Source organism: Humulus lupulus, chromosome 3, assembly GCF_963169125.1.
Source record: "Humulus lupulus chromosome 3, drHumLupu1.1, whole genome shotgun sequence".
Classification (NCBI taxonomy): Eukaryota; Viridiplantae; Streptophyta; class Magnoliopsida; order Rosales; family Cannabaceae; genus Humulus; species Humulus lupulus.
Genome location: NC_084795.1, coordinates 32629266 through 32773444, shown reverse-complemented (window position 1 = coordinate 32773444; position 144179 = coordinate 32629266). Strand labels below are relative to the sequence as shown.

At 36.1% G+C, this 144179-nt stretch overlaps 5 protein-coding genes and 1 long non-coding RNA gene across 6 annotated transcripts; all 6 read right to left on the bottom strand.

Moving 5' to 3' along the window:
* Nucleotides 1–26240: 26240 nt before the first annotated feature.
* LOC133822474 (uncharacterized) lies at nt 26241–30667 on the bottom strand. The gene is made up of 14 exons (XM_062254823.1): nt 30290–30667; nt 30000–30188; nt 28621–28758; nt 28375–28456; nt 28163–28239; nt 27975–28081; nt 27775–27892; nt 27567–27683; nt 27387–27478; nt 27228–27294; nt 27049–27127; nt 26858–26949; nt 26629–26772; nt 26241–26533 (listed from the first exon to the last, which is right to left on the bottom strand). The coding sequence occupies exons 2-14, from the start codon at nt 30177–30179 to the stop codon at nt 26501–26503; spliced, it is 1326 nt and encodes a 441-aa protein (XP_062110807.1). The 5' UTR covers nt 30180–30188; nt 30290–30667; the 3' UTR covers nt 26241–26500.
* Nucleotides 30668–32955: 2288 nt separating this feature from the next.
* On the bottom strand, nt 32956–35145 carry LOC133822475 (histone-lysine N-methyltransferase ASHR2). Its single transcript, XM_062254824.1, has 2 exons — nt 33647–35145; nt 32956–33244 (listed from the first exon to the last, which is right to left on the bottom strand). Exon 1 carries the CDS (start codon nt 34883–34885, stop codon nt 33686–33688), a length of 1200 nt encoding a protein of 399 aa, XP_062110808.1. The 5' UTR covers nt 34886–35145; the 3' UTR covers nt 32956–33244; nt 33647–33685.
* A 32949-nt stretch (nt 35146–68094) lies between these two features.
* LOC133821042 (phospholipid-transporting ATPase 2-like) lies at nt 68095–68763 on the bottom strand. The gene is made up of 3 exons (XM_062253569.1): nt 68615–68763; nt 68396–68513; nt 68095–68259 (listed from the first exon to the last, which is right to left on the bottom strand). The coding sequence occupies exons 1-3, from the start codon at nt 68697–68699 to the stop codon at nt 68148–68150; spliced, it is 315 nt and encodes a 104-aa protein (XP_062109553.1). The 5' UTR covers nt 68700–68763; the 3' UTR covers nt 68095–68147.
* A 1350-nt stretch (nt 68764–70113) lies between these two features.
* Nucleotides 70114–70468, bottom strand: LOC133821041 (uncharacterized). Its single transcript, XR_009887279.1, has 3 exons — nt 70380–70468; nt 70247–70278; nt 70114–70154 (listed from the first exon to the last, which is right to left on the bottom strand). It is a non-coding gene; the product is annotated as an uncharacterized LOC133821041 (long non-coding RNA).
* Nucleotides 70469–70473: 5 nt separating this feature from the next.
* Nucleotides 70474–103058, bottom strand: LOC133823871 (nudix hydrolase 14, chloroplastic-like; the record flags this gene model as incomplete). The annotated part of the gene is made up of 5 exons (XM_062256723.1): nt 102985–103058; nt 71440–71545; nt 71039–71116; nt 70723–70815; nt 70474–70587 (listed from the first exon to the last, which is right to left on the bottom strand). Coding segments are annotated over exons 1-5 (465 nt in total), but the record flags the coding sequence as incomplete, so codon positions are not given.
* A 13543-nt stretch (nt 103059–116601) lies between these two features.
* LOC133823870 (uncharacterized) lies at nt 116602–118018 on the bottom strand. Its single transcript, XM_062256722.1, has 3 exons — nt 117916–118018; nt 117296–117830; nt 116602–117136 (listed from the first exon to the last, which is right to left on the bottom strand). Exons 1-3 carry the CDS (start codon nt 118016–118018, stop codon nt 116602–116604), a joined length of 1173 nt encoding a protein of 390 aa, XP_062112706.1.
* Nucleotides 118019–144179: the final 26161 nt, after the last annotated feature.

The following is a 144179-nucleotide window of genomic DNA, read 5'->3' as shown; positions in this document are numbered from 1 at the left end:
AGCTCTTAGTAGTCGATGCACATACTTAAGGATCCATCCTTCTTCTTCATGAACAACACTGGGGTACCCCATGGCGAAAAGTTGGGTCTGATTAATCCTAGATCCAGCAACTCCTGCAAGTGAATCTTCAGTTCCTTGAACTCTGCTGGAGCCATTCGGTAAGGTTTCCTCGATATTGGCTCCACCCTTGGCGCCAACTCTATAACAAACTTGATCTCTCGGTGTGGTGGCAACCCTGGCAGGTCTACCGATAATACATCAGGAAACTCACACTCTAGTCTAGTCTCATCCGGTGCAACTAAAATGATCCTAGAGGTATCCACTATGTTCGCTAGGAATCCTATGCAGCCTTCTTGCAATAGGTCTCTAGCCTTCAGTGTAGAGATCATAGGCACTCGTGGTCCACTCACTGTCCCCACAATCACAAAGGGTTCCTCCCCTTCTGGTTCAAAAGTTACCCTCTGTCGCTTGCAGTCTATCGTCGCCCCATACTTTGACAACCAATTCATCCCCAGAATCATGTCAAAGTCATCCATCACCAGTTCAATCAAATCCACCAACAACTCCCTATCGTCTATCTCCACTGGTAATGCTCTAACCCATCTCCTAGAGACTACCAGTTCCGCAGTTGGCAACAAAGTCCTAAATCCTCTAGCATACAAATTACATGGTCTACACAATGGTTTGTCACCTTAGCAGATACAAATGAATGAGTAGCTCCTAAATTAATCAATGCAGTAAATGAAGAACCAGCACTAGAAATCTAACTTGTCACGACCGAGGGACTAGCCTCAACCTCGGTCTGGGTCAAGGTGAACACTCTGGCTAGAGTGAGATTGTCACTCTTCTTTAGTTCTTCTTTTCTGACTTGTGGGTAGTCCTTCCTCAGGTGACTGACACTCCCACAAATAAAGCATGCTCTGACTCTACACTCCCCCAGAATTCATCGCCTACACCATGGACACTCTGGGAAGCTTCTCTAGTTCTCTCCCCCGCCCTGACGTCCACTGAAAGCACCCATGCCCTCCTATCTGGACCAGGAGGAACAAAAGAATCTGGGGCCTTTCTCTTATGCTCACTGGGGAACTACCCCAACTAGAACCAGTGAAGGGAGGCACCTCCTCCGAGCATCGCACCTGGCAGCTCCTTCTTTCCATATCTAATCTTCAGTCCCCTCAGCAGTAAGGGCTTTCTCCACTACCTGAGCATAAGTGGTAGTCCTCAGATCCTGTGTTATCTTAACATCACGAGCTATCATCACATTCAATCCTCATACAAAATGATCCCTCTGTGCCATATCTGTAGGCACCAAATCCGACGCAAACTTTGCCAACCGGTCAAACTTCAGAGCGTATTCTGTGACGATCATTCTGTTCTGAGTCAGATTAGTAAACTCATCCACCTTTGTAGCTCGAACTAAAACACTCTAATATTTCTCATTGAAGACATCTCTGAATTCATCCCTTGTCATAACAGTCACATCCCTCCTCTAAGACACAACTTCCCACCAGATGCGGGTGCCATCCCTCAACATGTAGCTGGCACAAGCCACCCTCTCATTTCCTTCCACCCTCATGAAGTCCAACATGGAAGAAATCATATTCATCCACTACTCTGGCTGCAGTGGGTCTGGACTACCCTCAAAGGTGGGAGGGTATACAAAGACTCCCACGTGTTCTCCATCACAGGCTGGGCTGGCACTGGTGCCACAGCCTGTGGAATCTGTAACCCAACACCCCGAGGAGTAGCTTCCTGCCTCAATTCTCAAATTTCATCTTCGGTTCTCTTAAGTATAGCTTGAATTTCTGCAAACATTTGTTGTTAATTATGTGGGGCAGGTGGAGAGTCCTAACCCTGGTTGTCATCTTCAGCCATATTGTGACAGAATTTAATTGATCGTCGAGGCATAACTTCAATATGCTTGCAATCAATGACGCCGCACATCAGGCATGATAACAACAACCAAAAACCACCTCACAGTCCAATCAATCAACCACAAACATAAAATTAACAAAATATACGCATAACATAAGCACATAGCAATCTAAGGGACCATGCCCTAGCATCATATATATACAAATATGTTCATCATGCTCTATCTATATTAATCAGCCAAACAAGGCAACTCAGACAAGCAATTAAACATATAATTCACTTAATACCGACCAACCCTAAGTCGAGCTTCTCTTTGGTAGTGATCGTACATGTTCATTCGATCTCTAGGAACCATAAACCTTGGCACACTCTAATACCAAGTTGTAATGCTCTACTAGCTTAGAGTCGTTACCATGTGATTTTAAAATGTGCCATTTGCTCACTAATCGAGGTTTTAGAATGAAAAGTGTGACTAAATTGGAATAAAGATTCATTAAATGAAAATTAAGTATAAAAGGTTTAGACATCCATTAAATTTATAAAAGTGATACATTGGGATCTCAAATACTGTTTCAAAATATATTTACAACTCAAAAGTTAAGGTACAGTCGACCTAAGCGACAAAATCCAATGTCTATAACATGTCCCTCAAAACAACCCTCGGCTGTGGCAGCCAGGTAGGCTGAACATGTACGCGCCACTCCATGCCCTCCAACTCATGCTTGGTCGGCCTTTCCTTTGCCCTCACCTGCACCATAGAGCACCCGTGAGCCAAGGCCCACCAAGAAAACCCTACACATAGCATATGACAATTCATTTCAGTAAATGCACAACTTTAAATAGATAACAGACTATTCATATAATAACCTTCGCTGACCCAGGCGCTTTACCAGGCAGTGGGTTCGTGGTCTTCATCGAACGAGTGAGCACAACACCCTATCATTCAACATTCTTGTTTTTGTTCAGCCTACATTCGGCATGCTTATCGTCGTTCCCAGCCTTTTCCGATCAATCATAACCATGCAAGCATAGCATAACAATAAACACAAATAATCAGGCCATGCCCTACTCTACGGGTACAAACATTTTTCTTACCTGTGTCCCGAGTTGACTGTCTAGTGTGATCCTGAGCATAATCCCCTAATCCCGAGCCTTGGCAGTAAAGCCTAGTCACAATGCAATAATAATAAACCATCAAGCCCTAGACCAATTAATAACTTCATAATAGTATTCTAGCATCCGCGACCTCGAATTCTACTTAATCGGGTAGTAGAATCCTTCCCGAGCCCTCAAGTTTGGGTTCCCGAGCTTAAAACTCTGTTCTGGCCATTATTCCCTAATTAAGTTGTGGCCCAGCCCCTTAGGGCCGCAATGCACTACAAGTAAGAGAGCCTTGGGACTCTCTTCTGGGGGACACGGGTCGTGGCACACCTTACTTGCGCCGCGACGCCTGGGCAAACACGGGCCGTGGCGCCTAAAGAACAGGGTTGCAGCTCGAGCCCAAAACCCAGAAATCTTCATGCATTTCTAAGAGACCAAACTACCTAAATTCCACCCAAATCAAAACATAAACCTAGAATTTAGTCTAGAATTCATATCAGAGAAACATCAGTAGTATTAACACCCCAAAACTTAACTAAAATCTTACCACAACTTAAGCTTAAACACTTGAGTTCAAAACCCCAAAATACTCAAAGTAAACCAGAAAAATTCATAAAGAAAACTTGTTCTAAACCTTACCTCAGTGATGATTCCGACCTTAAGCTAGATCCCAATCACTTCAAGCTTCAAGTTCTTCAAATCCTCAGCCAATCTCCCCAAAAATTCACCAAAAACCTCCAAGCCTAGTGAGAGAAAGTGAGCAACAAGAGAGAGAGAATTGTTGAGAAAGAGTTGTGTTTTGCTTCCTAAGTGTTCTACTGGTATCTAGAGCCCACCCCATGTTTATCTCTAGCATAAAAAATGACTAAACTACCCCTAGATAAATCCCCAGCCACTTAATGCCTCCAAGGGCAATCCCGTCATTTGCCACATTCCCATTAATTCCTCGAATCATTTAATCCCGACATACCCAAATAATCTCTAAATCACTACACATTACCCAGTAATCCCGAACACATGCTACATTCCCAAAATACCCCTAGGCTCACCCCGAGCCAGGTATTCGACCTCGTTGTGACTATTCCGCCATTCCGCTCACCGTCTCGGACCGCGCATCTCAGATACATCTCCAAAATATTGTGATCTAAAGCACAACACACATACATAATCACATTTACGCCCTCAACAAGCCAAAATTACAAATATGCCCTTGTTAACAAGAACGAGCCCATGTGCATATTTAATTTACTTGAACATGCATTTCTAGTCGTATAATCATTTAGTCCTAGTAATCACATACTCATACACATATATCACAATTAACCATGTAATGACATAATTAAACCTATTATTGCCTTCATGGCACGCTAATCAAGGCACTAAGCCTTATTAGCAAATTTGGGACGTTACAGAAATGTTCAATATTCAAGATGGATTCTAAAAATGGAAAAATCACAAATGGCACAAACAAGGAGGCAACACACGGGCTCCCACAATAGTCGCCTGAGCCCTCGTCGTTGGTTTCCGTTGGCCACCTCCCCTGATGGCGACTGCACTCATCTGCAGTGAAAATTCGTGAGAATCAGATTCTCTAACTACGGGTCAAACCACGTGGGTACGGGTTGAGCAGCCGTCCTGCCACCAGTCACAGGCGTGAAGGCACTCATCAACCACCAAATTTTGCACAGTAATGGCAGTATGGGTTTCAGTGATCAAAGATCCATTGCATATAAATACGGGATAGCCATGCACCACCAGAAAGAACCTACTCGAGAAATCTATCATAATCTCTCTATGATCAACACTACAAAACTCATGCAATCCCTCTCAAAGAAAATGATCAGAATATAGGCACGAATTAGAAAGCGAAAATGGAGGAGAAGCCAACTCCCTCCATGAAGACCAATCAATTCCAAGAAAATCCGGGGGAATGACATGTTGGCTGGCGCGAAGACCAATCAGGTCCGAGAATGCAGCGAGAATAAGTTGCTCCTCAAGTGGCATCAAAGCTAGGATGTCACCCCAACGCTGTCTCAGTGCAGTCACTAGGCTGAGGGAATGGTGAGACTGGGAAGTCCCCACTGCCCCAGGAACTCACCAATATCGCCTGGTAATACACAGGCCACTGGTTAAGGTCGCGCCCCACCAGAAGCCAAGTCACTCAGAAGGAAAAATGTCGCTCCACTTTGACTGGAGGATCTCCTCCCAACAATAGACGAAGTCGGTGACCACCCCATAGGTCCCGAATTCCACCTTTCTGCCTACTGGCTCTCTTAGCACAATGAGCCTAAGTCGGATGGTACGCAGAGAGGACTTCCTATTGGATATGGACGAGGACAAGTAACTCAGATTCCACCTCATCCCGCTCGATGACTTCCCCAACTTAAGGAGTCGAAGCCAGAACAAGCCCAGAAACAATAAAGTGACAGAGTACAGTAAGCGGACCGCCTCTCGCCTATGTAAGTCAACCTCATGCTTGCGTGGAGCCTGACTTCGGGGGAAAGTGTTATACCCAAAATTTGGCACTTCTACGTGGCAGCCTAATATTAAACAAAGATTAGTATATACATGATCTTTATTTATTTTCATGTATATCTAATATTAAACAAATTAATACGAGATAGCCTAAAACATGTTTCTAAAATTGAATTCAAAGAAAAACAAAGAATAGAATACTTACAGTATACACAGTGGAATGAAACAGTCATTCCTTCAGTTTCTCTAACTCTTGTATCCTCTCTGTCGCAGAGTATAATCAAGAAACTGAACCGATCTTCAATTTTCTTCACAATCTTCCAATGTATCTTTAGAATCACCTAGACTAGAATGGGAAATTCTCAACACATGAGATAGATATAGAGAGAAGAAGAGAAAATAACAAAGAGGCTTAGAAAATGACTTGTGTTTAGAGAGAATCTAAAACTATCAGAAAATCTGACTTGTGACTTATTCTTTGACTTCTCTCTAAGCACTCCTTTTATAGACTCAATTAGGCCATTTAATTTAATTAAAAAATAAATAAAATAATAGTCATTTTAAAGCCCTAGGTCGAAATTATCATGGGCTTTAGGCCCATGAAATTTCCCATTTGATTATAAGCCCATTGGACTTAAAATCAAGGCATATATTATTTTCTATTGATTTAATTAATTAAATAATTATTTAAATCCTTTATCAAATTAATTATTTATAATTTGAACCTTGATTTAAAATTATTTATTAATTTAGACACCAATTTATCTTAATTAATAAATCTGTCATAATTTATCTTTTCTTCTCAAAATTACACAACTCTGTGAAACTATCCAAAATTGACCTGGTCAACTTTGATAATTAAATCAATTAATTGAGACTATTTAGATGATTTTATCCAAGGTACAATGGGGACCATGGGCCTATGAAATCAAGCTCCAATAAGTTATCATAAATCTAACAAATAACTTTACTAACTTATTAATTCCTCGTGACTCGACAATAGACTCGGAATTGCACTCTTGAATTCATAGAACACTCTATAACAAATATAGATACGCTATTAATTATCTATTGTTACAACCATAATTTTCACTCAATCCTCTATAGACGGTCTACAATGAGGTAGGACTAAAATACCGTTTTACCCCTCATTGTATTTTATCCTTAAAACACTTAGTTCCTTGTAAATGATATTTCAGTAAACTAATTTAATTACTGAAATGAGATCTCTATCATTTAACACCTTGAACCAAACTAATAGGAAACCATCGTTTCACTTCTTCATCAGAAGCTATAGATGTTCATATCTATGATTAATACTCCCACTTAATTATACTACCGAGTTCCCAAGATGTAAGTATGGGCTAGTCCGTAGGGTAAGCTGGTAACGAACACTACTACAAAAACACCCTTTTAGGACACTCACCTAGATGCGAGTCCTAAAAAAACTCTTGGACGTTGCGAGTCCTAAAATTTTGATTTGTTTTTTTATAATATACACATCTTGGACTTTTTAGGACTCACTCAATTGATGCGTGTCCTAAAAGATTTATTTTGCTTTTTTTTAAAACACCTCTTGGACTTTTTAGGACTCGCGGAGCGAGTCCTAAAAATTGATGCGTGTCCTAAAAGATTTATTTTGTTTTTTTAATAAACACCTCTTGGACTTTTTAGGACTCGCGAAGCGAGTCCTAAAAACTGATGCGTGTCCTAAAAGTATTATTTTGTTTTTTTTTTTAAAAAACAATATATATGGTGTTGCCAAGTTTCGAACCCCCACTCTTTAAGTTAAGGGTTTACCATTGCACCAACACATCTCATTGATAAATAAATGACTATACAAATATATTTATCATATGCACACTTAATTAGTAGTTAGAAATAAGTAGAGTTTAGGGTTTATTTTTTCAGATCTAACCTAAAATAAAAAGAAGAAGAGAATGGAGGGGCTCGGCAGGGTGGCTAGAGGGCTCGGGTCGACAGTGTAGGGAGGGCTCGGCAGGGTGGCTAGGGGGCTCGGGTCGACGGTGCAGGAGGGGTTCGGCAAGGACGACGGCTGGGCTGGGCTGGCTGATGGTCGACGGCGCAGGGAGGTGTTCAGGTTGGGCTGGGCTGGGTCTGGGTCGACGGTCCAAGGAGGGGCTCGGGCAAGGAGGGGCTCAGCAGGGACGACGACTGGGCTGGGCTGGCTGGTGGTCGACGGTGCAGGGAAGGGTTCGGGTTGGGCTGGGCTGGGTCTGGATCGACAGTGCAGGGAGGGGCTCGGGAAGGGAGGGTGGCTGGGCCCGGCGTTGGCTGGTGGGGCTCTCAACTTCACGACAGCAGCAGGTATTTCTTTCTGTGGTGTTGAACTTTAGTTTGGTGATGTTATGGTCTTACATTTTCTTGATAGCTGTCTTATTTTATTGTTCATATGTAAATTCCCTAGCTCTTTCTTGATAGCTCTCTAAATTTATTGAACTAAAACAAAGAATTGCCAAGTTTCCACCATGAAATAAATCACTTATTTTAATGGATTGTTGTATTTTGTGACTGGAATTTGGTGTGTTAATGGCCTATAAATGAGGTGTTGCTTTCTATTAGACAAAATTTTCCATTAAGGATTTTTGAAACCATTTCAATAAAAATTAACCCCTAGTCTAGTTCATCATCCATGATTTATGAGTTACATGGCATTATATCAAAATATTTATTTAAATCTAATGTAGCTCTTGATATCTATTTTTAAACTTAGAGTGGACAATGTCTTATTCTGAGTTTGTCTCTTAACAATAGAACTAGTAATTAATTTGGTAATTATGTTTCCCTTTGATCAAATGAAGGAATGTGTATGTGTTTATTCTCTAATTGCTTTAGTATTGCACTTTAGTGGAGTTTGAATATCTTAGATATTCATCCGTAGTGAAGTAGGTTATGAGAATTCAGTGTGCTGCGGTGATAACGGAAGATTGAGAACTTGCATGTCTTAGTGAAGTAGGTTCTGAGAATTTTGTGTGATGCGGTTATATATGGATGAAAACCTGTGTGTTGTTTGATTTGTTTGACATGTTGGTGTTGATTGTGACAGATGACTAGGTGAGTAAATTTGGGGATATGTTGTCCGATTTTCTATAGATTTTTTTGTACTTAGTTTTGTGTGGAAATATGAAAAAGATGACTGCCATAATGATAAATTTGTGATCTGGATATTTAACATTTGACGGTCTAATTAATAATTAAGTTGATTATAGAATTTTAAATACATACTTAGATCTGAGATAAATTTATTAAATATATATTTATAATTGTTGTGTGTGTCTACTTATTTATAAGTTTGAATTATAATATATTTAAAATTAAAGAATTTTTTTATAATGTGCAGGTCTATATTGAGATGCATTTCTTTGGCGCAATACTAGACAACATTGACAGTTGAAGTTTTTAGAATAAAAAATATATTTCACTAACATTGGATACATTTCTTGTTTAATATTTGGTCAAATTTGATTGTAGTATAAACTATCATGTAATATGATTTTGTAAGCAGAGTAGACTAAATAATGAAATTATATTTTTGAGTAATTAATAAAAATTTATTTTGTTGTATTTTCTTTTGAAATTTTAGAAATCTAACATATATAATAAATTTTGGACACTCAAAGGGATATATTTTTTCTAAATCAAAATGAAAATTGTAGCTGTATTTTTTTTTTAAAAAAATTACTTTTAAGGGCATGCAAAGCGAGTCCTAAAAAATTACTTAAAAGGTACTCAACCATATTTTTTAGGACTCGCGTTGCGAGTCCTAAAAAACCTCAGTTTTTAAGGCTCTCAAATAGAGGACGCGTCCCGTGAGTCCTAAAAATCCATTATTGTAGTAGTGGAACAAGTCAAAGAACTCAAATAATACAATCAGTTAGAATACTAATCACTTAGAATTGATATTGAATTGACCTATGGTCAACTATATGATATGACTAGAATAGATAATAACGGTATGTTTACTTATCTTATCAACTGTCAATATCGATCCAGTCCGATGTAACAAATACATCCAATCTTATCTACTTTGCTAATGTTTTGGAAAGAACATAACACTGTAATGTGTAAGTAGATCATATCGTAGATTGGCAAGTCAATGTAAATCCTGTGCACTGACTAATCTTAGGACTAACTTATTTTGAACATATAATCATATTTATATTCCACTGTGATTACGTCACTATAAATAAGATTAGCTATATGCTCAGGAATTAATAGAAGTTTATATTAAACAAATAATCATGAAAATAAAACATGTGAGCAAAGTGATTGACCAAGTCAAAAAATGATTTCTCTTCTTTTATTGATAATAAATGAGATTACAAAGCATTTGGGTTTTAATTAGGGCATAAAACCCCAACAAACTCCCACTTGCACTAATTGAAACTAATGCCTTAATTCTACTAATCCCATCTCCTTGATATGCTTATCAAATGTAGCTTCTGGTAGTGTCTTTGTGAACGGATCCACAAGATTGTCTTCAGTTGCAATCTTCATAACCTTCACATTTCCCCTGACCACATATTCTCGAATAATGTGATACTTCCTTTCTATATGCTTACTCCTCTTGTGACTTCGAGGTTCTTTCGAGTTGGCTATCGCTCCTGTATTGTCACAAAACAACACAATCAGTTTATCCATTTCTGGAATAACACCAAGATCTGAATAGAACTTCTTTAGCCAGACTATTTCCTTAGTTGCTTCTGACACGGCTATGTACTCAGCCTCCACGGTGGAATCTGAGATTGCAAACTGCTTTATGCTTCTCCAAATCACAGCTCCACTCCAAAGAATAAACACCATTCCAGAAGTAGACTTCCTGTCATCGACATCAGTCTGAAAATCGGAATCGGTGTAGCCTACAGGGTTCAGAACACCACCCTTGTAGACTAACATATAATCCCTAGTCCGTCTCAAATACTTTAGAATATGCTTAACTGCTATCCAATGTTCCGGTCCTGGGTTTGACTGATACCTGCTCACTACTCCCACTGTATACATCAGACTTCAAACTGCAGATGCGAAAGGAACTTTTCTCATTGCATCTTCCTCTTCAGGAGTCTGGGGATACTGCTTCTTTGAAAGATGAATTCCATGGCGGAACAGTAGACGCCCTTTCTTGGAATTTTTCATTGAGAAACGTTCAAGCACTTTATCTATGTAAGTTGCTTGAGATAGAGCTAAGAATCTGTTCTTTCTACCCCTAATGATCTGGATACCTAGAACATAACTTGCTTCATCCAAATCCTTCATCTGGAATTGAGTGCTCAGGCAATTCTTCACATCTGATAATTTCTTAACATTGTTTCCAATGAGTAAGATATCATCTACATAAAGAACCAGGAATACCACTAATTGATTTGCCTTCAGTGGGTAAACACAAGGCTCATCAATATTTTTTTCAAAGCCATAGGTTTTGATTATTTCATCAAACCTAAGATTCCAGGAAGGAGAAGCTCGCTTAAGTCCATAGATGGACCAATTCAACTTGCAAACTTTTCCTTCTTGTCTAGATACTTTAAATCCTTCTCGCTGATCCATATAAATGAATTCGTCAAGCTTTCCATTAAGAAAACTTGTCTTGACGTCCTTTTTCCAGATCTCATAGTCAAGAGCGGCTGCTATGGATATGAGGATGCGAATGGATTTGAGCATGGCAACCGGACTAAAAGTTTCCTTATAGTCCACGTCTTCTCTTTGGGTATAACCCTTTGCCACTAATCGAGTTTATAAGTCTCGATATTTCCATCAACACCTCATTTCTTCTTGTAGATCCACTTGCACCCAATGGCCCTAAAGTCACTAGGTGCTTCCACAAGATCCCAAACGGAATTTGAGTACATGGACTCCATTTCCTGTTTCATGGCTTCGAGCCATAGTTTCTTTTCAGGGCTAGCCATTGCCTGTTTGAAAGACAATGGATCATCATCACTAGTGTCACCAACAACCATATTGGTTTCACCATCCAAACCATAGCGAACTAGGTTCCTAGAAACCCTCCCACTACGACAAGGCTCCGTGACTATTCGCTTAGGAACAGTGGTACTTTCTTCATTTAAATCGAGTAGTCTCAGTTGGAAATGAAGAGTGGGAATTTCATCATTAACTTGGGTTGATGATGATGGAACATTGGTTGGAGTCAATTCTTTAACCATCTCCTCTAAAACTACTTTGTTGCGAGGTTTAAATTTCTGGACATAGTCATTTTCCAAAAAAGTAGCATTTGTAGGAGTAAACACTTTCTTTTCTGAATGACTATAGAAAAGTCCACCCCGAGTACCTTTAGGATAGCCAACAAACATGCAAAATTCAGTCCGCGTTTCTAGCTTTCCCTCCTTTTTCCTCAACGTGAGCGGGACACCCCCATATTCTATAATGGCGTAAACTAGGTTCACGACCATTCTAGTGTTCTAAAGGTGTTTTGGGGATTGATTTAGACGGCACAACATTGAGAATGTCATTTGTGGTTTCAATTGCATGTCCCCAGAACGAAGTTGGTATAGTTGAGTAACTAAGCATGCATATAACCATTTCCAATAAAGTTCTGTTCCGGCGTTCCGCTATACCATTTTGTTGCGGAGTACCTGGGGCAGTAAGTTGTGATAAAATCCCAAGTTCAGTTAAATGATCTTGGAACTGCATATCCAAATATTCTCCACCCCTATCAGATCGCAAGATATTTAACGTTTTACCTAATTGGTTTTGAGCCATTGCAAGGAATTCCTGAAACTTTGAAAATGTTTCTGATTTCCTGTGCATTAGGTAAAGACATGAGTATCTAGAGTAATCGTCAATGAAAGTGACAAAATACTCAAAACCACCCCTAGCTTGTACATTCAAAGGTCCACAAACATCTGAAATGCACAAGACCAAGTGGTTCTTTGGCTCTATCACCCTTTGCAGAGAATGGACGCTTGGTCAATTTGCCTTCTAGACAAGATTCACAGACAGGTAATTCACCTAAGGTGAGTTCCCTCAAAGGTTTGTCCTTTGTAAGTCTTTGAATCCTATCATAGCCAATGTGACCTAGTCTCAAGTGCCATAAATACGTCATTTTATCGTTATCGGTCTTTTGACGTTTATTGGTCCTAGGGTTAGCTACTTTGAATAAATCATTGTTAAGAGCGAGGGGTTCGTTAGGTCGTAGAATATAAAGCCCATTTTCTAAACATGCAATACACAATTGTGATCCATTGAAGGAAATAGATATATTAGAACTTGTGAAAGTCATAACAAATTGTTCTAATTGCAACATGGAAACTGAAATTAAATTTCTACTAAAATCCGGAATAAAAAATACTTCTTTTAAAATTAAGTATTTATTTCTGAACTTCAGACGAGCTATTCCTCTAGCTTGGACCTTAACGAACGATCTGTTCCCAACTCTAGCTTTAAGCCGCCTTCGTCCACTTCCATCCACGATTCAAGAAGCAGTAAAGAGTTACAAACATGGTTGGTAGATCCAGAATCAATAATCCAAACGGATTTATCATTCTCTAAAACACATGTGTTCTAAGATAAATGAACTATAATCATTACCTTTGTTTTTCGCTGCTAGAAACTTGGGGCAATCTCGTTTCCAATGCCCCTTCTCTTTGTAGTGAAAACATTTATCTTTACCTTTCTTGTTTTTCACGTTCTTCCCCTTAGGCGTCTGTGCACGTGGTTGTGTACTCGTCTTTGCAACCTTTGCAAGCTTGGGGTTGTTGTTTTGTCCACCTTTCCTATCTATCTTTCGAAGATGAAGTTGGGTTAGCTTCAGCCTTAGCTAGATCAACAGCAACATCAGTAGTCTTATTTTCTCCTCCTTTACTAGGTCCACCCATGATAGGCTAAAAATTCTGAAGCTCATTCATGAGCTGCGTCAGACCATAGTTGAGTTGATCACGAACGTGTAGACACGGTGCCATCCGAGAATTCACGGTGCCATCACGTACGTGTGGAGACGGTGTTATCCAAGCATTTACAGTGCTATCAAGAACATGCAGAGACGATGCTCGTTCTGGGGATTCCTCAATCATGACGAACTCGGAGTTGTCACCAATCAACTTTATGTTGTTATTCTGCTTCCAATTAAGGAAGTTTTTTCTAGTGAGTTTTTTCTAGTGAGTTTCTCCATCGAAAGTTGAGAAAGGATGGGAGTATACACAGACACTACTTAACTTAAAACTACAAATTATCAATAAAATATAAATCAATCACATTTTCTCAATAAAACTTCTATTCACACAAATTTCAAGAAATAGCACAACATATACCAAAATATGTAAGATATGAGAAAAAATACCAAAAACAATAATATCTCTATTTCTTTAGGTTTTTAACTAATCTATGATATTCTTGTCCCGGTTGGCGAGAGTAAAAAATATCACTAGTTAAATAGAGTTGTAAACTCATTTAATAATGGACACCATTATTAACAACCTACTATTCGATCAAAATAAGAAAAAAAATCTCTTATTTTATGAGCTAAACCCACGGTTTCAATAATCATAGATTTAGTCATAGTAGTCACCGTAGGGGTGAGTCTAGTAGAATTTGACCTATAATTATCTATCTTTCGAAATCTAACCTTGTTAAAATAACTAATGAACACCTTCTGTAGGGGGACGAATCAAAGCGCCTCGATGCCCCATTAAGCTATTGACTATGTTAAACCAACGGTGGAGATCGAATAAAATTATTAAAATAAGCTCATTATAAAATTAAAAAATAGTATTTTTATTATTTATTTTTAGAAAATTAATGACTATGGTTTTCCCAAAAAAAAATTAAAACCAAAGTCCTATAATTTCCTATTAATTCTAAAGTGTCACATTGAAACAAATCCAATTAATTTAGAATTAATTTGTTGCTAATCAATATTTAGGTTTAACTAATATAATGTACCTATACAATTAAGTCCAACTCAGGTAAATGAGCCTTAACAATTGGACTTGTATGGAGGAGGGCTGGGTCCAATATGTCGTTCCCACTACAAAGGCCCCTTATCTTCCATACAAGGTCCAAAAGACAAGAATTTAAACCTTCGTTTTATTAATTGTTATTAATTGATTAGGCATACTATAGTCATGCAAAGCAAATGAGCCTTCACAAGTGGAATCACCCACAAGAGAGGAATTTAAACTTTACATTTTCTAATGGGCCCAAATTAAACCTATCATTTTATGAATATTTTATTTGGAAAAATACCATATATTTAACAAATATATGGGTCACTATATGCATCTAAGCCCAATTGCAAAAATACCACATATAGTGCAAACAGACATGTTATAATTGGATGAGCCTAATCATGTTATTATATGAGCAATTCTATGAATTTATGCAAAAATACCACAATTTATTTCATTTGCAAAAATACCACAATTAATTATTTAGAATTTATCAAAAAATTCAAATTAATTAAATTTGTACAAAAAATAAGTCATTTAAATGAAATTTATCAACAATTAGCAATAGTTAATTTATCAACAATCAACTTGGTTTTAAGTTAATTTGAAAAAAAATATTAATTTAATTTAAATAGGATTTATCAACAATTAACCAAAGTTAGTTTAAATCTCATTTATTAAAAAAAATATTTTATTAATTGGTTGAAAAAAAATTGATATTTTTCAAAATTTAACCAATTTTAAATTTTAAAATCAATATCCTAACTATTTTTCAAAAATATCTTGTGTTGTTATAACTATTAGCTATTATTTTAACCATTAAAAAATAAAATAAAATATAAATAGTTATAATAATCCTAAAATATCTCAAAATAGTTAAACAAATTCAAATATCCATAAAAATATCTAACTAAAAATATTCAAATTTCAAATAATTTAAATATGAAAACCTATAGAATAAAAATATATTTATATTTTCAAATAAAGATTTAATAAAAATATCAAGAATTTAAATGAAAATATCTTAAATATCTGATATCATAATTCTAATATTTTAATATATTAAAAGATTTAAAATTAAGTTGTTAGTCTATTTTTAAATTTGAATTTGAATGTTTGTAGAAAATATCTAATTATTTATATCCCAACTAACAAAAATATCTTATTTTAAAAAAATTAAATGATAAAACAAAACAAAAAAGATATTTTTGGTTTTTATATTAAATAATGTATTTTCACAATTTTTTTTATTTCTCAAAAAAAATATGGATGAACAATACCCGTTTCGAGTACTGTTCACCCGATTGCACGGTGGCTGGGCTGCTGGTGGCACGCGCGCGAGGCTGGGGTGCGCGCATGGGAGCCAGTGCAAAAAAAAATTCAAAAAGTTTTTTTGAGCAATTTTTCAAACCAAAACCATTTTCTAATTAATTTTTAACATGTTTTACACAAAATAAAGCATATATAAAAAAATTAATAGCATAGAAAACACAACAAAATAACCTAAAAATTGCTAAAATTCACATAAAATCAATATGCTTCATAAAAACATGAAAACCATCCAATTATTCAAACATATCAAATAATCCAATTTTAAACATGTTCATACATGAAAATAAAGATTACCAAAGTCTCTGATACCAGTTGTTGGGAAAATTATTTATTTTCATGTCATGTCAAGACAAAGTGGCAAGGCGATTCCATGTCAAGACAAAGTGGCAAGGCACAACAGTAGCCACCAGTCGCCAAGAGGAGCGGCCCTCACCACTCCCCCAATACTCAAGAGAAGGCAGGACTCGCCAAAGCCAGCCTACTTCTCCCATCACGTGAAGCCAAATGATTCCCGAATGGCCATGCCAACACCAATCGTAAGAAGAAAAGGGCCCTAGCCAATCGCCCCAGACAAACGCACAAGTAAGACCAACACACATCACAAGGACCAACTAAGCCGTCATCAGCCATAGTTGATCTCTAAGGCCCTCGCCAGCCACCAGCCACGGTCATCGATCGCCAGTCGTGGTTGCCAGTCGCCAAGGGTGCTCGCCGGTCGCTAGTGGCCCTCGCCACCCGAGCCTTCTTCTGAACCAGAGTGCGCCTTTAAACCTTTAAACGAACAAGGTACATTGGATTACCATTTTTGGTGAGACACAAACCTGTGTCCAGCCAAGTGAACCAAAATTTAGCCTGATCGGGAAATAAGGTGCCACTGTCAGCCTTTCCCATCTCCACGACTATAAATAGTGCAAATCTAAATGTAACAAAGGGTCGATCGAAAAAACAATTCAATACCTATTCATTTTCAAAGAGATATCCCACTATCCATTAAAGTGTTATGGAGGAACAGTAAGGTCAAAGAGGTAACCTGGGAATTAGAATAAGACATGCGGGATCAGTATCCCGAGCTGTTCAGGTAAATTTCGAGGATGAAATTTCTATTAGGATGAAATAGTTGTAACGTCCCAAATTTTCTAATAAGGCTTAGTATGATTTAATTGTTATAATATATGTGAATTTTATGAGTTATATTATGATATGACTGCTCATGCATGTTTAAGTGTATTAAATGTGCTTATAGGCCCATTTCTGTGAAAAAAGGCATTTTCGTAATTTAACCCCTGAAGGTATATGTGATTTGTGAGTAGGACCACACTATTATGTGGATATATTTTAGATGTGTGGCACAAGGCGATCCTAGTGAGCAATTTGGCGGAAAAGTCATGTCTAGGATTTATACCCGGCTCGGGGTGAGCCTAGGCGTATATTTTGTAATAAGGTGAATTACCGGGGGTATTGGAGTATGATTTATAACTGAGGGAAAATATTGGTGTTTGGAAGATTAGTGGGATTAATTGAAAACTGTAACGCCCTACTACCCTAGAGTCGTTACCATGTGATTTTAAAATGTTCCATTAACTCGGTAATCGAGGTTTTAGACCAAAAACCGTGATTAAATTAAAGTGAAGACTCATATAATGAAATTTAAGTATAAAAGGTTTAGGCATTCATTAAAGTAATAAAAAAAAGTTACATTAGGATCCCAAAACAGTGTTCAAGACATATTTACAACTCAAAAGTCTTTACACAGTCGACCTAGGCGACAAAATCGATCATTTACACAATGTTCCTCAAAACTATCCCAGTCGTGGCAGCCAGGTATGCCAAACATCTACGCATCGCTCCATGCCCTCCAACTCATGGTTGACCGACATTTTCTTTGCCCTTACCTGCACCATAGAGCACCCGTGAGCCGAGGCCCAGAAAGAAAACTTCACAGCACAACATATAATAATCTATTTCAATAAATGCATAATTAATCAAACACAACAGACAATCTACAAGTTTCTACTAGAATTCACTACAACGACCTAAGCCAGTCAAGGTGCGTTACCAGGAACCAAGTTCACGGTCTTAACCGATCGGGGGAACACAACACCCTAGATGGCCATGCCATGGCGGCATGCATTCAACATGCTTAACGGTGCTTCTGGCCCTTGCCGATCCTAGCCTTCTCCACTCCCGGCCTTTTCCGATCCTGGACTTTGCCGATCCCGGCCTTCGCTGATCAGTCATAAACACATATACAAGACATAAAAATTAAAGATATTCAGACATAATACTAAACACAGATAATTGGGCCATGCCTTGCTCTACGGGCACAAACAGTTTTCTTACCTGAGTCCTGAGCTGACAATGCAAGGCAATCCTGAGCACGATCCCTAATCTCGAGCCTTAGTTGTAAAACCTAGTCACAATGTAATAATAAACAGTCATCACAATCTAAACCGATTAAAAGCTTTCGAAATAATATACTAGCCTCCAGGACCTCGAATTCTACTAAACCGGTTAGTAGGATCCTTCTCGAGCCCCTAAGTTTGAGTTCACTAGCCCAAAAATCCTAATTGGCCAATATTTTCTATTTGAGTTGCGGCCCTCCTCAGAGGCGTCGCGACCCTCTACAAGTTAGTGAGAAACCTAGGCGTTTTCCTAGACACGCACCACGGCGCTAAGGTGATTCAGCAAACCCCTTAGGCCTTCTGGGTTCATAAGGGTCGCGACGCTCAAGAACAGCGCCGCAGCGCAACCTCGTGAACCCAGAAATCCCAGAACTGTTCCTGTGTTTTCCCCAAACCAAAACAATCATAATTCACCCCAAATATAAACTAAAGCCAGAATTGAACCTCTACGCCTCAATACTACACCTAAGGCAACACAACCATGCCAATAACTAAGCCAAAACTCCATCACAACTCAAAATCAAATCCTTGAGTTCAAAACTTAAAACACTTAAAAAAAACAGATCAAAACTTAATCAAACCAAGGTTTGAAACCGACCTCAGCTGTGAAATACGATCTCCTAGCTGCACCTAATCTAATGCAAGCCTCAAGCCTTCAACTCATAGCTAATTCCTCAAGAAATTCAGTGATTCTAACAAAGCATAGGAAAGAGAGAGAGAACGTGGGGGAGAAAGAGAGAGAGTTATGTGGAGTCTTCCTTAAGTTCTGAGAGGTTGTAAGGTATTAAGACTATCCTTTAGCCAAATGACTATTATACCCCTTACCTTATTCTTAGCCCTTTCGCGCCTCCAAGGGCAAACCCGTCATTTGCCACATTCCCGCTAATTCCTCGAGTAGTCCTATAAATCCCCAATTAATCCCGGCATACCCAAATAACCGCTAAATAACTACATGTTACCCAATAAATCCTTAATACACGCTAAATTCCCAAAATCCCCCTACACTCACCCCGAGCCGAGTATTTAACCCCTTTGTGACTATTCCGCACAATAAGATCGCCTTGGACCACACATCTCGAATATATCCCCATAACACTGGGGTTTCACTCATAACACATACATAATACAAATATACCCTCAACGGGTCAAAAATTATAAATATGCCCCAACTTACAGAAATGGGGCCACATGCATATTTAATACACATAAGTGAAATTTGAGGTTTAGCAAAAAGTGGTGTCAAATGACCTTTTTTCCCTTGGGGGCCTAGAGGGAAAGATTTTAAGGTACGGGATTATGGTCTGTTGCCAAGGGAATAACTCAGACTTAGCCAAAGTCCAAGGAAAGTCTCTCACTTACGTTCTATCCCTCTTGCTCTATCTCTCACTCTACTTTGCTCCAAGAAGAAGACTTTTGAAGAATTGATCTTATGGGAAACCCTTGGTGGAATTGGAAGTTTGTTCTTGAGGATTAGATGCTACCAAGCTTTGGGAATCTAGTGAGGAGCTCGAATTCTAGGAGGTAATCTCAGTTTTCAAAGCTTTTAGTTTTGTTTTTCGTGTTTTGATGAAATCCTTGGGGTTTGAGTTTGGATGTTTTAGAGGGTTTTGATGGTTGTATTTTGTGCTTCTATGTTGCTAGTGTTGTTCTGATGGTCGAAATTGGATTGGAGTGGGTTTCGATGGATTTTGGGTCAGTTTGTGATTTCTAGAATCGTAGAATTTCTGGATTCATGGGGTCCCGCTGCGTTGCTATTCTTGGAGCGCCGCGACCCGCATGAACTCAGAGGCGTTTGGGAGTTCGTCTTAACTGCCTTGGTGTCGCGGGTGTAATTAGGGAAAGTGGCCAAATAAGGATTTTGAGTTGTGGGGACTCAAACCTAAGGGCTCGGAAAGTACTCTACTACTCAGTTTAGTAGAATTCAAGGTCCTAGAGGCTAGGACTCAATCTTGAAGCTATTAATTGGTTTAGTCCTTGGTGGATATTCGTTAATATGTTGTGACTAGGGGTACCGCAAGGCTCGAGAGGAAAGGATCGTGCTCATTGTCGCTTTACTTGCACCGAGTGTAGGGCATGCACCCCAATTATAGGGCACGGGAATGACCGTGTAATGAATCTATTTATAATTGAATGTCTGCTTTATTTGAATCTATGTTTTTATATTTGTTTGTACTGATCGGTCAGTTGGGAGGTCGTTATCGACATTACATGTGTAATGTATGCCGGAATGGTGGGGCCATAACGCAGATGCGATATCCGCCACAGTGGCGAGGCCATTGTGAAGATGCGACATCCATCTACTCGCCATGATTCGTACATTGTTTGGAAAATCTATGTGAACCAGTTGTAGTTATAGAGTATGCAATACATGTTAATGTTTATCTGAATATCTGTATGATTTGCTTGGGGTTTTCTTCCCGAGCCTTCGCTCACGGGTGCTTTGTGGTGCGAGTAAGGGATAAGGAAAGCTGGACCAGCCATGAGTTGGAGAGCTGGAGGGGCGTCATGTACATACTTAGCCTGCTCGGCCGCCACGGTTGAGATATTTTGAGGAACAGGAGTCATTAGTTGAAAATTTGCCGCTTAGGTCGGCTAAGTCTGTAATTTTGATAAACTTGTATTTTATTTAGAAACTTTTGTGATCCCTTGTAATTATTCAACCCTTTTTAATGAAAAGTTCAACTTTTTGACCAAAATTTTTAAGTGTCGTTTAACCTTAATTACACTTTTAAGTCCAAATGACTCACTTAACGAGTTAGCACTATTTTTAACACATGGTGTAACGGTCTTGACTATTCAAGGCATTACACTTTTTTTTTACTTTAATTGTTTTCATATTAAAATCAATTATTTTATTTTTTACACTCACATTTTATATGACAGTCCAAGAAAGTATATATTACTTTTTCATTTTATATTTATTCATTTTTAGTCTAAAATTTAAAATACATATTATTATATGTCTTTTCTTTAAATAACATGAAAGAGAAAAAAGAGAAAAATGCATGTCTATTTTTATGACATGTGTCACAGATAGAGTGCTCGAGGTCGAACCCCCGAGGGACCTTCTCGCCCCCATCCAAGCATGAGGAGTAAGGTAGCTTGAGATGTGTGCGCTAAAATCAAAGACAAGTGGGGCTCATGATCTAATGGCACAATGTGCGTGCCTACCAACCCCTAACACTAAAGATGGCCACCAACATGTAATGGCCCAACGGGAATCTAGACTATCACCCCAGATCGTGCCTGGGGAGTAGTGGAGCAAAGCTTACTCCTTCCTATCATTTTCCATGCAAGGCGCTTCTACATGCTACCCTCTAAAAGGTGTTGTATGACAGTGACTGGTCTGGGGTTAGGTTATTAATCCATTTTATTAGTTTTTAAGGTGTGGCTATGCAACCACCCTAATGTAATCATGTCAAATCCTCCATAATTTTTTATATGACAGTCAAAGAAAGTATATATTACTTTTTCATTTTATATTTATTTATTTTTAGTCTAAAATTTAAAATATATATTATTATATGTCTTTTCTTTAAATAACATGAAAGAGAAAAAAAAGAGAAAAATGCATGTCTATTTTTATGACATGTGTCGCAGATAGAGTGCTCGAGGTCGAACCCCCGAGGGACCTTCTCCCCCCATCCAAGCACGAGGAGTAAGGTAGCTTGAGAAGTGTGCGCTAAAATCAAAGACAAGTGGGGCTCATGATCTAATGGCACAATGTGCGTGCCTACCAACCCCTAACACTAAAGACGACCACCAACAGTTAATGGCCCAACGGGAATCCAGACTATCAGCCCAGATCGTGCCTGGGGAGTAATGGAACAACGCTTACTCCTTCCTGTCATTTCCCATGCAAGGTGCTTCTACATGCTACCCTATAAAAGGTGTTGTATGACAGTGACTGGTCTGGGGTTAGGTTATTAATCCATTTTATTAGTTTTTAAGGTGTGGCTATGCAACCAGTCTAATGTAATCATGTCAAATCCTCCATAATTTGGGATTTGAGTGAGAAACTCTTGTTAGTCATGCTAATCACCCACTACTGTCTATAAATAAAGCAATAGAAGTCATTTGTAAACACAACATTTTGGAGCAAGCTGAAACTCTGTCTATTTTTAAAATCAAAGATAATTTGAGCTTTTGCAAGTTCTCAGATAATATAGTGACTCAGAAACTAGGCTTTATTAACAGTCGAACAACGTAAAAAACCTAATCTCATTTTATCATTTTGCTTTCATGTTTCTTAGATGATGAAATTTCATATGAGTAATTTCATAAAAAAAAAAATTAAAATAAGAACAAAAATGTAAATTTTAAATATAAATATAAAAATAGATAACATATAAATATTAATAAAAGAATAGAAATGTCAAAATAAATTTCATTCCTTCCAATTTTAACTCAAATAATAAACAAAGAAAATAAAATTGGTACTCGTACTTTCTGAGAACTCATCACATGACTGCAAGCAGAATCACTTGACCACTCCAAGTATGCCAGTAAAGCAAATGAGTATGCTATAGGAGTAACCCAATGGGTGGTCTCTGAGCAAGCCTAACCTTCCATGGAGAATTTTCCAAAGGATCGATTCCCTCTACTAGAGATTTACATGCGTGCCAGCTTATGAGGCTCATGGGAACCACCGACAGGCGTGTCCACCTATTCCTAACACTAGTGACGGCGTGGAAGAATGTGTTGTCCCATCCGTACGCCCGGCAGAGGGGATGCTCACAAAAAGGTGGAATGTGTGCCCACCTTTTGACACCTTTTCTACATGTTCCCAAGACGCATCAACTCTACAATGCGTCCCGAGCAGCTACGTGGAGGGGATTGCGTCACGTATCCGCTAAGTGTAGTCAAAAGGCTTGTGGGCCCTGATTATGTAAGATACTTGCACAAGCAACCTTTAAAACCCTAGTTAACGTTAGAATTACTGGCGCTTTAGGCCCACCCTATATATAGAGCTTGGGATCTCAATGTAATGGATGAGGATTTTGGTGCATGCAAAAAGGCTGTCAAATTCATTAAAGAACTTGAGTTTTGCAAGTTCTTACTTAATACAATTGACTCGTGGACTAGAACTAATTAGTAACTTGAACCACGTAAAATCTCTAGCCTTTTTCATTTCTAGCTCTATAAATCTTTCATAATTTCTAATTTACTAAAAAAAGGTCAACAAAAATAATTTTCTTTCTATTCCTTTTTCCAAACAAGTAAGAGAAAAAAGTACTTTTTTTTCTTTCACTCTTTCCATTCATCCTTTGTATTTTCTTTCCTCTCTACAAAACATAGTATTAGTGTTGTGGTTGGAGTGAAAAAAATAATATAGTGCTAAAATTACACAATTATTTTTGTGAAATGGGTTGGAGTTTCTCTGTTACACAAGGTAAAGCTTCTAAAATAGATTTTAAGTGACCTTTATTTTTATTTTTTTATTATTCATATATATATATATATGTAAAATTCATATTTGGCAATTTAAGATTTGACAAATATTTTTTATATAGTGTTTATTTTCGATTTTATAAAGAAAAATATCATTGATTTATTGCTATTAATTTATGATATTTCTTATTTATTATGTTTGTATTTTTTGTAAGAATAAAGTCTCCTTGTTCTCAATATCTTTTTAGACTTTATTTTCTTTCCAAATTTAACTAATTTATTCTCTGTTTTATAGCTAACCGAATATATCTCTAGACAGCTCTTAATCAGCCAAGAATGGGTAACTTCTCAAAGTTAGTCAAATGATGAATTTGACCATGAACAAGTCTAGATTCGTACAGTTTTGCAACTACAGAATATCTGTCTGTTCCTACGATTTCGGCTGCATTGATTGTGATTGAAAGTTTATTTTGGAAACTTTCCTAGTGTGTGTTGTGATCTAGAATTGTGTAAAGCTGACTTTGGGTAAGTATTTTGTGTATAAATACAAACCAAAGCATCAGCCCTAAGGACCACTTCTTTGCCTTAATTTCTTATACTTTTAGAATGGTGTCTTTCTTTTGTAAAGGATGTTTGTTCTGTTATTCCTTGGTTATTTTGTGTCTTTGTAATTGCTTATGTGTTAAGCAAAATCTCAAAGAGAAGAACATGAAGAACAACCTTCTGGAGAAGGTTCATCAAAGTCTTGCATCGGAAGAAAGCAAACATTTATCAAGCAATTTGAAGGGAGTTCAAATCTTGCTGTCTTAAGGAGATTCATTCAGCAAATAGAGAGTACACCAAGCTTGCGGCAAAACTATTAGAGGGAGTCTAAGTTTTGTTTAAGGAAATTACTTTGTACTTGTGAAATTTGACTAATGAATATTATCTTTGGGCATGGCCCCGTAGACTTGTAATATCTGAAAGGATATTGACACCACGTAAAAAACTCTGTGTGTCATTTCATTATTCAGTTATTTCTATTTTATCATTGATATTCTGTAGTGGCGAGATCTTGATCAATAGCAACAGAATACTCGTTTGTTGTACCAACTTGTTTGTCCCGCATTTAATTAATTTGGTTAATTAAATAAAAAGTTAGTAATAATAAATTAAGAAATTTCAATATATATTATTTTAAGGTCTCATTTTAGTTTCAAAACAAATATGAAAAAAAAAAACCAGAATATTAAGATTTTCTCTTTTTTTTCTTCAGCCGAAAAATTTAGGTTTTCTTAGGGAAAGATCTGTCATTATTATTAATAATAATATATGAATACTTACCAAAAACAAAAAAATAATGAAGGCTTAAAAGTTAGTTTTTATATTTATCCTAAGCTTCTGAAAGCTTGGCCCCGCGCTGCACACGATATTAGTTGTAAAATTATGTATATCTTAAATTCACATGATCACATCCATGTGTTTCCTCAGTGGTTATAAATATTGCTTTTGTTTTAGATATGAGATTTCTATATACATGATGATGTGAGATCTCATCCAATCATGTCACAGTCTTGTTCGTTCAATGTTAAATTGTTTGGCCGAGAAATTACAAAATTTTAGTATCGTCACCAAGTGGTATTCTTGGTGCTAGCTAGGTTGATGTGAAGTTTTCGTCTACTAATCAAGAGTGGCCATTTATTTCTATTTTGAAGATAATTGCCATCATTTTGGCGCTATTGAAGGAATTCATTATCAAAGTTTTTATAAATCTGTTAAGCTTACGCGGTGATGTATATATTTTGTCATTTAACTCGTCAAACAAATATGGTGGCCAACACTGAGTTTGGTGTCAATATTATTATGTCTCTTTGAAAAAACCAATCCATATATATTTATAGGTTATATAAATATTAATATAAAAGTCGTTATGAATGAAGTTTGTATAAGTCATTGAAGTTTAGCCAAGTAGATTTATGAGTCGAATTACGTGCCAGTCATTTGGATGTACAAGTCGTCGTGATTGAGATAGACAACTCTTTCACATAATATGCTAATATTAATATCGAAGTCAAGATTCTCGCATTGCGTTGAATTCTTTGCATGCATGTCTTGTCTAATATTTTGACCTTTTTAAGCTTCAAACTACCAACAAATATGTAGTTTCTTTCTTTTCTTTTTCTTTACTCAATACATCATATAATATACTTAGTCTACCAAATAAATTACAAATTTAATCGAAAATATTTGAAATGAATGGGTGTGTAAACTCTAATTAATTTGAAACGAATGAAGAGTTTGGTAGTCATGATTTCAAGTGAAATAAAACTATAGATAACTTTAATATATGTATACAATATCTGACACTGTTTGCAATACAAACATTGAAAATAATCTATTTGCACCTATTATTTTTCACTAAATTAACCATAATTTGTAAATGCCAAGTGTTTATAAATATATAGATACATCATACATCACTTCAAATAATGATGTATATAATTTCATACTTTATTAGTATCATGATTTAATAAGTTGTAATAATATTTTAAGCATTAATATCGTTAGGAAAAGGAAAATATTTACTAGTACAAAGATTTCGTGCTTCAAGCTTTTGTCGGACTCAACAGTAACTCTCCCGGTTAGTAGTTATTCGGTCATATTAATCCTCCATTGTCACTTTATGAGTTGTTTCAAATCTATTACTCTCTTAGTTACCGAATTATCTATTTATACTTTATAGTTTATTTTATCCAATATTAACAAAATATGGGTAGAAATTGAGAATTTATTATAATAATAAAAAAATAATAACTAAATTGATGATACTCAAGTAGTACATAAATTAATTATATAACCAAAGAAAAGAAAAAAGAAGCGTATCCTATGATTCTTATCTATATATACATAAGCTCCGTAAACTACAAGGGAAGAATGGCTCCAACGAATCAGAGAAGGGATGATGCCGTGTAGAAGTGTAGAAAAGAGACAAAATTCTGGCAAGGGAGTGAGCCTTCATGCTCATAATGTTCATGTGTGCTTTCCAACTCCGATTAAGCTAAGCTGCAATTACAAAGAGATGAAGAAGAGAAGACCTTCAGATTTGATTAATTAATAATAATAGAGAGAAAAGTTGAGAGATTTAGATTAGTACGTACAATGTTATTTTGAGGCTGCTTCCAATAGAATCCTTGGAGAATAAGTGGGAAGACATTGCAGGCTACAAGAATGTAAATCATGAGAGCATGCTTGCCTATCCACTCTAACACCTTCGCCAGCCGCTTGTAACCAAACACATCCACCTGCACTCATGTTTTCCAATGTCAATTTCAAATCTACAATAATAATCAATGGCTTCTAACCTATGGCTGGCTGTTATGTAATTACCAGCACGTATATCGCCACAAAGAGAATGCCTGCAGCACCAGCCGTCACGCACATGTAACTGAATGAGTAAAGAGCCTTGTTCACGTACATGCCTGCACCATTTTAAACAACCCAACAGCAAGCTTTAGTTTTCTAGTGACCAAAAACACAGCAGTCAGTACAGCAACTTCATCAACTAAACTCTTACTTACCAAACCAGTCCAGGGCAAAGCCTAACACTAAGAGACAACAAGACGAGATTGACCACTGGAAGATTCTGTTCCTATGGTCCTGCAAGCACCATAATCCAAGGAATTGGTCAGCACAAACAACAGGGCCAAATATTTTCAAAGAAACCAGTTCAGCAAGTGTATATATAGTTATCACGCACCTTAAAATGAACAATAATGTGCCCGAAGTGCAGCCCAACAAAGCAGGTAACTATAGCCATCACCGTGCTACATCAATGGAAAAACGAAGGTCAATGTCACAAGTAGGTACCACAAAAGAATAGATGAAGCAACCCAAGAACATAAACACAAACACACACCTTAAAATTCCTTCAGGATCAAAAGGGGCTTGACACCACGAAGGGGCACCAGAAGGAAGTGGGCCATAATCAGGGGAGTTAATACTGCATTGCTGTAAAGAAAACAATTGAGGAGGGAGTTTAGTTATTGAAAAGTAATATAGTAAAATTAACAAACTCTTTAAAAAAAAAAAAAGATACCTCTGTTCGTGCATAGACTGGTCTTGTATATAAATGCCCAATGCCTAGTATCTTACGGTCAATCATTCCAACAGCATTACAAGCTGGTCCAGTGTCACCTCTTACTCCACATTTAACCTTCCAAATGAAATGCAAGATAAATTTAAGTCATTTTGTCAATTGAGCTTAATTTGAATATAAGAGAAAAGGGGACTCTATGAGAACTCACCAATAACGTTTTTGGTGCAGACAGAGAATTGTCAGTTGGAATCTGGTACTCCCAGTCAGGTACGTATAAGGAGTACAATAATAAAATATATACAAATGAAATTATCGAAGCAATAGCCCTGCAAGAGAAAAGACAGTATGAGGAAGAGGAAAATGGTGCAATATACACTTGAATATCCCAAAAATTACGATCCAACTTACAACTGAAGCTGATATTTTCTCAACAAAGATGATCCAGAATCAACATCGCGATCACCCTTTAGCCAAATCTCACACAATGCTGCCACTAAATATGCTATGGCAATTCTCTGCACATAAATTGAAAATTAGATGCATATATGACGTAGCAAGTGTAGGACAAATAATATATAAATATGAAAATGGAATACCTGTAGTACTCCCATCCATCTCATATGATCAATATCCACTCCGTAAGTAAGTTTATTGATGCCATGGAAAAAGCCACCTGGATTCATGGATAAGCCAAAGAAGGTATAAACATATGTATTCTACTTTTGGACATTATTGTATTGGAGAAAGATAGATAGAATGTGGTCGAAGAAAAGAATTAAAATAAATATATTTAACATTAAAGTTAAACCTTGAAGAAAAAGGCCCAGTACTAGAAGCTTTAATGCCCTGAGTAGCGTGCTTTTAGTTGCGACAGTTTTGCATGACAAATTCTGCACCAAAATGAATCCACTTTTCTTAGATTACAAAAGAAAGCAAAGGCAAAACTAGTGCCAGTAAGAATTTAATATAGATATAAATAGTACCTACCTAAATACATTAATATAATAATTGATTTTTTAATACACAAAAACAATAAAATAAAATAAGTACGTACCTTGTAGGTAAGTGAAAGTGAAACACCAGCAATAAAGAGGAAAAAGGGCATGACATAGTCGGCGAGAGATAATCCATTCCAGGGGGAGTGGTTTATAGCCGGCAGAATTCCACCCGCATCGTCCACCAATATCATCAGCTGCATACACACATATATATAAATTTATATACTTATCTTAGCAACAGTTTTCAACATTAATAATAATAAATTAAAAAAAAAAATCCCATTTAATCTGTTTTATTGGAAAGTCAACTTTCTAATCTGCTGACCCCACCGACCATGACTCATTAATAGACAATCGACCAAATTATATATAAATATAAATAAAGAATAGAGTTAATGATGGCCACCCACACCCACTGGTGTGCATAGCCTTAAAAAAAATATATACGCAAACTATGTTTTGTAGTGTAGGTTAGGGGTGCAAGCAAAGCAACCGATTATCGGTTGATTTAAGGTCAAGTGTTGTGGTGTGTTTTTGTTGCAAATCGAATACTACAGGCACCGCCACTACTACCCAACAATTTTTTTTAAATAATAGTAGTTATTATTGGAAACGAATCTTGCACCACTAAATGATAATATTAAATTCATCTGAATATGGCTTAATTAAGAATTTTAGTAATGACAGACAACTAACTAATAGTCTAAATGTCTACAAGTCTAGGGGGCCAAAGATATTTTTATATGTCTCGCCACTTGTGATGTGCCTACGCGGTTATCACTTATCACAAACCAAATCATATGCCGACTTCTTGTAACGAATATACCTTTCCATAAAGGCCGCCATTCATCACTAATCTATTCAATTCAATTCAATTCTTTTTTACCAAAATAATTCAATGCATGCATTTAAACACAAAAAAAAAAAAAAAGAATTCACCATAAATATTTGAGACAATTATTTGATATAATCCGTATGGTATTACGTACTAATTAGCTAGTTAATACTAATATAGGGATTAGTGAGGGTAGGACTGTTTAGTTTGATTTACTTCTAATTTTCAAAATTAAAACGACGACTTCAAGTCTAAAAAGATATTTAATTTTCAAAGGCAAAAAGAAAAGAAAAAGTAACCATTAGTCTCTACACACGTCATGCTGTTAATATTTTCACTTTTTCTTTTTATTTATTCGGCGGAAGAGCGTAACGACGTCGTTTAAGGGAGAAAAAGGGAGGAAAGATTTTGTCATCTTCCCCGACCTGACCTTACATTTACAGGTATTAATGGATACGATTTGATTCACGGAAGCCACTTGGGATCAGCCCAGTGGAGAAGGAGACGCACTCTTAATTTGACTATTTTCTATTAAATAATCATACATATATCTATTAATATAAAAATTATAAAAAGAGAGAAAAAATAATATTAATTTACCGCAACAGTGAGACCGCGAAAAACGTCGAGGGAGACGAGTCGTGGTGGTTTGAGATTGGGATTGGGCGGAAGAACAAAGCAATGTTGTTGATGTGATTGTGGTTTGGAGACTTTGAGGCCCAATTCCAGATCATCGGCTCCTTCCTCCTTCCCTTGGATGGCCTCGTACATCACCCCCATTCTCACACTCTGCATATGCACACAGCCCAATATATCTCGCATATCAATCAAATGTCCTCGTATGTATTTATATAATGCATAGAAATAAATAAAAATAAATAAGCAAAAACCTAGATTGCTTCCAACTGTTCTTCTTCTTCTTCTTCTATGGCGGTGATGAAGACGATGATCTTCGCTTCTGAATCTGGATGCTTTCCTTTGATCTACGCTATTTCTCGTCTTCCTGGAGAACCAAGGCTCTCATTCTATTTGCTTTTGGTTTGGGTATGATGATGAGGAGAAAAAGTGTTTATATAGATATATATATATATATAAATAGAGAGAGAGAGAGAGAGAGGGAGGGAGATAGAGAGAGAAAGCTGAGAAGAAAGAGAAAAGGAGAGTTTGTATATGGAAAGCAAAACCAGAATCCTAATGAGAGTCGATTTTATAAGATTAGATTTCGATTAGGAGAAGGACAAAACAAAACAGATGAAAAGAAAATAAAAGCCTCTTATTTTCTACTCCTTCTCCCCTTCTTGCCCTTCCACTCCTCTCTATTTATATCTGCTATCCTTTTTGAAAAAAAAAAAAAAGATAATATAATAAATAATTGTCATTAAATGGAAATAAAGGAATTGGCATTCCTACCCTCCTTAGGATTTGGATATTTAAATTTAAATGTAAAAATATCTTTTTTTTTCCTTTTTTTAATAAAATTAAAATTGGTTGGCAATGAATGAAGATAGAAAGGATCGAACAAGTGGGAACTCCAATTCCTTCTTCTACTCCACTATTTATCTATTTATTGATTTAAAACTTAATTATAAAAAAGTTACTAAACACCACTAATTACTAATTACTAATTACTCTAAAACACTACTACTTACTCCTACCATTATTTACAACATTTTAGTATAATTTTACATATTTGCCATTACATAATAAGTAAGATTAGGAGGAAGAGGAGCAATGAGCAACCTCTCAGGCCTCCAAAGAACAGAATAAAAGATGGTCCTTTTCAAGTCAAGTGAGTGACACAACTCGCATGCGAGAAGCCACACCCACTGCCACCACTTCTTATGCTATCCCTCTTCTTTTTTATTCACTATAAACAAACATGTATTTGGGTTTTTCCCATTTATTTTATTTTTTTATTTAACTTGAAAATATATAAATATATATATATATAAAAATATACGTGAAGAGAAGGAGCCAAATTACTGGGTTCTAACCTTAGTTGCCACAAATGACAAACAATTAGAAACAAGTAAAACAGATTTGGGAGACCCACAGTGAGACTGGTTCGTAGTCAAAAAGCAAAGCATCTCCTCCTTCATTCTCCACAAACAGTGAATAGTACCACTATTTATATTATGCGTTTGAGTTGTCTGTCATTTGACTTTTGAGTCCTCCTAGTCTCTCCTATTTATTACCTTCTTTCAATAAAAAAAACCCACACGCATTCAATTTCATTGAAAAAATTTGCCAAAACTGAACAAATTTATTATGTCCAAACCCAATCATGTAATTTTTACTTATTTATACGCATCCGTTTATTCTAATCTTTTTTCTTTCCTAATACATATATTTACCAAAAACCTAATGTAACTCTTCCAAATGCCAACCCATATATACATACTTTTCCGTTTTCCATAAATTACGACTTTTTCTTTGGAATTGGGTGTGCGTATGAGTGTGACCTGTTCTTTTGGTGTTGAGTCTCATCTCACCCATCACTTTCACACAACTCTTAGTTATACGGAAATAAAGAAAGGTACAAAAAAAAAAAATATATATATATATATATATATAACGAAAGGCATGGGAAAGCCCATATCATTATTCACATTATTCTTATTCAATATTCATTTTTATATGAAACGGACAACGGAACAACAAGTAAATCATCAAACAAATCAAAATTAAAAGAAAAGAAAAGAAACAAATGCCATTTCTGCTAACTCACACAATTTGTGCATTCTTTTCTTATTATATACCTTATAAAAATTCATTTCTCACTTTGGTACATACATGAATGAATGAATGAATATATTCCTACCTAAGCAATACATATAGCTGCTGACAGTGTTTTCCACTTTCCACTTGTTATGTTTTAACAAAGCAAAACAAAACAAAAGTCACTCCTTTTGTACGTGTTATAAAATTTGAATGGCATAATAGGTCCCCAAACGAATATGAATTGTGAATAATGAGTTAGAGTTGAGTTGAAGCTGACTAAAAATCCAACTTCATATCATAGAAAGATCATGTAGATAAAAAGGTAATTAAAGAAAGGCAAATAGGCATCCCTTTTAACCGAAAGGTTGCATATAGTTATAGTCGTATAATATCTTGTTTCAACACACATGTTAAAATTACAATGAAAACTATCCCAAAAGAACGAATATTCATTAAGGGGAGCAGGGGCAGCCTAATTAGACTTAGTTACACATGCTGTATACATATATAGTAACTCATTTCCTAGTCAAACAAACATGCAATTGTCTCTCTATGATCAATTCAAGACCCACCACAACTTACATCAAGACTTTTCTTTTCTTTTCTTCTTCCCACCCTCTTGTTGCTAGTTGCTACTTGCTTTGGTTATATATCTTTTTCTTCATAATTCTAATTTATTACGATATTAAGACGTGCAACTTACCCGAACTCATTCCAAAATACCACACTACTTACCCCCAACTTTTTCTTTCTTTTAATAATATCAATCAAGCCATTTTCGTGCCCCAAACCACTTACTCATCATCAAACAATAGTTATAATAATAAAGTCGCAGTAATCCAAATAACAAACAACTTGTATTTGGCCAATGTGCTCTCCACAAATGTTCATTAAACAAAATTGAACCAATATGGTACAAATGAATGATGGGAACACCATAACCATATATTACCATATTAGTCATATGCCATCTAACATGTATCATCTACTCTCTTGGTTTCCAGTCCTCTCCTTAATAAAGAGTTCGATCAACTAGAACAACTAACCAAAGACATAGGATAGGAGAAAGACACTACCAGAACGAGTCAACACGTGATAAGTGAACGACCCTGATCTTTTCAAACCTGTGACAAGGACAACATATTGAAATTGCTAGAAGCATTAGCCATAAGGCCCATAACAGAGCACCCTCCGAGAAAAAAGGGGGAAAAAAGCAAATCTTTAATCTTTAGTCCACTCCAAACAACATATATTCATAAGAGGCTAGGCTACAAGATTATTTATTTAGCTAACTCAACTAATTTTGAAAGGGAGTAACTTTCATTTTCAAAGGTCACTACCCCTTCATGCAAGGGTTGAGGCAGCAATGAACATAGCACAACATACATATCTGACCAAATATCAGAATCAAATCAAACCAAACCAAGCTAAGCCTAAACATTAGACAACAAACCATATAATTTCAAGCTTGTTTCTTTTTTCATAAATAATGTCAAAAAATGCTGGACAAAAGTGAGAACACTTACATGACAAAAAGGCATTCATCAAAGAACAACGGGCAGCAGTCAAGCATCATCCATGGATAGTTGTTGGTCATCATTTTTTAGATTGCCGCAGACATTACACTCCATAACATTAGATTTAGAATTGGCAGCGGAGGGTGGTGGAGGTGCGAGCGTGCCCCAGCAGTTGTTTCGATCACACATGTATCTCACAAAGAAATAGGCGTGGGGGAAGTCAAACTCAGACTCACCCTCAGGCTCTGCAGAAGAACCCATGGTTTGATCAATGTCTTCATCCATAAGCTCTTCCTCTTCCTCCTCCTCTTCCCCGTGATCCTGCTCTTCCTCTCCCTCATGGTCGGACCACTGGGCTTCGACCTTGCAGCGGTCACAGTCACAAGCGAAGCCGTAGTCCTCCCTCAGCCTTTTCTGCCTGCTGGGATAATTCTCGTTCACGGGAAAATAACTCAAGCAGACTTCCCGTCCCTGGGGAACATCGTGGATCATTCTGACGATGATATCAATGTTGTTGTTCTCACCTGAAGGGAAGTCGACGTAGTCAAACCTGCACGCGTTGGGAAGGCAGTCGTGGTTGAAGAGAGAGGCTTTGGGGTAGATGCCGTAAGCTCTGACGGATCTTGGGGCACTCTCGGAGAAAGGCTCCATCAATCCGAATGCGTTGAGCTTGTCTTTGGCCAGCAACGCCGCCGAGAGCTCCAACGAGAACCAACCCGACGCCGGAGGAAGACAGACTGATGAGATGAGGGAGTAAATGAATTGGGCAGCGGCGGTAGAGTCAGGCTCGGACTGACCCTGAAGAGAGAGCAGAATTTGGAAGTGGGGCGAGGAGAGGTTGGCAAGGTTGTGAGCGGCCAGGAGGAAACGAGCTTGGAGTTGCTGCTCCGGGGAGAGTGAGGAAGAGTGGTGGCGGAGACGGAGCAGTGATTGGCATAGCCAAGGAGAGTGAGTGGAGGTGGAGGCTGCGGAGAGACAGTTATGGTTGCAGAAGCGTTCTGAGCAGCAGTTGGGGCATGTTGGCAGTGGCTGCGGCGCCGAGGGCAATGGCAATGGCAAGGTTCTGAAGCAGTGAGCGCAGTAGGAAGAGGAAGAGGGAGAGGCAAGGATGAGCGGTAGAGCAGAGTATACGAGGATGGGGGAGTCCTTGAGCACTATTTGGCCACCCCTCAGCGGCTGAGACGCCACCAGTGCTCTTCCCCGGCCAGGGATCTCCACTGCCCTCAAAGCTTCTTCTCTTTCTCCCATGGTTGCTGCTGCTTTCTCTCTTCCAATTCCAAAAACCCTTCTAGGCTGCTACTGGGCTAATCAGAAACCCCTTCTTCCCCTTCAAAATATTTCAACGAAAAATACGACATGGGCCATTTTCTTGGGGTTTGGTATTTTCAAGAGAAGTAATTAAATTATGGTATTTGTAGAAACAAACATTAAGTACTGGTAATTTCAAATATTGATAATCAGCTCGCTATCACAGTGATTTAAGCAACAAATGAAAACGGCATTTATCAAAAGAACACAATAAACTTTTTACACGGTTCAGTATGAACACCTATTCCGCTACACCAAACGCGCTGACAAAAAACTAAGTAATAATCAAAGATAATTAATTGCAAGAACAAAAAAACACACACACACACAAGAACATTATCTATTTGTTTGAAATAATATCTGTTTAATTGTTTTATACGTAGACCATATTTTGTTTGCAACCAATGACAAGGATTTGTTAAATGAATTAAAATATATTTTTTCTAAGAGTTTTGATCGTTATATTAATTTCAAATAATATAATGCTAGATTAAATAATGTGACAAAATGTGATTAATCACACCTTATAATGTATTATTGAGGGTTGTAAAATTGGACACATGTGTATCCAAATATAACATATTTTGGAGCTACAAATTTGTAACTCTCAAATATTACTCAATAATGTATAGATTAAGAGTTACATATTTGTGTTTGAATTTCATAGAGTCATTATGTAATATGGTTGTTGAAGACATGTTTTTACAAAATCATGTGGAAAAGGACTTGGGACGTTTTGGAAAAATTGAATTTTTGAAGGCTGAAATTGTCAGTGATCACGGCCACTGATTGTGTTTTTCAACCTCTTTTACTTTTTGCTTCTATCTTATATATTTATTTGTATTGTTATGCTTTGAGTTGTATTATCAATATATCTATCATCTTCTATTTCTATTTACTTGTATTTTTACAATAAAGTTGTAACACTTATATATCTATCATTTTGTCTAGTAACATTTTGCATATAGTTGTATTTTTTATTTTACCATTTCCATTGAGTATAAAATATTCTCTAACATTGATGTGAATGAATGTTTAGACCAAAAGAAAATTGCAAAAAAAGTGATGTGGTGTCTTCAAGGTTTAAGATAGTATGCTTATGTGTTATACTTATTTTCGGCACGATGACATGGCAAAGACAGTGCTAATTAGGACTGAAAAGGAGCTTGCTAATTGCTAATGTTCTTATCATCGTTGGTATTACAACCCTGGTCGCCAATTGTTCATAGATTATGCAACTGTTTGTAATCTTATATTTCATAATTTAGTTAATCATTTGTCAAAGAAAAATTAGTGAGAATTTTCATTTTTAAGTGATTTTGCACCCTGACCTAATTTGATTAATTATCTAAATTTTTCGATTAATTATCTAAAATTTTCGACTAACTATCTAAATTGTCAATGATCATTTTGAAAAATTTATCAAAATTACTTTAACAAAAAGACAATTTTGCCAAAGAACCCTATCAATCATAAACTCAAATTCTCTAGAATTAGCTACTCTCCGCAATGAGTGGCCACACACCTCATCCGTACTATAAATAAAGGGAAACATTTTTTTAGACTACAGTGTACAAAACCACAAATTTCTCTGTAATCCGAGCTTTTATAACTTAGTTGATCCTAGTTCATTTGGTCTTTGTTTGGGAGTTATAAGCAATAAAAATTATTAAATGTAAGTAGATCATTTATTAGGTCCAACTGCTATAAATCTTCCTCTTCCTTACTACACATTTAATTCCTTAGGAGTTCGTGCATATGCCTTTTGTCATTTTTATAAAATATGGTCATTGACCAAAAGCGTGGTCAACCACTAGAAAATTTCAAAGAAACATTTATTTAGATCAAGAAAATTGCAAAGAAAGTGATGTGTATCTTCAAGGTTTAAGACAGTATGCTTATGTTTAGACGAACTAAAAATTTAGAGATGATTGCCTAACCAGATTCTTACTTTGTTGGATACACGTATGTAAATCAACATAAAATTACATTTTAGGATGGCTAATATAGTTGTATTATGGAGTATCGAGCAAGGATTCACTACTAATGGGGCATGGATTCTCCATCTAAATAAACAACAAAGGAAATAACTAATTTATTATTCCTGAATGTTAAACTCACTACTAATGGGACATAATTCTCCATCTAAATAAACAACAAATGAAATAACTGATTTATTATCCCTGAATGTTAAACATAACATCATTGGCCTAAATTTTTATTTGGAATTATGAACATTAATGAATTTTAATTTTTATGCAATTCACAATTTTTATATTGAAAACTTTATTTGTACTTTTATCTTTTAAATTAATGCATCCTAGTGGAGATTTCCTACCTTACCTTGATCGGGAATATGCAAGAATTGGGATCAAAATGGCTAACGAGGACAAGAATGGGGAAACATTCCTCGCATTATGTTCATCCCTAATCTTGACTGTAACTTCCAGTGTCAAGGTTGAGTTCGTGTTTTGATGTTTTTTTGTTAGGGAACATCAGTAACTTCATTAGATAGAGAAAAACCATTTCCTATCATTACAAAATACTCCTATCGTGAAGGATGAAATATTCAACATCCCAGAAGTCATAGTAGTTAAAGTCCACTTAGCTACATTGTGTGCATAAAAGTTTGAAACTCTAGAAACAGAATTAAAATGACAACTGACAAATTTATTCTTAATACCATACACTTCCTGTATAATTGGATCAATTTCCCAGACCCTCTCCTGGCCTTTGCAAGCTCTAACAACTGAGGTAGAGTCCCCTTCAAAGATTACAAACTGATGGCCAAACTCCAATGCTATTCTAAGGGCCATACAAGCTAGAGCTTCCCCCACAAGCACAGTGGTATATGGTTGTCTAATTTTACACATGAGATTAGAATTATAGATTTATATGGGAAACATTAGAATATCCAATCATAAGAGAACGTGTTAAAGAAACGAAGTAATTATTGAGCAGGATAACACTAAATTGATGATAGCGATCTTTGACTAAAGACATGTCACGAGAAAATTTTAGTATCGTCGTGTGATAATCATTATATTACAGATTTTAGTTTTTTTGAAACTTTATCATATTAATTTGCACACATTAATTATATATACTAGGTAAAAATAGTGTGTAGTTTTAACGGTATAAACATGGTTATTCATTACATGTATTTATTTTTATTATTTTTTAATTATCATATCAATTTTAAATAAATAAAAAATATCATAAAAATAAATAAAATATGTTTATAAACATGCTTATTCAATACATGTATTCATTTTTATTATTTTTTAATTATCATATCAATTTTAAATAAATAAAAAATATCATAAAAATAAATAAAATATGTTTAATATAACGTAGGATATAAATGTATTAAAACATTAGGGCAAAACATTGTCTATAATTTTAATAAAAACTGGTTCACTTTTTTTTTCAATATATAATATAATGAATTATAGTTCTAAAGTATATATATATATTTATATAAATAATCTTTATATATATGACATCTAAATACAACATTGACATAGATATATGATGTACCCAAAACGGGTATATTTTAAATATTTATATCGCAAGCGCACGAATCGTTCATATAGAATGGTGATCGTGTAAGCAAGGATGTCGAACCCAAAGGAGTTGTCTAAAATCGAAAAGAAAACTATTTTAAACCAAAATTAATAAATTCTAACATAGTCCCAAAGATTGATGAGATTTTGTGACAATAAAAGATAATAATAAAGATATTAAAGACAATATATAAAAATAAATTAATATTAGAAATCAAGATGGTAAAAGAAAGATTATTAAGATAATAAAATCCACAAAATATAAGTTCAATAATATTTAAAAGTACATTGATTCTCAAATTTTAGTGATAGTTAAAATAAATTAAACTATCATTTTCCAAATGGATTAATAATTTTAAGCACAAATTACTTCTAAAAATATAAGATTTTTCTTCACTTTTCAAATTATAATTTCAAAGTATTCAATATAAATCAATCTAATGAAATAACAAATAAATCAATGAACATTATTTATAAGGCAAAGCATAATATTTTTGTTCTAAGCATTGAATGTGTACAATTTAATGACACATCTTACACAAAGAATATTATGTTTTTGCACTAATGAAGAACAAAGTGTAAATATGTGCTAATAATAAAAAATACATGATATTTAAGATGAAAGAAAATATTTGAAGAAGAAAATCCATAAACTTTATTGCACAAAATGGGAAATCAACATACAACATAAATACTATCTAGTTACATATTGTTTCATCATTACCTTAATAATCTTAAAAAGATTAGAAACTCATAACTAGAATAGAAATTACAAACCAAAAAATTACAAACATAAATAGGAAATTTTGGAGGAGAAACCCCCAAAATTTTCCTCTAAAAACTCATAGAAAAATGACCAAAAAGAAGAAGAAGATGAAGAGAATAGAGATTTTGAAATGTGGTAAGTGTGTAGTGTAACCTCCCTAAAGAATAAGCACTTCAAATCCCTTATCTATAGCCAAAAAAATGAGTATTAAAATAATAATTAAATTGATTAAATTAATTAAATTAATAATAATATGGCAAATAGGGGTAAATTATATGGTGTAATAATAATTTTGGGGTAAAATGTGTGGAAAAATTGGGTAAAAAGAATTGGAATTTTAGACAAGGGAACAACGTGACAATTTGTGGGCTCAAAAAGGGGAAAAAGAAGCTTGGTGGCAGGCTAGGGGAGCTATTGGCGTGATTAGGCCTGGGGAAACAGTTGGCGTGGGTTCGTCTGCTTGGAGGACATGGGCCCGAAGTGATGGCAGGGCAAGAGGAGACGTGTTGGGCCGAGTGGCTGGTGGAGTTCGGCTGGGAGGAGAGGACAGACGCTGGAGTCAAGCCAGGCGAGCTGGGCTTTGGTGGTAGGCCGAGTAAGGCATGGGCTTGTGGCTTGTTGGGTGGTGCAGTTTGGGCCTTAACACTTTTAGCTCTTCTCTTTCAATTTTACCATTTTTTATTTCTTTCTTTTCCTTACTTTTCAACCACAAAAATGCAATAAATTTCCTACAAAATAAATTATAAACTAAATTAAAATTAAATATTTTCATTAATAAAATATACCATATAACTTCCATGAAAATTTTAATTAAGATTTAATTTACATAACATTTAATTTCAATAAAATCATATTTTTAGCATTCAAACTAACAATACTAATTTTAAATAATTAAATTACAACATAAAACAATAAAATATCTATAAAAACATATAAAAATCTAGAAAATTACAATAAAACTAATAAATGAAAAATTACTTAAAAACTTAATAAATTAGTTAAAAACTCAAGAATTAATCAACAATTAGCACATAAAAAGTGGTAAAATAACTCTATTTTGTAGAGTTATCACACCCCCAAACTTAATATTTTGTTAGTCCTCGAGTAAAAGAAAAATTAAAAACACACACATTTTTTTTAATTGGTGATGTCAAATGTTTAACTCAAAAATTACATAATGGAAATAGTTCAAAGAAAATCACAAATAAAAGTAAACAAAAATAAATTAAATCTCAAGAGATAATCAAGCAAATTCTAGAATTTTTTATTTTTTTTTATTTTTAGAGATTTAAAGAATTTAATGTTTAAATAAACTATATCCAAATATCTCAAATTCGAATAGAATAGTGTTACACTCAGATTTCGAGCCATAAGAATTGTGATCTCGAAAGCTGGATTCGTAAGGAATGGACTCGTAATGTCTGGAACATGTGTCCACAACCTAGGCACCGAACCTGCGAAGTAGAGACAACTTCGAAAATGGTAGCCTCGAAACCATTACAAGCTTGAAAGACAGACCCCAAAACACGTCTGTTCTCGGACGGCTTCGGATCAGGGTCTCCGAACCTGATATAAGAATGAGCTCGAAGTCGCATGACCTCCGGGAAATGTCATAGCTCGAAGGCCAGTAAGAGACCTGGGTGATAACAGCAATTGACAATGTAGATTGATAACTTTGAATAACCTCGTAAGTCATTTTGGAGAGACGCGGTCTACGTGGATTGCTGTAAATCCCCTATAATCAAGGGATATTTATTATTCAGTTATACACCCCCTGATCTTCAGGGGACGTTTCCTTGTATATAGGATTACAGGCTTTGAATGCCATTAAATTTATTTGCATATACAGAATAACTTCTTGAAATATGTGGGATAGTATTCTGAAATCTTCTCTATAAATAGAGAGGTCATGCACCATTGTAAAGAGAGGAAATTTTGTGATCTTAAGAGAAAACTCTAGAGAATTTATTCTTGAAGAATTTTCAGAGATCATCTTAAGTTTTAATAACAAAGACTCGTGGACTAGGCAGAGTTAACTGCTGAACCACGTAAAAAATCTCATTTGTGTTATCATATTTTTCTTGGCCATAACCAATCATTGTTTTCGTGCTCTTATTTTACTGTTGACGAATAACGGCGTCAACAAATAAAAAAGTGACATATTATGAAAAATATATATTTAAACAAAAATAACTTTAAAAATTAAAAGTAAAGCTTAATACTTATTTATATTTTTCTAAGAACTATGAACAATTTCAATCATAATTCTTATCATTAGAAAATGAGAATCACCAATATTTTTTTCAAACAAAACAAAGAAAATATATATAACAAATGAAAATCACATAAAAACAAAAAGAAAAACAAATAAAGAAAATATATATTTTTTAATTTTACAACAAATGAAAACATGCATAAACACAAAGAAAAATACATACACATTACCCTCAAACTTAAATGAAACATTGTCCTCAATGTTTAATAAAATGGAAAAAATTAAGAACTACTCCATTTGATGAATGCTTCCTTGATTTGACTCTTTTGTTGTCTTCTCTTCTTTTCTTTTTGGGCAAGAAGTTTCCTTCAAGCTTTTTGAAAAACATGAAACAAAAACACACAACAAAAGTGAAATATAAAATAAACATAAAAAGTATGGGTTGCCTCCCACAAAGTGCTTTAGTTTATAGTCTTTAGCTCGACTTTAATTTTTTTTCTTTTAACCTACACCCAATCGATGGTGTAAAATTTCATTTGTAGAGTGAGTTATGACTTTGATGCAAATGCCATAAATAATAATTAATAACATCACACCTACAAGAAAATTAGAAATATGCAATTTTAAGGGAATATCAATAAAATAAGAAATTGCATATCTATCCTTGTCATTTTGAGTAAATATACAAATTTGTTCATTTATGAGCTCTTGAGATATAATTATATCTTTTTCATTTTCCTCATGAGCCTCAAAAATTATTTCATCCAACTCTTTTGTTTCATTAGGGGGTTTGATGCATATTACAAGTTCTTCAACAACTTAATTCTCCTTTTCATTAAAAATTTGACTATTTGGATTGGGAATGGGTTGTGCTTACCGAGTTTTTCGGAAACCTTAATAATAAAATATTAGAGAGCTTAGAAGAAATGATTTATGGAATAAAGACAAGGTTTTTACGTGATTGGGGCATTAATGAGCCTTAGTCCACGAGACAATTATATTAGAGCTTAGAGAATCTATAACAATGGAGTTTTCTACAAATTTTAGCAGAGTAACTGTTTACCAGCCAGAGGTCCCCCTTGCCCAATGCCCCACTACCTGTATTTATAGGTTTACGGGTGCACTGGGCTTGGGCCAGGTTGACCCAGGCCCAATAAGGGTATAAATATTGTTGGCTTCTCTAATGGAAGCCCAATACAAAGGATTAAAACATAGAAAATACACTAATATGAGCCCACTGGGCCGACCCAAACCACATCTGTCACCCGACAAGTTGGGGCTTTGGTCTGGGCATTTCGTGTTACGAGGCAGATTCAGGGGACAAGATCGGTCAGAGTAGTGGCGGCGCAGGTCTGAACTAATGGCGTACAATCCCGAGGTAGCCTTTTCTGCAGGTGAAGCGTGGGGACAACCCCCACGCCTCATGGGACGAAGTCAGGGTCATGGACGCTTTACCTTACCAACCTCAGACAACCGACCTGGGATTGTTTACCCACGTCCCCCTCCATTCTTCAAGGTCTCGTATCGTTTACCAGTGGCCTGGATTACTTACCGGGAGCCCAGACCGTTACCAGGAGCGCGGAACATTTTCTACGTGCTCAGACTATTCTACCAGGATCCCGGACCGTTTACCAGGCTCCAGGATCATCCACTGCGATCCCGACTGTCATTACCAGAAGCCACGCTCATACCCTCTCTCATATGACCGTCCCGTACAACACTCCCCGAACGCCCTTTGGGCCTCATCTAGACTTGGACTGCCAACGTCTATTTTACTCTTTGCCAAACGGGCCTGGTCTGGGCCCAAACTCATTCGGGTGGCCCGCGGGCTTGAAGCGTGGACCCGGGCGCCTGGAAGGAAATGGGGATAACATTTACCCCCAAGCCTTCATCTAGGCTTGCGGTGGAGGCTTGCTTCAGTCCTGGATCTTCCCGACATTTCTCGGTTTGTTTCCAAAGTGACGGGTTTGCGGCGAGGGGCACTGCGTGCTGGACGAGTGTGGAGCTACCGCTTGTGACGTTGACTTGGACCGCGTCTCATGAGCCCGGACCATTTACCAGGGTCCAGGTTCGTTTACCAAGGCCCCGGTTCATTATAAGGGATACACGTGCCCCCTAGCAATGGTCGCATTGATGGCACTTGATCCTGAAAGGTCAACAAATACCTCAGGGATCACTATGCTAGGGTTATTATGTCAGCTCGGTTCACAAAGCATCCCATCCGCACGAGCGTGTCCCATTATTACTTCTGCGACAAGGAGGACCGTAGGATAGGGCAGCCTTGGAGGTGCTCCTCTTTTTGGGACGTTGGATCGGAGCGGTGCGAATCGCGCCTTGGGGGTACCGTGATCCAGTACTCGAGTGGATCCATTAATGTCCCTGCACGATCTTGGATCGTTCGATAGGGGGGATCGATCCCAACCGTTAGATCAAAACCAGCACTTTGGTTCTTATAAATACCCCTTAGGCTTTCATTTGAAACATTTACATTCTCGAGCCAAAAAAAGAAACTCGAAGGATTTGTTTATGACTGAGCTTGCCGATGACATCTTCTGTCGTCTGCTCCGTCTTCGCCGTCGCCTATTCCCAACGATTCCGATATCTGCACCCTCACCTGAGCAAACGACACCAGCCTGCCCTCTTGACGAGCTGCTGAATCGCCACTAACAGTTCAAGATAGAGATTTTACCGTCACTGTCCCCGGACAACCACCATTTTTCACGACCAGCAATTTACAGTAAGCTTTCCTGACTTTCTCCTTTACACATCCATATATACATATGTAGATTTTATGCTGCTTTGCTTATCTGCTTGGGTTGCTAGACCTTGCCTATGCTTAGAATTAGAGTGTTAGGGAAAGAAAACTTGGTCCGGGCTGCTCTAGACCCCTTTGGGTTTGGGTGGTTCCCGAACAAGTGGCGATGGGACGGCTTAGGAGTGTAGTCTTTCTTTGTTGTTCCCGATTAGGATCTTGCGGATCCTTGGTGATCCCGGACTTGATCCGGAGGGGACTCTTCCAAGCAATTCATAGGAGATCCCCCATACCTTAACCAACCTTCTTGGGTTCTAGTACTGACTGCTTGGTTTGTTTGTTTTATTCTGTTATGCTCCCAGATCATTAACCATGACCTCAGGCGTCACCCTTCACTCGGAGGAGCAAGCCAACGCGACCCCTATCACTTTGTCTGGGCCCAAGACTCCCAAAGGCAACAGGTGGGAGATGGACGTGGTGCCGAACCTGTTCCAGAACTACCGGATGCTATACACCCTAGAGAAGTGTTTGGGCGTGGAGTCGACTCTCGGACTGTTCCATAACCGCCTGGCCAGGAGAAAGGAGAAGGCCCACACCTCCGTGGGTGGATTCGGGGCCTGGAGCGTAGGCCACATTAGTGCTGGGGCCACGCACCCGCTCTACGACTATTTCGTGCAATTCCTGACGTTCGTGGGGATTGCACCTTTCCAGCTTCTGCCCCAAGCATACTGACTGCTTGCGGGATGACGCGTCTTCTGTGTCATGAAGGAGATCCTGAAGCCGACCCCGGCAGAAGTCTTGTACTTCTACAAACTGGAGCCGCAAGTCAAAGTCAAGGACAAGACCCTGGACGACTTCTACAGGCTTAAACTGCGGGGCAACTACCCTCCTCCCACCAGCACCTGGAAGCATCCCCCAGACGTCAGACATTACTGGTTCTTGATGTTCGGGTTTCTTATAGAAAAGAACCCCATGCTGATGCTGGACTTCCAGCGAGTGGGTAAGTGGTTTCCCGATCCCTGGCTTCCTTTTTTCTTTTTCTTTTTTGTCTTGGTTTTTTATTCCTCACTCTCAACTCATTGTCTTGGGCGGCAGGACCCTATGCCCAGACTCCTCTCACCTAGTTCATCCTGGACAGGAAGAAAATTTACTCCGAGCTAAGCACGGAGGATTTGGACGTGGGGGGCTACGTCACCACTGACAACCTCCGAGTGATCGGGATGCTCGTAGCCCATCAAACGATCAAGGCCCCAAGCCTCCGGGGGATACAATGCGAGAAAGGTCCCGCACTGAAGGAGGAGCTGGCCCTGGAACACATTAGGGTTGTGGAGGTCGCAGCACTGGCGGATGCGGCCAAACAAAAGAGGGACCAAGCTCAGCAGAGGGAGGCGTCCGCTTCCGAGGAGCTGGAAGCCCTCTTCGACAAGGCACAGCCGAACGCGGGGACCCCTGGAGCTAGCGTATCAGGGCGAGGTAACTCACCTTTGATTTTGACTTATGCTCCCCAAGTTGGGGACTTAGTTAGGGATAGGCTAGCACACCGAGGCCTCGTTTTCGGGGTTGAAGGGGAAATGAGACCTTCATCTCCCATTCCCGTAGGCTCAAAAATCCTTATGTATTCATCCGGGTTCCTTCAATACGAGAACTTTCTACACACGAATGACATGGGGGACCAAGTCTATTCTTTTGCCTTAGGAGAATTTAAGTCGGGTCCGGGGCCTAGATAAGGGTGCATCCCGGATCACTTTTAGTCTTGATTTCCTTGTTCACTCATTCATTTTACTAACTCTTTGTTGTTTGTGTATATTTCAGAAGACTCTGACATGTCCAACCCGGTGGACAAGATGAAGCAGGCCTTCAAGATCCGGGCTGCCAAGGAGAGGGTCACGGCCAAGAAAGCCGCTAAGAACGTGCCTAAGAAGACGCCAGCGTTGGAGCTTTAACCCACCGAGGTGGCCTTGGCAGCAGTTCCGATCACGACAGTTGACCCGACCACTGTCCCTGATCTTCCCACTCACCCTCCAGTGATTGACCTGGAGCAGGAACCAGCGGTGACCAGAGCACCGGGAAACGAGCCGCGAACTTGGGCGCGGCGGAGGCGGAACCAAGAACCAAGAAGGCCAGGACTAGACGCGCTAGTTCAGCCGGGGAGTCATCCAGGGAGAGTCGCCCTAACGCCAAGGAACTCTCGGCAGCACCGACTCTCCTCGTCCATCCGACCTTACGTGAGGAGGGGGAGGCAATTGTGCGAGATGAACAGTCCAAATTAATTTCCCAGACCTGGGAGAGTGGTCGGGAAAGAAGGGAGGAGGTTTACAAGGTCCTAACGATTCATCGTCAGGTCGAATTTGCTGAGCGTCCGGCAGCATTTAGTGTCCCCCAGCCAATCGTGGATCGGCTGGTCACCGAGACGGGTTTCCCCCCCGAACTGGGGCAGGACACGGCCCCGTTCGCGGTGGACTTACTGGACTAGGTGGGGAATACTATGTCCAACCTCCAACTGAAGTGGTACGCCACTATCGCCAATTAGGACATGTTGTTCATCTCCCAAGCTCTCCGCCACCAAGCCACCGCTGTGACTTTGCTTTGCATCTTCTTTTTTTTTATTATTTATTTTTTTATTCTTGTTTAGTTAGGACTCTTTCTAAATTTGCTTTGTTCCAGGATTCTCTACTGGCCCACTGGAACGCCGATCTGGTAGCCGAGGCTGCCATGAAGATGGAAACGATCTAGCTGGAGTTGGAGGCGGCCGTGAACCAACGGGAAACCGTTAAGGAATCCCTGATCAAGGATATTGCAGAGGCCACCTGGACTAAGTTTCAGCTTGAAGAGACTATGTCCCGAAGAGAAGCTGAGACTGGCAAGCTGGTGGCTAGTCTAAAGGTGGAGCTCCTCCGAGTAAAGGCTCTGCAGGAGGCGTCCGTAGCCCAGTCTACCCAGGATTGGGAGAGGATCACTGACCTGGAGTCCCGGGTCAGAGGATTGGATGAGTTGCTCCAGCAGGAGGTGAAGGTGCACGATGAGACTCGCCGCGAGAAAGAAAAGGCGGATGCTAGGCTGGAGGTCACCTTCGATGAGGCCATCTACATGGCCTGGGTCCAGGGCAAGAATATGAACTTCCTGCTCTACCCGACCCTGCCGCGAAGAGGCCTAAATTCGAGGCCAAGGAGAAAGTAGACGCGGAGCCCCTGGACGAGGAAGAAGCGGATGAAGCCGTCAAGGATACGTCGGAGCGGGGCGAAGCTTAGGCTCGGGACCTCTTTTCACTTTTCTTTTTTTTTTTTTTAAATTTTGTAACACTTTTACGGACGCGAGTGCGTCTAAGAAAATATTTGTGTTCTTACCCACGTTATTTTTTTTTATGTTGATTTCCCGTTCTCATTCGTTTAAGCTTTCTCTAAGTGTTTTACCACTTCTGCATGAATGAGCCGAGTGTTTGGGCCCAGTTCCAACGGCCAGGAACTCTCCTGGTGATCCGTCTTCGGATCTCCACGGCCTGGGCTAGATTACTCATGCTTTTAACATATCAGCTTGCTTTAATCCTGCTGCTCAAGTTCTAATGGCCTGGGCCATTAGGGAGTTGGTAATTATTCCTGAATTTCTTTGCCCAGTTCCCCGTGTTGAGAGTTTGATGGTCTAGACCGTCAGAGATTAGTTGATTAGCTTGTTTTGAACCCTAGGTTAGGTTCCCATGGCCTGGGCCATTTCTAAGACTAATTTTAGACAACTTAGACCTGGGGGTTTGCATTCTTATGATCCTATGTTGTTGTAGGAATGACGCGGATGGGTATTTAGTTATCTAGGACCGCAGACCGCATGCAGTCAACCAAGTTTTAGGTATTTTATGTTCTCGGGACACGCATGTACGGACTGGGACCAGGCCTGAGCCTTAGGTCCTATATATTATACCCTCAGACCGCGTACGTCCGGGCCAGGACCAGCCTGAGCCTTAGGTCCTACTGAGTTTGTACCCCCCAGACCTTGTCGGTCTGGGTTGGGACTAGGCCTGAGCCTTGTGTCCAACCAGGTTTGTACCCCCCGGACCTTGTCAGTCTGGGTCGGGACTAGGCCTGAGCGTTGTGTCCAACCGGGTTTGTACCCCCCAATCCTTGTCGGTCTGGGTCGGGACCAGGCCTGAGCCTTGTGTCCAACTGGGTTTGTACCCCTTGGACCTTGTCGGTCTGGGTCGGGACCAGGCTTGGGCCTTTAATTTCTTGTTCTCGTATTTGTTCATACTGGGCTTACCCCCCGCCCCCCCCCCCAAGTGAGCGAAGACTGGTCTTCGGTCACTTGATTAGGGAAGCATATTGGGATTTCCATTGTTTGATAATATTTCTTTATGACGTTTTGTACACGCCATTTTTATTTTTTAAGGAATCTCCCTAAGGCGTACATCATTTACAACGAAAATATAAAACTGAAACATGCTCTCCTGACTACTGATAGTACTTACGGAGAAGTTCGGCGTTCCAGGCCCTTGGGACTTTCGTGCCATCGAGTTGCTTTAAACAGTATGTATCCAGACAAACTTCATGTTGAATTTCGTATGGCCTTTCCCAATTCGGGCCCAGAACCCCCACTCCCGGATCTTGGGTTGTAGGGAAGACTCTTCGCAGGACCAGATCGCTGGTTTCGAACCTTTGGCTTTTTACATTTGAGTTAAAATGTTGCGCGATCTTGCCTTAGTACATCTTCAACTAAACTTGAGACTCTTCCTGGATCTCCTCGATGAGATCAAGGGATTCCTAGAGTAAGGCATGGTTCTGGGCGGGATCGTACGTGTCTATTCTATGGGACGGGATGGCCGTTTCTTCCGGGATAACGACTTCACACCCATACACCATGGAGTAATGAGTGTGTCTGGTGGACGTTCTTTCGGTGGTCCGGTACGCCCACAGCACGCAGGGAAACTCTTCGGGCCAATTGCTCTTGTAGGCTTGGAGATTTTTCTTCAATGTTCCTTTCAAGATTTTGTTGATGGCCTCTGCTTGCCCATTCTCTTGAGGCCTGGCGACTGCGGAGAAGCTTTTGACGATACCATGTCTTTCGCAGAAATTCGTGAAGTGGATGTTGTCGAACTGCTTTTCGTTGTTGAACACAATCTTGTAGGGGAGCCCATACCGGCATACGATGTTGTTGATGACGAAATCCAAGGCCTTCTTCGAGGTGATTGTATTCATGGGCTCCACTTCAACCCACTTGGTATAGTAGTCGACGGCCACGATGGCATACTTCACCCCTCCCTTCCCGGTTGGGAGCGATCCTACTAGGTCGATCCCCCATACCACGAAAGGCCAAGGACTCATCATCAATGCTATTTCTGTTGGAGGGGCTCGCGGGATCTTCACGTACCTTTGGCACTGCTTGCATTTGCGGACGTAATCGACACAGTCTTTCTTCATGGTTGGCCAGAAATATCCTTGGCGCAGGATCTTTTTGGACAAACTAAGTTCAGCTGTGTGATCTCCGTAGAAGCCTTCATGCACTTTGTCAATGATTGCGCTCAGTTCGGTCTCAGATACGCATCTGAGGTATGGCATGGATAACCCTCTGCGGTAGAGCTTTCCGTCCATCATGACGTATCTGTGGACCTGGTATTTAAGCTTACTGGCTGTGGCCCTGTCTGCTGGCAACTCTCCAGTTGTCAAGTAGTGGACAATGGGTCCCATCCAAGACGCGGAGTGATCGATGGCGTTGATCGCGGAGGGTCGGATGCTAGGGATGGGGAGATGATTGATTGGGACCAGCCCAGACAGCTCCGCCTCTGCATCGGTGGCCAATTTTTCCAATGTGTCTGCGAACACGTTTTTCTCCCTCGGGATCTGGCGGATGGAGTGGCTCTTGAACGTTCGCAGCATTTCTCTCGTCTGAGTCACGTAAGCAGCCATCTTCTCCCCTTTGGTTTGGTATTCTCCTGAGACTTGTCTGACCACCAGCTGGGAATCGTTATAGATCTCCAGGTTCGTGGCCCCGACTTCCCGGGCCATATGCAATCCGGCCAGCATGGCCTCGTGCTCAGCCTCGTTGTTCGGCGCCTTGAAATGAAAATGCAAGGCATTTTGTAACTGGTGCCCTTGTGGCGACACTAGGATGATTCCGACCCCTGCTCCATTTTCATTCCAGGCTCCGTCCACGAACACCTTCCACACGGGCGCCGCGGGGTCTGCGGGGTTGTCCCCTTCGGTGATCCCGAAGCATTCCACAATGAAGTCGGTTAGAGCCTGTCCCTTGATCGAGACTCTAGGTACGTAAGCTATATCGAATTGACTCAATTCTATAGCCCACTTCAAGAGTCTTCCTGATGACTCGGGCTTCTGCAGCACTTGCCGCAAAGGATGGTTGGTCAGAACTTTTATGGCGTGGACCTGAAAGTAAGGCTAGAGCTTCTGGGACGCCATTAGCATACAAAATGTCAACTTTTCAATGATTGGATACCGTGACTCTGCCCCCAATAACCTTTTGCTCACGTAGTACACTAGGAGTTGGGCTTTCACGTCCTCCCGCACTAGTGCGGCGCTGATCACGTGTGCGGTCACAACCAAATAGAGGTATAGCGGCTCCCCGTCCACCGGTTTTTCCAGTATTGGCGCTTGGGCTAGATGCTCTTTCAGCTTTTGAAAAGCTTTTTCGCACTCGTCTGACCATTCGAAATGCTAGCTTCCCTGAAGAACGGGATGCACTTGTCCGTGGCCTTTGAGACGAAACGGCTTAAAGCGGCTATCCGCCCGGTCAGACTTTGCACGTCTTTGTGCTTCCAGGGAGAGGGCATTTCAACCAGTGCCTTAATCTTGTCTGGATTGGCTTCTATCCCCCGGAAACTCACTATGAACCCCAAGAGCTTCCCAGATGCCACGCCGAAAGTGCATTTTTTAGGATTCAGCTTCATCCCATACCTTCGATTGACCGCGAAGGCCTCGGCTAAGTCGCCAGAATGTTCACCGGAGGTTTTGAATTTGATCAGCATGTCGTTAATATAGACCTCCATGTTCCGCCCAAGCTGGGCCCGGAACATTCTGTTGACCAGCCTCTAATAGGTGGCTCCGATGTTTTTGAGCCCGAAAGGCATGACGATGTAGCAGTATACCCCTTTGTCGGTTTGGAAACTGGTATGCTCCTGGTCTGCTACATGCATAAAGATCTGATTGTAGCCTGAGTAGGCATCCATGAAACTCAAAATCTCGTACCTGGACGTCGCATCCACCATCTGATCGATCCGAGGAAGCGGAAAGCAATCTTTAGGGCAAGCCTTGTTGAAAATGGGAGGAACTGGTGTAGACAAAGATGGATCTACCTCTTCGACAGGGCTAGACGCCAAAGGAGTCGGAGGAGACACCTCAAGGGGCACCTCCATGACCGACTCAGCCTTAACCCTGGCCCTTTCTTCCAGCTAAAGGAGGTGGAACCTGGCCGACGGCTCCCTCGTGGGGTTCTTCCCAGACCATGTAGATAGGCCGGGCGGACACGTGGTAGCATTTTCGGGCGCTCTTCTAATCTCCCTAGACTGTTCCTACTCCTCCGTCATCGCAAGGGAACTTCATGCATAGGTGACGGATGGAGGTGATAGCCCTGAACTCGACCAATGCGGGCCGACCGAAAATGATGTTATAAGCAGTGGGACAATCCACTACTACGAACGTACAGAACTTGAACGAGCATTGCATCTTGTTCCCCAAAGTTACGAGCAACTGGATTTTTCCCATAGGGAGTATTGCGTCCTCATTGAAGTTGTAGATCTGGGTTGGGTATGAGGCCAGGTCTATTTCGGTTAAGCCAATTGTGATGAAGGCGGGCTTGAACAGAATGTTGACGGAGCTTCCGTCATCCACCAGCATCTGGGACACCAATTTATTGGCGATTTGGGCGTCTATGACCAGAGGGTCATGGTGCAGGAAATGGACGTTACGGGCATCATCTTCTGTGAAGGTGATAGGGAGGTTCATCAGCTTCAGGCGCTGAGCCAGGACTTGGACCAGAGCGCATACCTCTTGATCATGGTCGAGCTCGCTAAGGTAGCATTTTTTATCGTTCTGGGACGACGCTCCTAGATGAGGCCCGCCTGAGATGGTGGCCACATGGCCATCTACTCGGGGGGCGTGGTCCTGGACGGATAGGGCATTCCAGGCCCAGGTGCTTGCACAGCGGGGACCCCTTGAGGGGCCTGCGCTGCCAGACCCTTTGCGTACCCTCCCTGAGGCGGATATGCTCCAGGTGCACTCCGGGCCATGGACTGTCCGGGGACTATTGACAGGCTCGGAACTCCCACGGGGCTCCGGGATCATCCACTGCGATCCCAACTGTCATTACAGGAAGCCACGCTCATACCCTCTCTCGTATGACCGTCCCGGACGACGCTCCCCGGACGCCCTTTGGGCCTCATCTAGACTTGGGCTGCCAACGTCTATTTTACTCTTTGCCAAACGAGCCTGGTCTGGGCCCAAACTCATTCGGGCGGCCCGCGGGCTTGAAGCGTGGACCCAAGCACCTGGAAGGAAACTGGGATAACAGGTTGGTTGGGGTAAAGTTTTTTTTCCGAATCTATAACAGGTGCAAGTTGTTTTACTATTATTTCAATTTTTGAGATTGACTGAGACTGGGCTAGTAAGATTTGGTAGGTTGATTGCATGAACTGTTGTAGGGTATCCTCTAAAGATGGACTCGTTTCTTGTTGAATGGGATATGATAGGTCAGATTGGGCATTACTTGGATTAGGCATGTTGAATTCATGCTCTTGATTCATTGGAGATTGGGTATGGCTCCATGAAAAATTTGGATTATGGGCAGGGGCAAATGGGATATCAAAAGATTCATGCATATCATACATATCATTAGATTTAAATTTGAGTGCTTATAATAGTTGTACTCAGAATTCCAACTATAATTAAAATGATCCATATGGTAAAAACTAAATGACAAACTAATTTTTTTTAAGATGACAATTAAGGAAAAAGAACAAGAAAATAAAATTAAGAGAAAAAAAACAATGTTACGATATTAAACAAAAATTTAGGAGGCACAAATGCCATCAACTATCACAAAATAACATTAATAATAAAAATAATGATAACATAAAAGCTAGGAGGCATAAGTGCCGTCAACTGACAAATATATAAAAGAAATAAAATTACAACAAAGTTACAACAAAATTAGGAGGCACAAGTGCCAAAAACTATAAAAATTAAAAAGATAGATAGGAGGCACAAGTGCCGTCAACTAAAAAAAAAATATATATATAAATATATAAGTAAGTGTTTTTTATGGGTGGTAAAACCGTCCCAAATTTTCTTTTTATCTTTTTTTTCTTAGTTTTTTTATAGTTTTAAATATATATTTGTATATATAGTTTTTTTTAAGTGCAAAAAATTAAAATAACTAGTAGAAGAATTCATTAACCTTGAGATAAAATTCATTTCTTTTCTTGCAACTCCCCAAAAACGGCGTCAAAAACTTGATGTACCCAAAACGGGTATATTTTAAATATTTATATCGCAAGCGCACGGATCGTTCATATAGAATAGTGATCGTGTAAGTAAGGATGTCAAACCCAAATGAGTTGTCTAAAATCGAAAAAAAAACTATTTTAAACCAAAATTAATAAATTTTAACATAGCCCCAAAGATTGATGAGATTTTGTGACAGTAAAGTAAAATAAAAGATAATAATAAAGATATTAAAGCCAATATATAAAAATAAATTAATATTAGAAATCAAGATGGTAAAAGAAAGATTATTAAGATAATATAATCTACAAAATATAAGCTCAATAATATTTAAAAGTACATTGATTCCCAAGTTTTAGTGATAGTTAAAATAAATTAAACTATCATTTTTCAAATAGATTTATAATTTTAAGCACAAATTAATGCTAAAAGGATAAGATTTTTCTTCACTTTTCAAAGTATTCAAAGTAAATCAATTTAATGAAATAACAAATAAATCAATGAACATTATTTATAAGGCAAAATATAATATTTTTGTTCTAAGCATTGGATGTGTACAATTTAATGACACATCTTACACAAAGAATATTATGTTTTTGCACTAATGAAGAACAAAGTGTAAATATGTGCTAACAATAAAAAATACATGATATTTAAAATGAAAGAAAATATTTGAAGAAGAAAATCCATAAACTTTATTGCACAAAATAGGAAATCAACATACAACATAAATACTATCTAGTTACATATTGTTTCATCATCACCTTAATAATCTTAAAAAGACTAGAAACTTATAACTAGAATAGAAATTACAAACAAAAAAATTACAAATATAAATAGGAAAATTTGGAGGAGAAACTCCCAAAATTTTCCTCTAAAAACTCATAGAAAAATGACCAAAAAGAAGAAGAAGATGAAGAGAATAGAGATGTTTTGAAATGTGATAAGTTTGTAGTGTAACCTCCCTAAAAAATAAGTACCTCAAATCCCTTATTTATAGCCAAAAAATGAGTATTAAAATAATCAATTTAAATTAATTAAATTGATTAAATTAATAATAATATGGCAAATAGGGGTAAATTATAGGGTGTAATAATGATTTTGGGGTAAAATGTGTGGAAATTTTAGGTAAAAAGAATTGGTATTTTAGACAAGGGGACAAAGTGACAATTTGTGGGCTCATAAAAGGGGAAAAAGAAGCTTGGTGGCAGGCTAGGGGAGTTGTTGGCGTGATTGGGCCTGGGGAAACAGCTGGCGTGGGTTTGGCTGCTTGGAGGACACGGGCCCGAAGGGATGGCAGGGCAGGAGGAGACATGCTGGGCCGAGTGGCTGGTGGAGTTCGGCTGGGAGGAGAGGACAGGCGTTGGAGTCAAGCCAGGCGGGCTGGGCTTTGGTGGTGGGCCGAGTAAGGCACGGGCTTGTGGCTTATTGGGTGGTGCAGTTTGGGCCTTGACACTTTTAGCTCTTCTCTTTCAATTTTACCATTTTTTATTTCTTTCTTTTCCTTGCTTTTCAACCACAAAAATGCAATAAATTCCCTACAAAATAAATTATAAACTAAATTAAAATTAAATATTTTCATTAATAAAATATACCATATAACTTCCATGAAAATTTTAATTAAGATTTAATTTACATAACATTTAATTTCAATAAAATCATATTTTTAGCATTCAAACTAACAATACTAATTTTAAATAATTAAATTACAACATAAAACAATAAAATATCTATAAAAACATATAAAAATCTAGAAAATTACAATAAGACTAATAAATGCAAAATTACTTAAAAACTTAATAAATTACTTAAAAACTCAAGAATTAAGCAATAATTAGCACATAAAAAGTGGTAAAATAACTCTATTTTGTAGAGTTATCAATATATATTTACATGACTACATGACTTATATATAAATTACAATAATATGGTTAAATAAGTTAATAATAGAATAAAATAAGAATGGAAAAAGTCATAGCGTAGAGTATTATACATGCATCAACTATTTTTAGTTTCTAATGTAACTCGTAATGTCATTTGATGAAGAAAAAGAGCTCCAATCATATTAATATTATACATGGATTTTAAATTTAAGTTTGTTGCTATTTTTTTTAAAGAAGTTTGTTTCTAGTTAATAGTAGATTATATTATGTTATATGTTTAATATGATATTATTCTAATACGTGAAGTTTAAGTTTAATTAAATTTTATTTAAGTTATAAAATGTATGATTTTATTATTTTAAAATAATTGTCATTGTAAAATATCTCAAAAATATCATATTTTAATTTGTTTAACTATTTATTTATTTATTTAATTTGATTTAAGTATAAATCATGTTTACAATCTACCGTTAAATATAATAATATTCTGTTATATATAAGAATATTCTGTTAAAGTTAACGAAAAAAATAAAAAACTGTTAAAACCAATAATTTTCGTTATTTACATATTTATTATATAGAAGATATTTTATAAAAATAACGTTCTCATATTGATTTGCACATTTTAATTATATATTAGGGTGCACATACAAAGCATGTGTTACAATTTATTTATTTATTATTTTTTTCTTAAAAAAAAAGCTACAATTTAATTCTATTTGCATAACTTTTAATATAGTTTATATTATAATTTATATGATATATGCTTGCTTAAAATTTTAAATTAAATATTAAAAAGTGTCTTTAAATGTCAATTAACTAAAGATTACAAATATAAAATAATAAACTTAATATTTGGAGTCAAGATATTTCAAATCTAATAGAAAAATATACATAAATATATATTTAATAATAAACAATGAAATATAATTTTATTAGTTTAAATATTTTAAGCATTTTAATTTTTTTAATAAATAATTAATTATTATAATTGTTTGGGTCAAAATCTTCCCTCCAATCTTTTCCATGAATTTCACACGTTAATGAATTTGAGAGTGTTCCATTGATGATGAAGATTACCAATAACTAACTTATTCCATTGGCAAGGTCAATGGCATAAATGTGTCCTTCATTGGAATGAGTCGAGAGAACAAATGAGGTGTACCTACAAAAGACACTCTGATACTTAAGTCAGCACAATGCTCTCTCACCTCCTCAATCTATTCAAACTTTTTTTAACTAAAGTCCAAGGTCCCAAAATTTGGTCCCTCTTCTACTATTTATAGAAAATAAAATAACAAAGAAGAAAGTTAGAGAAGCTTATCGGGATTGGTCCATGTGGCCGGCTTCACTCACTTTCTTCCCGCCTTTTTCTCTTCTTCATCTCATGAGCTCAGATGCTCATCGGTCTCTTCAATCACCATGAGCTCGAAGCTCATCAATCTGTGCAATCACATTGAGCTTAGAGCTCATCAATATGTTCAATCATGTTGAGCTCAGAGCTTATCAATCTGTTCAATCATATTGAGCTATGAGTTCATATTGATAAACTCTGAGCTCATCAATCTATTAAATCACATTGAGCTCAGAGCACATCAATCATATTGAGCTAAGAGCTCATCAATCTGTTCAATCACTTTGAGCTCAAAGCTCATCAATCCAAACAAGTTCTACCGCACTCTGCTCTACAAATAAGCTCATGTTAGCTATTCTTTTTTATGAGCTTATTATGAGCTCTGCTTCTTCTAAGATGAGCTCCTCCGAGCTCTGCTCTGCGATGGGCTCGTTTGAAGCTATGCTCTGCGGCGCGCTCATTTGGAGCTCTTCTTTTTTCAATCCAGCTCTTCTCAAGCTATTAAATGAAACAGTGCATTTTGCTTAATTTATATCCCCTAGTTTATTCGGAAAAATCATTCCCCTACAATAACGATGCTAGTTTTAATTGTTAACTTTAAAGAAATAATAACAAATTCTGTTAAACCAAAGAAATTATGTTAGATATATATTTTTTATATATAAAAATATAACTAACATTGGAGTTAGAGTAAACATATGATTCAATAGTTTTATTAATAATGGCCAGGAGAATGTTATTTTTTAAATTTAATATTAAGTTATAAAATTAAATTATATGACATTTTGTATTAAAATAAGTTACAAAATTAAATTAATTTGAATTTAAACTAATTTAATCCATTATTTGAAATCTTTATTTTTAATATCTATGCCGAAAGAGTTGAAATTAAATTAAAAGATTAAAAAATATCTTCTGTAAAATTTTGTTTAGTCAAATATTGATAGATTTGTTCCCTTTAAAAAAATGATAGAATTATTTGACTAAGAATATGACTTTTTTAACACAATATTCTAACTTTATTGAATTTTTTTTGTAAAAATATTTGACCAGTACATTCAAAGATCAGGGTGTATTATATATAAGGATTTATATTTTTTTGGACCCTGTGTTTTGTCTCATTACCTGTTTGGACCCTGTATTTTAACAAATTACTTTTTGGACCCTATGTTTTGTAAAATGGTTAAAATAGAACCCTAAACTTAATTTTGATGAAGAAAAAATTGAATATAACAATACAGTTTTTAAGCTGAATGATTTTATTTTTGTTCTGAATTGTTAGTTTGGTAAATTATTTGTTATTTTAGTTGAGAAAACATTGATCAAAATCGGGTTTAGGGTTCTATTTTAACTATTTTACAAAACATAGGGTCCAAAAAGTAATTTGTCAAAACACAGGGTCCAAATAGGTAATGGGAAAAAACACAGGGTCCAAAAAGGTATAAACTCTCTATATAAAAACAATGTTTTGGTAGAGCATGAAATCAAACAGCGAAAAGAGCAAAATCGCGATGTTTGGTAGTGTTTGGTTGATAGGATTCTGTTGGAATGGAATGGAACGGGAAAACTTTCCTATGTTTGGTTCACTTTTGTAATGTCCCGTAAAATCTCTTAATATAATTTGCGGAAAAACATAACAATTTTCTAAAAATAAGATAACCAAAAATACATATAAGAATTTTTTTTCAAAACATGCAAGAATTCAGAAGTATGTGCATACTTAAAAGTAAATTACAGTGTCATAATTTTAAAACATTCAACAAGCCCAAAATAATTTCTTAGTTATTGTATGGGTTCTAGTCCCCAAAACATAAATTCTCAAAAAATCAGTCCACATGTACATCCTCGCAGATAAACTCCAGCACTCACTGATCCACTTTGCCATTGGTAGAGTCCAAGAACTTTACTTAGCTAGATAGATAGTAGTAGTAATAGTTTTAGCTAGTAGTAGTTGTAGTGTGTTTATGACTGTGGATTTTGGTTCAAGCCAGGACTTAGTTAGACACTCGTAGTAACACTTGTAGATTTTATAAGTTTAACCTATAGTTTAAGAATATTAATTATAACATAAGATTTGATTAATATTGTTGGTTATTAATATGACAATTATTATAACCTAAGGTTTAGATAGAGCTAATAAGAACATGACACTTGTCATGAGCATATTTATTCCTAAGGTTTAGATAGAGCTAATAGGATTATGACACTTGTCATATGCATGGTTATTAAGGAAATATTATTTTAATGATAAAATAAGGGAAATATAAGGCTTAGTCTTCACCAGAATCTGTTAGGAGCATGACATTTGTCACAATTTTATTTATTTGTGGATTAGGTTGTAAATAAATTTTTCGTAACTTTAGGATATTGTAACTTCTGACCTATTTTTGACCCAGTTATGTTATGAATTTCGAAAAATAGTATTTCTAAAAATTTGTAGATAATTGAATTAGCTTTCTAACGGTATAAAGAGAGTCTAAATTAGAGTCCTACAACTCCAGATATATTGATTTTATTACAGGTGAGTTTAAAGTTACGAGATTTAGGGAGTTAGAAGTTAAAATTCTATTTGTTTTTATTATTTTTGTTTTAAAAATCAAGCTTTGACTCCTTAAACCTCTCTTTGAACAATTTGACCAAGTCCTAAGCCTTTGGCTGAAGGATATTCAAATATTTTCAATTAAATTCATTATTTTTATTCAAATCCAAAAAGAAGATTTTTATTCCTAGAACTCTATAAATAGGACCTAGCACCAAGCCTTTTCATTCATTCTTCAAGCATTGATCAGAGCCTTCTAGGTGCTAGTGAGACTATAGAGTGATAAACACTTGGGTTGGGGTTATAAGCTTAATAAACACTTGGGAAGTAAGGTTATAGTGTATTTCGGTTTCGAGGTATAGTTCGGTCATAGAAGCATTCAAGGTATTCCTAATTCTAGTTCCTTTCTGTATTGATTCTTATAGTTCTTCTCTACTCAAATCCTAACTCAGTCTTTTCTATTCTTGGTTAGGCATCTAAGTTCTTGAACTTGAGGTTCTTGTTGGTAAGTATCTTTTCGATGGTGTAGTTCATTCTTTTCATCTCTTTTCCTTAGTATACTCACCTCTCTATTATGGTTTTTATGAGTGTTCCAAAGTCCCGATCTTGTTCTCACTTCCCGGTTTTCGGTAAGGAAAATAGGATAGTTTTATATGCTTATATGTTATGTTGATATGTTATGATAAGTTATGCTATAGTATGTTATGTTATGTTTTCTTATGTTTCATGGTTATGATTTACCCTACCTCAGATATTAGACAGGGGACGTAGATGGGTTATCATAAACCTACCATGTGATCTAACCTACCTCAGATATTAGAAAGGGGACGTAGATGGTTTATCACATGTTTTAATGGCCATTAATAGTAGTCTTATATGATGTACGCCTTTATAGATATATCTTATATGTTTATAGCTTATAGTTATGAGTTTGAATATGTTTCATGCTTGTAGTAGATTTTCCTTGCTGGGCATTAGGCTCATTCCTTTATGTTTTATATGTGCAGGAAAATAGTTATGGCGGTGGACAGATTCTTGGCAACTTGGGGATGTGTATTGAGGTAGGATGGAATCGATGGACTGAGCGTTCGATTAGATGATGAAGTTTTTTTTTAGTCTTTTAGTTATGATTTCTATGTATTTTTCCGCACTTAATTTTTTAACCAATTTATTTAAGTTATGTTTTGTTTTATTTTCAAAACAATGGGATCCCATATCCTAAATGAATTTTTTATGTATTTAACCTTTACTTTACAGTTTTTAAATAAAGTTATGGTTATTTCATATGTACGTTTTCTTAATATTAGTATAGTAGTTATTAATGGTCCAAGGTCTAGAATAATTGGGTCGTTACACCATTGAGCTTACATACAACACGAAACAACTAGGTAAGTGAAATGCTTAGTAAGAACAACTTAACAACACATAACCACATAAACAAAGCAAGGACTTAAACTAACCGTAACTAGGTAGATAACCAAACAAGAATAGGATTCTGATGAAACCGAACCCTAACATACAATTTAAGAATGTGTGAACGTCTTGGAAACTTATGGTCATGCCTCATAACCAAAATTCACATCTTGAAGGTACACCTACATGCAAAAAATCACAGAGCATACATACAGTCTTAACTGGGAACATACATACTCACTTACTCAGTCATATCTTAACATACATAGTTACTTAGTCATTCATATCTTAACGTACATACATACTTAGTCATTCATATCTTAACATACATACATACTTAGTCATTCATATCTTAATGTACATACATACTTAATCATTCATATCTTAATGTACATACATACTTAGTTATTCATATCTTAACATACATACATACTTAGTCATTCATATCTTAACATACATACTTACTTAGATTTCCTGTTGTGCACCAAATTTTTTTTTTTGTTATTAAAATTTTGTGTTTATATTTTATTTAAGTGTTAAGTGTAGTGATTTATTTTATTTAAATGCTTGTTTATTTTATTTGATTGTTTGTTTGCTTTATTTAATTGTTGGTAGCATTTTTGTGAAATTAATTGTTAAATGATATGTAATTATTTTTATTTTTAAAATGTGATTATGTGAGATTTGGTTGAATGCACTAAGGTGCGTGGTAGGTAGTGATGCACCCTAGTGATTGAGTGTGTGCATGTGCATGGTTGCATGGTGTACTTGCATATAATTTTCTACACACTTTTATTTCCTTTTATTAGATTTATTTTAGCTAATTAAAATTAAAAATAAAAATAAAGAAGAGGACAGATGGTAGGCGTGTAAGACAAATGGGAAAGCAATTATTTGTCTTTTCCTAAATGATTTTGTTTTATATTTGATTTATTAAATATTGTTTGTATGATTTATTTTTGATTGATTGATTGTTAGTTGTATGAATTACATTTGATTGTTTGGATGATATTTTATTTGGTATAATTATTATGTGAATTATTAGAAATTACTTGAAATCTTTTCTTTCCTTTTGGATTGGTGTTGTCATGGGAATATGTGTGAGAATGGAAGAGTATGTAGTAAACTATGCGTTGTAGTGAAGGACAAGACTTCTAGATAAAATCTTGGAAACGTTTTCCATTATGGTGTAGAAGTAAATAAGGAAATGACTCATTTTAATTATGAGAGAATATGGGAAATTATCTAGGCATCATGGAGATCATATTTTCATATATATGATTTTCCCTAAGTAGTAAGCCAGCCTTGTGTATATAAAAAAGAAGAAAAAAAAATGGTAACCTCATTGCATCACACCAAGCTGCTAGCCACATAGTGCTAAGGGGGAAGAACATGAGAAAGAGAGAAGAAGAGAGAGAGAGAGAGAGAGAGAGAGAGAGAGGAAGGAGAGAGAAAAGAAGGGAGAAAAGGAGGACTTCAAAAACTAGGTTGGTGTTCTTGATCTTTAAGTGGTTTGAATCCCCTAATCTATATTATCTTCATCTTGGTGATAAGAATATTTTCTCTTTTTCTTGTTATGGGTTTCGAAAAAAAAACCCCTAGGGTGGCCAAGGTTATTGTGATCTTGTGTTCTTTAACACAATCAAGGAAGGTAATAGAAATTTTCCTCAATCTCTTTTTGTTTGGGTGCTTGTAATCTCTTGTGTCATGTTTGGGCTTTTTGTTTGAAAAATATGACTATAACCTATGGAAATCTCAATGTTTGGTCATTTTAATGAGGTGGTTATGTTTTTGTTTTGTTTGAATTTTTCTAAGATTTCTTGTTGGGCATATATGAATGGTAGTGATGGTTTTATTTCTTGTAAATAATATATGGTTTGTTATTAAGACCTATGGGAATGTTTGGGAGATTATGTGTTTGATGCGATTTATGTGAATGTTTGTGCTTTATGTTTATGTTGCTATGATCATTTTGAAACTAGTAATTTATGTAAAGGCATGCAAGGATGATGATAGATATATGCTAGGTTTCATGTGAATGTAAATGAGGATTTTGGTATTTTATGTTTATGTTCATATTGGTTTCGGCCTAGGGAGATTATTGATGCATGTTGGTCATCTTATTTTATGTCACATATACTCATTAGAAATATGCTAGGTTATTTGGTTAGTTGGGAATTTGTCTCAAGTCTCTTATAAATGATGATACATGAAAGTTTTGGTTTGAGTAATTATTTAAGCATGATGTAAAAATAAATTTCATAATTAAATATGCTTGCTGATTTTATGTATAATTGGTGATAAATTTGGTGAAATAATAATTTGCATGCATAATTAATGTCCCAAATGCTATGTTGATTTTGTGAAATTAAAATGGTATTTTAAGTCATAATAAAATGATATTTTTACTCAAATAAATACCTACAGAATTTTTATATATTTTTAGAGAAAGTATGAGGTTTTAAATTCAATATGGTGATTTTAATGATAAATATGATTGCTGGAATTTTTGTAAAAAAAAATGCGAAGTGTGTTTTTATAAGAGGAATTTGATTAGTATTTGAAATAAATTAAAACCCTAAACTATGGTAATATTAAAAATGGTATTTTTAATATAGTATGAGTGTTTATTTTAATAGTTATGATCTTTCTTTATTTTGATTTAGAAAAAAAAATTGAATTTAATTCACTTGTGATTTTTAAATAAATTTAATGGTGGATGAAAATTTAGTTTAATAAGTGTAAAATAATTATTTGATTGTCACCTATGAATTTATGTTACATAAAATTAAGTCTTAAAATAATTCAAGCAAAAATATTTTTTCCACACTTAAAATATATATTTTTCTCACATCAATTAGGTAACACAATTAATTAAAATTAAATTGATATTTTCTAAGGAAACATGGTAATCATAGGTATTTTAAATAAATTCCAAGCCTTTGTTATTTCTTTGTAATTTGAAAATAATAAATGGATTTATCACATATATTTTTTTAAATGGCTAAATAAAACTATTTTAAAAAAAATAATGTCTTGAGAGATTTAATCAATCTAGTAATTTTAAGAAGATAATTAATAGTAAACAAAGCATGTCACTACAAGAAAAAATGCTTTTAATAACACCAAAAATGTGTTATCAAAACATACCATAACACTTTTTGATGTGTTAAGATCGACTATGTTATCGTAGGTCAGGGTACTTTACATAACACTTTATCATTATTATACAGATGCCTTATTATCTGTCAACGATAACACAACATCTGTGTTATTTTAATAAATAGATAAGTGTTTAATTATGTTATTTATAGTCGATTATATAACACATTTCAATACTTATAAATTTGTGTTATACTACACTTTAGTATAACACATGTGTTATATTAGCTTAGAGAAACATAATATTTTTTTACTTACACAAAACTAGGAAAACAAATAAGAAAGTTCAAGCCAAATAAGGTAACATAAATAGATTTTTATTAATTACTCAAATGTAATTACAATATTTAGTCTACTAGTCTAGGCTTAAGAAATCATATTACAACATAATTTATGCCAAATTCAGATTCCTTTATCACTAAATATAAAACAAGAAATGTATAAAAAAATTAGTGAAATACATTCTTCCATTCTAAAGGCCTCAACTACAAATGTTGTCAAGAATTGCTCCAAAGAAATCATCTCAATATGCCTGCACATTGTAAAAAAAAAGTCATTTTATTATTAAGAACATAAGACTTAAGATAGTTTCCACCTGTAAGCATATAAAGTTTAAATTAAATTTGTAATAACTCCAAAACTTGATGAAACAGCAGGGTATAGCAAGATGTACTACCATGCAAAACAACGACTGAAGCAACAAAACATGCAACTTAAAACAATAAGCTAAGAGATGAATGAAGAGAAAATTCCACGGCCAAACAGAGTACTCTATCAATACCTAAAACTTAATGAAAATGAAAGAAACATTCAGCAGCATAATTCTAAAGCACAACAGAAGACTTTCTTCTTTATACCTTGACAAGGGCTGATGAAAGTCATCTTTTTGTTGGTAGTTCGTCTTCTAACATGGTCATATCAGCCTATTAAGAAAGAAAAATCTAAGCATATGAATTTTCCACAAAACAAACAGTTAAATTCAGAAATGAAAGTGAATGAGAAAATCAGAGAGGATAGAGAATGAATGAACTGAACTTTATTGAAATATATAGAAGTGTTAACTAGAAAAAGAGAATACATCACTTATAATGAGCTAAAAATTAGAGTAAGACTAACCGATTCATAGAAAACCATAACAGATCTAGCAGCTACCACTTAATAGATAAAATTTGTAGTAATAAAAGTACTACAATCTTTCCATTAATCATTTATAGTGTGAACCAGGGAAATAAAAAGCCCACCTATTTAGATGATGTTAGAATGCCCTGTATAAAGCCCTGACAGTATATCCATGGAGATCAGAAGCATTGCTTGTCTCAACAATAAGGACAGGCCATACATTCATAGCACTACACTAGTTCCTAATAGTCCAAACTAAAGAATTCAAAGTCTGTCACAAGTATCTATTATCGACAAAAAAAAAAATCCAATTTAAATTCAGTAGTTATCAAATGTTTTCACTGCCATAGTCATAGCTACCACTAAAGCAGAAGATCATATTGACATAAGTAAGTTCATAAAATAGAGTCGAAGCTTAGTCATCACTAGGATTACCTTGCTTTCTTGTGCACCTCTTGTATTTACTATATAAATGCATTATAATAACTTAGTCATTACTAGGATTACAATAACCACTGTCAAACATACTTAATAAATTAAACATGTTTACAATTAAAGTGTAAATAAAAGCTACTCAAACGAATGGTTTCTCTTCAATGATTTTAATTGCTAGTGCAGGATCCTTGGGTTAAAGTTTCTGAACAACAAGCCTAAAATGAATAAACTGCTTAAGTTGCACTAGACAAAACATGAATGAAGAAACCTAACCTCAACAGAGCATTGTCTATCAAAGATAGTTAGAGCACATGTTTAGACTCTTCATAAGAAATATCATCAAAGAATTTCATTAAGTAACAAGGCACCAGCCAAATTGAAATAAGATTTAAACAACTATTTACTAGTAATACTTAAATTAATAAGATGCTCTGAGACTTGAGTACTCAGCTCATAGATATTTAATTAGTGGATATGCCATTAGCCAAGTTGATGAACTAGAACAAGTAATACCACCATGTTATGTTGATGGCCAAAGCTTTAAACATAGGTCAACTAACCCATCAATAAAAACAAAATGCACAACCAAGTTTCAGTTCAATCAAATAACACGTGAATAAGAAAAAGTACATGGTTTTATTAGATCCAAACATGGGTGAAAAGTGAAAAAAAAAATTGAAAATCAATGATACCTCAAGACAAGTCCCCAAACAGAGTCTGAAAGGAATATTTAAATCACCAAAAGTGGTTAGGGATTTTAAAACTTAACCATCTTGAAGTTCAGATAAAAAAACACTAGACATACAAGTGAGCACTTTAAATCGCCAATCCTATTTGCTTATAATGTCTATATAGCTAGTACTAATGTAAGTAACCTCAATTGACTCAGTAACACAAAGATGATTGTCTAGGCTCTACAACAGGTTTCTTATGCCTGCAGATTCTTTCCCATAATGTTGTTGAATTGGCATGACTCTTCAACATTGGAACAATAATTGTTTAGACTAAAATAAACAAAGTTGAACCCTTCACTAATTGATTTATATTTCTTACCATTTTCTTCCAGCACCTAATGCATTGGTTAAAGCACCACCAGCTAAGTGTCCTAGATGCCTTACCTGAAATAATGGAAAAAGAGATACCTAAACTTCACAACTACAAAAAGCATGGCTGAAAAAGAAAATGTATACTGACCTTGGGCTCAGATCGTTACTTTGTTAGATCCATACTTTGTACTTCTAGAGATTTGAGCCATAAATACATGTTTGCAACTTGATCTTTAATCATTTCCTGAGGCAGAAAATAATAATAAAAGAAATAGTATTAAGGAACAGAATGAAACATCTCTGAATAATAAAAAAAAAAAGATAAGTAAAAACTTCAAGCAATATTCATTTAGTTACTATATTAGGATTAATATGTACTCTGAGAAAATTATGTTTGTCTATAAGATGGATGCATGTATTTATGTGTTTATTCAACTAAGCCTCAATCAACGAAACTTAAACGAGTACTCTACCTGGACAAACCCATATAGGCCAGGAATCCACATAGCATTTGCACCAAGTACTTTTAATCCAAAGTCAACATGTGGCTGCAAAAAACACTAGAGACAATAATGAAAGAAGGAAATAAAAGGTCAAGCAAGAAACTAGAATACACTGAAGCCATATTTTATATCAACTCAATGGCTAAGAAACAAAATAAAAAACTAAAAAAAAAACTGAGTTGAGTACATACCATGTTGAGTAATTGGAGATAAGCACTTGGGCATTATCAAATGAGAACGACAGGTTTCAATAATTTCATAAATTGCCTGCATATTGAAGCGAATTTTCAAATATCAAATGGCCAAATTCTCACAATCCAATTTGGTTGTATCCTCAATTAGACAAGTGCCAATGATCTCCATTTCATTATTACAAAAAAAGACATAAAGGTAGTGTGCAAAACATAGTATTTCAGGCAAAAAAATAAGTAATAAAATAGAAGAAAATTTTTACGGAACATGCAAAATTTAAATCTAATTTCATTTATTTTCACTTCTGTGATCAAGAACCTAAAATATGCAAATGAAATACAATTGCAAAAACTGATATGCAAATAATCATAGTTTAACTTTAAGAGAGTAGAGCTTCAGTTCGCACTTATAACAAAAGTTTAATAAAATCAGATAATAGAACATGTATAAATCAAATCTAAATAAAAAAAATCTAGTTTAACTAAGATCTTTTGGTTAAATTTCTTATAAAGATAGTGAAAATTAACAAACTAAGAATATACACAAGTTCAAAACAGCAAGCAAGATTAGGAGAAACAACAAGAATAGAGAGAATGTGAACCAATGAAACAACACAATCTAATGTAAAGCACATACAACAGGGGAAAAATTACAGAAGTTAATGCTAGTATGAAATTTTGTAGAGATTCAAGCTTTTTTTGATTGGTCGACTTCAGTTAGCATTTCCATCATATTATGTCATTATGCTAATTGAATAAGTGTTATGGGATTCATTAATTTAGTGGTGCCCTAACACAAAATGTGATAGTTACTTCTCAAATTAATTCGTGACACTGACTAGAACAGGAACACTAGTGTAGAAAACATTATAAGCCATCAAGCTAACAGAATTAAAAAGACTAGTCCCTGAGACACTTGAAACAAAAGAGAAGCTGAAAACATGCCAAAGTTAGTACACCAGATATTTAAAAAAGAATAATATACAAGATCAGAAGGAATAATGTTTACATGTCAATTATAAAAAGATATAAAAGTTGAAAATAAATGGCATTGTCCAGGAGAACTCACAAGATCTGGATGAAACAAACCACCAGAGACTTGTAAAATGAATACTGGGATAGAAATGCTGTACGATTGTATGAGTAACATCCATGGACAAGTATTAATCTTTTCAGAAACCTAAACTCTGCAAAACAATACAATAATACCAAAACAAATCACTCTACCCTGTTCGTTCTGTCAAGTTTCCAAAAAGTGAGAGGAGGGGTTTATGTATCAGCAACTTACTCCCAATACTATAATCAGCTGCTCTTGTTGCCTGCATCCCCTCTCTCCCACTGATTCCAACTCCAATGTCAGCTTGTTGTATCATTCTTACATCATTCCCTCCATCCCCAATGGCCAATGTTCTATAATCACATGATTTTAAAATCTCCACAAGCTACAAAATAGGTTAAACGCAATATGTACTTAGGTATTCAACATTTTATGACATCACACGTAGAGTAAGAGCCTTTAAATTTGGAAAACAAGGACAAAAAAAAAATAATATGACTAACTTTGTTTTAGTAGATGTATCAGAGATAATTTCAATTAAGATGTATTAAGACCAGTTAACTATATTAGATAACAGGAGGGTTAATTTGCTAAATCATCAACAATCAATTTTAGGACTCCAAGTGCTCCCCAGCAAAAACTTTTAACTCCAGAAAACATAGTTTTTTAGAAAAACATCTTATATCTTTTCTAGCTTCAAATCATGTCCATGAACTCCAATCCCCATTCAAAAGATATGAAACCTAACTATACAGCATACCAGTTTCATACGTTTTATATAGAGAAATATTATAGTTTCCCCAAGGGGATGTCAACACATAGTTAATGTCTACCAGATCCTGGTCATATTAATTTAAATTTTAAAATGTACCATGTATTTAATCACAAGTCCAATGATAACTTATAGCAGGTACTGATAAGGATTACCTGTGCTTTATGTGATGGTGTTACCCGACAACATATAGCAGTCCTTGACAATATTGCTAATTCAGTAAAAGCTGTTCGATAATGCTTAAGTGCAATTTCAAGAGCCCAACCATCAACAACAAATGCCACATCCTGTTGAAAAGTGAAAAAAAATAAGAAGACAAACAAACTCATCAAGATACAATAAAAAAAAAAAGTAGAGAGAAAAATTCAATAGCTTCTTCACAAAAACATCCCAATATCTACTACAAACATGTACACATATAGTGTACATAACCTTATCAAATACTCCCACGTCCATCACAACAATTAAAAACAACTAGATCCATGGTTTGGAAAAACTTTTGAAGAAGCCTACATTTTGAAACCATTTCAATCTGAGACATGGAAAATAAAAAGTATTTAAACCATCCTTTTTTAATGCTTTCTTATTATGTGCCATTTTACGAACTAAGGCTATGTTTCAATTCTTATGAATCTATGCTTATTAAATTCTTATTTTTTTTCATAATTTTATGATATTTTAAATGTTATTCAACTTACACCTCAATCCAATTCGAAACCTACCTTTCGATTCAATTGAGAAAATTGCCTTCAATCCTGATATAGTTTTTTACAACCTTTGACTAGAAAAATGAAATTATACTTATTAACACACAATAGAGGGAGCTTGAAAGAAACTTAAACTGTCTGATATAAGTATAACAATGAACTTTTTTCAACATTTTGATACAACCTAGAATGTTAATAATGGCAAAGATAATCAAGTAATTAAGAACATTGAGCTAATGAAGCTGCTCTCACATTTACCCCATTGTAATGATTCTTTTCCTGTGCTCTTCACCTGGCAAAGTGCAGAATTTTTAACACATATTAGTTTATATTAATAAGAAGATTAATGGAATATTTATGAGTATAAATATACAAAGGACTCACCATGGCTTCAAGAGAATTTCTGTTGGTTTCACCTGAAAAGCTCAGAGTATCACCATCAAGAATTGTTGGTAATATTAGTAGCTTATTTTTATTGTTATATCTATCAATATGCTGATATGTATATATAACATACATCCAAAGCCCAAAATAGCAGTGCTCTGTAAGGCATCTCTTTTTGCAGCTAATGGGTTTGAAACTGAAAAATGATGAGAAACAATAGCCCCCAAAATAGCAGTGCTCTGTAAGGCATCACGAACTTCAGTCCCAACAATATCACCCTCGTCATCATCCAACATTCCAGCAGGCAATTCCAAAACGAGCCTACCAATTGGGACCCTTACCTTGAGAAAACAAACATACAAGATTTTGCAGCAAGATTTTAGCAATGAAAAAAGAACATTAGTCATCATTCCTTTTCTTTCTCCTTTTTAGCTAAAGACTCAAAACAACGTAAGCCAAAAGTAGAAGGATCAAACCTGCTCAGTGAGAACAGCATAAGTCTCATCTTCTGAGTCCAAAAGAATCAGAATGGCTACAGCTGGTCCTCGGGCAAAAACAATACCTGGAACCTAAACACGTTTCAGTCAAAACAGAAACAAGGAGAAGATGACTGAAAGCAAGCATCAAAGAAGTAATGGAAAAGGACAAAACCCAGATCAACTTGTTGACTAAATACTTGGATGACAAAGACCAAATGAAATGGATAGAAAAGAAAATTAAAAGTTTAATGTCATTGTTAATATATAAATATAATAGACTCGAAATACATGGGGGGAAATGATTATAATATACCTTTTTGCCAGTAGATTTGTCAAGAACATCTGCTTTAAATTTGAGAAACCCAATGCGCTTTCCAAACATATCCACTCCCTAATATGAAGAAATCATCGCTCAATGGAAACCATTACAAAGTAATGATATGTGCACACAAAAAATTAAATAATAAGTGATGTAATGATTATTTCAATCAACCACATGAAACCCATTGTTTTAAAAGTCACTAAAAAATGTTTTGATGCATATTCTGTGTGTTATTCGGTGAAATGCTCACCAAGTCCTCAATCTAAACCAAATGGTTTTTTTTTCTTTTCAGCAAGTGTGTTTTGAAAAGGAATTATGCACAGACCAAATGTCCCTCCTTTATTTTCCAATCAACCAAGAAACAATACGAGAAAATTGAGTGAAAAAAGAACCTGAATTAAGACTTGTTCTAGAGACAAGTCACCTCCAGACAAAATCCCAGTCTCACTTTCGATGTTCTTCAACCACTGCTTAAACAAAGATGAATCTATGGCGCTCCTACCCAAAATAAATAAATTAAAAAAATCAAGCACAAACTTTCCATTTTTTTTGTTTATTTATTTAAATTTTTTTGATTGTAAAAAGGGTTTCACAAACCAGAATTCCAAATCGGATACACCAAGAGCAGCGACGATTTGACCGAGGCGAGCTAGTTGAGATTTGAACGTGTGAGGGCTTGGGCCCACGTGGGTCGAAGCTTCGACGCCCTCTGAAGATCCCTAGCCAGCGCGTGTAGGGGAAGGTCGAGCTCCATAAACACAGGCGAGAGAGAAAGAGCAAAGGAGAGAGGTCTGGTGGGAGAAAGAGATCCGAGAGAGAGGAGAGAGAATGATGAGGAAAAAGGAGAAGGAATTGTGTCTACGGTCTCCCAAATTTTTAGGTCACAAAATGAAAAAAAATGCTAAGTGGCGGGATGGTGAAAATTATTATCGCCTTTTTTCATAAAGTGCCCCAACATAGTACTCTAGCATAATACTTTTTGATTAGTATTATATTCATGTGTTATGGAAATGGGTATTTGGTGTAGTGTGTTACAAGTCTATTATTTTTAAAACGATGGAAGTAAGACGCATAGAATTATCGTTTTAAACGCCACAATTACGCAACGTTCCCACGTATGCATGTTACATGCAAATTCACTTTTACGTCCAAAATTATGTCTATTATGCAACCATGTAGTTTTTATAAAAGGATCATGCATGCAATATAGGTAGAATGAGCATTATTCTTTTTATGACCTTATGTGTAACTAAGCATATTTGTATGTTGTGTGTAACTCTTACCATGTGTGCATGGCCCGTGCACACATGAGTTATATGAGAGGGCAAAATAGTAATTATGTGAAGCTAAGGGATGTCATTTTGATTATGGTATAGACTCGTTGAGAAGTTGTGGTTTTACTTAGCTTGGACCTGGGTAAGGAAGTTAGATAGAATTTATGATTGTTTATGCTATGAATGGTAAGACTGTTTGTATGAATGAAAATGTTATGAGTTATGAAATGCTATAATGTGATGATATGTTGGCTTGTATGAATGTTGTATGATATGAATAAATGTTAGTGTGATGAATGAGACACATCAAATAAAGAGGTTACTAAGGATATGAAGACGTAACCGAGTTATATGTAATGGTTGTTAGTGTGTTGAACGCGACACAACAAATGAGTTACTAAGGATATGAAGACGTAACCCGAGTTACTAAGGATATTAAGACGTCACTCCAAGGGTGGACGCGCCAAGGTTATTCAAGGACCAGAGACTCATGTTTACCTCAAAGGGTGGCATGGACAAGTTAGCGGGCCATGTTCACAAGGAATTGTTTATGATTATGTTATGATGTTTTGTGATGTTATAATGTTTATGATATGATGATGACATTATGTTGACGTGAATATGTTTATGATTATGATTTTGACGCCATTTTTATGATGATGCTATGATGTATAAAGATAAATGAAAGTGCTTGGAATTTGTTGTATCTTACTGGCTTATTGTTTGTACTTCCTTACTGGGCTTTTAGCTCACCCCCCTTACTTTCCCTTCCAGGTAGCAAATAGGTTTCTCTATGGCATGCATGGTGATGTGGGGAGTTCTGTCGTCCTGGTGTGTATGGCGTGGGGCATCCTATGGACGAGAAACGATCAATTCTATACACCATTTTCTTTTAATGATGTTACGTTTAATGAGACTTTTCAAACTTGTCAGTGGGGTTTAAATTTTTGGATGTTTTAGAACTTTGCATGAAACTGATATTTTCTTTTTAAACTATTGGGCCCAACTTGCATGTTTTCAGCAAGACCCCACTGAAACCTTTATAATAAGTGGCTTTCTATTATAAACCAATGAAAATGTGAATGTTTTATTAAGTACTAGTTTAGTGCATTTTGCAAATGGTATCAGAGACAGGTCGTCCATGTTTCCAAGGACCCTCCCCATACACGCTAAAGACAGGAAGATCTCACCTCACCGCGTCGTAAGTATTTGTTCTATATGTTATCGTTTCCTTTTTGCTTTTAATTTTTTTTTAGTTTTGTAATTGTTGTGTGGAAAGTATGTCTCTAGTAAACTTCTCGATGAGCTCAATGGAATCTCAAGGGTTCATATAGATGATGTAAACACCGAGATGATTGGATATGAGCTCCCTGAAAGATGTTTGTTGAGAATGAACGTATTTAATGGATGAGATGCATCATAGGAAATCGCAAGTATGACACTATCAAGTTTAAAGTAAAGTTAAGAATGGATTACATCAATTATAATATAACTGGACACTATCAAGATCAAAGGACACATATGATTTGCGATACGATTGTTAATAAAGACATAGGTTAGGGAGCTTACTCCATGACATTATCTTGCGAGGTGATGTTGTTAACTAGATAGATACGTGAAGTAACAGAGGAGCACACAAGGTGGACATGCCACAACATTTGGTAGCAAAAATCAGCAAAAACCTCGATGGAGTAAATGGAGACTAAGGAGGCAGAGAGGCGAGCAAATCCATGATAACATAGTTCAACATATAGGACAATGCAAGCTACGAATTGACGCAACAATGAGGATAAGTAATGAGTTGCGACATGAAAAAAATAAGACAAAGGCTACTAACACAGACTAAGGATTTCTAGGGACAACAAGATAGTTAGCAATCCTAAAGATGGATTTGGTGGGACATGGTTAAGAAGACACAAACTTTAGACACCATGACCTAGGCTGACTTTGTACAAGTTTTTAGCAAAAAGTACTTCAATGCTATAGTACTAGCAACTAGAGCTAATGAGTTTGTGACACTTACATAAGGTAGTCCTCCAGTCACAAAGTATGCCTAGAAGTTTGACAGACTGGCAAGGTTTACATCTGAAATAGTCTCAACAAAGGCCGTGAGAGTTCAAGGATTCTTAAGGGGACTGAAGCCTATGATTGTCAGGGACATCAAAATGACTAGTACAGAGCTAGTTAGCTATGCTGAGATTCTGGACAAAGCTTTAGACACTGAGCATATGATGAGTTGTTTATGAAAGTACGATGCTACAAGGAAAGAGGCCAATAAGAGTAAGATCTTTCAAGAGAGTAACAAGAGGAGGCCTAATAGGGACAAAGTAGTGGCACTGACAAAAGGCCCAAGGTCACATCTCCCAATGGAAATCACAACAACCACAACAGTCACAATAATAATTAAAACCATGTGAATCATTGAAGCAATAAAGTTGAGCACCCCAAATGTCCTAAATGCTTGAGACGACATATGGGAAAATGTCAAGACAACACCAAAAAATGTACAAGTGCAGTTAGGCAAGACATCTGAGAAAAGATTGTCCACAATAAAAATCGGGACAAGATAGTAACAGCAATCTGGTGCCAGCAAGGGTTCTTGCCTTAACCCAGAATGAAGTGCCCAACAACAACACCGTAGTTACATGTTAACTCCCTATATCTGGTACAATGTGTAGAGTCTTAATTGATTCTGGAGAGACTCATTCTTATGTTTCCATGAATGTGATTGATAGAATGAATATGCCTCGTAAGATGTTTGAACACACCTTTAGTACATTGTTGCCATCGGGAGATATGATGTTGTCCACTAAGTGGTTACCGTCAACATCTGTAACGGTAGAAGGCAGAAAGTGCCCAGTAGATCTCATAGAACTGAGTATAGCAGATTATGATGTCATACTCGGCAATGGATTGGTTATCCAAACATGGGGCTGCGATAGACTGTCAAAAGAAGACCGTAGAGTTCAGGTCAAAGGAAGGAGGGGTCTTTTCCTTTAGAGGCGAAGTAGCGGGTTTTCGAACACCCATAATATCTGCACTGGAAGCACGGAATATGATGCAACATGGTTCTTTGACATTTCTGACTAGTGTAGTGGATAAGTCTAAGGATTCAGAATTAAAGCAGAAAATGTGCATATTATTTGTGAATTCCCGGAGGTGTTTCCCGAGTAATTACCAGGACCCTCGGACAGAGAAATTGAGTTTGTAATCAAGGTTGAACTAGAAACAACACCGATCTCTAAAGCACCCTAACAAATGTCGCCTACGGAGTTAAAGGAACTTAAGAACCAGCTACAAGAGTTGTTGGATAAGGGGTTCATAAGACCTAGCTATTCGCCATGGGGAGCACCAGTCTTATTTGTGAAAAAGAAGGACGGGAGTATGAGAATGTGCATTGATTAACGAGAACTCAATAAGGTCACCATTAAGAATAAATATCCTTTGCCTAGGATAGATGACATTTTTTATCAACTGCAAGGGGCAGTAGTATTCTTGAAGATTGATCTACGACCTAGGTACAATCAGTTGAAAGTGAAAGAAGGAGACATTTCGAAAATGACTTTAAGAACTCGCTACGGGCACTACGAATTTTAGTGATGTCTTTTGGATTCACTAACGCCCAGCCAACATTTATGGACATGATGAGCTGGGTATTTAAGGATTTCTTTGACAAGTTTGTGGTAGTGTTCATAGATGATATCCTTATTTACTCGAAGACCAAGGAGGAGCACAAGGAGCATTTGAGGTTGACTCTGAAAAGATTTCGAGAACATAAGCTATATGGTAAGTTCTCTAAATATGAGTTTCGGCTGGAACAGGTAACTTTCCTAGGGCATATAGTGTCCAAGAATGGAATAGCAGTAGACCCATCAAAGATTGAGGCCATTAGAGACTGACCCCAGCCAAAGAATGCCTCAGAAGTTCAAAGTTTCTTAGGATTGGCGGGTTACTATAGGAAGTTTGTTGAGGGTTTCTCAAAGATCGCAACACCATTGACCAACTTAACTCACAAGCATCATAAATGTTCATGGATAGAGAAATGTGAAGAAAGCTTTCAGACCATGAAGGATAAGTTGATTTCTGTGCCTATCTTTTGTGTTCCCATTGAGGAAGGGAAATTTGTAGTGTATTGTGTCGCATCAAAGAACGGTTTGTGATGTGTGTTGATGCAAGATGGGAAGGTGGTAGCTTATGCTTCCAGAAAACTTAAGGATTATGAGCAACAATATCCCACTCATGACCTTGAGTTGGCAGTAGTGGTGTTCGCACTAAAGATATGGAGACATCACCTATATGGGGTCAGGTGTGAGATATACACCAACCACAAAAGTCTAAAGTGCTTCTTCACGCAAAAGGAACTGAATATGAGGCAGTGAATGTGGTTGGAATTAGTGAAAGACTACAATTATGAGACTCTATACCACCCAGGGTCCACGAAAATGTACCAAGACCTTAAGGCATTATATTGGTGGCATGGAATGAAAAAGGATTTTGCTGAGTTTGTTGCTAGATGTTTGACATGCTAGCAAGTAAAAGCGGAACACCAAAGGCCAGCAGGGTTGCTCCAACCGCTCTATATTCCTGAATGGAAATGGGAGGATATAACAATGGATTTTGTAGTAGGGTTGCCTAGAACCACCAAGCAGCACTACTCTATGTGGGTAATAGTATATAGACTCACTAAGTTTGCCCATTTTCTGCCAGTTAAAACCACATACACGGCAGACCAATATGATGAATTGTACGTAAGTGAGATAGTGAGACTTCATGGGGTGCCAAAGTCAATAGTTTCTGGTCATGGGTTAGTTTTCATATCGAACTTTTGGAAAGGGCTACAAAGAGCTATGGGATCAAGACTAAAGTTTAGCACCGCTTTTCATCCTCAGACCAATGGCCAGTCTGAGAGGGCTATACAAATTTTAGAAGACATGTTGAGGTGCTGTGCTTTGGACTTTTCAGATTCTTGGAACCGATATTTACCCCTAATGGAGTTCTCTTATAATAACATCTACCAATCTACTATAGGGATGGCTCCCTATGGGATGCTATATGGGCGTAAGTGTAGATCTCCTCTGCACTGGGATGAAGTTGGGGAGAAACAGATTTTAGGCCCTGAAGTAGTTAGGGAAGCCAGTGAGGCGATTGAGATGATTCGCCAAAGGATGCTTACCGCGCAGAGTGGGCAAAAGAGCTACGTTGACCTTAAGAGAAAGGACATCGAGTTTTTAGTGGGCGAGTTTGTTTTCTTGAAAGTTTCGCAAATGAAGGGTGTTATGCATTTTGGAAAGAAGGGGAAGTTAAGCCCTAGATATATAGGTCCATTTGAGATTTTGGACAGAGTAGGGCAGGTTGCGTACCGTTTGGCACTGCCCCTAGTGTTAGCTGAAATGCATAACGTCTTTCACGTCTCGATGTTGCATAAGTATGTGTTAGACCCCTCTCATGTGTTGAGTTAAGGGCCGTTACAGCTGAAGCAGGACCAGAGTTATGATGAACAGCCTGAGCGCATTGTTGAAAGGGGAATCAAGGAATTGAGATCCAAAAGAATTCCACTAGTTAAGGACCTGTGGAAGAATAATACGTAACGAGAAGAAACATGGGAGTTGGAGGAAGACATGAAAGAAAGATACCCAGAATTATTTGGTAAGAAAGAATTTCGGGACGAAATTCCTTTTAAGGAGGGTATATTGTTGTGCACCAAATTATTTTTTTTTTGTTATTAAAATTTTGTGTTTTTATTTTATTTAAGTGTTAAGTGTAGTGATTTATTTTATTTAAATGTTTGTTTATTTTATTTGATTGTTTGTTTGCTTTATTTAATTGTTTGTTATTTTATTTAATTGTTGGTAGCATTTTTGTGAAATTAATTGTTAAATGATATGTAATTATTTTTATTTTTAAAATGTGATTATGTGAAATTTGGTTGAATGCACTAAGGTGCGTGGTAGGTAGTGATGCACCCTAGTGATTGAGTGTGTGCATGTGCATGGTTGCATGGTGTACTTGCATATAATTTTCTACACACTTTTATTTCCTTTTATTAGATTTATTTTAGCTAATTAAAATGAAAAAAAATAAATAAATAAAGAAGAGGAAAGATGGTAGACGTGTAAGACAAATGGGAAAGCAATCATTTGTCTTTTCCTAAATGATTTTGTTTTATATTTGATTTATTAAATATTGTTTGTATGATTTATTTTTGATTGATTGATTGTTAGTTGTATGAATGACATTTGATTGTTTGGATGCTATTTTATTTGGTATAATTATTATGTGAATTATTAGAAATTACTTTAAATCTTTTCTTTCCTTTTGGATTGGTGTTGTCGTGGGAATATGTGTGAGAATGGAAGAGTGTGTAGTAAACTATGCGTTGTAGTGAAGGACAAGGCTTCTAGATAAAATCTTGGAAACGTTTTCCATTATGGTGTAGAAGTAAATAAGGAAATGACTCATTTTAATTATGAGAGAATATGGGAAATTATCTAGGCATCATGGAGATCATATTTTCATATATATGATTTTCCCTAAGTAGTCAGCCAGCCTTGTGTATATAAAAAAGAAGAAAAAAAAATGGTAACCTCATTGCATCACACCAAGCTGCCAGCCACATAGTGCTAAGGGGGAAGAACATGAGAGAGAGAGAGAGAGAGAGAGAGAGAGAGAGAGAGAGAGAGAGAGAGAGAGAGAAGAAGGGAGAAAAGGAGGACTTCAAGAACTAGGTTGGTGTTCTTGATCTTTAAGTGGTTTGAATCTCCTAATCTATATTATCATCATCTTGGTGATAAGAATATTTTCTCTTTTTCTTGTTATGGGTTTCGAAAAAAAAAACCCCTAGGGTGGCCAAGGTTATTGTGCTCTTGTGTTCTTTAACACAATCAAGGAAGGTAATAGAAATTTTCCTCAATCTCTTGTTGTTTGGGTGCTTGTAATCTCTTGTGTCATGTTTGGGATTTTTCTTTCAAAAATATGATTATAACCTATGGAAATCTCAATGTTTGGTCATTTTAATGAGGTGGTTATGTTTTTGTTTTGTTTGAATTTTTCTAAGATTTCTTGAAGGGCATATATGAATGCTAGTGGTGGTTTTATTTCTCGTAAAGAATATATGGTTTGTTATTAAAACCCATGGGAATGTTTGGGAGATTATGTGTTGATGCGATTTATGTGAAGGTTTGTGCTTTATGTTTATGTTTCTATGATCATTTTGAAAATAGTGATTTATGTAAAGGCATCCAAGGATGATGATAGATATATGCTAGGTTTCATGTGAATGTAAATGAGGATTTTGGTATTTATGTTTATGTTCATATTGGTTTCGGCCTAGGGATATTATTGATGCATGTTGGTCATCTTATTTTATGTCACATATACTCATTAGAAATATGCTAGGTTATTTGGTTAGTTGGGAATTTGTCTCAAGTCTCTTATAAATGATGATACATGAAAGTTTTGGTTTGAGTAATTATTTAAGCATGATGTAAAAATAAATTTCATGATTAAATATGCTAGCTGATTTTGTGTATAATTGGTGAGAAATTTGGTGAAATAATAATTTGCATGCATAATTAATGTCCCAAATGCTATGTTGATTTTATGAAATTAAAAGGGTATTTTAAGTCATAATAAAATGATATTTTTACTCAAATAAATACATACAGAATTTTTATATATTTTTAGAGAAAATATGAGGTTTTAAATTCAATATGGTGATTTTAATGATAAATATGATTGCTGGACTAAGTACATTTGGGGTTCTTCTAGTAAGAAAGATTGTCTTTGGGTTAAATTGATTAATTCCATTTATCTTAAAAATCATACTATATGGAGTATTCCTTTTAAGCAAGATATGAGTTGGTACTTCAAGAAGCTGCTCAAAGTTAGACAGTCTACTGACCTTCATTCATTGCAGCTTGCTGAAAAGGGAGGGAAGTTTAGAGTTAAGAAGTTCTATTTGTCTATGATTTCTGCTCAAAGAGTTATATATGCAGAGACGGTTTGGAACAAACTCATTGTGGCCAAGCATAGATTTATCTATTGGCAGATTTTTAACGCTCAATTGCTGACCAGAGATCACTTGAGCCGCTTCATCCCCATCATTTCCTCCCTTTGCCCAGTCCGTGACCTGGTCTTAGAATCACATAGTCACCTCTTTTTGAACTGTCTCTTTGCCTGAAGGCTTTTTGGGGAAATTAGCAGCTGGCTTGGGGTCTTTAAGTGGCCGACTTCTCAGGTGGAGCTCCAGGAATGGTGCCTTTCTGCTACAAGTGACTTGAAGCACCAGATTCTCAATGCTGTTTTTGCAGCTACTTTGTATTTCATTTGGAAAACAGAAACAATTGCATTTTTGAATTAGCTTGTTATAACACCAGTAGTGTTAGCTCTGAAATTAGGGAAGTTGTTAAATGTAGAATCTTGGGTTTGGGTCTTCTTAGAGCTAGCAAAATGGACAGTTATTTGATCAATATTGTAGAGGGCTGGTAGCTGCTTCTCTTTGAGTTCAGCGGCTGCTTATTTAGCTGCTGTGATCTTTGCTTCAGCAGCTTTTCTTTGTACTGTTTTGAATCTGTTGGTATTGAATAATAGAATTCTTCTTTTGTTAAAAAAAAAATATATATGATTGCTGGAATTTTTGTAAAAAAAAAAATGTGAAGTGTGTTTTAATAAGAGGAATTTGATTAGTATTTGAAATAAATTAAAACCCTAAACTATGGTAATATTAAAAATGGTATTTTTAATATAGTATGAGTGTTTATTTTAATAGTTATAATCTTTCTTTATTTTGATTTAGAAAAAGAATTGAATTTAATTCAGATTTTTAAATAAATTTAATGGTGGATGAAAGTTTAGTTTAATAAATGTAAAATAATTATTTGATTGTCACCTATGAATTTATGTTACATAAAATTAAGTCTTAAAATAATTCAAGCAAAAGTACTTTTTCCACACTTAAAATATATATTTTTCTCACATCAATTATGTAACACAATTAATTAAAATTAAATTGATATTTTCTAAGGAAACATGGTAATCATAGGTATTTTAAATGAATTCCAAGCCTTTGTTATTTCCTTGTAATTTGAAAATAATAAATGGATTTATCACATATATTTTTTTAAATGGCTAAATAAAACTATTTAAAAAATAATAATGTCTTGAGAGATTTAATCAATCTAGTAATTTTAAGAAGATAATTAATAGTAAACAAAGCATGTTACAAGTCTATTATTTTTAAAACGATAGAAGTAAGACACATAGAATTATCATTTTAAACGCCACAATTACGCAACGTTCCCACGTACGCATGTTACATGCAAATTCGCTTTTACGTCCAAAATTATGTCTATTATGCAACCATGTAGTTTTTATAGAAGGATCATGCATGCAATATATGTAGAATGAGCATTATTCTTTTTATGACCTTATGTGTAACTAAGCATATTTGTATGTTGTGTGTAACTCTTACCATGTGTGCATGGCCCATGCACACATGAGTTATATGAGAGGGCAAAATAATAATTATGTGAAGCTAAGGAATGCCATTTTGATTATGGTATATGCTCGTTGAGAAGTTGTGGTTTTACTTAGCTTGGACCTGAGGTAAGGAAGTTAGATAGAATATATGATTGTTTATGCTATGAATGGTAAGACTGTTTGTATGAATGAAAATGTTATGAGTTATGAAATGCTATAATGTGATGATATGTTGGCTTGTATGAATGTTGTATGATATGAATAGATGTTAGTGTGATGAACGCGACACATCAAATAAAGAGGTTACTAAGGATATGAAGACGTAACCGAGTTATATGTAATGGTTGTTAGCGTGTTAAACGCGACACAACAAATGGGTTACTAAGGATATGAAGACGTAACCCGAGTTACTAAGGATATAAAGACGTAACTCCATGGGCGGACGCGCCGAGGTTATTCAAGGACCAGAGACTCCTGTTTACCTCAAAGGGTGGCATGGACAAGTTAGCGGGCCATGTTCACAAGGAATTGTTTATGATTATGTTATGATGTTTATGATTATGATTTTGACGCCATTTTTATGATGATGCTATGATGTATAAAGATAAATGAAAGTGCTTGGAATTTGTTGTATCTTACTGGCTTATTGTTTGTACTTCCTTACTGAGCTTTTAGCTCACCCCCCGTACTTTCCCTTCCAGGTAGCAAATAGGTTTCTCTATAGCACGCGTGGTGATGTGGGGATTTCTGTCGTCCTGGTGTGTATGGCGTGGGGCATCCTATGGACGAGAAATGATCAATTCTAAACACCATTTTCTTTTAATGATGTTACGTTTAATGAGACTTTTCAAACTTGTCAGTGGGGTTTAAATTTTTGGATGTTTTAGAACTTTGCATGAAACTGATATTTTCTTTTTAAACTATTGGGCCAAACTTACATGTTTTCAGCAAGACTCCACTGAAACCTTTATAATAAGTGGCTTTCTATTATAAACCAATGAAAATGTGAATGTTTTATTAAGTACTAGTTTAGTGCGTTTTACAGTTCCGGAGGAACCTTCAACATAACTTAATAATATCTGAACATGTCTTAGTATATCTTACCATAACGTCGACGGGTGTAAACTAATTACACCAGTTACCCAGACTCCTAGAAGAATTCAGCATACTTTCTTAGTCATAGAGATTTGATTCCGGAATAAACTTAGTTACGTGTCATGGGGTTTTACCAGACTCTTATGCCACATGTGTTAAACCAGACTTCTTACATGTTGCAGTAGCCAACCGACCTTAGTTGCATAGTCACCGTTGGCGAACCGATTTCTTAATTAGTTCCCGGTAGCTAGTCGGAGTTCGTAGTCGTCGTGGTAGCTAGCCAGACTGCTTACCTTAGTCATGAGTATGTGAACCCTCTAGGACCACGGTCTTGAGTAAACCTTCTAAGACTAGTTAAAATTATTAGCTTACAACTTAGTTATCTAAACTAGTCATTAACGTGTTGTAGCCAAACATATCATAAGTTGTCTTACCCAGATTCATTAGCGCTTGCTTGTGGAAATCTTCTATCCAGAAGCGAGTCTTCCCGCTTAGATAACACTGTAGTGAAACCACACAGTGACTCATATTAATTATTGCAATTATCTAATATTGTTCATTTGTAATTTGGGCATTGAAAGTCTAATACTTAATTCTTATCATGCATTGGCGCCTAGAATTTTTTTTATTCTTAAGAGTCAGGGAAAACTGGTTTCCATAACCAGTTTAAAGGTAGGGTCCTTAGTTATCTTAGTCCCCAAGGCGTACCCTTGAGTATTCGTAATCGATAATGAGCCCGCGTAGCCTTAAGTCTAGTATTAATGGGGTCTACTACGCGTTCTTGCAAGTTTTGTAAAAACGCCATTAATTCATCTTGTTAAGAAAATACCCATTTTTTTTTATCTCTTATTAGAAAACACCATCAAGGTACCTCTCTTAGGGAGAATTAGTTACAAATTCTTATTCTTTTTAATTTCTTAAATTATTTTGAAAAGAAAACCTTAAAATAAATACCCTTTTAAAAAGTGATAACCCTCTAGAATGATTATTTGGTTTGTTTTTAAGGAAATACTATTTTAGTGTTTATTTTCATAAGTGTGCAATTGGACCCATTAATTATTTTTAAGAAAACTTTTCTTTAATTAATTTAAGGAACATTTTCTAACCAAGTTAAAATGATTTAAAGTCCATTCGCAACAAAATTTGTGAATAAATAGGTTTTGTAGAAATTTGTTATAAAAAAACCTAATATTTTCTAAGTGTTGGAAAACTGTCCTTACAAAATCCCAAATTTGGAACACCGCCATTTCTAAAACACTTACTTTTTGGGCATAAAATTTTACAGGTTCAAACCTTGCTATAACAAAAATAATCTTACATAATTTCAGCTCAAACAGAGCTCTCTTTCACAGTGAAAGTCATTCACAAAATCCCTTACTTAAACTGTCTAGCTTTTGCAAAATTCCAGTTTTGAACCCCCAACTCTTAAAAATCATAACTCCGAAACTACAAAGAATTGTTAGAAACTGTTATATGAGCTTAATATTAAATATTTCAAGAACACTCATTAAAAATTTTAGCAAAAAATAATAATATTTTCCCATTAAACTAATTGTTCAAAGTTTTAAGGTTGGAACTATCAAATCTTAATCCAGCTTGCACTATATTCCCAAAAAGCTCATAACTTGAGTCATTGAAAATGTTTTACAGTGGTTCAAGATGTTAAAATTATGTACTCTTTCCAAATAATGCATTACAAAAACTTTCATTGAATAATTACGTCGTTTAGGTATGATTTGACCATTTGGAAGCCACTGTAAAATTTTAGCAGCAAGCATGCATCAATAAATCCTATGGAACTTTGGATTCCAAGCTACTAGACACCACATAAACTACATGCATGCATCATCAGCCAACTAAATAACATTATTACAACCCAAATAGCTAATTTAACTCATAAAAGAACAATCAAGCTCAGTTTTGGTAAAGCCATTAAAATATTATGGTAAGAATCAAGATTTTTACCTCTTTATGCTCGATAAAGGGCGTAAGTTTCTATGGTTGGCTCTAGACTTTCCCCAACATTTCTCCACCTCCAACAACACCCTCAAACCATAAATATCAGATTATACTCAAGAAAATTGAGTTCAGACTTAAGAGAATAAGACTTAAAACTCTAGAAAGGACTTTTACCTTAAACTTGGTGCTTGAACTTGTGCATGCAAGTGTCAAGCTTGCATGTACTTGGAATGGGCTCTATGGACAGCAACAAGTCTTGTTCTCCTTCAATGGAGAGTAGATAATAATAGAAAAATATTAAAAAAAATAAAAGAGATGGAGGAGGAGTTGTGGTGTTCAGCTCCTACAAGAAGAAAAAAAAGATAAAGGATAAAATGACCTACTTTGGACTTTATTTGAGCTCTAGAGTTAGAAGCTTCAATGAAGCCAAACTTTTTGAGAGAGAGAGAGAGAGGGAGAGTGTGGGCCGTACAAGAGAGGGAGGGAAAGAGAGAGTCTGATTTTTATACTTATTTTTTTTTCTCTATTTCTTTACTTGTTGAATGGTATTTGAAAAATACTCAATGCTAGCTAGGTGTAGGTAAAAGTAGTCCTTTCATATATATTTTTTTATATATATTTTTTCTTTCTTGAAGAAGAAAACCAATCATGGCCTTTTAAGAGCATATGATCAGTCAATCCTCTAAATTCCCCTCCTACCCCTACTTTTTTTTTTTATAAAGAAACAAGGCTTTAGAAATTCCAAAAGGTCAAAATGGTCATTTTGCTACTATAAATTCCCTACACATTTTTGCATAGTTTCATGAAATAATACCTTATGGTAAAATTTTAAATAGGATAAAGTGTGACACCATGAATAAAATAAATTCATGGTCATAAATTAAAATGATACTTTAATTAAATAATGTAATTTCCCACTAAAGACTATTCATACCACTTAAGTGACATTCCTTAATAAATATCTCTACATTCTAATTTTTACAATTCATGAGAGCCATATTTTATTAAAGTATTTTATTTTATTTTATTTTATCTTCCTTATTTTATGCCCAATAATAATTTTTGCCATAATTAACCAAATTCTTAAAAATATGCAAACTGAGAATTTCCCAGATAGGGATTTTTTTACTCGAATAAAAATCAAAAGTCTTGTTAAGGCCGAAAATCTCATAATTTCCATAAGGGCCAACATTTAACATCGTGAATTTATTGTAACATAAATTGTTCCTCTGAAATAATACATAATACATGGAATTAAAAATACTCGAAACTAAGGTTTACCTGGTGCCCTAAACGCGAGGCGTTACAACTTTTTCACAATGGAATCACTTTTCCATTGCAATTGCTTTTCACCCATCTATAAGAATTGAAATTCCATTAAAAAAATGGATGGAATTGTCATTCTTATGTAAAACTCTATTTTGTCTTTTTTGGTGCATCAATTATTTTATTTTTTAAAATTTCAATGCATCATGTTTTGTTGTTACTTTGTTTAAAAAAAAAGTATTGTTGTTACTTTTTTTTGTTTTCTTAAATGTGCTGTAATTTTTATTTTATTACAAAACTAAGATATATTGTTTTCTAAATATTAATAATCTACATTGGCTTTTATAACTATTAATTAAAAAACTCCAATATGACAACCCATAAAATAATAATTACTCAATTAAAAATATATATTTTATGATTATGGTTTCTACAATTGGGTTGATAATTAATGATTGTAAGCACATAATAGGAAATTTATGCAATGTTGATGTTTATTTTATTAAGCGGCCTGCAAATAAAGTTGCCCATTCCCCTAATAGAACTTCTTGTTTACAAGCTAACCAGGTTATATAAATAGAGTGATGTTCCTTTGCATAGTTTAATGTCTCTCTTATGGGAGGTTATTTCTAGTTAATGTAGTTTTATACTTTTATTCAAAAAATATATATTTTAATAAGATTTAAAATAAAATTAGATTTATGAATTTTTTTAATAAAATACAAAATTTGATTAAGTACTAATGATATTTTATTGTACTTCTTGTTATATTATTTAAAATAATATAACGTTAGATTAAATAATGTGACAAAATGTGTTTTGTCACAGCTTGTAACATTTTTTAGAGTCACAAAATTGCACACATGTTTGTGCCCAAATGTGACATATTTTGGAGTTACAATTGTAACTCCCAAATATTACCCAATAATGTGTAGATTGTGTGTTACACATTTGAGTTTGGATTTCACAAAGTCATTATGAAATATGGATGTTGAAGACATGTTTTTAACTCTCATTAGGTGTGTGGAGGTTACAAAATCATGTGGGAAAGAGTTTGAGACGTTTTGGAAAAACTGAAAAAAATTGTGCTGAAAATGGCCTGTGGCCACGACCACTGTTTATCCCTAGCCGCGGCCTGGGGGACAGAGGCCAGTGGCCGCGGCCAATGATGCTGACAACCAATTTCTTTTTTTAGTTTTTTCTAATTTGAATGGTTCTAACATCCCAAGTAACTCCCAAATCTCCAGTTTAATTCCATAAACATCCAATTAAACATTGGTAATAGCCATGGGGTTAGTGGAATTTGAAATTCAAAGGGTATCTCAAAATATATAAATAGGAGTCTAATGCTCACTTATAAGACACACCATTTTCTATTCAAATAACACTTACCTGGAAAATACTATTAGAGAATATATGTTGTTGCCTCAATGGAAAAGGTAATTTAATACTCTATGCAAAATATTACAAATAAATAATGATTGATTAAAAAGAGTGTTACAACTCTATAACTGAAAATACAAACAAACAAAGAAAGGAAGAGGAAGAAAGAGAAGAAGAGAATGGTGAAAGATACAACTCTAAACAAAAGATTACAAGTAAGGGAAAGGTGTTTGAAACAAAAGAAAATAAGATTACAATTCTAAACAAAAGTTACAAATAAATAGAAAATGAAAATAAGAAGAAAAGCAATAGAGAAAAAAATGCAAGAACAAAACAATAGTAAACTCTCACTTACACACCCTAAGTGAAGAGGGTTGGGGATCACCAACTTGAACAAGGTTTAAAACCTTTGTCCAAAAGCTTATTTTCCCCTAACTCAAGCACTAAGGGATCTCTCATAGATTTTTGGAAATGCTTTATGGAATAATCAAGCCTCAAGGTGTATTTTCTAGCCCAGTGCTTTGTGGATGGAAAAATGGTGTGCCTTACAAGTGAGCATTAGGCTCCTATTTATAGAGTTTGAGATACCCTTTGGATTTCAAATTCCACCAACCCCCATGGCTGTTACCAATGTTTAATTGGATTAATTTGGAATTAAAATTGAGAATTGAGAGTTATTTGGGTTTTTAGAACCGTTCAACACATTTGGAAAAAATTGAAAATTTGGCCTGGAATGAACTTGTGGCCACGGCCACTGCTTTCTGTCCCCCAGGCCGCGGCCACCATCATTCAGTGGCCGCGGCCACAGCCCATTTTCAGCACTTGAAAATGTGTTGTTTTTCCAAACGGTTCCAAACCCTCCCAAATGACTTTGTAACTCCCAAAACACATTATTGGGGTTAAAATCATATCTCCAACAACCATATTTTATAATGGCTTTATGAAATCCAATCTCAAATGTGTAACATATAATATACACATTATTGGGTAATATTTAGGAGTTACGAATTTGTAACTGATTTTGTAACTCCAAAATATGTCACATTTTGGCACACACATGTGTCCAATTTTGTGACTCTCAATAATATGTTACAAGGTGTGACAAATCACATTTTTCACATTATTTAATCTAACATTATATTATATGAAACAATATAACATTCCCCCACTAGATTAAATAATCACTTTTTGTTACACTTATTTAATCAATCAAACATTGTATTAAAATATAATATTCCCCCACTTAATTAAATAATCACTCTCTATAGAAACCTTTGCATTGGTGCATAAAGTAAAATATCTTTCGACTTGAATTTTACCTTAGTGTAATTATCACAAAGTTTGTTGAAATTTTGGTTGCCGAAGCATTGAACCACTATCCCTTGATAACAAACCGGTGATAACACACACACCTTTGTTGTGTTCACTTGAGATCTCAATGTCTCACTTTTGCACCGTTAATGGTCATGTGCACATTCCATTCATAGACTTTTCTTGAGAATGACTCCCAATTCTCATGAGGGGCGGCACCACCCCTAGGTCTATATAGGTAGAACTCTTACAGTATTTTGTTACCCTAAAATACTTGTCTTTTCAAGACTGGGTTCTATTAAAAAACCTTTCGGTTTTAACCCTCATTTTGGTAACACACTAGTACTCATATCTCAGATGGGACAAAATTTGAGTACTACTATTATTCACTTGATTGACTTGTTATTACCTATTGAACCTAATACTAGTTTGGTTACTAGTATTAAAATAGGTTACCATCAACCGTGAATCTCTTTAAGGAGTCTAAGTCTCACCCCTTGAGATGTAGAAATGATTCCATTTGAATCATTTCTTTTCTCATGTATGCATACTTAGACACTCTCATTATTTTATTCAAACTTAGTTGCTAGCCATAGTTTGATTAAAATAGTTACCCATTTAAAATAGTGATTTTGACCATAGTCAACACCCTCGCTATTTTATAGTTTTATACCCAAGATAAACATTTTCCTTGAATATTAATTCTAGAAACCTCTTTGTTTCTAAAATTCTCCTTTATGTTTTTAATTGATGCCTTCTTGAATCAAAATATTACAAACAATGATTTTAGACACCAAACATGTCTAGATTTGTTCATTCTACACATATATAGCCAATGTGATTTTGAACGTGGAATTCCAAATCACCTATTTGATAGAATGACCAAATTAATCAATTAATTAACAACAAAATAAATTGATTAACTTTGGAGCATCACCCCCACATTTCTCACATAGTGACAATAAAATATCACTTTAAAATAGAAATCTCTTCATTTCTAATAAGTCATTTATCCTCCAAGATAAATCTAGACCTATGATTCTCAAAGTTCATCATGAGTTCTTAAGCTTCATGATAAACACTCAATAGATCAAGATAAAAAACCTCAATGTTTATCTTGATTCATTTACTTGCTAAAGAAAGGCACACTTATTTGAAAGTAACTTTCACTTGGTTTCTTTCTTTTATATATTTCACAAAATAAAATGTGAACACAAGTGTAATGTGAGAATTTCTCAAACAAATAATCACATTATGAAATAATAGGTCTACGCACTTACCTATTATTTTAACAAGTTCATTTTGAAACTTTGTTAATGTCTCACCCAAATGTCTCATAGCAAAATAAAGAATTATCATAGAATAATACTTTAATTTTATTGATAGCTTTCAAGAGTACAAGCTTTATTACAAAATAACAATTTTCTCAACAAGGCATATAAACATGGTAATCATGCTAGGATCTCTTCTTCCTTTTCTATAACATTTACCTCATTCTCATGTGGGTCCTTTCGGTGCCTACATACTCTAGCATAATGCCCGGGTCTTCCACAAACAAAACAATGACCTCTCATGTCTTTGAATTGTCCATGATCTTTCTTTGGACCTAAAGGGTTCCCATTACCATTTTTGTTGTTGTTGTTGCCCTTGGAATGCTTGTGTGAAACTGCATTGGCCTTGGAAGTCTCATCTTTAGACTCATTCACACCCTTGTCTCTTATTCTCGATTCCTCTTCAATTCTAATGTGTTTTTGGATCTCTTCCAAAGTGTAATCCTCATTCTTATGGAGGATTCTTTTCCTATAGCTCCTCCAAGTTGGTGGTAATATTTCCACTATTGCACCAACTTGGAAGGCCTCGAGAAGCTTAATCTTGAGAACTTTCAACTTGTTCACAATCACTTGTAACTCATGAATTTGAGGTAAAAGAGTTTTCCCATCAATGAAAGAAAATTCAAAATATTGAGAAATTAAGAACTTTCTTGTACCTTCTTCCTCAGCCTTGTACTTACTCTCCAAGGCATCCCAAATCTCCTTCGCGGATTTGGTATTGGTATAGAGGTCATATAGCCTATCGGATAGGGCATTAAGGATATGACCCCTACAAAGAAGGTTATACTCTTCTTTCTTTCTTCTTTTCTCCACCTCTTCGGGAGTGTCTTTGTCGGATGGCTCGGCTAGAGGTGCCAAGGATGACTTAAGGATGTAGGCTATCTTGAGTGTTGTCAAAAGGAATTTCACCTTGTCTTGCCACCTAGTGAAATTGGATCCATCAAACCTGTCCAAACTCACTAGGTCTTGGTTCATGATCTTGATGGTCTCCCCTTCCATTGAAACATAAAAGGGATAAGCTTTTGATTGTTAGAGAATATATATTATTGCCTCAATGGAAAAGGTAATTTAATACAACTCTATGCAAAATATTACAAATAAATAATGATTGATTAAAAAGAGTGTTACAACTCTATAACTGAAAATACAAACAAACAAAGAAAGGAAGAGGAAGAAAGAGAAGAAGAGAATGGTGAAAGATACAACTCTAAACAAAAGATTACAACTCTAAACAAAAGTTACAAATAAATAGAAAATGAAAATAAGAAGAAAAGCAATAGAGAAAAAAATACAAGAACAAAACAATAGTAAACTCTCACTTACACAACCTAAGTGAAGAGGGTTGGGGATCACTAACTTGAACAAGGTTTAAAACCTTTGTCCAAAAGCTTATTTCCCCCTAACTCAAGCACTAAGAAATCTCTCACAGATTTTTGGAAATGCTTTCTAGGATAATCAAGCCTCAAGGTGTATTTTCCAGCCAAGTGCTTTGTGGATGGAAAAATGGTGTGTCTTACAAGTGAGCATTAGACTCCTATTTATAGAGTTTGAGATACCCTTTGGATTTCAAATTCCACCAACCCCATGGCTGTTACCAATATTTAATTGGATTAATATGGAATTAAAATTGAGATTTGGGAGTTATTTGGGTTTTTAGAACCGTTCAACACACTTGGAAAAAACTGAAAATTTGGCCTGAAATGCACCTGTGGCCGCAGCCAGGGACATCAGTGGCCGCGGCCACTGCTTTCTATCCCCCAGGCCGCGGCCACCATCATTCAGTGGCCACGGCCACAACCCATTTTCAGCACTTGAAAATGTGTTGTTTTTCCAAACGGTTCCAAACCCTCCCAAATGACTTTGTAACTCCCAGAACACATTATTGGAGTTTAAATCATATCTCCAACAACCATATTTTATAATGGCTTTATGAAATCCAATCTCAAATGTGTAACATATAATATACACATTATTGGGTAATATTTGGGAGCTACAAATTTTTAACTAATTTTGTAACTCCAAAATATGTCACATTTTGGCACACACATGTGTCCAATTTTGTGACTCTCGATAATATGTTACAAGGTGTGACAATTCACATTTATGTGACAAATCACATTTTTCACATTATTTAATTTAACATTATATTATATGAAACAATATAAAATTCCCCCACTAGATTAAATAATCACTTTTTGTAACACTTATTTAATCAATCAAACATTATTTAAAATATAATAAATACACCATAGAGGCTTGATAATTCCATAGAGCTATTTCCTTGAGAGATCCCTTAGTGCTTAGAGAATAGGGGGAAATAAGCTTTTGGACAAAGGTTTTGAACATTGTTCAAGTTGATGATCCCCACTACTCTACACTTTGGTTGTGTGAGAGTTTGTGTTCTTATTATTGTTCTTTTTATTCTTTTGTTCTTCTTATTATTATTTACTTGTATTATTATTGTTTTGAGTTTGTGATCTTCTTCTTCTACATCTTTTTTATTTACTTGTATTTTGAGCAATAGACACAATAGTTTATCTACCATCTTGTCTTTTGTATTATTTTTCTTAGAGTTGTATTTCAGTTTCTCTATTCCCATTGAATATAATATATTCTATAACAATCAAAAGCTTAATCCCATGTTTGTTTCAATGTAAGGTGAGACCATCAAGATCATGAACCAAGACCTAGTGAGGTTGGATAGGTTTGATGGATCCAATTTCACTAGGAGACAAGACAAGGTGAAATTCCTTTTGCAACACTCAAGATAGCCTACATCCTTGAGTCATCCTTGGCACCTCTAGCTAAGTCATTCAACAAAGACACTCCCGAGGTGGTGGAGAAATGAAGGAAGAGAGAAGAGGACAATCTTATTTGTAGTGATCATATCCTTAATGCCCTATCCGAAAGGCTATATGACCGCTATACCAATACCCAATCTGCGAAGGAGATTTGGGATGCCTTGGAGAGTAAGTACAAGGCCGAGGAAGAAGGTACAAGAAAGTTCTTAATTTCACAATATTTTGAATTTTCTTTCATTGATAGAAAAACTCTCTTACCTCAAATTCATGAGTTGCAAGTGATTGTGAACAAGTTAAAAGTTCTCAAGATTGAGCTTCTCGAGGCCCTTCAAGTTGGTGCAATAGTGGAAAACTTGCCACCAACTTGGAGGAGCTATATGAAAAGAATCCTCCATAAGAATGAGGATTACACTTTGGAAGAGATAAAAAAAAAACAATAGAATTGAAGAGGAATCGAGAATTAGAGACAAGGGTGTGAATGAGTCTAAAGATGAGACTTCCAAGGCCAATGCGGTTTCACACAAGCATCCCAAGGGCAACAACAACAAAAAGGGTAGTGGGAACCCTTTAGGTCCAAAGAAAGATCATGGACAATTCAAAGACGTGAGAGGTCATTGTTTTGTTTGTGGAAAATCCGGGCACTATGCTAGAGTATGTAGGTACCGAAAGAACCTACATGAGAATGAGGTAATTGCTATAGAAAAGGAAGAAGAGATCATAGCATGATTACCATGTTTATGTGCCTTGCTGGGAAATGGTTATTTTCATGTAATAAAATTAAAGTATTATTCTATGATAACTCTTTATTTTGCTATGAGATTTGTGCTATGAGATATTTGTGTGAGATATTACAAAATGAACTTGTTAAAATAATAGGTAAGAGTGTAGACCTATTATTCCATAATGTGATTATTTGTTTGAGAAATTCTCACATTACATTTGTGTTCACATTTTTGATTTTGTGAAGTATATAAAAGAAAGACACTAAGTGAAAGTTACCTTCAAATAAGTATGTCTTGCTTTAGCAAGTAAATAAATCAAGATAAACATTGATGTTTTTTATCTTGATCTATTGAGAGTTTATCATGTGGCTTAAAGGACTCATGATGAACTTTGTGAATTAAAAGTCTAGACTTATCTTGGAAGATAAAAGACTTAATAGAAATAAAGAAATTTCTATTTAAAGTGATATTTTCATTTTATGTGAGAAATGTGGGAGTGATGCTCCAAAGTTAATCAATTTATTTTCATAATGGTTGATAAATTTGATCATCCTATCAAATAGGTGATTTATAATTCCACAATCTAAATAACCTTGGCTATATGAGTATGGAATGGATAATTCTAGAGATGTTTGGTGTCTAAAGTTATTGTTTTTTAATATTTTGACTCAAGAAGGAATCAATTTAAAAAATAAAAGAGAATTTTAGAAACAAAGAGGTTTCTAGAATTATTATTCAAGAAAATGTTTATCTTGGATATTGAAATATAAAATAGTGGGGGTGTTGACTATGGTCAAACTCACTATTTTAATGGTGTAACTATTTTAATCAAACTATAGCTAACAACAAAGTTTGAATAAAATAATGAGAGTGTTTAAGTATGCATACATGGGAAAAGAAATGACTCAAATAGAATCATTTTTATATCTCAAGGGATGTGACTTAGACTCCCTAAAGAGATTCACGATTGATGGTAACCCATTCTAATACTAGTAACCAAACTAGTATTAGGTTCAATAGGTAATAACAAGTCAATCAAGTGAATAGTAGTAGTACTCAAATTTTATCCCATCTGAGATATGAGTACTAGCGTGTTACCAAAATATGGGTTAAAAATGAAAGGTTTTTTTAATAGAACTCGGTCTTGAAAAAACAAGTATTTTAGGGTAACAAAATACTGTAAGAGTTCTACCTATATTGACATAGGGGTGGTGCCACCCCTCATGAGAATCGAGAGTCACTCTCAAGAAAAGTCTATGAATGGAATGTGCACATGGCCATTAACGGTGCAAAAGCAAGACATTGAGGTCTCAAGTGAACATAACAAATGTGTGTTATTACCGGTTTGTTATCAAGGGATAGTGGTTCAATGTTTCGGCAACCAAAATTTCAACAAACTTTGTGATAATTACACTAAGGTAAAGTTCAAGTCAAAAGACATTTTACTTTATGCACAAATGCAAAGGTGTCTATAGAGAGTAATTATTTAATCAAGTGGAGAAATATTGTCTTTTAATATAATGTTTGATTGATTAAATAAATGTTACAAAAGGTGATTATTTAATCTAAGTGGGGGAATGTTATATTATTTTAAATAATATAGTGTTAGATTAAATAATGTGACAAAATTTGATTTGTCACACCTTGTAACATATTTTTAAGAGTCACAAAATTGGACACATGTGTGTGGCCAAATGTGACATATTTTGGAGTTACAATTGTAACTCCCAAATATTACCCAACAATGTGTAGATTGTGTGTTACACATTTGAGTTTGGAATTCACAAAGCCATTATAATATATGGTTGTTGGAGACATGTTTTTAACTCCCATTAGGTGTATGGAGGTTACAAAATCATGTAAGAAAGGGTTTTGGACGTTTTGGAAAAACTAAAAAAATTGTGTTGAAAATGGCTTGTGGTCGCTACCACTGTTTATCCCCAGCCGCAGCCTGGGGGACAGAGGCCAATGGCCGCGGTCACTGATACTCTTGGCCACGACCAGTGAGGCTGACAACTAATTTCGTTTTTCAAATTTTACCAATTTGAATGGTTCTAACATCCCAAGTAACTCCCAAATCTCCATTTGAATTCCATAAACATCCAATTAAACATTGGTAACATCCATGGGGGTTGGTGGAATTTGAAATTCAAAGGGTATCTCAAACTCTATAAATAGGAGCCTAATGCTTACTTGTAAGACACGTCATTCTCAATCCAAAAAGCACTTGGCTGGAAAAATACACCATAGAGGCTTGATAATTCCAAAGAGTTATTTCCTTGATAGATCTCTTAGTGCTTAAAGAATAGGGGAAATAAGCTTTTGGACAAAGTTTTTGAACATTGTTCAAGTTGGTGATCCCCACTACTCTACACTTTTGTTGTGTGAGAGTTTGTGTTCATATTATTGTTCTTTTTATTCTTTTGTTCTTCTTATTCATATTTGTAACGTCCCAAATTCCCTAATGTGGCTTAGTGCCTTGATTAGGGGGTAAGGAGGGAAATAATTGGTTTATGGTATTTGTAACGCTCTACTACCTTAGAGTCATTACTAAGCGAGTTTAAAATGTGCAATTAACTCGCTAAACGAGGTTTTTAGAACAAAAGTGTGATTAAACAAAAAGTCAAGGCTGTAATCTTTAAAAGTAATCTATTTCATTGAAAATTCCAAGAGTCTAACCTTTGGGATCCCAAAAAAAGGTTTATAAAACATTTAAAACTTAGAATAAGTTTACAGATAACCAACTATCAAAATCACAGTTTATTACAGCCATTTCTCAAAATGCCCCCAACCAAAGCAGTCGGGCAGGCCAAACATGTACGCGCCGCTCCACGCTCTCCATACTCATGGCTGGTTGACTTTTTCCTTGCCCTTACCTGCAACACAGAGCACCCATGAGCCGAAGCCCAGCAAGAAAACTCACACATCACAAAACTTATGCCTATTATACAACCACTATAATAGATAACTAACAGACAAACAGATAGTCCATTAGTCTAAACATATATGGCCATGCCGTCCCAAAAGCATTACCAAAGCTTAGGATCTCGGTCTTCACCATAAGGATATCCCATGTATCCATTAGGGTCTCACCCTGGTGGTATGCACTCTGTGTGCCAAATGTTACTCTCGGCCCCACTGCCGTTCTCGGCCCTTTGCCGTTCCCGGCTCCTTGCTGTTCTCGGCTCCTTTGCCATTCATTCAACTATAACCACATATAGCTTAACTTAAACAACATTTAAGCATACAATAATTCAATCAAAGCTACATCTTAACATGTGATACAATCTAGGGCCGTGCCCTGCAACAATACTATGGGCCCATGCCCTGCTCTACGGGCACTACAGTTTTCTTACCTGTATCCCGAGCTTCACAATTCACCAAAGTCACGAGCACGGTCCTCTATCCCGAGCCTCTCCGAAAACCTAGTCACAACACATATAAAACACTCTTTAATACTAACCAATCCAAAACCACTTCCCGGGACCAATCGCATACTCCTGGGACCTCCAATTTCCCTAAACAATGCAATGGAATCATCCCCCGAGCCCTCGGGGCAAATGCCCAAAATTGTAAAAATCTCCCTGCCAAAAAATGGCCTAGTGTCGCGGCGCCCAACAAGGAGGGCCGCGGTGCCTAGAAACTCCCCTGCTGCCTGATGTAGCCTTGCGTCGCGGCACCAAAGAACAGGGCTGCAACGCCCCTTCGCGAACCCAGAAATCTAGGTTTTCCCCTGCATTTTTCCTGAGCCAAAACACTTCCAATCTAACCCAAACACATACCTAAACCCCAAAACCAATTTAAAACCCCAAATGAACCATTTCACAACCTATAAACACCAACAACAAGCTCAAACACACAATGACACCCAAAATCCATACTTTGGTTTCAGATTTCAGAAACTTAAACGAGTAGGCCAAAAACTTAAACCAAAGCTTGAAAAACTTAAACCATGCTTCCAAATTCTTAAACCACATCAGATACGAAAATTCAAAGATATATAAAACTCTTACCTCAATCAAGAATTCAACCTTGAGCTGCTATCCCAATCAAATTCCAAGCTCAAACACAAACTCAAGCTGAACCTATCCTCAATTCATCCCAAGAATTCACCAAGCAAAACACATAACTCAATTCTCAATTCCATGATATTCTTAACTGAATTTTACAACAAATGCACAGAGTTTCCTTACCTCAATATGCTGAATACTCCTCTAAGTTTCCTAGCTTTAATCCCCTTCTTGATCCCAAGAGATTTGCCCTTCTTCCCTTCCTTCTTGCCCTTAGGTTTTTCCCTTTTCTCCTCTAGGTTTTCTTCCAATTCCAGCAAGATCAAAATATGGCTAAGTGATAAACGTGAATCACCTTTTTCCTCAGCTGAAGGTATCTAAGCCCCTGCCAAAAGACTATTCTACCCGTTATCAAAATCCTTTCCTAACTAAACCTCAAGGGCATTCTTGCCATTCACCTTTCTTACAAATCTACCATCTTTCTTATCTAAAATTGTTACTATCAATAGTTACCAATGGTCACTCAAGTTACTCAATCACCATTAACCATTAGCTCACAAACTCAAAGTGTAAAATTCCCAAAATACCCCTAGGCTCCTCCCGAGCTGGGTATTTAATCCCGTTATGACTTTTAAACTAATTAGCTCCCTAGGACTGTCTCGGAACGTGCAACACAATAATATCACCACTCACAAGTGGTACTAATCACATAACACAATTATTACATTTATGCCATCAGCGGGCTAAAATTACCATTTTACCCCTAACATACAAACGGGGCCCACATGCATATTTATACCAACTAAACATGCATTCTAATCACATATTCATTCAAATTCATATATTAACATGTTAATTCACTTATTGCCCTCCAGGCACGCTAATCAAGATCCTAAAGCCTATTAGCAAATTGGGGTGTTACAATTATCCCCTCCTTACAAGTATTTCGTCCTCGAAATTACCTGAATAACTCGGGATGCCGCTCCTGCATATCAGACTCAAGTTCCCACGTTGCCTCTTCAATCTTGCTGTTCCTCCACAACACTTTAACCAAGGCGATGGTCTTGCTCCGCAAGACTTTGTCCTTTCTATCAAGAATCTGAATAGGCTTCTCCTCGTATGATAAATCCTGATCCAACTCCAAATTCTCATAGCTCAACACATGAGTAGTATCTGATACATATTTCCGGAGCATGGATACGTGAAACACGTTATGAACCCTTGATAGAGCTGGAGGCATCGCTAATCTGTAAGCCACCTCTCCAACTCGATCTAGAACCTCGAAGGGGCCAACAAACCTGGGGCTAAGCTTGCCCCGAGCACCGAATCGTTTCACTCCTCTCTGGGGCGAAACCTTAAGGAACACATGATCACCGACCTGAAATTCCATGCTTCTGCGTCTCAAGTCTGAATAACTCTTCTGGCGACTCTGGGAGGCGAGCATACGAGCTCTAATCTTTCTAATTGCCTCATTGGTCCTTTGAACCATCTCAGAACATAAATATCTTCTCTCACCTGTCTCATCCCAGTGTATCGGTGATCTGCACTTTCTTCCATACAACATCTCATACAGAACCACTCCGATAGTCGCCTGATGACTATTATTTTACGAGAACTCAATCAATGGGAGATACTTACTCCAAGATCCCCCAAAGTCCAACACATAGGCTCGTAACATATCCTCCAATATCTGAATCGTCCTTTCAGATTGCCCATCTGTTTAAGGATGATAGGTGGTACTAAACCGTAACTGTGTGCCCATTTCCTTCTACAGGCTCTCCCAAAACTTGGAGGTGAAGGTGGGGTCCCTGTCGGATACTATCGACCTCGGAGCCCCATGAAGTCGAACAATTTCCTTCACATATACCTCAGCATACTGCTCCACAGTATAAGTTGTCCTCACAGGTAAAAAGTGGGCGGACTTAGTATACCTGTCCACAATCACCCACACTGAGTCATGCTGGCCCACGGTCTTCGGCAATCCAACCATAAAGTCCATGGTAATATCCTCCCATTTCCACTCGGGAATCCCTAGAGGCTGCAATAACCCTGCTGGCCTCTGATGTTCAGCCTTAATCCGCTAACAGGTTAAGCACCTAGCCACATAGTCCACCACATCCCTCTTCATGCATGTCCACCAATACAAAACTCTCAAATCTTGGTACATCTTCGTAGTACCTGGGTGTAAAGAGTAGGGAGTGGTATGGGACTCATCCAGAATCTCTCACCGAATATCTGAATCGATTGGAACACAGATCTGTCCTTTGTACTCAATAAACCCATCTCTGAGATAGAGAAGTCCTTGGTCGTTCCAGCTAGGACATTCTCTCTACGTTCAACTAACTAAGGATCCCTTCCCTGTGCCTCTTTAATCCTCTCAAGGAGCATTGACTAAAGAGTTATGTTGGCTAACCTACCAACCACTAACTCTATACCTGCTCTGGCCATCTCCTCAGCTAATCTGTCCGATACCTGCCTCGAATTAAACAACTGTCCTGGGCCCTTCCGGCTCAATGCATCAGCCACTACATTAGCCTTCCCAGGATGGTATAAGATGTCACAATTGTAATCCTTTACCAATTCCAACCATCGTCTTTGGCGCATGTTCAAATCTTTCTGAGTAAAGAAATACTTTAAATTCTTGTGATCCGTGTATATCTCGCACCTTTCACCATACAGGTAATGTATCCAAACCTTAAGTGCGAATACCACTGCAGCCAACTCCAGATCATGTGTGGGATATCTCTGCTCATACTCTTTTAATTGCCTTGATGCATAAACTATTACTTTCCCAGCTTGCATCAACACACATCCCAAACCCTGTCTGGAAGCGTCACAGTAAACCACAAACTTCTCATTGTCTGTCGGCAGGCTCAACACTGGTGCAGTAATCAATCGCCACTTCAATTCCTTGAAACTATTCTCACACCGATCTGTCCACACATACTCGGTCTTCTTTCTTGTCAACTCTGTTAATGGAGTAGCAATCCTGGAGAACCCCTCTACAAAACGCCGGTAGTATCCTGCCAACCCAAGAAAACTTTTGACCTCAGGAACGCTGCTCGGTCTAGGCTAATCTCTCACTGCCTCTATCTTACTTGGGTCAACCAGTATCCCCTCCTTACTGACAATATGGCCCAGAAATGTAACTTGCGGTAACCAGAACTCGCACTTACTAAACTTGCCATATAGCTTATGCTCTCTCAATCGCTGCAACACCAGGCGCAGATGATGCTCATGCTTTGTCTCTGACTGGGAGTACACCAGTATATCGTTGATAAATACAATCATAAACTTATCCAGATAATCTTTGAAAATCATGTTCATCATATCCATAAAAGCTGCTGGGGCATTGGTTAATCCAAAGGACATAACCAGAAAGTCATAGTGCCCATACCTTGTTCGAAAAGCAGTCTTTGGTATGTCCTCCTCTTTAATCCTCAACTGGTGATAGCCTGACCGGAGATCAATCTTTAAAAACACCGTACTCCCTTGTAACTGATCAAATAAATCATCGATCCTAGGCAGTGGATACTTATTCTTAATGGTCAACTTGTTCAACTCTCTATAGTCAATGCACATCCTAAGCGATCCATCCTTCTTCTTAACAAATAACACTGGAGCACCCCATGGCGAGAAGCTCGGTCTGATGAATCCCAAATCCAGTAACTCCTGTAACTGAATCTTCAACTCCTTTAACTTTGCCGGAGCCATTCTATAGGGTGCCCTGGACACTGGCTCCGCTCCTGGTGCCAACTCTATGATGAACTCAATCTCCCGCTGTGGCGACAATCCCAGAAAATATGCTGGAAATAAGTTTGGAAACTCACATACCAATCTGGTTTCATTCGGTCCCACTGTTACCACTCTAGAGGTATCTACAACACTTGCCAGGAATCCTATGCAACCTTCCTGCATCAAGTCTCTAGCCTTCAGTGCTGAGATCATAGGCACTCGCGGTCCATTCACCATCCCCACAAACATGAAAGGTACCTCGCCTTCTGGTTCAAAAGTCACCATTCGCCTCTTGCAATTAATCGTTGCTCCATACCTCGTTAACCAATCCATCCCTAATATCATATCAAAATCATCCATGTCTAATTCAACCAGATCAACAAACAATTCCCTATCATCTATCTCTACTGGTAATGCTCTAATCCATCTCCTAGAGACTACCAGTTCTCCTATTGGTAACAAAGTCTGAAAACCCCTAGCATACACAATACTAGGTCTACAAAGCTGGTCTATCACCCTAGCAGATACAAATGAGTGGGTAGCCCCTGAATCAATCAATGCAGTATACAAAGAACCAGTGCTAGAGATCTGACCTGTCACAACTGAGGGACTAGCCTCCGCCTCAGTCTGAGTCAAAGCGATTACCTTAGCAGAAGCAAGACTGTCTCCCTACTTTGGCTCCTCTTTCTTAGCTTGTGGGCAGTCTTTCTTCAGATGGTTGGCACTCCCACAAATAAAACATGCCCTGATCCGGCACTCACCTTGATGGCGTCTGCATCGAGGACACACTGGAAATCTCCTCCAGTTGTCACCTCCGCCGTGACGGCCACCAACAGAACCTCGTACTCTCCTATCAGAACTAGGAGGAGCAAATGAATCTGGAGCTCTTCTTTTCTGCTCACTGGGGCCACTGCCCCGACTAGACCCAATAAAAGAAGGCACCGTCCTCCTGGCATCGCGCCTAACGGTGCTGTCTTTCCATATCTGATCCTCAGCCCTCTCTGTAGTAAGGGCCTTATCCACCACTTGAGCATAAGTAGTAGTCTTTGAACTCAAGGTAATATTCACATCACGGGCGATCATCACATTCAACCCCTGTATAAATCTATCTCTCCTGGCCACATCTGTCGGCACTAAGTCTGGCGCAAACTTCGCCAATCTATCAAATCTCAGGGCGTACTCAGTAACTGATAACCTGTTCTGAGTCAGGTTGATAAACTCATCAACCTTCGCAGCTCGAACTGCTACGCTGTATTATTTCTCATTAAAGATACTCTTAAATTCTTCCTAGGTCATAACTGTAACATTCCTCCGCTGACTCACTACATCCCACCAGATGCGGGCATCCTCTCTAAGCATGTAGCTAGCACAAGCCACCCTTTCATTTCCTTCAACTCTCATGAAATCTAAGATTAAAGAAATCATATTCATCCACTGCTCGGCCCGCAGTGGGTCTGATCCACTCTTAAAGGTAGGAGGTTGTTACTTCCTGAATCTTTCGTACAAAGGTTCCCACCTGTTCTCAACCACAGGCTGAACCGGCACTGGCGCTACATTCTGCTGAATTGGTAACCCTGTGACCTGTGAAGGGGCATGTTGCCTCATCTGACGAAGTTCTTCCTCCGTTCTCTGTAATCTAGCCTCCATTTCGGCTAATATCTATTGCCAGTTCTGTGGGGCAGGTGGAGGGTCCTGACCCTGATTATCATCCTCGGCTCTACTGCCGCGGAGTCTAGATGATTGTTGAGGCATTACAACTATATGCCTGCAATCAGTGACACCTCTCATCAGGCATGATAACAAAATCCAATTCCACCTCCCATTCTCAACAACCAACCAAGATCAACAATCCATATAACATACAAATAACATATAACACACAACGGGCCATGCCCTAACATCATGAATATGTTATTTCATTCATCATGCTCTTTCAAACTAAACAGGCAAACAGGGCATTCAAGCACATATTCAATCATAATAATCAACCATACCAATCAACCCTGAGTCGAGATTTTCAATGGCAGCGAGCGTACGTGTTCGGTCAATCTCCAGAACCAATAAACCTCGGCTCGCTCTGATACCAAGTTGTAACGCCCTACTACCTTAGATCCGTTACTAAGTGGGTTTAAAATGTGCAATTAACTCACTAAACGAGGTTTTTAGAACAAAAGTGTGATTAAACAAAAAGTCAAGGCTGTAATCTTTAAAAGTACTCTATTTCATTGAAAATTCCAAGAGTCTAACATTTGGGATCCCAAAATAAGGTTTATAAAACATTTACAACTCAAAATAAGTTTACAGATAACCAACTATCAAAATCACAGTTTATTACAACCATTTCTCAAAATGCCCCCAACCAAAGGAGTCGGGCAGGCCAAACATGTACACGTCGCTCCACGCTCTCTATACTCATGGCTGGTTGACTTTTTCCTTGCCCTTACCTGCAACACAAAGCACCCATGAGCCAAAGCCCAGCAAGAAAACTCACACAGCACATAACATATGCATATTGTACAACCACTATAACAGATAACTCATAGACAAACAGATAGTCCATTAGTTTAAACATATACGGCCATGCCGTCCCAGAAGCATTACCAAAGCTTGGGATCTCAGTCTTCACCATAAGGATATCCCATGTATCCATTGGGGTCTCACCCTGTTGGTATGCACTCTGTGTGCCAAATGTTACTCTCGGCCCCACTGCCGTTCTCGGCCCTTTGCCGTTCCCGGCTCCTTGCCGTTCACGGCTCCTTTGCCATTCATTCAACTATAACGACATATAGCTTAACTTAAACAACATTTAAGGATACAATAATTCAATCAAAGCTACACCTTAACATATAATACAATCTAGGGCCGTGCCCTGCAACAATACTATAGGCCCATGCCCTGCTCTACAGGTACTACAGCTTTCTTACCTGTATCCCGAGCTTCACAATGCACCAAAGTCACGAGCACGGTCCTCTATCCCGAGCCTCTCCGAAAACCTAGTCACAACACATATAAAACACTCTTTAATACTAACCAATCCAAAACCACTTACCGGGACCAATCCCATACTCGCGGGACCTCCAATTTCCCTAAACTATGCAATGGAATCATCCCCCGAGCCCCTGGGGCAAATGCCGAAAATTGCAAAAAAACCCGTGCTCAGAAATGGCCTAGCGCCACGGCCCCCAACAAGGAGGGCCACGACACCCAGAAAATCCCCTGCTGCCTGATGTAGCCTTGCGCCGCGGCACCAAAGAACAGGGCCGCGACGCCCCTTCGCGAACCCAGAAATCTAGGTTTTCCCCGGCATTTTTCCCGAGCGAAAACACCTCCAATCCAACCCAAACACATACCTAAACCCCAAAACCAATTTAAAACCCCAAATGAACCATTTCACAACCTATAAACACCAACAACAAGCTCAAACACACAATGACACCCAAAATCCATACTTTGGTTTTAGATTTCAGAAACTTAAACGAGTAGGCCAAAATCTTAAACCAAAGCTTGAAAAACTTAAGCCATGCTTCCAAATTCTTAAACCACATCAGATACGAAAATTCAAAGATATATAAAACTCTTACCTAAATCAAGAATTCAACCTTGAGCTGCTTTCCCAATCAAATTCCAAGCTCAAACACAAACTCAAGCTGAACCTATCCTCAATTCATCCCAAGAATTCACCAAGCAAAACACATAACTCAATTCTCAATTCCATGATATTCTTAACTGAATTTTACAACAAGTGCATAGAGTTTCCTTACCTCAATATGCTGAATACTCCTCTAAGTTTCCTAGCTTTAATCCCCTTCTTGATCCCAAGAGATTTTCCCTTCTTCCCTTCCTTCTTGCCCTTAGGTTTTTCCCTTTCTCCTCTAGGTTTTCTTCCAATTCCAGCAAGATCAAAATATGGCTAAGTGATAAACGTGAATCACCTTTTCCCTCAGCTGAAGGTATCTAAGCCCCTGCCAAAAGACTATTCTACCCGTTATCAAAATCCTTTCCTAACTAAACCTCAAGGGCATTCTTGCCATTCACCTTTCTTACAAATCTACCATCTTTCTTATCTAAAATTGTTACTATCAATAGTTACCAATGGTCACTCAAGTTACTCAATCACCATTAACCATTAGCTCACAAACTCAAAGTGTAAAATTCCCAAAATACCCCTAGGATCCTCCCGAGTCGGGTATTTAATCCCGTTGTGACTTTTAAACTAATTAACTCCCTAGGACCGTCTCGGCACGTGCAACACAATATTATCACCACTCACACGTGGTACTAATCACATAACACAATTATTACATTTATGCCCTCAGCGGGCTAAAATTACCATTTTAACCCTAACATACAAACGGGGCCCACATGCATATTTATACCACCTAAACATGCATTCTAATCACATATTCATTCAAATTCATATATTAACATGTTAATTCACTTATTGCCCTCCAGGCACGCTAATCAAGGTCCTAAAGCCTATTTTAAAATTGGGGTGTTACAGTATTATTATGTGATAATATGCATGATTATGTGAGTTATATTATTATATGACTAATATTGCATGTTTAAGTGTATTAAATATGTGTGTGGGTCGTTTCTTATTAGAATGACATTTTTCGTAATTTTGACATGTTGGGGGTATATTTGAATATATGGTTATATATTTGTGATATATGTTGAGACCACATTATTATGTGGATATATTTGGATTATTCGGTACGAGAAGATCCTAGCGAGCAAAGTAGCAGTTTGGTCATAACGAGGTCTGTTGACGCGGTTTTTCGCCAACAGTGAATTGTATGAATAACTAGGATGGATTAGTGCTTAATGGTAAACTGTAATAAGAAAATGACAATACTCAAGGATGTTGGCAATGAATTATCAAGAGAAGAAAAGTGATCACTCCTTTTTACGTGGTTCGGAGGTTAAAATCCCCCTAGTCCACGTGTCAATATTATTACTGTTTCATTTTCTTGCTATTTTTATAGAGTATTTGCCTTACAAGAAGAATCCAACCCTTTGCACTACCCAGGGTCTTGGTATTTATAGGGGAATGATCTCTGAGTAGGCATTGGGGTCATCCCGTAATCTCTTTATCCCTCACGTCATCTCTGTGACACTGATGATTAATATCTAAACCTTACACTGAAGTGTGGTCTAATAAGTAGGTAAAAATGGATAATGGGACGCATGGCCTAAATCAGGTGTGGGATGTCTGATCATGCACGTTTATATTGCGTATCCGGGAATTCGGGAATAAAACAGACACGTGATGTCTGTTATACGCATGTTTATATTCCGTGGTTGACTTTATAAAGATCCTGGGATATGTCAGGCCTCTGATGTACCACGGGCTTAATATAGTGCTAGCTCATGTTTTTTTGATGCCATGTTGACAATGGTTCCAAGTGATAAACAGCTAAACGATCCGCCAGCTTGAGCTATTTGTTTAGGGGATCGTACCAAATTTCTCCGGATGAACGGTGAACACGTGGCACCTTGGGTATGGCTTTTTATTAGTTCGTTTCTCCCGAGCTGCCTTAACAAGGTGCGTGCTAATACTCAGGGCGTACAGGGTCAAAAACCGGGCTCGGGGCGAGCCTAAGGGTAATTTAGCACATTACCAGGAATTTTTGGGTAATGGGAATTTTATTTGGAGATAGTTGAGATTTATTTAAACAAATGGTGAGATGTGATGGTAAAATACCAAAATCCCTTGAAGGCATTAAGTGGCAAGTTATGGGCTTAAGGGCATATTAGTCATTTGTTGTGCCGGTGATTAGCATACTTAAGCAATCTAGAACTCTGTAGAGTTCCAAAGGAAACAAAACAGAGCACAGTAGCTCTCTCCCTCTCGTACTCCCTTCTCTCTCTAAGTGGGGTTTGAAGTTTTGAAAGAAAGCTTGGATTTTTGGAGTGGAACTTTGGGTTTGAGGCTTGGGGAAGGTGTAGGCAAGCTTGGGGATTGCTAGAAACCCATCTTCAATGATTAAAGTAATGGTTTTCACCCTTGATTCTCTCTTGTTTTCTGAGTTCTTACTCTATTCTAGGTGCTCTTGAGTTTTACAAACTCAAGACTTGGATTATGAGTTCCTATGGAGATTTTGGGTAATTGTTGTTGTTTTGATGTTGCTAAGCTATTGGGTAAATTGTTTGGATGATTGAAATGTTAATTTGAGGAGCTGGGGATCTGTTGGGGTCGGATTTGAAGCTTTGAGGTTTGGAGAACACGAAGAGAAAAACCCAAAAATTGGGTTCTCTGTCATTGGCGCTATAACACCCAGTAGGTGGCGCTACAATGCCATTGGGTCTATGTATTTGGCACTATAGCGCCCAATAGATGGCGCTACAACGCAGGTCAGGTTGGCGTTTTTGACTTTGGCGTTGTAGTGCCTGGTAGGCGGTGTCGTAGCGCCGTACTGTGTTTTAGCGCATAAATTTTTGTACTTTTTGGGGTTTTGGCCTGAGGGCTCGGGGAATGATTCCACCACCCTGTTTGGTGGGATTGGTCCCGGGATTGGATTTTGGAATTTAAACTCATAAACCATTTAGGTTGTGACCACGTTACCGCTATGGCTCGGGATAGGATCGTGCTCCAAGGGGTGGTTTATATATAACTTGTGTTTAGACCAAAAGGTAAGAAAACTGCACCCAATATGTGGTATATGTGATTAGGGCTTGGCACGGTTGTTGATTATAACTATGAATGAGGCTTGGGCCCCTAAGAATGAATGTGATTAAGGCTATGTTTATGCTCGTTGATTAAGCATGTTGGAATGCTCTGTGTCTTGATGATTGGTTACTGATTGTTTACATTGTGTGTATAATTAGAGCTCGACCTCGTTAAGGAACATGGTTATTACTATGTTTGTATCTGATTGGCTGAAATATATGATTATCATGTATGCATACTTGAATTATCTGAAGTATGTAATATTAGTAGCAATATCTAGTATTAGTTTGTAGTATGTTAGATTTCGTAGATTTTGGTTCAAACCGGGACTTAGTTGGAAACTCCTAGCAGTAGTTATGGATTTTATAAGTTTAATCTATAGTTTAAGAATATTAATTATTACATAAGGTTTGATTAATATTTCTGGTTATTAATATGATAATTATTATAACCTAAGTTTTAGATAGAGCCAATAAGAATATGACACTTGACATGAGCATAGTTATTCCTAAGGTTTAGATAGAGCCAATATGATTATGACACTTGTCATATGCATGATTATTAAGAAATTATTATTTTAATGATAAAATAAGGGAAATATAAGACTTAGTCTAGGAGCATGACATTTGTCACAATTTTATTTATTTGTGGATTAGGTTGTTATTTAGATAATTAAATAGATTTTCTGTAACTTTAGGCAACTGTAACTTCCGACCTATTTTTGACTTAGTTATGTTATGAATTTCGAAAAATAGTATTACTAGAAAGTTGTAGATAATTGAATTAACTTTCTAACGGTATAAAGATAGTCTAAATCAGAGTTCTATAGTTCCATTTATGTTGATTTTACTGCATGTGAGTTTAGAGTTACAAGATTTAGGGAGTTAGAAGTTAGGATTCTATTTGTTTTTATTATTTTTGTTTTTAATTTTTAAAAATCAAGTTTTAACTCCTTAAACCTCTCTTTGAACAATTTGACCAAGTCCTAAGCCTTTGACTGAAGAATATTCAAATATTTTCAATTAAATTCATTATTTTTATTCAAAGCCAAAAAGAAGATCTTTATTCCTAGAACTCTATAAATAGGACTTAGCACCCAGCCCTTTCACTTACTCTTCAGCTGTGATCATACTCCAAGGTGTTAGTGAGAACATAAGAGTGATACACTTGGGTGGGAAAGGAAAAAAAAGCTTATCATTCTTAAGCTTTACCAAACAATTGGGAAGTAAGGATTAGAGTATTTCGGTATTGAGGTTAGGCCAATCCATAAGGTCAATAAAGGTACCATTATTCTTAAGTTCAATCCTGTTTGATTCCTTAGTAGTTTTCATTCAGGTTCTAACTTTTGTTATGGTTTTGTCGTTAGGTTTTTAAGTTCTTTGAACTTAAGGTGTCTTTTCGGTAAGTTTTCTCTTGGTGGTTTAGTTCTAGTCTTTTCATTCTTTATTCTTTCGAAATACTCACCATTTGTATTGTTGGTTTTAGGAGTGTTCCAAATCCCGTCTTTGTTCTCAAATATCCCGGTGTTGGTAAGGAAAATAGGATAGATCTTGTATGTTTGTATGATATGTTATGCTTATATGTTATGTTTATGTTATGATAAGTTTATGTTATGATATGTTTATGCTATAATATGTATATGTATGATATGTTTTGTAGTCCGTGGGCATATGACTTGTTTAGATAACAAGCTCCAAGATTATGTTTTTAGTCGCTTGGGCATATGACTTGCTTATATAGCAAGCCCCAAGATTATTTTATCATTTTCATGGTTTAGAGTTATGGTTTACCTTACCTCATATATTAGACAGGGGACCTAGATGGGTTATCATATACTACCATGTGATCTAACCTACCTCAGATATTAGACAGGGGACCTAGATGGTTTATCGCATGCCATGTTAATGAGTTAATGACCATTAATATTGTAGTCCTATATGGTATATGTTTTTATAGCCATATGTTTTATAGTGTATGCTTATGATATATGATATATGTTTTTATAGTCATATGTTTTATAATTTATGTTTATGATGTATTTTTATGCTTATGATATCTGATGTATGTTTTTAGTAGGTCTTCCTTGATGTATGGTATATTACCAGAGGTTTGTAGAAGGCTTTTCTAAGATAGCCACTCCACTTACCAACCTAACCCAGAAGCAGCAAAGGTTCAACTGGACGGATAAGTGTGAAGAGAGTTTCCAGTTGGTTAAGGATATGCTCAGCACCAGTACTTTGTGTACCGACACCAAATGATAAGTTTGTAGTCTATTGCGATGGGTCGAAGCAAGGATTGGGTTGTGTGCTGATGCAGAATGATAAGGTGATAGCCTACACCTCAAGGCAAATGTAGTTGCTGATGCGCTAAGTGTGAAGAATTACAAAAGTTTAGCATTATTAGCTGGAATAGAAAATTCGCTACAGCAGGAGCTGATCAATGCAGGAATAGAAGTAGTCATTGGTAACCTGACGAACTAGTCCATCCAGTCAAGCCTGTTAGAAGATATACGGAATGGGCAAGTGCATGATGACGCGTTAGTAACACATATGGATGCAGTTAGAAAAGGGAAGGCCACAGATTTTTCAATATCAAGCCAAGGGTTATTAAGATATAAGGATCAGGTATGTGTGCCAAACGATCAAGGGATTAAGATGACGATTTTAGAAGAAGCGCACAATACACCATACTTAGTTCACCCAAGGTCGACCAAGATGACTCACGACCTTAAAGTGTTATATTGGTGGCTAGAAATGAAGAAAGATATAGTGGAGTATGTGTCTAAATGCTTGGTATGCCAGCAAGTGAAATCAAAACATCAGCGGCCTGCAGGCTTATTGCAACCACTTAGCATTCCAAAATGGAAATGAGATGATATAGCCATAAATTTCGTGACGGGTTTGCCACAAACAAGTAAGCAGCATGATTCGGCTTGGATAGTAATAGATAGATTAACCAAGTCAGTTCATTTCCTGTCTGTTAAGACTTCGTACACAACAGATCAATATGCAGACGTTTAAGTCCAAGAAATAGTACGACTGCATAGAATCTCTAAGACAATAGTATTCGATAGAGGGTCAGTGTTTACATCAAGATCTTGGAGTAAGTATTTGCCGCTAATAGAATTCTCCTACAACAATAGCTACCAGTCAACAATCAAGATGGCACTCTACAAGCTACTTTAAGGAAGAAGGGTCGATCGCCGTTGCATTATGATGAGGTAGGAGAAAGGCAACTACTTGGACATGAAGTTGTTAGAGGAGCACAGGATGTAGTAGTGCTGATTAGACAGCATATGTTCGCTGCTCAGTGTCGTCAGAAAAGTTATGTGGATGCCAAGCGGCGTGATGTTTAATTCAAAGTCGAAATCAAGTTTTCTTAAGAATATCTCCTATGAAAGGTGTGAAGTGGTTCGGGAAGAAAGGCAAGCTTAATCCCTGGTTTATAGGTCCTTTTGAGATACTGGACAAAGTGGGAGCAGTTGCATATAGATTAGCCCTACCGCCAACTTTAGCAGATAGTCATAATGTATTTCACATCTCGATGCTGCATAATTATGTGTCAGACCCTTCTCACGTCCTCAAGTACGATACGATAACACTCCAGAAGGACTTGAGTTATGAGGAACGACTGGTTAGCATCCTAGACAGAGGGATGAAAGAATTATGGTCTAAGAGTTTTTCGATAGTCAAAGTCCTATGGAGAAATAGTTCTGAACGGGAGGCAATGTGGGAGTTGGAGGAAGATATGTTAGATCGGTATCTGGAATTGTTTGATAAGTAAATTTCGGGGACGAAATTCTTTTAAGTAGGGGAGAATTGTAGAGTCCCAAAATTTTACTTAGCTAGTTATATAGTAGTAGTAGCAATATCTAGTATTAATTTGTAGTATGTTAGATTTTGTGGATTTTGGTTCAAACCGGGACTTAGTTGGAAACTCCAAACAGTAGTTATTGATTTTATAAGTTTAACCTATAGTTTAATAATATTAATTATAACATAATATTTGATTAATATTGTTGGTTATTAATATGATAATTATTATAACCTAAGGTTTAGATAAAGCCAATAAGAATATGACACTTGTCATGAGCATGGTTATTCCTAATGTTTAGATAGAGCCAATAAGATTATGACACTTGTTATATGCATGATTATTAAGGAATTATTATTTTAATGATAAAATAAGGGAAATATAAGACTTAGTTTTCACAAGAATATGTTAGGAGCATGACATTTGTCACAATTTTATTTATTTGTGGATTAAGTTATTATTTAGATAATTAAATAGATTTTCCGTAACTTTAGGGTATTGTAACTTCCGACCTATTTTTGACTCAGTTATGTTATGAATTTCGAAAAATAGTATTTCTAGAAAGTTGTAGATAATTGAATTATATTTCTAACGGTATAAAGATATTCTAAATCAGAGTGCTACAGTTCCATTTATGTTGATTTTACTGCATGTGAGTTTAGAGTTACAAGATTTAGGGAGTTAGAAGTTAGGATTCTAATTTTTTTTTTATTATTTTTGTTTTTAATTTTTAAAAATCAAGCTTTGACTTCTTAAACCTCTCTTTGAACAATTTGACCAAGTCCTAAGCCTTTGACTGAAGAATATTCAAATATTTTCAATTAAATTCATTATTTTTATTCAAAGCCAAAAAAAAGATATTTATTCCAAGAACTCTATAGATAGGACTTTGCACCCAGCCCTTTCACTTACTCTTCAGCTGTGATCATACTCCAAGGTGTTAGTGAGAACATAAGAGTGATACACCTGGGTGGGAAAGGAAAAAAAAAGCTTATCATTCTTAAGCTTTACCAAACACTTGGGAAGTAAGGATTAGAGTATTTCAGTATTGAGGTTAGGCCAATCCATAAGGTCAATAAAGGTACCATTATTCTTAAGTTCAATCCTGTTTGATTCCTTAGTAGTTTTCATTCAGGTTCTAACTTTTGTTATGGTTTTGTCGTTAGGTTTTTAAGTTCTTTGAACTTAAGGTGTCTTTTCGGTAAGTTTTATCTTGGTGGTTTAGTTTTAGTCTTTTCATTCTTTATTCTTTAGAAATACTCACCATTTGTATTGTTAGTTTTAGGAGTGTTCCAAATCCCGTCTTTGTTCTCAAATATCCCGGTGTTGGTAAGGCAAATAGGATAGATCTTGTATGTTTGTATGATATGTTATGCTTATATGTTATGTTTATGTTATGATAAGTTTATGTTATGATATGTTTATACTATAATATGTATATGTATGATATGTTTTGTAGTCCTTGGGCATATGACTTGTTTAGATAACAAGCTCCAAGATTATGTTTTTAGTCGCTTGGGCATATGACTTGCTTAGATAGCAAGCCCCAAGATTATTTTTATCATTTTCATGGTTTAGAGTTATGGTTTACCCTACCTCAGATATTAGACAGGGGACCTAGATGGTTTATCGCATGCCATGTTAATGAGTTAACGTCCATTAATATTGTAGTCCTATATGATATATGTTTTTATAGCCATATGTTCTATAGTGTATGCTTATGATATATGATATATGTTTTTATAGTCATATGTTTTATAATTTATGTTTATGATGTAGTTTTATGCTTATGATATATGATGTATGTTTTTAGTAGGTTTTCCTTGCTGGGCATTAGGCTCCACTACACCAAAAATTGCAATTAGGAACATTTTAATTAGCGACATTTGTCAAAAAATGTCACAATAATAGTATTTTAGTGACATTTGGCAAAATGTTACTTTATTAAGAATACATTACATTTTAATTAGTGGCACTATTTATATGATTTAGTGACATTTGATAAAAAAATGTTACTAATTTGTGAATATATAGTTTTAGTAGCATTCAAAAAATGTCACTAGAATATATTAATAGAGGCATTGCAAAAATGTCACAAAATATTTGATTTAGTGACATTTTAAAATATGACTAAAATAAATTTTTTTAGTGACATTTCAAAAGTGTTACTAGTGAAATGTTGCCATTTTTAATTTAATAATTATTTTCTTCTAATTTGTTAATTTTTATTTTATTTTACAAATTTAGATTAAGAGTTTAAATGTAATTTATTCTTTTAGGCCTAATTAGTTTCATAAATGAAAGATAACTATAAATATTAGCACAAGTTTATAATAATTTTTTTTTTAATACATGCAATTGAACTCCATAAAAATTATTAAGACAAATAAAATTTTGGAATTTATGCAAAATATGAATAAGAAAACAAAAATTACAATCCCTAAGTTTCTTCATCCATCTCATTTGTATTAAACGACACTGATGTATCAATGGTTATGTCTTGCATATCTTCCCTAACCAAACTACTTTCTCCATTCCGAACATCAACAGTTGCGCTACAAACTTCAGTTTGCAAATAAGACTCCACATTCTCATCGTGTGATTGCACACTCATATTATAATAATCTCTAGGATTGATTTTTAAAGCAACATGCCATCCATTATGTTTGTGGTCTTCCACATACATTACCTGTTCTGCTTGAGAAGCTAGTATAAATGGCTCATCTTTACACATCAATTTTGAAAGGTTGACTCTTGTGCAATCCTTCTCTTTTTTAATGTCATTTCTTGAAATCCAATCACACTTAAATAACACAACACAATTTCCCAAAGAATAATCTAGTTCTATAATATCAGTTAATATTCCATAAAAAGTAACCTCTCCGAAAACAGGATTTGGGTCCCTACTACTTGCGAAACTTTGAGTCTTGGCAGTCATAATAACTCCACTATTTTGAGTTCTTAAGTTCTTTTCGATTTCTTTTGTGTGAAACCTGAAACTGTTTATTAGATATCTTTTAAATCGAATGAAAATTTTGTTTGGACCTTTTGCCAAACAACATAAATCTTCAGAAACTCGATCATCCCCATTATCATATAATTCTTTTACCTGATTTGAAAAAATGTAATAAGTACACTCATTATGTGTTTGGCTCATTAAGTTGATGCAAAAATTATTAAAAAACCTTACCTTTTTTTTGCAAACCATGAAGGAAATGATTGGCTATGAATCTGATCTACGATCATGGTTGTTTGACGAGATTTTTATTGTGCAATCATATTTCGATGTTCCCTACAAAGTAAGTTAGCTTTAGTCATATTTATATGATGTTTCACCTTTTTATTATTATTGGAGATATAATAAATAACACTTACTCAATAAATGATTCTACGATATTGCAATTAAATAACACATATCGATGTGCCTTAACTTTAGTATCCTCATCTAAATTCTTAGTATCTATTTTGCCCAAATGTCGACCTGTCGTTTGGAAAATAGGCAGTGTTTCTCCATTTGGTTCCACATTATTGTAATTTCTAGGCTTGCAATTAAATTTTGTCTCCATACCTTCCATATATCTTGAGCAAAATTTTAAACATTCATCAGCTAAATATCCTTCAGCAATACAACCTTCCAGTTTGCTTTTGTTTTGAACATATGACTTTAACTTAGACAAGTACCTATATTTATTCATACAAACATTAGAAAAAATATTGAAACTTCTTACAGTTAAATAAAATGAAAATCAATCAAGATTTTTACCTTTCAATAGGGTACATGCAACGGTAAACTGATGGTCCAGCAATTCTTGCCTCATATGCTAAGTGTATCACCAAATGAACCATTATATCAAAAAATGCGGGGGGAAATAATTTTTCAAGATTACAAAGAATGATAGGTATTTGTTGTTCAAGTTGCATAAAATCTTGTGGTAGAGCAACTTTTGAATACATCATGCGAAAATAGTTGCTTAAAGGAGTTAGATGTAGACGAACATGCGCACTCGATATTCCCCTTAGTGCTAGTGGTAGTAATTGAGTCATAATGATATGAAAATCGTGACTTTTGAGCCCATAAAATTTTCTTTTTCTTACATCAACACATCTAGAAATGTTGGCAGCATATCCATCTGGAACCTTAATTGTCTTTAGAAATCAATAGAAGACAATTTTTTCTTTTTTGCTTAATGTAAAACATGCAGGCGGAATGACAGTTTTCTTTGAATTGCTCTCCCTTGGATGAAGTTTAGATATAATACCCATATATTTTAAATCAAGACGTGCATTCAGATTGTCTTTATTTTTTGCATCTAAACTCAATAATGTCCCAAGCAAAATTTCACATACATTCTTTGCAATATGCATCACATCAAGATTGTGTTGTAATAAATTATCCTTCCAATATGGAAAATAAAAAAATATACTCTTTTTCTTCCAATTGTATGGCAATGAAGGATTAACAGCTGTCTTCCCAAATTTAAGTTGGTAGCCTGCTAACGTATCTAGTATTATAGAACCACTTAATGGTGTTGGAGTCATTCTTTTCTCTTTTGTTCCATCAAAAGACTTTTCATCATTTCTAAATGGGTCGTTGTTTTCTAACCAGCGTCGATGTCCCATATAACAATATTTTTTGCTATACTTCAACCATGAAGAATAAGTGTCTTGATGACAAGATGTGCACGCATATTTTCCTTTCGTGCTCTATCCTGATAAGTTTGCATATGCTGGAAAGTCACTGATAGTCCATAATAGTGATGCCCGCATATTAAAGTTTTTTTTGGAAGATTCATCAAAAGTTTCAACTACAACTTCCCATAACTCCTTTAACTCTTCAATCAGTGGCTTTAGATATACATCAATATTATTTCCAGGTGCGTCTGGACCAGGTATGAGCAATGACATAATGAAATTAGGTTGCTTCATACACATCCACGGAGGAAGATTATATGGTATCAGAATAACTGGCCATGTACTATGGCTTACACTTAATGTTTTGAAAGGATTCATTCCATCAGAAGCTAGCCCAAGTTTGACATTTCGAGGATCTGCAGCAAAATCCTTATGGTTGTGATCAAAAGTCATCCATGCTGGAGAATCACTTGGGTGTCTCATACAACCATCACTTGTACGATCTTGTTTATAATGCCAAGTCATAAAATCAGATGTTTTTGATGACATAAATAATCTTTGTAATCTTGGTATCAATGGAAAATGGCGCAAGACTTTAGCTTCACTCCTATTTTGATAATCAAAATATCAAGTTATTATAATCTAGAAAGTATAAATCAGGTAAAAGAAAAAAAGATTCTTATTTTGATTTTTACAATGTCAAGTTACTCTAATCTAGAGAAAGTATAAGACAGATAAAAGAAAAAAATTGTTATATGTAACGTACCTTGGTGTAGAGCATACTTCACATTCTGTGTCATTTGCATGTTCTTTTCTATACAGCATGCAATCTTTCAGACATGCATCAATTTTTTCTAAATCAAGTCCTAGAGCGTTGATTAATTTTTTGGCCTCATAAAAAGAATTGGGTAATGTTTCACCTTTTGGCAATGCTTTTTTGAATAAGTCAAGTACCTTGCCAAACGATTTGTCAAGCCATCCACAAATGCATTTAATATGAAATAATTGAATTACAAACGAGAGCTTTGTAAAACTCGTACAACCTGGGTAAAGTTCTTTCTCTGCATCTTTTATCAAATTGTAAAATTCTTTTGCTTTCGTATTTGGTTCATCGCCTTCACCTTGAAGATTATCATTTTCAATTTCACATTCGTCGTCTCCAATACTATGTCCAATTGCATCGTATATAACTCCTTGCATATCAATGGTATAATTTGACTCATGAGTATCACTAGGAGTGTCAACATTTTGCGTAGCATGCGAAGAAGTTTCTCCGTGCAATACCCATTTAGTGTAACCATCTACAAATCCGTTGCATATCAAATGTTCAAATGCAATTGTACGGATGACAGGTGTGATAAGACCTCACTTTACATAGGGACATACAATTTTTTATTCTTGCATTTTTAAAAGCAAAATCAAGGAAAAAATTAACACCTTCTTGGTATGAATCACTTAATCTAGGATGGTGCATCCAAATCTTATCCATTAATACTGCGAATGAAAAAAAAATCAAATTAATTTATATTATAATTAAAAAATATTGGTGCTTATGAAATAAAACTTTTGATTTATTTTTTTGAAAAAAAAGATCACAAATAGTGCTTTATTAGATTCGAATGCACATAATTCTTTATCAAAATAATAAATACACATATAAATCCAATTAATTTTAGATTTGATTATGTTCTACAAGAAAAATAACAAGATGAAAAACATAAGAATAAGAATTACCTCAAAAAAAAATAATACTTTCGTTGCTTTTAGTTTGAGAAACAAGTATTATGAAGTGTTTTGTAAGGAGATCAATAAAGAAAGTAAGATAGAGAGATGCAAAACAAGTATTTTATAATATAACTTTTTAGGAGAATTCTCCTATAGGAGCTTCACTTTAAGCCCTACCGGTAGGGCTCTCAGTGTTCTCAACCCATGAACTGTTTTCAGCGCGATTTTTTTTATGACTGTGTATATTGTAGCTATTTAGGGCATCCTGCAAATTTTCAGAAAAATCAGAATAGTTTACAGTACCGAAAACTAGGTTCAAACATGTTGTTGCATGCGTGACTAATTTTTTTTATGGGCGTGGAAAGCAACATGTTTGAAACTAGTTTATGCTGGTTGGGCCAACCGTAACTTGTCTTATGCTGGGTGTGTGCAACTCATTCAGTCGGTTGTATTGGGAATAAGGAATTTTTGGATGAGCATTTTTCTTCTTCCTCAGAAGGTCATCAAAGAAATTGATTGTCTTTGCAGAATCTTCTTATGGGGTGGTAATGGCACTAGAATTAAACTTCACCTTGCCTCTTGGGACCATGTTTGCAGACCTAAGTCCTATGGTGGTTTAGGTTTCAAAGAGGGAGTTCTCAGGAACAAAATTAACCTTGCTAGATTCATCTGGGCTATCACTTCAAAACAGGACAGTCTTTGGGTTAAATGGGTGAATTGAATCTATTTAAAAGGTGTCCGGATTTGGGATTATGTGTTGCAGCAAGATGCTAGCTGGTACTGGAAAAAACTAGTTAAGATGAGCAAATTTCTGTCTGATTCGATTTTGAATGCAGCTGTTTGTAAGGGGAAACTTCAGCTGAGTAAGCTGTATCTTCTGTCTATTCCAGGTTCCCCAAGCACTGGTATGAAGGCAATCTGGTGCAAACTCTCAGTGCCCAAACATAGATTCATACTTTGGCAGGCTATTCATCAGAAGCTCCTCATTAGAGACTTATTGCAACACTGTAATATCCCTGTTCTAACTTAGTACTGCCCGGTTTGTGAGATAGATTTGGAAAGCCACGCTCACTTATTTTTTGATTGTCTGCTGTCTAAAAAAGTTCTTCAAGCGGTAGCAGTCTGGCTGGGTGATCTAATATGGCCTGGAAACTTCCAGAATTGGCGTATTTGGCTGAATGAGCCCAGGAATGATGGCTTGTCTCGGGTTGTTTCAGCCACATTGGCTGCAACTGTGTATTACATTTGGATAAATAGAAGCAAATGTTGGTTGGGAAACACAAAAACAGCCATGGGGATTCTAGAATTCAACCATTAAACCTTGGATTGAAACTTACCTCAGCTGCAGAATCACTTCTCCAAGAGTTCGCTGACCTATCTTCAAAATTTTAGCCCAAAATTCTACCTTAAATGCAAAAACAACAAATATTCAAAACTCAGCCATTGTCTCAAAATTCCTAATCACAGAAACAAAAATTCATTGCTTAACTTGGCCCCAATTTAGTTCTTGATCAGTCCTTGAGCTAAACCTCCAAATTTATCCCTTCAATTCCCAAAGATTCAGCTTGATTCCAGCAATTCCTCCTCAAATTTCAGTGTTTTCCTTCCTTAAGAGAGAGAAGGCTGTGTATCATATTGATGTACTTATTAAAGAATCGGTTAAAGCTAGAGTCCTTAACTTTAGTCTGAGAACTAAAAATCAGAACTTGAGAGAGAAATTTATGATCCATTTTTTCTCTAGTTTGTAATTGAGGGGGACTTATTTACTCCGGCCTTTGCTTGTATTTGTTGGTTGATCAATATAATATTCCTTTTCTTGATAAAAAAAACTATTCGAAATTTTCTGAAAATTTGTAGGATGCTCTAAATAGCTACAATATACATGGTCATAAAAAAAAATTGCGCTAAAAACTGTTTAGGGGTCGAGAAACAGTGAGAGCCCTACCGGCAGGGCTTAAAGTGAAGCCTCTATAGGAGAATTGTCCTATCTTTTTATATGCATGCATATATATAGTTATTCTTAGCCATGATATTTATTTGTAAATTAAAAATTTCAAAGTAATTATAATTTAAAATTAAGTTTAAAAAATGGAAGTTGGTTTAAATAATTTTTATTTAAAATTTGAATTAGATACTACATCACCTATATTTTTTGTTTAAAATTGATAATATATGATGTATATATCTATATATCTATTATAGGAAAGATATTAGAGTTTGTTTAGAAAAAATATTGATAACGTAAGTAGTTTTCATTTAAATTATATTAATTATAATTTGACATGTTTAAAAGATATATAATTATATATTTATTATGAATATACAAAAACTAATATGATAAAATATCTTACGTTTTTTGTTTTTATGGAATATAATATTTTGTTTTTTGTTTTTGACAGATTACGGAAAGCATATTTATGTATACATATAAATTAATCTTAGTGATTAATTCTATTTTTGTTATAGTATTAACTAAAATTATTCAAAATTGATTATTTATCAAAATTAGTTCTAAAAATTTGGAAGTTAGTTTTTAATAGTTTTTATTTAAATTTGAATAGATATATATCACCTATTCTTGTGCAAAAATGAGTAATATACATATATATATGATATTTTAAAAATAAATAGACGTAACATCAATTTTTTAATTTTATAACAGTATATAAATAATATATATATAAAACAATTTTATATATCTTACAGTTTTTCAAACTATATATAATAAGTTTATATTAAAAGAAAAAAAATATTTTTATATAATAAATATATATTATGTGAAAGTAAACTGATATGTTTTTTTTGTAAAATTAAATAAATAAATGTTGATTAAATCTTTTGTAAAACAAAAATACATTTTAAAAAGAGCGCGTATTTAAAAATATGGCGGTTATTCTATATGTCACGATTGTTTTACCCCTAAAAGATAGTTTTGATTATCTTCTTTCCTCACTTATCTCAAAAATGCATACATGACTTATCTCAAATCTGGAGAAGGCTAAACTAAGCTTACCAAGGAGAAAAAGACTACAAAAAAGATGGTAAAACTATATACATACTTTCTGGTCTCAATTTCTCTATGAATATAATTTTTAACCTATTTATTTTCATATTTTGTTTGTTATTGAATTTTGAAAACTATAGATATGGAAGCTCAAGTGGCAAAGATCTTAATGGAAGAACAAACACAATTGATGACAATTCAAACCTTCTAAAACGATTTTAATATTTCAGGTGATTCTTCTTTTTCTTCCTTGCATTATATGTTTGAAATTCCTCAAAGTTAATGACTCTGACTCAAACATTTAGACATAAATGCATTGAGATTTGTGACAATTAGATATTCTATTAAGTTTGTGTTATTGCTTCTTTTCTAACAAATGAGTCCTAGAAATTAATCGCATTTTATTTTTATTTCCATATGATAAATGATCCTGGCACATATCTTTCATTGGATTTGTGTTGTAGAAACTTTTTAAAAAATAAAACTTTTGTGTTCTTGTTCCCATTCTTTGTTTTTGCTTGGTAACTTTTTCAAATTGCTTCTTCTAGTTGCTTGCCCTTTTTCTTTACTAATTTATAATGAAGTAAATTATATAGAACTACTTTATTTTTTCAAATCTTCAAAACAGCTATGGATCCATACATGCAATGCAGATTGGCCTCACAAGATAGTATAGAATCATTTTCAAATATGTTGATGAATGATAATGGTGAAAAGAAAACTCGAGGCCCTACACAAATGTGTGAAATATGGGGAAAACGAGATGGAGAGAAGATAAAAATCACTTGCAACGATTTTGGACAGCCATATGATAAAAGTGCAAGAAAACTTTCAAGCTTTATTGGGACATTAGTACGGGATGGAAAAAATGCTCCAATTAATTATAAAACTTGCCATGAGGTACCTGCTAAATACAAACTTGGAATGTGGAAAATCATACGGGTATTAATTATTGTTTTCATGATTATTTAGTTTGGTATTTTATGTTAAAAATGGAAGTATTATGTCATTTCAATATTTGTTTATTGTATTTATTACAATCTAGTATGTTTAAATTTGTGAATAATCAGTGTTTAAATTCTTGTAAGAAAAATTTGAAATTCCTCCTCATGCTAAGAATTGGACTTTCAGAACTTTTGGAAGGAAACTTAGAGCTTGGAAATCTTATCTTAGAGAAAGAGTGCTAAAAACAAGACTAGTCGTGCAAAAAAAAAAATACAACCATACAACTGGCACAAAGAGTTTTGCTCAACTTAGAGCATTACAGGTAAAATTTATTTAGTATTTTAACATTAAGATTTGAATATTATTTCAAAATTAGGTAAATTTCATTGCTTTTTAATTAAAACAATATGTTCTTTTGTAGAAAAAAGATGGTGCAAGTACGCCAACACGTGCAACCATGTTCAAAATCTGCTACTCAAAAAAAGATAAGAGCATTACTAATGAGAAAACAAAAGAAGCAATGGTATGATCCAATTATTCTTAATTAATGTGTTATTTCTTGCTTGCTAGTTTAGTTTAATCTTAACTTACATGTTTACAATATTAAATCAATAATAGTTACAATTGCAAGAGAAAGAAGAACTCGTTGAAGATGCATCAAAAGAAAACAGTATGAATGACATTTTTTCTGAAGTTATGGGTAAAGAAAAACATGGACCAGTTTGCATGTATGGATTTGGTGTTTTCCCATCGGATGTGTGGAAGGATAAATCAACTTGGAGAAGAAACCAAAATGAGTATGTAGATACTCTGCAGCCAGAAGTAAATGATCTAAGGTCTCAAGTTCAAATTCTTACTAAGACTATTTTGAGCAAGCAAAATAATGGCAATGACATCTACACTTCAGGTTAGTCAAACTACTAGTTTTTCATTTATTTTGCTTATTGACAACAAGTTGTACTAACTACATTAAATTTAATTTTGTGCAGCCATTACATTATAATGAAAATGCTACATCTTCACAGCTAGTTAAGATTTATTTTATTTTGTTGATTTTTAAGTTACTAAGCTATAAACTATATATATTTATTTTGCTAATTTATTGCTATATATGTAGGCCATAAATGCTAGTACCTTACATAACAAAGAAACTCAACGTCAACTATGGTTTTCATCTTCAACATATGATACTCCTGTTGTTGAGGTACTACTATTATATTATCATTTTTTAAAATATTTATAAGTGGATCCTCCACTATTGAAATTATTCATTTATTAATATAAAACATACAGGTTCGAGAAGTAGTCAATCTTAAGAGTGTCACTAGTGAGCCTGAAACAATTATTATTGGTATTGTTTTAAGTAGAGATCCATCAAAGGAAGTTGGAGGAAGTTGAAGTTGTAGTACAAGTTCCTATTAAGCCTGACGAACAACTGATTAAATCATATGGACATTTTAAGACAATTAGTCAAGTTGTTGGAGCCCTTATTGCATGGCCAACATCATTTGTGGTAAGCTAAATAAAAAAATTACAATAATTATCTTCCATTAAATGTCATTATATATGTGTGTATTGTAGAGCCCAAGAACTTTACTTAGCTAGTTAGATAGTAGTAGTAATAGTAATAGCTAGTAATAGTTGTAGTATTTTTATGACTGTGGATTTTGGTTCAAACCGGGACTTAGTTGGACACTCGTAGTAACACTTGTAGATTTTATAAGTTTAACCTATAGTTTAAGAATATTAATTATAACCTAAGGTTTGATTAATATGACTGATTATGGAGATGATAATTATTATGCTATAAGGTTTAGATAGACCTAATAAGATATTAACACTTGTCATGTGTGTGTTTAATAAGAAATTAAGAATTTTTGAGGAATAAGTTTATTAAGAGTAATATTTGAACATCCTAGGGTCTGCCAGCAGCTTTGAAATCGTTAAGGGACTTAGTGAAGGCTGTTTACTCAATTCAAATTAGGCTGAAAAAGTGTAATTACGTGTATAATATTTCAGCGTATGTCGATATATCGCAGCTCTAGGAAGCGATATATCGCCATACGGGGATACGAAAAACACGTCGCTTCGCACGACCACCTCGACGAGCCTCGGGAGCATTAGTACAGGCGATATATCACCTAGCATGGGTGATATATCGGCTGTGGTGCATGGTTTTCAAACAATTTTGAAACCGAGCTCATTTTAATCCTTAACCTCTTTATAAGTCCAGAATCTTTCTGACCGAGTCTTCAGCCTCTGCTGAACGATTATTCAAATGTTTTTCAATTAAAAAGCCATTATTTTATTCAAGCTAAATAAAGATCTTTTCATTCTTGAACTCTATAAATAGGACCTAGTACTCAGCCATTTCTTCATTCATCAAGTTGAGTTCAGAGACTACAAGCTGCTAGGATTACTTTAGAGTGTTAAACACTTGGGTTGGGGTTATAAGCTTAAGCATTATAAGCTGAATAAACACTTGGGAAGTAAGGTTTATAGTATATTTCAGTGTCGAGGTGTAGTTTGGTCATAGAAGCATGAAAGGTATTCCTATTCTTAGTTCCTTTCTGTATTGTTTCCTTAAGATCTTATAGTTTTTCTCTACTCAAATCCTCGTATTCTCTATTCTAGGTTAGGCATCTAAGATCTTGAACGTAAGATTCTTGTTGGTAAGTATCTTTTTGATGGTGTAGTTCGTTCTTTTCATATCTTTTCCTTAGTATACTCACCTCTCTATTATGGTTTTTAGGAGTGTTCCAAAGTCCCGATCTTGTTCTCACATCCTGATTTTCGGTAAGGAAAATAGGGTAGATTTGTATGCTTTTATGTTGTTCATATATGTTCATGTTATAAGTATGATATGTTTTTTTTTTGAATTGTTTAGATAACAATCACATAATTTGTTTAGATAACAAATATATAACTTGTTTAGATAACAAGTCCCAATAGTAGATTCCTTGGGCATATGATTGTTTAGATAACAACCTCATAAATTTATATGACTTGTTTAGATAACTAGCCCCGTAAATTTATGGGCATATGATAGCTTAGCTAACTAGTCCCAAGAAGTATGATGGCCATTGTAATAGATGTTGTATTTATATAGTTATATGATTATAGTTTATAGTTTATAGTTTATGCGTATGTATATGTTTCATGCTTGTAGTAGATTTTCCTTGCTGGGCATTAGGCTCACTCCTTTGTATTTTATATGTGCAGGAAAGTAGTTTTGGCGGTGGGAAGGTTTTTGGTAGCTTGGGGATGTGTATTGAGGCAGGATGGAATCGGTGGATTGTGCGTTCGATTAGAGGATGAAGTTTTAAGTCTTTTAGTTATGATTTCTATGTATTATTTTTCCGCACTTAATGTTGTAACCAATTTATTTAAATTATGTTTTGTTTTAGTTTCAAAACAACGGGATCTCATATCCTAAGTGAAATATTTATGTATTTAAACCTTTACTTTACATTTTTAAATAAAGTTATGATGTTTTCATATGTACGTTTTCTTAGGATTAGTATAATAGTTATTAATGGTCCAAAGTTTAGAATAGTTGGGTCATTACAGTTGGTATCAGAGCAATGGTTCATTCGCGTGAAGTTCTCCTCGATACACACACTCAAAGCTCCGAATCTGACCGCTAAGTAAGTGTTTAAGTTATAGTTATTATGTTTTTACGTATAGCTAACGATTGTAGCCTTTATGTTTCAGTTAAAAATGAACAGAGCATTAACCTATGGGGATATCTGAGCCATTAAGGCTTTAAAAAGAATTAGAGAACCAAGAAACACTATAGGAGTGCTAGAAAGAATCACTCGGAGGCTGGTTTTGTTCCATAGAAAAATAGGTCATCTCCAAGAAACTAAGCAGATCATGATGAGAGCAACAGAGAAATACGTTTTAGTAATAAGACTATTTAGAGATTATCGTACCATAATTGCAGCCTTAGAGGAGATATGGGAGACAATGGATAATGAAGATGAATTGCCGGTATCAATGAGATATTATTTTCTCTTAATTAGGTTCACTTCAAAAATGGAGTTTCGGTTTACAAATGAGCAAAAGCATAGAATTTTTAAGAACCTTCCTCGAGGGCATTTTGAGGCACATGATAATGAGGACTATGAGGAGATAGAAGATGATATGCTAGATGAAGGATCAGATATAGAAGATCCCGATTTTTAGAATAGTTAGTTTCATTGTTTGTTTTTATTTATTATTTGTTTTCTTTTATGGTTGTAAATAGTGAAAACTTTCTTTTCTAAATTAATATCATGGTTATTTTGTTATCATGTATGAGTTTGATTTTTTTCTTTTGCAATCATAATAAATAATAAATAAAATGAATAATGACTAAGTTCGGTGACGGTGCATACAAATCAATGAACCAAGTTTCTATATTGAGAGTTTGGAACAAAGATGAGTTTTGAACCTGAGAATTAAGTCATATAGGATGATTAGCAACAGACTTAGAAAATAATAAAGGTGGCTTATTTTTTCTAAGTATAGAAACCCACTCTAATAATAAAGGAGACTTATATAATTTTCATAAGAAGTCATAATTAATAGGTCTGAATTATGTTTGTCTAGATTAAGTTTTTGGCTTAGAGCCTATTAGGGTAAAGTTTTGACATGTTTCTCTCAACTGTTAGAACTCTGCTACAATGTCACTCCAAAGATCTGCTCGCACCAACAGAAACGCCTCCAACGCTGCTTCGGTGAACAATGAAGCCCCTCCAGTTAGCAGAAGGGGAGTCCTGCTACTGCCAGCCGCAATGCGCCGCCGCCACCAGCTAACAACACTGCAGAGATCACCAGACTACGACAACAAGTCGAGGAACTATTGCAACAACAACAACAATAGGCTCAGCCCCAGACTCAGCATTCGCTGCAGCCACAACCACAACAAATGGCCTCAGCACCCCAACAAGTTGGTCCATATGGGGGATGGCCAGTGGCGAATTATGCACCGTATCCAGTACAACACATGGAGCCAGTTTACGAGTGGTTCTGTAAGCAACACACTCCAAACTTTGAAGGAACTACAGACCCCTTCGAGGCAAAAGAGTGGCTAAGGAACGTGGAGCCAATCCTGATGCACATGAACCTCAGCAACGCGGACCGCATATCCTGCGTTTTGTCTCTACTAAAAAAGGATGCCAGGATATGGTGGGACTTAGTCCAGCAGACGCATGATATTGCCACCATGACTTGGCTCGATTTGTGGAGCTGTTCCAAAAAAAGTATTATAATTCGGCTGTACTCGCTTCAAGAGTTGAGGAGTTCGCTGGCCTGAAGCAAGGAAGTTTATCAGTGGCAGAGTATGCTCGGCAGTTCGATCGTTTTGCTAAGTTCGCACCGGAAATGGTTCTGACTGACTATCTGAGGGTGCCTAAGTTCGTTAAAGGACTTCGACCGAAGATCGAGCTAGGGGTTAAGTTAGCAAACCCAGGAAACACTACTTATGCCGACGTTCTAGAGATGGCAATAGAAGTAGAAAGGATGCAGGCTAACATTAGTAAAGAAGAAGCCAGTAAGCCTGAGCCTAGACAACAAAGTCAATCTCAGACAAGTCGGAACAACAACCACCATAGCAACAACAACAACCAGTCTAGCAACAACAACAACAATGGTCAGAAAAGAAGGCATCCTGACAACAAACAGTCTGATAGCGATAAAAGGGCATGGACGAATAATGGAGGTAGTAGGTCGGGTTATGTAGAATACCCGCCATGTGCTAAGTGTCAGAAGAAACATCCTGGTGAATGATGTGCAAACACTAAAGGATGCTTCAGCTGTGGTCAGGAAGGTCACCAAAAGAGGCAGTGTCCCCAGCTCAAGCCAGAAGGGAAAAAGGAAGACAAGATGGTTCCTGCCAGGTTTTTCGCCTTAACCCAGGGAGAGGCTGATGCTAGCAATAATGTGGTCACAGGTCAGGTTTCTATCCTCAATAATATATGCTCTGTATTATTTGATTCGGGAGCCACTCATTCGTATATCTCGTTAGGAATGATAGAAAAACTAGACAAACCTTGTGAAAGATTTAGAACTAGGTTTGTAACCGAGTTTCCTTCGGGAAAAGTAGTTCTATCATCACGGATAGTACGAGGTGCACTGATCAAGATTGAGGACGTAGAACATGAAGAAGACCTGATAGAACTGGAGATTAAGGACTTCGATGTAATACTAGGTATGGACTGGCTATCAAAGCATGGCGCGACCATCGACTGCAAACGCAAGAAGGTGATGTTCGAGACTCTTGATGGCTAGAAACTATGCTTCATGGGACAAGCTTCAGGACTACGTACCCCGTTAGTATCATCTCTCAAACCTCAAAGAATGATGGAAAAAGGATGTCAAGCATTCTTAGCCAGCATCACAAATGTGGTAAAGGAAACACCACTTAAGGTTGAAGACGTCTGCATTGTAAGAGAATTCCCATAAATATTTCCCGATGACTTGCCAGGATTGCCGCCGACTCGGGAAATTGACTTCACTATAGAATTAGTACCAGGCACCGAGCCTATCTCCAAGGCACCATACCGGATGGAACCTACGGAACTTAAGGAGTTAAAGATGAAGCTACAAGAACTTCTGGACTTGGGTTTTATTAGGCCAAGCCATTCACCATGGGGAACACCGGTGCTATTCGTGAAGAAAAAGGACGGAAGTATGCGGATGTGCATAGACTACCGCGAGCTGAATAATGTAACGATTAAGAATAAGTACCCACTACCTCGGATTGATGACTTGTTTTATCAACTCCGAGGTGCGACGGTATTTTCAAAGATTGATTTACGGTTAGGGTATCATCAGCTCAAGGTAAGGGGAGAAGATATTCCCAAGACAGCTTTTAGAACTCGTTATGGGCATTACGAGTTCTTAGTTATGTCTTTCGGTCTTACCAACACACCAACCGCGTTTATGGACTTGATGAATAGGGTCTTCAATGACTATTTAGATAAATTCGTCGTAGTGTTCATCAACGACATCTTAGTATACTCCAAGGATGAAGTAGAGCACGAGGAACATTTGTGGTTGATTTTGTCACGAATAAAGGAGCATCAATCTACACCAAGTTCAAGAAATGTGAGTTTTGGCTTTCGCAAGTAGCGTTCCTTGGGCATATTATTTCAAAGGACGGAGTTGCAGTAGACCCATCAAAGGTAAAGGCCGTGAAGGATTGGCTAAGGCCAAAGAATTCATTCGAGGTAAGGAGCTTTCTAGGATTAACAGGTTATTATAGGAGATTCGTAGAGGGTTTTTCTAAGTTAGCCACTCCGCTCACCAACCTGACTTGAAAACAGCAAAGATTCAACTAGAATGATAGATGTGAAGAAAGCTTCCAGTTGCTTAAGGATAAGCTTTGCTCAGCACCAGTACTTTGTGTACCGACACCCAACGATAAGTTCGTAGTCTACTGTAATGCATCAAAGCAAGGGTTAGGTTGGGTTGCGTACTGATGCAGAATGACAAGGTGATAGCCTACGCCTCAAGGCAGCTGAAGGAGTACGAGCAATGCTATCCAACGCATGATATAGAATTGGCAGCGGCGGTCTTTGCAATGAATATCTGGCACCAATATCTTTACGGAGAACGGTGCGAGATTTATAAGGACCACAAAAGTTTAAAGTACTTCTTTACTCAGAAGGAGCTTAACATGAGGCAGCGCAGGTGGTTAGAGCTAGTGAAGGATTACAACTGTGAAATCTTATACCACCCGGGAAAGGCAAATGTATTTGTCGATGCGCTAAGTAGGAAGAATTATGGAAGTTTAGCAGCTCTAGCCGGAATAGAAAAGCCGTTGTAGCAGGAGCTTATCAATATCGGAATAGAGGTAGTTATCGACAAGCTGGCTAATTTGTCTATCCAATCAAATCTCCTAGAAGATATACAGATTGGGCAAGGGCATGACGACACACTAGCGACATATATGGATGCAGTCAGAGAAGGAAAGGCCACATATTTCTCAATATCAAGTCAAGGATTATTTGGCAAATGATCAAGGGATTAAGATGGCAATTCTAGAAGAAGCACACAATACCCCGTACTCAGTTCACCCAGTGTCGACCAAGTTGACTCACGACATCAAGGCAATATATTGGTGGCCGGGGATGAAGAAGGACATAGCGGAATTTGTGTCTAGTATGCCATCACGTGAAAGCAGAACATCAGCGACCCGCAGGCTTATTGAAATCTCTTAGCATACCAGAATGGAAGTGAGACGATATAGCCATGGATTTCGTGACAGGGTTGCCACGAATGAACAAGCAGCATGATTCCACTTGGGTAGTAATATATAGACTAACCAAGTCTGCTCATTTCCTTCTGGCTAAGACTTCATACACGGCAGACCAATATGCAGACATCTATGTCCAAGAGATAGGAAGGTTGCATGGAATTCCCAAGACAATAGTGTCGGATAGAGGATCAGTGTTTACATCAAGATTTTGGGGAAGTTTACAACAAGCCATGGGTACTAAGTTAAGTCTTAGTATAGCTTTTCATCCTCAGACAGACGGTCAGTCCGAGCGTACAATTCAAATTTTAGAGGATATGCTACGCGCTTGTGTACTTGATTTCAGAGGATCATGGAATAAGTACTTGCCACTGATAGAGTTCTCCTACAATAATAGTTACCAGTCAACGGTCGGCATGGCACCTTATGAGTTGCTTTATGGAAGAAAGTGCTGATCACTGTTGCATTGGAACGAAGTAGGAGAAAGGCAGCTTCTCGGTCCCGAAGCTGTTAGAAAATCTCAAGAAGCAGTAGTACTAATTAGACAGCGTATGCACATTCCTCAAAGCTGTCAGAAAAGCTATGCAAATGCCAAGCGACGCGATGTGGAATTCAAGGTCGGAGATCAAGTCTTCCTGAAGATATCTCCTATGAAAGGTGTGAAGTGGTTTGGGAAGAAAGGCAAACTTAGTCCCCGATTTATAGGTCCTTTTGAGATATTGGACAAAGTGGGAGCAGTTGCGTATAGACTAGCCCTACCGCCAGCACTAGCAGATAGTCACAACGTGTTCCACATCTCAATGCTATGCAAGTATGTGTCAGACCCATCGCACGTCCTCAAGTACAATACGATAGAACTCCAGAAAAACTTGAGTTATGAGGAACAACCGGTTAGCATCCTAGATAGAGGGATGAAGCAGTTACGGTCCAAGAGTATTCCAATAGTCAAGGTCCTATGGAGTAATAATTCTGAACGAGAGGCAATGTGGGAGTTAGAGGAAGACATGCGAGGACGGTATCCGGATTTATTTGGTAAGTAAATTTCGAGGACGAAATTCTTTTTAGTAGGGGAGAATTGTAGAGTCCAAGAACTTTACTTAGCTAGTTAGATAGTAGTAGTAATAGTAATAGCTAGTAATAGTTGTAGTGTTTTTATGACTGTGGATTTTGGTTCAAACCAGGACTTAGTTAGACACTCGTAGTAACACTTGTAGATTTTATAAGTTTAACCTATAATATAAGAATATTAATTATAACCTAAGGTTTGATTAATATGACTGATTATGGAGATGATAATTATTATGCTATAAGGTTTAGATAGACCTAATAAGATATTAACACTTGTCATGTGTGTGTTTAATAAGAAATTAAGAATTTTTGAGGAATAAGTTTATTAAGAGTAATATTTGAACATCCTAGGGTCTGCCAGCAGCTTTGAAATCATTAAGGGACTTAGTGAAGGCTGTTTACTCAATTCAAATTAGGCTGAAAAAGTGTAATTACGTGTATAATATTTCAGCGTATGTCGATATATCGCAGCTCTAGGAAGCGATATATCGCCATACGGGGATACGAAAAACACGTCGCTTCGCACGACCACCTCGACGAGCCTCGGGAGCATTAGTACAGGCGATATATCACCTAGCATGGGTGATATATCGGCTGTGGTGCATGGTTTTCAAACAATTTTGAAACCGAGCTCATTTTAATCCTTAACCTCTTTATAAGTCCAGAATCTTTCTGACCGAGTCTTCAGCCTCTGCTGAACGATTATTCAAATGTTTTTCAATTAAAAAGCCATTATTTTATTCAAGCTAAATAAAGATCTTTTCATTCTTGAACTCTATAAATAGGACCTAGTACCCAGCCATTTCTTCATTCATCAAGTTGAGTTTAGAGACTACAAGCTGCTAGGATTACTTTAGAGTGTTAAACACTTAGGTTGGGGTTATAAGCTTAAGCATTATAAGCTTAATAAACACTTGGGAAGTAAGGTTTATAGTATATTTTGGTTTCGAGGTGTAGTTCGGTCATAGAAGCATTAAAGGTATTCCTATTCTTAGTTCCTTTATGTATTGTTTCCTTAAGATCTTATAGTTTTTCTCTACTCAAATCCTAACTCGTATTCCCTATTCTTGGTTAGGCATCTAAGATCTTGAACGTAAGATTCTTGTTGGTAAGTATCTTTTTGATGGTGTAGTTCGTTCTTTTCATCTCTTTTTTTAGTATACTCACCTCTCTATTATGGTTTTTAGGAGTGTTCCAAAGTCCCAATCTTGCTCTCACATCCCGGTTTTGGGTAAGGAAAATAGGGTAGATTTGTATGCTTTTATTTTGTTCATATATGTTCATGTTATAAGTATGATATGTTTGTTTTTGAATTGTTTAGATAACAATCACATAATTTGTTTAGCTAACAAATATATAACTTGTTTAAATAACAAGTCCCAATAGTAGATTCCTTGGGCATATGATTGTTTAGATAACAGCCCCATAAATTTATATGACTTGTTTAGATAACTAGCCCCATAAATTTATGGGCATATGATAGCTTAGCTAACTAGTCCCAAGAAGTATGATGGCCATTGTAATAGATGTTGTATTTATATAGTTATATGATTATAGTTTATAGTTTATAGTTTATGCGTATGTATATGTTTCATGCTTGTAGTAGATTTTCCTTGCTGGGCATTAGGCTCACTCCTTTGTATTTTATATGTGCAGGAAAGTAGTTTTGGCGATGGGAAGGTTTTTGGTAGCTTGGGGATGTGTATTGAGGCAGGATGGAATCAGTGGATTGTGCGTTCGATTAGAGGATGAAGTTTTAAGTCTTTTAGTTATGATTTCTATGTATTATTTTTCCGCACTTAATGTTGTAACCAATTTATTTAAATTATGTTTTGTTTTAGTTTCAAAACAACGGGATCTCATATCCTAAGTGAAATATTTATGTATTTAAACCTTTACTTTACATTTTTAAATAAAGTTATGATGTTTTCATATGTACGTTTTCTTAGGATTAGTATAGTAGGTATTAATGGTCCAAGGTCTAGAATAGTTGGGTCGTTACATGTATACAAATAATTTTATATGATTTCTATGCTCTTGCATGTTCCAAGGGAATCAAATACACAACTTGGTGACTCAATGCTATGATTTTATGTTTTAGAAATTAAACTCATGTATGTATTTTTTTTTTTTGTTGGTGTTTATTTCAATGTTTTTGTACATAGAAGTTCCATTATTGTTGTTGTTTTAAGAAATGTTATTTTGCTACTGCTATCCCAAAATTTGAAAATGATGATGTGGCAATAAAAATGACAAGTGGCAAGGAATGATGGGGTGATCTGGCTTAGCAACAACCCAGTACATTAACGAAGAATTTTGATTGCTTGAGAGGAGTCATGTCCGAGCCAAGTGCACCCGAGAAGCCCAATGCCAACACCCAAGAGGTCCGGTCGGACCTTGGTTTAAGGAGTATCCCCAAGGGGTGTGGTCGGACCTTGGTCCGAGGAGCAGCCCCAAGAGGTCCGGTCGGACCTTGGTCCGAGGAGTACCCCCAAGAGGTGTGGTCGGACCTTGGTCCGAGGAATGCCCAGGAATGTGGTTGGACCTTGGTTCGAGGAGAGCCAAGGGTGTGGTCCGAGGAGAGCCCAAGGGTGTGGTCCAAGGAGGAATCCAAAGCATGGTTGGACTGTGGTCCGAGGAAAGCCAAGGGTGTGGTCCGAGGAGAGCCCAAGGGTGTGGTCCGAGGAGGAATCCAAAGCATGGTCAGATTTTGGTCCAAGGAGAGTCTAAGGGGTATGGTCCGTATGCATGTGTCCAGCATGCATATGTCCGACTAGCACTTGTGTGTGTCCAGCATGCATGTGTTCGACCAGAAGATGATATTCATCAATCAAATGGACCAGACTACATAAAATTCCCAGAAACGGCTTCAACAAGAATCGGTCTGGGCACGCGCGGGAATCTCTCACTCCTCACTCAAATTAAGGATTCTGTTGCATTTTTGAATATTTTGTCTAATTTAAATATAATATGAGTAATAGGATATCCCGATACTAGGGGGATATCAGTTTCTGATCCCAAGCCTATAAATAGAGGGTTGATGGGATCAGAAGGGGGACTTTTTGCAATTTGAAATTTGGTATGAGTTTCTAGAGAGAGAAAGTGTGTTTTCCTTGAGAGAGAACCCTTTTTGTATTCTGAAAATTTACACTGAAGAAACTCAGTTGACACTGATTCATCTGATCTTGAGTGTAGATAAAATAATAAAATCTCTGAGTGGATTAGGCTATTATCGACTGATCGGGGCTGAACCACTATAAAAATCTTGTGTGTTATTTACTTTTCTTGATTAAACTGTCTGTGTCATTTGAATTCTCTTGAAGGTTTGTCGTTTTTGACGATCTCACGTCGTTGGCTAAAAACACAGTCAACGACTACAATTATATATTATTTACAATATTCATCAGACTTTTTGTTGTTAATTATTATGATATATTTGTGATTATTATTTAAGTTAAATTTGTATAAAAATATTTCAGAATAAAAAACATCTTCAATACTTGAAAAATAAAACACAAGAATTAATTATCAAATATGTACTTAATATTCTTTTAAATATATTAAAAAATACTTTAATAACATTTTTAGTTTAGTAACATTTATTAAAATGTCACTAAATTTTTTTTAAATATAAAATTTATTATAATAAATAATATAGTGACATTTGAAAATGCTATTAATTATTATTTAGTGACATTTTTAAATGTCATTAAAAAAAATACTATTGTTACATTTGAAAATGTCACTAGCTTTTACTAACATTGGCATATCTTACATTTGCTACAAATGTCACAAAAATTGTAAATGTTACTAAAAACATACAGTAGTCACATTTTCAAATGTCACAAAATTAATATTTTGGTGTAGTGCTCATTCCTTTATTTTTAGTGTGATGCAGGAAAATGAATCTGGAAGGTAGCTTGGCTTGTGTGTTGAGGATTGATGGAATGTGTGGACTGCGTGTCGATCGATGATGAAGTTATTTATTTTTAGTCTTTTAAATCATGTTTTTCCGCATTTAGTTTTGTAAACAATTTTCTTTAGTTTAAAATTATGTTTTATGTTTTAAACAATGGGTACCCATGCCATATTTTCTATTATTATGTATTTGATACAATAATTTGAGATTTAATAAAGTTATATTATTTCTTATGTATCTTTCCCAAAATAGTAGCTATGTATAGTAGATCTAATGGTCCAAGGTCTTAGAAATAGTTGGGTCATTACAATGTCTGTATCTGTATTTGTTTATGCATCTATAGCAGGATATCTGAATACATATTAAATACTTATATTATTAGTCAAGAGAGTCAATAGCGCACTGCGCACTCATCGAAAGGCTAGGGCCCAATCAGGGACGTACTATTACGTTGACTGACCTTATGGTCGCTTGGAAAACAAAGCGCTTGGCTACCTCTATGGCTAGTTACTTAGAGTTAGGGCAAAGGGCCTCGAGTGACTCTATGGTCACATAGCTAGGAAAAAGGCCCTAGGTTGACTCTATGGTCATCTGATTAGGGTTGTGGGCCCCACAATGATTCTATAATCATTTATTTGTACTTATATCATGCATGAGTAGATTATTACTGTTGGGCATGCTAGATATACATCTGAATCTGTATATATTGTTCCTGCACTTGTATTAAATTTTCTTGTTGGGTCTTGGCTCACGGGTGCTATGTGGTGCAAGTAAAGGGAAAGGAAAGCTGGACCAGCCATGAGTTGGAGAGCTTAGGTGGCGACGTGTACATGTGCGGCCACTAGACCACCATGTCCAAGGTTTCTCAGAGGAACTAGGGTCAAACCCTATTTTTGCCACTTAGGTCAGTGGATTGTAACTTTTGAGTTGTAATGACCATTTTGAAACTGTAAACAACTTTGTAAACGTTTATTATAGGATCCCATGTACAGTTTAATGTTTTAATGAAATATCCATTCCTTTTGATCGAAATTTTTTTAACCTTGGACCATTAATCACATTTAGATGCACGTTTATAGCCTAATGACTTGTTTAGCAAGTTAAGCACTATTTAAAATACACAGTGTAACAGTCTTGGATAACCAGGGCGTTACATTATTTATTTGTATTATTATTGTTTTGAGTTTGTGATCTTCTTCTTCTACATCTTTCTATTTATTTGTATTTTGAGAAATAGAGTTGTAGCACTTGTTTATCTATCATTTTGTCTTTTGTATTATTTTGCTTAGAGTTGTATTTTGGTTTCTCTATTCCCATTGAATATAATATATTCTATAACACTTCTTTCTACAAATATTTATATTTATGTATCATGTATATTATTTATTTGTTTAATTTATATATAAGGGCAAAAGAAGCATTTAAATAACGATAATTTGATTAAAAAAAAACATATATAAGAGTAGAGTAAAAATATTTTGGCCATAATACTATAAATTTCATGTCATTTCATTCCATTTCATACTATACCAAATATAATAATCTTTATTCAATTAGTGTTTCCAAAGTCTTTACCAAACAAAATAATTAAAATTCAATTTCATTCCATTCCTATTACCATTACCATTACCATTCCATTTTTATTTTTTAGATTTAACTATTAAGTTATAAAATTAAATTTTTAAAATTTAATCCATTATTTGAAGTTAAAATAAGTTACAAAACTAAATTAATTTGAATTTAAACTAATTTTATACATTATTTGAAATCTTTGTTTTAAATATCTTTGTCGAGAGATTTATGTTATTTGGATTAATTTTATTTTAAGCATTTATGATAAAATTACAAAAAATAAGTAATTTATAAAATCCTTATTTTGGGAATTTATAATTAATTCATACTTTTTTTTTTGCAGCACTGAAATTTATTCATTGAAAAAAATATCATAATGTCATACGACCTATAAATTTAAATCGCTAGAAAAAATATGAGAAATCTTCTAGCTAAACAAGTTCATCATCCACCCAAAGAGTATGCACTCTCAATCCATGAACAACTATTTTGGCTGTACGATGACCATGAATCAAGGACACTCCTGAAAAATTGGACAACAAACTTGATACATTCTCTAACAAAAACCCTAAGTCATTAAAAAATGATGATCTCATAGAGAAAGCAATTACATCTGCCAAATAATCAGTCTCGACATGTACAAAGAAATACCAAGAGAAATACTCCAATGCAGTGCTACTCCTAAAACACGTATTCAACTTTTATAACTGTAAAAGAACGTACAAAACAAAACAACAAACAAACACTACATTAAAAAATAATAAAAAACTAGCTTTTATCATTGCAATAAAATGAAATACAATAAAAAAAGAAAACTTATCTGTTGTAAATATTGTACTCGAGCATAGAGATCCATTGTTAGCAGAAAAACACACAATATTGAAAATGACCAACACAATACAAACAAACAACAAACTCAAATATTCTTCAAAAATTGTAAAAATCTTCTACTGTAAAAACTAAACCATTAGACATCTACCATTATCAACCTTAAATCAATAACTAATGAAAGAAATTAAAAAATTAATAAGTAAAAAACTTATCTGTAATTGCAACTTCTGTTCCGTGGATGATCCATCAAAATAATCAATAACTTAATTATAACATAATAACTTCAAATAACAAATAACAAACAACTAAGAATTGATTGAATGTCTTTCATAATGTTAAATATACTTGAGAATTAGATATTAATATAATAAAAGATAAAAAAAAAAAATTGAGATCTGAAATCTAATTGGTAAGAGGAAGAGGGAATAAATCAAAAAACAAAATAGTATGCTACCTAATTTAAAATAAATTGAAAAACTACTAAGCAATAAGTACCGTTTCAAATCCACTATAGCTCGAAAAGATCATTAAAAAAATAATAACAATATATATTATTAAAAATAAAATAATGAGTAAAAATATATATTTATTTTAAAATAGTTAGCAATTTATTTAAAAACAACTAACAATTATTCCCAAACAAAGGTTGAAGAGATTTCGATTCAAATAAGTTTCTTTTTAAAATAAATAGATAAAATCAATGGTGAAAGTTTTATCGACTTCACAAAATAAAACCTAAACCGAACAAATACAACAAAACAAAACAAAACACTAGATGGGAGAGAGGTTATGTAGAGCCTCCGATTTTTTTTTTTTTTACTTAATTAGATAGTAGTAGCTTACTCTATTGTATTTTAGTTTTCGTGGATATTGGTTCAAAGTCGGGAATTAGTTAGAAACTCGTAGAGCTACTTATGGATTTTATAAGTTTAGCCTATAATTTAGAAATTGTAACGCCCTACTCTCTTAGAGCTATTACTATGTGAGTTAAAAAAATACGCCATTAGCTCGCTAATCGAGGTTTTAGGTTAAAAGTGTGACTAAACTGAAGTTAAACTTGTTTAATGACAAAAATAATAAAATTTGGACATTCATTGAAATTATAGAAAGTTATACAGTTGGGATCCCAAAAATATTGTTTAGAAAATTGTATTACAACTCAAAATATACACACGGTCGACCTAGGCGACAAAACAATCATTACAGTACATTTTCCCAAAAATAACTCTAGCCATGGTAGACAGACAGCCCGAACATGTACCTGTCGCTCCACGCTCTCTGTACTCATGGTTGGTCGACCTTTCCTTTGCCTTTACCTGCACCATAGAGCACCTGTGAGCTGAAGCCCAACAAAAAAACTCAACATATAACATATAACATAACATTCAACAATATATAGCAAAGCAGCCAACGGGCTAAACACATAGTGGCCTACACCGTCCCAGGTGCTTTACCAGGCCCTGGGTTCGCGGTCTTCAATGAGCGGGTGAATACATCACCCTAAGAGGGTCTTGCCCTAGCGGCCTACACTCAGCATGCTCAAAGCAGATCCTGACCCTTTGTCGTACTCGGCTTCTTGCCGTTCTCGGCCTTCGTCGTTTCTGGTCCTCACTGTTCTCAGCCTCGCCGTTCTCGGCCTCGCTGTTCATTCATAAACATACATAATATTCATAAATATTTAAACACATACTAAACATAAATATTAGGGACGCGCCCTGCAATATAAACAATAGGGCCACATCCTGCTCTACGGGAACAACAATTTTCTTACCTGTGTCTCGATCTATCTGAACACCGCAATCCTGAGCATAGTCCTCTAACCCGAGCCTCGTTGAAAATCTAGTCACAACGCATTATAATAACCATCCATCAAGTTCTAATCCAACAAATAACTTTAGAATATTAATCTAGCCTCCGGGACCTTGGATTCTACCAAATCGGGTAGTAGAATTCTTTCTGAGCCTTAACATTCGAGTTCCCGAGCCTTAAAACCTTAATTTCCCTTTTTTTCCCATTTAGGGCCGCGACATGCCCTTTAAGGTCGCGACCTGCTACTTAGTCAGAGGGCAAGGCCCTCCCTGCTGAAGAACATAGGCCGCGACCTGCACCCTCAGGGTCGCAACGCGCCTAGGCAAAACAGAGGCTTTTCAGCCTCTTCGAGAACACGGGCCGCGGTGCCTGAAGAACAGGGACGCGGCCCGAGCCCCCAAACCTAGAAAATCAACCTTTTTCCTCAAGCCTATTCCCCAAATTCATACCCCAAACACCAATTCAACCCATAATTAAACCTAGAATTCTTATCCTTATAGCTAAATAGCACAACAAATCCATGAACAACTCCATACATTCATCAAACACCCAAAATCAATCTTAGAATCCATTTTCACATGCAAGCCTACAATTCCAACATAATTCAGCAAAAACTCAGACAATTCAGTGCCAAATTTCTTACCTCTGTTATAAATCCGGCCTGAGCTAATTTCCCAAGTCTTCAAGCTTCAATCCTCACAAGTTCTAGACTTGAATCCTCAAGTTCTTTCATCAAACTTCAAGCACCAAAGGAGAGAGATATTTAGCCGAGTATGAGAGAGAGAAAGAGCTGGGAATTCCTTTTGTTTCCTTTCTTTCTATTTCTTCTATGTCCCTCTAGAGTCTCAACATCCTAAAGAGTCTAAGTCTATCCCCTTAGCCAAAAGTCCAAAGTACCCCTTAAGCCTATCTTAATCCTCAAGTGCCACCAAGGGAAATTTCATCATTTTCCATGTTCCTCTAATTCCTCGAATGTTCCTATAAATCCCCGTTCAATCCCGACATGTCCAAATAATTGCTAACTTACTACCCGTTACCCGGTAAATCCCGAACACCAACCGTGTTCCCAAAATACCCCTAGGCTCCTCCTGAGTCGGGTGTTCAACCCCGTTGTGACTAATTAGCTAAATTGCTCTGTAGGACTGTCTCGGATCGCACACCATAAATATATCACCACTCACTCGTGGTCTCAATCACAACACACACATATATCACATTTATGCCGTCAATGATTAAAATTACAAATATGCTCCCAATAACTAGATGGGGCCCACATGTATATTTAATTCACCTAAACATGCATTTCTAATCACATAAAACATTAAATTCACATATTAACATAATTAAATTAATTATTTCTCCCCTGGCAAGCTAATCAAGGCCCTAAGCCTTATTAGAAAATTTAGGACGCTACAGAAATATTAATTTTATCATAAGGTTTGATTAATGTAGATGATCCTAGAAATATTATTTATTATAACCCAAGGTTTAGATAGAATAATTAAGAATGTGACAATTGTCACATGTATGTTTATTAAAGATTTAAGGTTTTAGATGAATAAAAATAATCAAGGATAAGTCTAGGAAATCTAGAACCTTCCCTCAGATACTAGGATCTTTTACTACTCAGTCAAAGTAGTTTAAATAAACTTTAAGTGTGCGTAAAATGTGCAAAAACGTGGTTTAGTATATCAGTGTAAGCCGATATATCGCAGCTATAAGGTTCAATATATTGCTTATGCTTTTACGGAAAAACACGCCGACTTTGCATGAACAAAACCACTGTACTGACCCAAATTTACTAATAAGGCTTAAGGGCCTTGATTAATGTGCGGGGATGGCATAACTGGATTATATGTGATTTAATGATTAAAAGCATGTTATATGATTATTTGAATATCGGTGATCCATGACTATGTGTATTAGTATGCATGTAGGCCGTGATTAAGTTAGAAGGGCATATTTGTAATTTTAGCCCGTTGAGGGCATAAATGTAAATAATTGTAATAAATTGTTGAGACCACATTATTATGTGGATATATTTGTAATATGTGACTCGATGAGATCTTAGTGAGCAGTTTAGCGAAAAATTCACGGCGGGGATTTATACCCGGCTTGGGGATAATTCTGGGGATTTAGAGAATATATTGGAGTTTATTTTGATATTGAGGAATATAGTTGGTGATTAGTTAGGTGTCGGGAAGTAAGCTGTAAATATTAGAGACACTCGATCAATTAGCGGGAATTGGGAATAAATTACCAGAATGCCCATGGAAGGATTAAGGGCATAAATTTAATGGGAGTGTATTATGGTCATTTGGCTTATAAGGGATAAGAGTTAAGTTGCTTTATGCCTTAGTGGAAAGTCTAGAATCTGAAGGAAGCTGAAAGAAAAGAAGAAGAAAAAGAAAGAAGGAAAACAGGAATCATTTTCTTCTCCCCTTCGGTTCAATTTTCTTCCTCATTTTTTTTTGAAGGAATTTAGAGTTGTAACTCAGGGAGAGTCTGGGCAGGAGCTTGAGGCTAAGGTCTTTGGTTTAACTTGAGGAGTTAGCAAGAGTAGTCCATCCATTTGAGATAGGGTTTAAGGTTGCTTTTTCAGTTTCTAGTTCTAATGTAAATATGGATTTTTGAGCTGAGTTTTGGTGGGAATTCTAGGGAATTGAGGCTGAAGCTTTGAGGGGTGGAAGCTAAGGAAAATTGGAGGATAGCCTAAGGTTTAACTTCTCTGTTTAAGGTAAGAAGTTCTGATCTTGGTCACTTGAATTCTATGGTTTCAGTTGTTCTTCCTGTTGAGGTTTTGGGATCTAGGTTCAGCTATGGTGATTTCCTTGATTTGGGGTGCATGTGATTGAGTTTTTTGTGGTTGGGACTTATGGGATGAGTTGAGGATGTTGGGAGGCTTGTTTTGAAGTTTTCTTGAGGTTTGATTGAGTTTGGGAAAGGTTTGGCTCGAGGAAATTCGAAGAGGAGAAAACTGGGATGTGTCTGGCTGTGACTAGCGTTGTATCGCTAGCCTTAGGGTGCTACAACACTAGGCTTGGGCGTCTTGGAGCTTGAAGGCTCTGTTTATAGTGCTGTAGCGCTACCCTGTTCCCAGAAAAGGGGTTTTTGGGTTATTTCTAAGGGTTTTTGCTTGGAGGTTTGTGGTTTTATTCCACCACCCCGTTTGGTGGAATTAGGGCTTCCCGAGGGCTCGGGATTGGTCCCGAGGCTAGGTTTTGGATTTGAGGTTTGGTGATGATTCTGATCTATGGCTGTGACTAGGTGTACGCCAGGGCTCAAACGGAATCATGCTTGAGGATCAAATTGAATAAAGCTATCGAAATCTTTAGGTAAGAAAACTGCACTCGGTTATGTGTTTGTGATGGGACTAAGAGCTCCCTATATCTGTATGATGTCATAGATGGGATTATGACATGGGACATGTGATGAACGGCCTAAGGGTGCCGTAAATAATACTTGCGCACAGGGCGCGGCTCGGCCACTGGTAGCTGAGGACAGCTTAATATTCACTGAGCTCGGTTTAAGTGGGTCGGAATCAGTGGGATAAATAGAGGGTGCAGCCTAAGGGCGTTAACCCTGGTTATTATATGTGAATTGATTTTTGATATGAAATGATATACTTGGTATGCTAAATACTTGAATAACATGAATGCTTAGACTGTTGAGTACTTGTTTATACGGTATGAGTTATCTGATTGTCTGCTTAACGATTATGCTCTGTTATTATGTTTTCTTGCTGGGCCTTGGCTCACGGGTGCTACGTGGTGCAGGTAAAGGCAAGGGAAATTTGGACCAGTCCTGAGATGGAGAGCCTCGAGGCTGAATGTACATAATCAGCTGATCGGTCACCACGACCAAGGAGTGATACAGGATGAGAAAAACTTATTGTCTGTTTTGCCTTAGAATGGCTAATAACTGTATTTCAATCCTAAAATTTTGTAGACTGTCTCTTAACTTTACTACTTTTGGGATCCCATGTAAAGAAAATGTTTTTTTTTATAGGAAATGAAGCTTTTGAGACCAAAATATTTTAACCTTAGTTCAATTATAGTATCAGTAACACGTTTCTAATTAAATGACTTGATTAGCAAGTCTAGCACCTTTATAAACACACAGTGTAACGATCTTGTCTATCCAGGGTGTTACAACCACGGACCCTCAGGAATATGGTGCATGCAATATATCGCCTAAAGGGGCGATATATCACCTCCTGTGGTCATTTTTTAAAATATGTGGAATCTGAAGCTAGAAACAACCCTCAACACCTTGGACTTGTTCCTAAACGTTTTTGACCAAGTTATGGGCATCTGTTGAGTTGAAAATATTATTTTTAATCATTTATTTATTCATTGAAATTAGTTTCACTCCTTAAACTCTATAAATAGGACTTCCCACTCAGCCACTTTCATCATCTTTCAAACACTTTTTAGAGCCTTCAAGCTGCTATTTTCGTTCTAGAGAGAAACCCTAGGGTTTTGGGGTTAAAGCTTTCAAATCTAAGCTTTTCTAAATACTTGGGAAGTAAGCTT

Coding starts and splice junctions, on each gene's coding strand:
- LOC133822474 (XM_062254823.1), bottom strand. CDS start 30,179: ATGGGGGTGATGTACGAGGCCATCCAAGGGAAGGAGGAAGGAGCCGAT. Junction 28,082..28,162: donor GATGGATGGGAGTACTACAG/GTATTCCATTTT, acceptor ATTTATGTGCAG/AGAATTGCCATAGCATATTT. Junction 26,773..26,857: donor TTGTGGCGATATACGTGCTG/GTAATTACATAA, acceptor ACATGAGTGCAG/GTGGATGTGTTTGGTTACAA.
- LOC133822475 (XM_062254824.1), bottom strand. CDS start 34,885: ATGGGAGAAAGAGAAGAAGCTTTGAGGGCAGTGGAGATCCCTGGCCGG.
- LOC133823870 (XM_062256722.1), bottom strand. CDS start 118,018: ATGGATAAGATTTGGATGCACCATCCTAGATTAAGTGATTCATACCAA. Junction 117,831..117,915: donor AAATGCAAGAATAAAAAATT/GTATGTCCCTAT, acceptor ACGGATTTGTAG/ATGGTTACACTAAATGGGTA. Junction 117,137..117,295: donor GAAGTATGCTCTACACCAAG/GTACGTTACATA, acceptor TTATCAAAATAG/GAGTGAAGCTAAAGTCTTGC.
- LOC133821042 (XM_062253569.1), bottom strand. CDS start 68,699: ATGATACAACAAGCTGACATTGGAGTTGGAATCAGTGGGAGAGAGGGG. Junction 68,514..68,614: donor AGCTGATTATAGTATTGGGA/GTAAGTTGCTGA, acceptor ATTGTTTTGCAG/AGTTTAGGTTTCTGAAAAGA. Junction 68,260..68,395: donor GTTTGTTTCATCCAGATCTT/GTGAGTTCTCCT, acceptor GCATGTTTTCAG/CTTCTCTTTTGTTTCAAGTG.